The following is a 109,668-nucleotide window of genomic DNA, read 5'->3' on the forward strand; positions in this document are numbered from 1 at the left end:
TCTTCCTCAGTCTTTTTTTTTTTTTTCTTTTCTCATATTCCTCCTCATTTCTCTGTAATCTATAAATGTTAGTTCCTCTACCACAGCCCTTGGTCCTCTTCTCTTTCCTATCTATACCCATTCACTTGGTGACCTTCGTTGAGTCTCATGATTTTATATATCATCTATATGCAGGTGACTCCCAATTTTATATCTCCAGCCTGGGCCTCTCCCTCAAATTCTATACCTGTCTATCCAACTGTCTGGTTGAATCTCCATTTAGATCAGTAACATCCATTTCAAATTTTACAAGTCCAAAACTGAGTTCTTTCTTTCCTTTATTCTTAAAGTAATCTCTTCTCCCCATGAGGGGCTCAAACTCATGACCCTGAGATCAAGAGTCACATGCTCGACTGAGTCAGCCAGGCACCCCTAAAGCTCATTTCTTGATAGCTTCCCTTTCCAACAGCATCTCCATCAGTTCTCTCCATCTCAGTGAATGGCTACTCTATTCTACTATTGCTTGATAAAAAATAAAAAATAAAAATGTTGATGTCATTTGACTTGGACTCATCTCCCTCTCTCTCCTACTCTGCAGCTGATCTGTTAGCAAATCCTGTCAGTCCTACCTTCAAAATAATGAGACCACTTTTCACCAATCCTACTGCTGCCAGTCACTGTCCAAGTGACTAAATCTCTTGTCTGGATGACTACAAAAGCCTTGGAGATACCACAATGAAAGGAAGAGAGAAAGTTAAATTAAGGATCTTGAAAAATTGGTTGTACAAACACTTCCACCCTCCACATTACCACAAATTCATGAAAAAAAACCCCAAGACCCCAAAAACCTGTACTTCCATCTTGGCTGAACTCCATCTTCCAGGAATCGCAAAATATTAAAACAACTCTATACAAAGCAACTATAAAAACACAAATACAAACAAAAAAAAATACTTTTAGGGGCGCCTGGGTGGCTTGGTCAGTTGAGCGTCCGACTTCGGCTCAGGTCATGATCTCACGGTCCGTGGGTTCGAGCCCCGCGTCGGGCTCTGTGCTGACAGCTCAGAGCCTGGAACCTGTTTCAGATTCTGTGTCTCCCTCTCTCTCTGCCCCTCCCCTGTTCATACTCTGTCTCTCTCTGTCTCAAAAATAAATAAACGTTAGAAAAAAAAATTAAAAAAAAATACTTTTAGCCGATGAAAAGTCTCCCCTCCCCCCCAAAACCAACCACAAAGTAGTATACTGTAACACAAAACTCTACACTGAATTATACAGTCTCAAACAAGCATGTAAAGACAATTTTTTTAAAGCACTTAGAATCATAAATTCCAACACTAAGAAGAGATATAAACAAACAAATGAACTCAGAATGAAAGGCAACAAGAATTGATTAAACTCAGGAAAGTAATGGGAAAAAAAGGCATACGTGTCTAAAAAATGAAGGATAAACTACAACATGCCCAAGAAAGAAGGAATTCAAATAAAAAGTTAAAAGAATCCATTGATGGAAGAATGGATTATCCACCATAAAAAAATCGAGAAAATTCTACCATTTGCAATACCATGGGTGGATCTTGAAGGCATTATGCTAAATGAAATAAGTCAGATAGAGAAAGACAAATACTGTATAATCTTACTTACATGTGCAATCTAAAACACACACACACACACACACACACACACACACACAACAACCAAACTTATAAAAAAGAGATCAAACTTGTGGCTGCCAGAGGTGGAGGGCAGAGGAAGGGGAACTAGGAAGGTGGTCAAAAGGTACAAACTTCCAGTTATAAACAAATCAGTCCTGGGGCTGATGTACAGCAGGATGACTATAGCTAACTCTGCTTGTATGGTATAAAGGAAATTTGTTAAGAGTAAACCTAAGGGTTCTCATCACAAAGACAAAAACAGAAACATTGAAGAAAGTGACTAAAATAACAAGAGCATGAAACTGAGGTAAAGATATTTAAAAAGTGATCAAGAGCATGTTGTGGGGATGGAAAACAGACACACACACAAATCAAAATACACATAATTGGAATTTCTGAAGAAGCAAAATGAAATAATAGAATAAAACTGGTGTTCAAAAAATTTTTTAAGTGTCCAGAAGTGAATTTAAATATATTCTAATGTTTGTTTGTTTGTTTGTTTGTTTGTTTTTAAGAAGGCTCCATGGCCAGCTTAGAGCCCCACACAGGGCTTGAACTCACAACGCTGAGATCAAGACCTGAGCTAAGATTAAGAGTCAGATGCTCAACCAACTGAGCCACCCAAGTGCCCCTAAATATATTCCAGTATTTAAATATAAATACTGATAGGGCTCACCACATGCGTGGGGAAAATGACCTGTTATAATGAACTCTGAGACATATCTTAGAAAAATCACTAAATTTTAAAGACAAAGGTAACACCGCAGATCCTCCAGGCACAAAAATTACTTATAAAGGTAAGAAAATTAGGCTGGCACCAGACTTCTCAAGAGCAACATACAGAACTTTAAAAGCTTCAAAAATGTATGCAAAGTCGGGGCACCTGGGTGGCTCAGTCAGTTAAGCATCTGACTCCCACTCAGGTCATTATCTCACTGTTCATGAGTTTGAGCCCCACTTCGGGCTCTGTGCTGACAGCATGGAGCCTGCTTCCGATTCTGTGTCTCCCTGTCTCTCTGCCGCTCCCCCGTTCATGCTCTGTCTCTCTCTGTCTCAAAAATAAATGAACGTTAAAAAAAAAATCTGTATAAGCATGCTCAAGGACATAAAGGAAAATGCCATAATGAAGTGAGAAATGGAAGATACTGGAAGAAAAAGCCAAATGGAAATTCCAGAGCTGAAAAAGATGACATATCTGAAATGAATAAATTCACTGGATGGGATTATCAGAAGATTAGACACTGCATAGAAAAGATCATCTACTGGGGCCCCTGGGTGGCTCAGTCGGTTAAGCGGCCGACTTCAGCTCAGGTCATGATCTCTCAGTCCGTGAGTTCGAGTCCCGCGTTTGGCTCTGTGCTGACAGCTCAGAGCCTGGAGCCTGTTTCAGATTCTGTGTCTCCCTCTCTCTGACCCTCCCCTGTTCATGTTCTGTCTCTCCCTGTCTCAAAAATAAATAAAACGTTAAAAAAAAAAGATCATCTACTAAAGATATAGCAATAGAAATGTTTTCAAATGGAAGCAGAGAGGGGGAAAAAGGCTAGGGGGAGAAAAGAACTTCACTTCAGGGATCTGTGGGACAATATTAAGTTATCTAATATATGTATATATTTTTAAAAAAAAATTTTTTTTTTCAACGTTTATTTACTTTTGGGACAGAGAGAGACAGAGCATGAACGGGGGAGGGGCAGAGAGAGAGGGAGACACAGAATCGGAAACAGGCTCCAGGCTCTGAGCCATCAGCCCAGAGCCCGACGCGGGGCTCGAACTCACGGACCGCGCGAGATCGTGACCTGGCTGAAGTCGGACGCTCAACCGACTGCGCCACCCAGGCGCCCCTAATATATGTATATTTTGAATCTCCAAACAATGGGGGCAGAAAAATATTTAAAGAATAGCCAAATATTCTCTAATTTGATGATAACTATAAACCAATATATTCAAGAAGCTCAATGAGACTTAATCAGGCTTAAAATAAAACAACACCATCATGTTTTCATCAAATTGCCAAAAACTAGTGGAAAAAGAGAAACTTAAAAAAACATTTAAAACAAAACACATTTGTAGTAGACCAAAGGCAAGAAACATCAAAGACTATTTTCAGAGACAGTGGAGTCAGAACACAGTGAAATGACACCTTTATTTTGCCAGAAGAAAAACTCTCAACCTACAATTCTATATCCAGCAAAAATAGTTTTCAAGGGGAGCCTGGGTGGCTCAGCCGATTAAGTGTCCAAATATGGATTTCAACTCAGGTCATGATCTCACAGTTGTAAGATAGAGACCCACATAGGGCTCTGTGTTGAGCATGGAGCCTACTTGTGATTCTCTCTCCCCCTCCCTCTGCCTCTTCCCCCCCAAAATCCAATAAAATGAACATTAAAATATATTTTTCAAAATAAAGACTTCTCAGACAAACACTGAGAGAATTTCTCTCTCACACACATTTTTTTTTTTTTGCCAGCCAGATTGTACTAAGGAAATATTTATGGAAGTTTATTGGGCTTAAGGAAAATTACACCAAGAAAACATCACTCTATCAAAGAAGAAGAACAAAGAGGAAGTGAGGTGGCAAAGGAAAAGGGAGAGGAATAGAAGAAAAGAGGAGGTAGAGGAGAAAGAGAAGGATGAGGAAGAGAAGCAGAATGAGTTTCGTAAGCAGAGAGAGCCTCCTGTTTTTGTAAATAAATGGAACATGTGAATATTTTTACATATTTCCTATAGACAGTTTGACACCACAACAGCAGAGCAGAGACCACTTTACTATCTGGCTCTCCAGAAAATGTTTGCTAAACCCTAGATTATATATCTCAATTAAAGGATAGAGATTATCAGACTGGATATAAAAGCAAAATCCAACTCTATATTATCCCCAAGAGACACACTTAAAACACAGGGACATAAGTAAAAGGATGAAAATGATATCAATTTTAGGCAAACATCAATTTTGTTTGTTTTAGGCAAACATCAATAAGTTGGTTAAAGTGTCTATATTAATATCAAAGTAAACATTGGGATAGGTAAAATTAACATGAATAAAGAGAAGTATTTCCTAAAGAAAAAAGGATCAATGCACTAAGAAATAACAATTTCAATTGTGTATCTAATAACAGAGCATCGAAATACAAAAGCAAAAACTCTCAGAACAGACAGAACAAGAAAAACCCATAAGTATAGCTGGAGATTTCAACACTCCTTTCTCACCAACCGATAACATACAGAAAATAAGTAAGAATAGAGAAAACTTGAACCCTATTAACCAACTGACCCAACTGACTTCTACAGAACACTCAGCAACAGTAGAAGATACTTTCTTTTCAAGCACACAGGGACCATTCACCAGAGAAAGAAGGGGAGAAAGAATCCCAAGCAGGCTCCACGCTGACAGCTGAAAGCCCGATGTGGGGCTCAAACTCACACACCGCGAGATCATGACCTGAGCCGAAGTTGGATACTTAACTGACTAAGCTACTCAGGCACCCTGAGGAATTTATTATACCTTTAAGTGTTCATATTGGAAAAGAAGAAACTTCAAACACGTTCCCAAGTTTCCACCTTTACAAAACCAGAAAAGGACAGTTAAATCTAGAGTGAATTGTAAAAGGAAATTATTCAGAGAACAGCAAAAATCAGTGAATAGAAAATAAACAGTAAAGAAAATCAATGAGAGGTTCCTGAGTGGCTCAGTACGTTCGTTAAGCATCCGACTCTTGATTTCAGCTCAGGTCATGATCTCACAGTCATGAGATCCACCCCCGTGACAGGCTCCATGCTGGCTTTGGAGCCTGCTTGAGATTCTCTTCCTTCCTCTCTCTATGGCCCTCCCCCACTTGTGCATGCTCTCTCTTTCTCAAAAAATGAAAATAAATTTAACTTAATTTAAAAATCAATGAAACCAAAATTGTTTTCATAAGATCAACAAATGCTTAAAAACATCAGCTAGATCAATCAGGAAAAAAAGAGAGAAAATAAAATACCAATATAAGGGGACTACCTAAAGATTTGAACACAGGAGGGTGGTTGAATACACTACAGTATATTCACATGTTGGAAACCCGTACAGTTACAGTAAAAATTAAGGAAGATCCCTGGGGAAGAAATGTGTAGTGGTTTCCAGAATATGTTAAGTACAATAAGTAAAATGCAAATCAGTACATAAAGTATGCTACTTTTTATAAGACAAAATTTAAAAAACATATGTAAATCTGCTTACAAAGAAATTTACAAATTTATTATTATTATATTTATAGATTGTTTTATAAAAAGAAATACAGGAGAAATTACAACTGATACCACAAAAATACAAAGGATTATGAGAGACTACAACAAACAATTATATGCCAACAAACTGGGTAAATGAGAACAAAAGTGGATAAATTCCTAGAAACACACAGTCTACCAAGGATGAATCATAAGAAATAGAAAATCTAAACAGATAAACAGGGGACAGGATTGAATTCGCGATCAAAACACCTCCCAACACAAAAAAGCCTAGGACCAGATAGTTTTCCTGGCAAACTCTACCAAACTCATCCAAAAAACCTGAAGAGGAACACTCCCAAACTCATTTTCTGAGGATAGCATTACCCTGATACCAAAGCCAAATAAAGACCCTGCAAGAAAAGAAAATTACAGACCTGACAAATGTAAATGTGAAAATTCTCAACCAAATATTAGCAAACCAAATTCAACAGCACATTGAAAGGATCATTCACCATGAGAATGTAGTATTTATTCCTGGGATGCAAGCATGTTTCCACATCTGCAAATCAATCAATGTGATTGAGACACCATTAACAAAACAAATGACAAAAATCACATGATCCTGTCAACAAACGCGGAAAAAGCGTTTGACAAAGTACAACATTTTTTCATGATAAAAACACTCAACATATTGGGTATAGAAGAAATGTCCCTCGGCATAATAAAGGCCATATATAACAGGCCCACGGCTAACATCATACTCAATGGTGAAAGTTAAAATCTTTCTCTAAGATGAAGAACAAGACAGGGATGCCCACTTTTGACACTTTTACTCAACATTGTATTGGAAGTCCAAGCCAGAGCAATTAGGCAAGAAAAAGAAATAAAAGCCATCCATATCAGCAAGGAAGAATTAGTTATCTCTGTTCACAGCTGATGTGCTCTTATATATACAAACCCTAAATACCTCACTATAAACTGTTAGAACTGGGGCTTCTTGCTGGCTCAGTCAGTGGAGCATGAGACTCTTGATCTCTATGTCATGAGTTTGAGCCTGATGTTGGGCTTAGAGTTTACTTAAAAAAAAAATAAGAAATACAAAAAAACTGTTAGAACTAACACATGAATTCAGTAAAGTTGCCGAATACAAAACCAACATACAGAAATCATCTGCATTTCTTTTTTTAATTATTTTTTATTAAAAAAATTTTTTTAATGTTTATTTATTTTAGAGAGAGAGACAGACAGACAAACAGAGTACCAGTGGGAGAGGGGCAGAGAGAGAGACGGAGAGGGATACACAGAATTGGAAGCAGGCTCTAGGCTCTGAGCTGTCAGCACAGAGCCCGATGTGAGGCTCAAACCCACAGACAACGAGATTATGACCTGAGCTGAAGTTGGACGCTTTACCAACTGAGCCACCCAGGCACGCCTCAGCTGCATTTCTATACAGTAATAACAAAACTATATGAAGTAAAAAATTAAGAAAACAATTCCATTTAAAATAGCATGAGAAACAATACTTGGGAATACATTTAACCAAAGAAGTGAAAGACCTGTACACTGAAAATTGTAACACCTTGATGAGAGATATTGAAGAAAACACAAATAAATAGAAAGGTGTCCCATGTTCTTGAATTGGAAGAATTCATATGGTGAAAATGTCCACACTACCCGAAGCAATCTACAGATTCAGTCAAAATTCCAGTGGCATTTTTTTTCATAGAAATAGAACAACCCTAAAATGTGTGTGTAACCACAAAAGACTCCAAATAGCTGAAGCAATCCTAAGAAAGAAAAATAAAACTGGGGGCAGCACAATACCTGATTTCAAACTATATTACAGAGCTATAGCAATCAAAGCAGCATGCTACTGTCATAACGTAAGACACACTGATCAGTGGAACAGGATAGAGAATCCAGAAATAAATCCTTACATATATGGCCAATTGATTTTTGACAGGCGGCCAACAACACACAATGGGGAAAGAACAGTCTCTTCAATAAATGATTTTGGGAAAACCAGACAGCCAAATGCTAAAGAATGAAACTGGATCCCTATCTTAATACCACTCACAAAAATTAACTCAGGGGCGCCTGGGTGGCGCAGTAGGTTGAGCGTCCGACTTCAGCCAGGTCACGATCTCGCGGTCCGGGAGTTCGAGCCCCGCGTCAGGCTCTGGGCTGATGGCTCAGAGCCTGGAGCCTGTTTCCGATTCTGTGTCTCCCTCTCTCTCTGCCCCTCCCCCATTCATGCTCTGTCTCTCTCTGTCCCAAAAATAAATAAACATTGAAAAAAATTTTTTTATTTATTTATTTTGAAAGAGAGAAAGAAGGAGGGGCAGAGACAGCGGGAGAGAGAGAATCCTAAGCAGGCTCTCCGTTGTTAGTGCAGCACTGGACGTGGGGCTCGAACACAAGAACGGTGAGATCATGACCTGAGCCAAAATCAAGACTTGGTTGCTTAACCCACTCAACCACCCAAGCACCCCCAGATCCTTCAGTTGAAATCCTTATCTTGCCCCTTGTGATCTTGGAAACTATGGAACTTTTTAGTACCTCACTCTCCCTAAATGTGAAGCAGAGTTGGTAATACCCACAGCACAGGTTTACCCTGAGGGATAAATTAGATGATGCAGGAAAAGAATTTAGAACAATGTCTAGCTATATGCCATACACTATATAATTAAAAGGCAATTCTTCTAAAAAGGAAACAAATCAAGCCCCTAAAAATTGAAAACAGAATTGAAACTAAACTAACTACATCTCAAGTTGATGGCACAGCCATATAGAGAAAACAATTAGACCAGGTGGCTTAAAAACATTTTTTAAGTTTATTTATATATTTTGAGAGAGAGAGAGAGAGAGAGAGAGTGAGCGAGCACGGGGTAGGGGAAGACAGAGAATCCCAAGCAGGCTTCGAACTGTCTGTGCAGAGCCCGATGTGGGGCTGGAACTCAGGAACCATGAGGTCATGACCTGAGCCGAAACCAAGAGTAGGACATCCAACCAACTGAGCCACTCAGGCACCCCAGATCAGATGACTTTAAAACACACTTATTACAACAGACAAAAGGAATGCAATAAACTGTTAAGTAGTATAAAATAGATAAGTGGTTTCGTAAATGTCATTAGGAAAAAAAGGTTTCATATGAGAAAATGAAACACAAATATAAAATCAAATACATTAAGATAAAACCCTATGTTACATTTGAACTGGAATATTGGTATGAATTCAACATTTTTGTCTCTTGAAATAATTAGATAATTCTTAGCTCTACTCATCGGAAAGATCTAGAACAATAATAACTCAGTGGCAATGAGTACTATTGCTGGTGGTTTCTAACTACCATTTCCTACCAAAAGGAACCAGTGCTTTTTGGAGAAATGACTGATTGAAGGTCAGGAGCAGGAAATATACAGGATGAGTCTGGCCATCTTATGCCAGAAAGCAAGAAAATGTTCAAGGATTAATGTGATCACATCTAAAATACACAGGAACCAACTTGAATAATTTCTATTGGCCAAAATATTTAAGCATGAAAAAGAGTAAAATAATTCAAATATATGAAAATCCATTCATCACAATTTTTTAAAAGGCCTTATTGTCACAACCGAAGATGCAAGGGCACCAATTCATTATTTTAAAAATAGATAAATAAAAAGAACCAAGCATTGATCCTATCCCTCATCTACAAATTGTATTTCAAGGTAACAACAGCTGATGATACAAAGTTCTCTATGGTACCTGGTAAATTCACAAGGAATGACAGAATAACAAACTCATTATTGTACAACCTCTAATAAAATATTGAATCACAATCATCAATTGATGCAAAAACAATTAAGTGAAGGGTTGATGAAAAACTTTTGAATACAGGAATCAAGCTGATACCACTTGAACCTATGATCAATCAATATTTCACCATAAAAAAACAATACTATGACATTATATGCCTCAAGATGTGATGCGTTAGGAAGCATATAGCAAGTACTATGGAATATTCTCATCTAAAATATGGAACGGAATTTAACAAAAATTTTAGCTCTAACTACCTATCTACAAAAATAAGAGGACTATCTTAAGGAAGGAATATAATAAGGAAAGAATCGGCTAAATCCAGAATATGGAATATATCACTTCTCCAGTAAATCAATGGTATGAACAAAAGGGTAAGGTGCTAGTAAAACTGAGTAAAAGGGACTTAACCAAGTGCAATGCATTAACCTTGTTTAGATCTTTTTTTTTTTAATTTTTTTTTCAACGTTTATTTATTTTTGGGACAGAGAGAGACAGAGCATGAACGGGCGAGGGGCAGAGAGAGAGGGAGACACAGAATCTGAAACAGGCTCCAGGCTCTGAGCCATCAGCCCAGAGCCCGACGCGGGGCTCGAACTCACGGACCGCGAGATCGTGACCTGGCTGAAGTCGGACGCTTAACCGACTGCACCACCCAGGCGCCCCGAGATCTTGAATAGAATAAAACAACTGTAAAGAGAATCTTTGAGACAATCAGAAAAATTTAAATACTTGCTGGGTGACGGATAGTATCGAGTTTTTCTTAATTTTGTAAGTGTGATAATGGCATTGCAAATATGGTCTTATTTAAAGTCCTTATCAGGCATGGGCTAGATGGGTGACGGGTATTAAGGAGGGCACTTGTAATGAGCACTGAGTGTTGTATATAAGTGACGAATCACTGAATCCTACTGAAACCAAAATCACACTGTTAACTAACTAGAATTTAAATAAAGAAAAAAAAAACCCTCCTTATTAGACCTGCATATTGAAGTTGGGATTCGCTTTATGATACTTCAGCCAAAAGAAAAAAAGGACAAATTTAGAGACTACTATGAGTTATATGCCAACAAATTGGATAATCTAGAAGAAATGAATAAATTTCTGGCAACATTCCACTTACCAAGACTGAATCATGAAGTAGAAATTTCTGCTCCCTGATTTCAAAGTAGTATATCACAAAGCTATAGTAATCAAAATAGTATGGTATTAGCCTTAAAAAAAAAAAGGATCAATAGGGGTGACTAGGTGGCTCTGTTGGTTAAAGCATCCGATTTTGGCTCAGATCATGATCTCATAGTTCATGAGATGGAGCCCTACGTTGGGCTCTGTGCTGACAGCTCAGAGCCTGGAGCCTGCTTCAGATTCTGTGTCTCCTTCTCTCTCTGCTCCTCCCCCTCTTGCACTCTGTCTCTCCCTCTCTCTCAAAGATAAATAAACATTACAAAAAATCAATAGAACAGAATCAAGAGCACAGAAATAAACCCGCACATACATAGCCAATTAATTTACAATAAAGAAGTCAAGAATATCCAGTAGGTAAAGGACAGCCTCTTCAATAAATGGTGTTGGGAAAATTGGACAGCCACATGCAAAAGAAAAAACTGTTACACTACACACAAAAATTAACTTAAAATGGATTAAAGACTTAAATGTAAGACCTGAAACCATAAAATACTTAGAAGAAAACATAGGCAGTCAGCAACTTGACATTGGTCTTCATGGATGACTTTTTATATTTGACACAAGAAGCAAAGGTGACAAAAACAAAACTAAGTGGAACTATGTCAAAATAAAAATCCTCTGCAGGGCAAAGGAAATCATCAACAAAATGAAAAGGCAACCTACTGGATGGCAGAAAATATTTTAAAATCACATATCTGATGAGGGATTTATATCCAAAATTATAAAGAAGTTATACAACATAAGAGCAAAAAAGAATCTGATTTAAAAATTGGCAGAAGATCTGAATAGGCAGGCATTGCCCCAAAGGCGGCATACAGATGGCCAACAGGTACATCCAAAGGTGTTCAACATCACTAATTCAGGGAAATGCAAATCAAAACCACAATGAGATACCACCTCACTCTTGTTAGAATGGCTAATTTAGAAAAGATAAGAAGTAACAGGTGTTGGCAGGGATGTGGAGAAAAGGGAATCCTTATACACTGTTGGTAGAAATGTCAATTGGTATAACCACTATAGAAAACAGTATGGAGTTTCCTCAGATAATTAAAAATAGAATTACCGTATGATCCAGCAATTTGACTCCCGGATATTTATCCAAAGAAAATAAAAACACTAACTCAAAGAGATACATTCATTCCATGTTCGCTGCAGCATTATTTACAAAGGCCATGATATGGAAGCATAAGTGTCTGTCGCTGGATGAATGGATAGAGAAGTTGTGAGAAGGTATATAATATTCATATATATGAATATTATTTAGTCACAAAAAAGAAGGAAACCCTGCTATTTGTGACAACATGGATGGACCTTGAGGGTATTATGCTAAGTGAAATAAGTCAGACAGAAAGATAAATACTGTATTATATCGCTTATATATGGGATCTAAATGAAAACAACAACAACAACAACAACACTAAGCTCATAGACACAGAGAACAGATTGGTGGTTTCCAGAGGTGGGGGTTGGTGGGGTGGGCAAAATGGGTGAAGGTGGCCAGAAGGTACAAACTTCCAGTTAAAAGATAAATAAGTCTTGGGGATCTAATGGACCATGTGGTGATTATAGTTAACAATACTGTGCTGTATATGTGAAAGTTACTAAGAGAGTAGAGCTTAAATGTTCACATCACAAGAAAAAAAATTAACTATGTGAGGTGATTGATGTTAACCCAACACATTGTGGTAATCATTTCACAATATGTACATGTGTTAAATTATTATGTGGTATACCTAAAACTAATACAATATTCTACATCAATTATATCGCAATAAAAACAAATTTTTAAAAAGGCAAAATGGGGGTGGAACTAGGTTGTAAAAATGTGGATAATTGTTGAGCTAATCAGGGTCGAGGTTGATTATACAATGACCAATATTTTTGTGTAGGTTTACATTTTTTGCACACAGAAAAATTCTACAGAAAAAATTATTTAGCTGTCTCCTGCCTAGCTTGGTATAAGCTACTTATTGGGAATACACTCAAAGTCAGTTCAACATTAAGTAATGTTTGTTGGGGGGGAGCAAAAGCCCTCATTGTGTAATGATATTAACACACAACACAGTATCCCATGTTCGTTAGTAACACAAAAATTCACTATAGTGAGAAATCGTTTAAAGTTTTATGTTTCTTGAGATGAGATGATCAATTTTTAACTGGACTGGTGAATAAGTTTACAGTCATAAACTGATAAAGTCAGGTGATAGACAAATTTTCCTGAGTATATAAAAAAACCTTTTTAAATACCTTATTTTCGGAGGAAACCTTAGTAGACGGTAAAGCTGGCCCCACGTACGTGGGGAAGCACACAGCTTATGTGTGCATCTGGCAGAACCCCCAGTACAGAGAAGAGCAGGTGCTATTTCCCAACGACACCTACTTGTGCACATCCCAAAACTATAGTTAGAAAACAGCTCAGATTTTTAGTTGCTTTCCCAGAACTCAAAGATCGTCTTCCTGTTTATCTTGGTGGGATGCCTATATGATAACTTGTGATTTTTCCGTTCTCTGTAACATTTTAAAACAAGATCGTCACCGATGGGGAAACAAGAGGTCGTTAGTTAACAATCCGATATTTGATTTTTATTTCCTGAGCAGCAAAGATACTCTCTTGTGAATTTTAAACATGTTTTTAAAGGAGAAATGGGGGTAGTCCCTTGAAGGTTAAGTTGTTCCTTGGGCTTGCCTCGAGTCAACAGAGCCACTTCTAAGTTCATTTCCTCACTTAGCTCTGTCCTGTGTATTTACTCTCAGCTTCACCTTGATCTTTCAGTAAGTCTCTTGTCAGCTTGTAGTGGATACTGCTTTACAGTTTATGTAAACATTGCCAGGAGAGCAAAGGGAAGCCAGATAGGTGGTCAGTTACCTTTGACCCAATCCAGTGTGATATGGAGATGACAGAACTTTTACTTAATTCATCCTCTGGTTTCGAGATCTTGATTAGGTTCGGGGCAGGAAACAACTTGTAATAATTCCTGGCTTTGGGAGGCACAAGCCTTTGTTCTCCCCAGAGTATTTGGTAACACACCTAATGCTACTAATCATATAATCCTGAGAATTGGGAGGGACACTCATTGCCTTACTCTTGTTTCACCCTCTGTAAATGGGCATAACAATAGTCCCCACCCGACAGTGTTTTTATGAGGATTAAATGAATATTTGCAAAATGATTAGAACAGAGACTGACATAGTATTAAGCACTGTACGTGTTTATAAGATAAATTCCCACATGACAATGTAATTCTTCTGTATAACATCTGAATACGCGGCGACTGCTACAATGCTGGTAGAGTTCCAGAATCTTGTCGGTGAGCTTGTCATTGGCTGTTGCGTTGCCAGCAGACGGTTTGGTGAAACCCTCCCTAACTTGGAATTCGTTCACAGACTATTGAGCCTGAATGAATGAAAATTCAGAACTTGTGGATCTTTGGAAATACTTGAAACAATACTTCATATTTGACTTCTGCCTATGAAGATTTTGGAAGTGTCATATTTGACTGATTAGGTATTTTCAAGGTGTACATGTTCAATTTGTGATTAAAAAAAATTTTTTTTTTCAACGTTTATTTATTTTTGGGACAGAGAGAGACAGAGCATGAACGGGGGAGGGGCAGAGAGAGAGGGAGACACAGAATCGGAAACAGGCTCCAGGCCCTGAGCCATCAGCCCAGAGCCCGACGCGGGGCTCGAACTCCCGGACCGCGAGATCGTGACCTGGCTGAAGTCGGACGCTTAACCGACTGCGCCACCCAGGCGCCCCCAATTTGTGATTTAGTACACTTAATTGGAAAATGAAAGCTAATAAAAGACAAGATTCTTTTAACTAGGTATCAACGAAAATATAATGAAAAGAGCATGTGGAGATGTAAATACACTTGTTTGCACTATGTAGGTAATTCTTATGTAAACATTGCCAGAAGAGCAAATAGTAATTCTTAACAAATAATAATTCTAACAAATTACAAATAGTAATTCTTAACAAAATTGTTGCACTACTTTTAGTACCTACAAATAACTAAGTTTAGAAGAATCAAGTGTTTGTGGAATGAGTGTTCTCCAGTAAAGTTCCTGCCCTTGAGAATTGTTAAGAATCATTTATAATTAGGGTACCTGGGTGGCTCAGTCAGTTGAGCGTCTGACTTCGGTTCAGGCCATGATCTCATGGTTCGTGGGTTCAAGCCCCACGTCAGGCTCTGTGCTGACAGCTCAGAGCCTGGAGCACACTTCAGATTCTGTGTCTCCCTCTCTCTGCCCCTCCCCTGCTCACACTGTCTCTCTCAAAAATAAATAATAAGCATTAAAAAAATTGCAAGAAAAAAAGAATCATTTATAATTACCACAGCAAAAGGAGGCCTAAGAAGTATTTGGTTTTACTTGTATTGAAATTATACTTTATGGGGCGCCTGGGTGGCGCAGTCGGTTAAGCGTCCGACTTCAGCCAGGTCACGATCTCGTGGTCAGGGAGTTCGAGCCCCACGTCAGACTCTGGGCTGATGGCTCAGAGCCTGGAGCCTGTTTCCGATTCTGTGTCTCCCTCTCTCTCTGCCCCTCCCCCGTTCATGCTCTCTCTCTGTCCCAAAAATAAATAAACGTTGAAAAAAAAAATTAAAAAAAAAAAAAAAAAGAAATTATACTTTATATAATTTATGTATATCAAAAATGTTTGAAAAGTTTGCTTTCTTAAGCCATTAAATAGTTTCTTTACATTTTCAAGAATTTCTAAACTAATTTGCTTGGAATCTGGATTAGTGCAAAGGGCGGACCCAGCAATTCCTTTTTCTTTGTCCCCTTTCCATCCTATCCATCCCACTCTTTGTGGACACTTGGTCCAAATTCTAGGTTGTCCTTTTTCGTTTACAAGTCTACTCCCTGCACTGGACTACATATACACCTCCTGAGTATAACTAGTGTAACTAGTTCATTTGTATGCCAAGGACTGTGGCATGTAGCACCCTCCGAATACATTTGTTGAAAAGCCTAATTAGTAGTATCTGAAACAATATTTTACTCTATTTAATAAAGCTCTGGGATACACAAGTGAGACTGATTCAGATCTTGATTCTTTACAGACAGTTGGGTTTTTAGTTTGGTTTAGAATTTGAAGCTGTGAGTATAACATTTACCTCGGTTTCCCAAAGTCCAAACTAATTGGAATTACTGTCCTCTTTCACCAGGCTGGATTCCCAGGAAACTGTTCATTTATATAGAGGAACTTAATTACACTTTTGAGTTCTGTATAGTTGGTGAAGAGCTTTGATGTTTTGGATTCAGGCTAATTTCTTAAAAAATATTCTACAAAGTGGTTTATAATTATTCCTTATATTCTTCTGCCTTTGACCTACACCTTTCAACTTTTATGTTGTCTGAACGACCATCACCTCAAGGACTGACGACGTTACTTGCAATCTATTCAGACGACATGAAAGCCTAGCACAGAATTTCCACATTAGCAGGTGTTCAATAAAAATTCTGACAATCAAAATCGCAGCTCTTTTTATTCTTAAATGGCGTGGGGAAAGAAATCTTTGGCTTATTTCTGATAAGGTTTTCACGTTATATAAAACAAAGAACCGTATTCATCTGCGTACCAGCGACTGTCAATACGAGATTTTTTTTCTTTTAAGACGTTAACGTAGCAGTGTTCATTGACCACCAAAGCCCAATTCTCAGTAGTTTCATCCGTTTGAATTTAAGTGCCTGAATGTGGATACCGGAATGCGCATTAACTCATCGAACTTGGTAGCCAAAAATTTCTTCACAAGGTTTTGACACTCGCCAAGATTTCACAGGGCTTAGAAATGGTTTTTAAAACATTTAAACAAAACTTCAGCACCTTTAAATGTAGCTCGAACGGGGCATAGGGGCTTGGATAAACACCGCAGCAATAATTAGTACTTTTAACCATTTCAGGCCTCGAAATGGGGGCTGTGTTGGTGTGATGGGAAAAGCAGCCTTGGAATCTGACAGAGTCTAATTCCTGGATTCCGTCCAGTCCTGCGTGACCTTGGGCCAGTTACTTTACTTCTCTGAATTTCCGTTTCCTCCTAGGCAAAAAACCAGGCGAGAGCCACCTTGCAGCGTAGGCTGGAGCGCGCCTAGCGCACACCGGGTGGGCCCTAAACAAATAGCAGCCATCTTCTGGTCCCCCGCTCGGCGCCGCAACCGCCAGCAGGTGTAGGCACCGTCCGCGGCGTAGGGCCCGGCGGCGGCCGAGCGGCCCCGCCCTTCCGCCCTCCCCGGCCTGCCCCTCGGCGTCCCCGCGCCGGCCTCCGCGTCCCGAGCCCGCCCCGGGCGGAGCCCGCAGAGGGGCGGGGGCAGGGCGCCGGGACCCGATTCCGAGGCCCAGCCCCGCCGAGCCGCGTGCGGGGGAGCGGAGGCGGCCCCGGCGCCGCCCGCGCCCGAGCGTGTGTGCTCGGCCGCCGCCCCCTCGGCCCTCCCCTCGGCCCTCCCCTCGGCCCCCTCCGCCCTCGCGCGCCGCCCGCCCGGGTCGCGGCGGGGCCGTGGTGTACGTGCAGAGCGCGCAGAGCGAGTGGCGCCCGCACGCCCTGCGCTCTTCCACAGGCCGGGCCGGGCAGCCCCGGACGGTGAGGCGGCGGCGGCTGCCGGGGCGGCCGATCTCGCGCGTCCGGGCCCGCGTGCCCGAGCGGAGGTCGCCGTCCGCCGCGCAGGCCGCGGTCCCTCAGCTCGCGGCAGCGATGAGGCGCTGAGGCGGCCGCCGGCGCTGCGCGGCAGGACCCGAGGACGAGGCAGCGGCCGGGCCGAGAGCGCGGGGCGCCGGCCTCCCTCAGGCGAGGAGTGGCGGGTGCGTGGCGCAGTGACGGCCTCGGCCGCTCCGCCCGTTCCCCGGCCCCGGGCGAGGCCCTCCGGCCGCCACCCGTCCTGCTCGGCCGCCGTCGCCAACGCCGCCGCCATGGCTAATGACAGCGGCGGGCCCGGCGGGCCGAGCCCGAGCGAGCGAGACCGGCAGTACTGCGAGCTGTGCGGGAAGATGGAGAACCTGCTGCGCTGCAGCCGCTGCCGCAGCTCCTTCTACTGCAGCAAGGAGCACCAGCGCCAGGACTGGAAGAAGCACAAGCTAGTGTGCCAGGGCGGCGAGGGCGCCCCGGGCCCCGGAGCGGGCCAGCACCGGCACCCCGGCTCCGCGCCGCCCGGCTCCGCGCCGCCGCCCAGGGCCGGCGGGGCCGGGGCCAGGGAGGCCAGGAAGGCAGTGCCGCGCCGGGACAGCGCCGCCGCCGTCGAGAATGCGGGCGCGCGGGCCGCCGGGGACGCGGCCAAGGCAAAGGCCAAGCCCGCGGCCGACCCCGCGGCGGCCGCTCCCCCGCTTCGCGCGGCTGCAGGCGGCCAGGGCCAGGCGGCGGCGGCGGCGGCGGCGGCCGAGGTGGAGCCCGCGAAGGAGGAGGCGCTGGCCCGCGCGTCGCAGTACCAGGAGAAGGCGAACCTGTACCCGCCGAGCAACACGCCGGGCGAGGGGCTGAGCCACGGCGGCGGCCTGCGGCCCAACGGGCAGACGAAGCCCCTGCCGGCGCTGAAGCTGGCGCTGGAGTACATCGTGCCGTGCATGAACAAGCACGGCATCTGTGTGGTGGACGACTTCCTGGGCAAGGAGACCGGGCAGCAGATCGGCGAGGAGGTGCGCGCCCTGCACGACACCGGCAAGTTCACGGACGGGCAGCTGGTCAGCCAGAAGAGTGACTCGTCCAAGGACATCCGAGGCGATAAGATCACCTGGATCGAGGGCAAGGAGCCCGGCTGCGAAACCATCGGGCTGCTCATGAGCAGCATGGACGACCTGATCCGCCACTGTAACGGGAAGCTGGGCAACTACAAAATCAATGGCCGGACGAAAGTAAGTGAGTGCTAGAGGGTGGCGCTGGACATCTCTTACTGGGCGGGCAGCCCCCCTGCCCGGCGACGGGAGCCGCTCAGGGCAGAGGAGCATGGCTTCTCTGTATAAAAGTAATTTCCTTCTTGTGTAGCACCCCCATAAGAAAAAGGGATTTAATCCGTGCAGTAGGTGCTTATCTAGGTAGCTGCTTTCTCTGTGTCCACTATTTTCCACTTAACTGCCCGTTGACAAGCCTCTCTAAGTGCATGGTTTTGTGGCTAAACTTAGGCCCTCCCTTTCACTTGGCTTTTTTTTTCCCCCCTCCTTTTCCCTTGCACTGTTAGTCCATTCAAACCCGACTGGAGTTTTAGCCTCCCGGTTTGGGGATATTAGGGTAGGACCCAAAGCAAGAGCTGGTTCTGGATATGCCTTGTGTCTGCATATGCCCCTCAATTCTCTGTGGTGTTGGAGCCAGGGGTCAGATTGTGGTTTACAGAGTGGAATGCTGTGTTTAGTTTAAGAATCTGCCAACTTGCCCACGAAAAGATAAACTTAAAATAGGCATGTAGTCCAAAGACTCCTCATGTTCAGGAGCTTGGCTGCTCCCCTCTCTCTATTGCTCTTTCCCCCCCTTCCTGTCTCTTCTGTTTTGAAACCCACTACAAAAAACGGGGAAAGAAGTATTTCCGTCTTTAGACCTTTCAGTGTAGGTAGGTTACATTTTTAGCAGAGGTTTCCTTTATTTGCTTTGTTAGTGTAATCCTCCTGTTGAAAAAGCTGTGTTGTAGCTTCCTGGAAGAAAAAAACAACAACAACACGGAATTGGAGCAGGAGGGAGGGCTGGTTCTGAAGTCTCAATTTGGTGGAATCTCTTTGTTTTCTCTTGTTTTTCCCCAACAGATTCTTTAGTTCGTACCTACTCTAATCCTTCTTCTCTCCTCTAGATGGTAAATGGGAGAGTCTTCCCTCCTTAATACTCTCTCCCAGTTCTTTTTCATTTTACTTCCCAGGTCTTAATCTTTTCTTTGTATCCGGCTCCTCCCCAGGCCACCCTGCTCCACCCTCCTCCACCATCAATCTCTGTCTGATTTTTTGAGTTTTGAGAGCTTGTCTTAGGAGATCATCACATGTGTGTGTTTGTGCACGCATGCTGACTCTTGCCTCTGGTTCTTTTGTGTGTTGTCAGGGCGTCTTTTTTAGCTGTCGTTGTGGGTGACTCTCAGGCTGCCTGAAAGGCTGAGCATAAGGCAATGAGGAAAGTTCTAAACATGAAAATCTTGTGGGGGAAAATACAACGCCAAGTCTGACTTATATATTGCCGCTTTATTAGTGGATGAAGGCACATGTCTGAAGGTCATGTAGTTTGAAAAAAAACTGAGCAGTTTCTTAATACTAAGCTGGAAGAGAAAAAGGGGTCTGATTAGACCTCAGTCTTGGTCTTCAATGAGAATTTCATTTAAATTTAAAAAAAACAAAAACTTTGTCATAGATCAGATCTGAATATAGTCACGGACTCTAGAGCAGGACAGGAACTAGCTTGAAGGGATATTAATATAGCTCTGTGCGGACTGACCAGAGTAGTTAGTTGAGGCATAAGCTTAAGGTGAAGTCCTGAAGAAGTTAATGTCCTAAATCTTCCTTGATCTGCTTTCCTTAGTTAATTTAGCTTTCCAAGTTAAGCTAAGCCCTCTCCTATTCTCCCTGTTTTCACCTGTCCTCAGGGAAGGGACAGGTGTTAGAGCTGTTAGTCAGCCCAGCTGTTAGAGAAGTTGCTTGTCATGGGGAGCTCCTTCCTCAGGTGTCCTAGTGGTTGAAGGGAGCAGTAGTTGAGGTTTTAAATCACTTGACTGCACATACTGTCATATGATAAAGGACTTCCTGAAGGACGGTCAGACTGTTAAGCTCTTTGGATTGATCTTTCCTTACATTAATTTTCAGGGCACAGTTTGAAAATCTGTGAGTTATTGTTGGGAATCCCCTTCATTGTATTTGGTTGAGAGAGTTTTTGTTAAGCGTGTTTAATCATGTAATTTTAGTATTGCTTAAAAAAACACCAAAAACAAATATCTTGCTGTGAGGGAATGGGAAGGCAATCAGATTATTAGCCACCATGCATTGAGCTAGCACAGTGGACTAGGTACCAGATTAAGCCCAGGAGACACATGATCACAGTAATCTTCATCCTATGAAGTAGGTAGTAGTATTCCTAATTTCCATTTGAGAAGGTTTCAGGTCTGACTCGCCTAAGGCCTACCACTTAATGATAACCTCACTGGGATTCAAATTTAGGTCCTTCAGATATCAAGCCCCAGGCTTTTCTACTACTGTGCATGTAGGTAGGATATAGATAAGATGTAGATTACCTAGCATACTGGAACTAAAATTTGGTAGATTTTATTGACAGTGGTAGTCTTGTATGTGAATAACTGTACTTTATGGTTAGGCTCTATAAACTTTTTATTAGGTGACTACACAATGCTTATTTCAAATGTTTATTTCAGTGACTGCAAAGCCATTTTAAAACTAGCTATTTCAGTGTTGGTCATTTCAGGATAACTTGTAAGAGGGGCAGAATATGGGTACACAATGGGATTAGAGAGAGGGTCTTCAATGAAGAATTCTGTTGTCCTTTACAACACTAGAGTGATTTAAAAAGTTACTTGCGTCAAACGTGTAGTGTTTTTCTCACTTAGCTCTTCACAGCAACTCTGTAAAATAGATTGTTGATATGTTATTCCTGTGTGTAGGTTAGAAAAGTGAGTCTCAGGGAATCGTGCACTTGTTGGAAATCATGCAGCATACCAGGACTTAAACTGAAGTTTTCTGACCAAGATTCTGATGTCCTTTTTTATTTTTATTATCTACTGTGTGGTCTTTGTGTGTCTGAGGGCCTGATAATCAGATGAGGTATAATTGGTTGTGGCTCATTGAGCGTTAGACTCTGATTTCCCCCAAGTTTCTACTTCAGGCATGCTTATCTGGCTCACTGTTTGTCCAACTGCTTTAAAAGAGGAATTGCAAGGGAAGGATGAAGTAATACACAAGGACACTGATGTAACCCGCGTCAAGTTTCCACTTTCTCTGGTCCTTTTATTGGGATTTTCCCCTCTTTTGCCCTTAGACTGACCTTTGATCCTTTTCCTTTCTCATACCCTTTCTTTAGCTGGCAGTGGTGTTCAGGAGGGAGAAATCATGGTCTGCTGATTTGTGGACTTAAGAAATCATAAGGGCCTTGACTTGGGTGGAGATAGACAAGAAGCGCAGACCAGCGGGGATCACGGGGAAATGCCGAACCTTAAGGGAGTGATAAAATAGGTTGAGGCTACGAAGAAGGCCATATATATCTAAGATTTTTTTGTTAGTGTCGTAGTTGGTCTGCTGTGGCTGATTATGGCTTTTAGAGCAAAGAATAGGATGAGGATTATCATCACTGCTGTAGACATGTGACAGTCCTAGATGTTACAAACCAAACCAAACTTCCTTATCAATCCACTTCTGCCACTTTCCTCTGTATTCTTGACATCCACCATGTATAAAGGGGAGCAGCCTGTTCAATGTTTTAATAGCTAAATCAGTCTTAAAGATCAAAGTCCGTTATTCTGTATGCAAAAAGGTTGAAAACATGGCAGCTGCAGTAATAACAGTTTCACTGTAGTGCTTTACAGTTAAAAGAGATTCGTTTGGACTGAAAGAGTGGTCTTCATGGGTTGTTACGGAATCAAGGTCAACTTTGTAGGAAAATGTATAATGAGTTAGTTTGCATGTAGTTCACATATAACGTAACTCCTTTAACTGTAAAGGAATTTCATTAAAAATCTTTTTTAATGTTTATTCATTTTTGAGAGAGAGAGAGAGAGAGAGAGAGAGAGAGGCAGAGAGAAAGGGAGACACAGAAACCAAAGCAGGCTCCAGGTTCTAAGCCATCAGCACAGAGCCCAATGCGGGGCTTGAACTCAGGAACCGTGAGATCATGACCTGAGCCGAAGTTGGACGCTTAACCAACTAAGCCACCCCTGCGCCCTAAGGAATTTTATTTTAAATCAAAAGGAGTTTGGGGGCACCTGGATGGCTCAATCAGTCAAGCGTCTCACTCTTGATTTTGGCTCAGGTCGTGATCTCATGGTTCATGGGATCGAGCCCCGTGTTGGGCTCTGCACTGACAGCATGGAGCCTGCTTAGGATTCTCTGTCTCTGTCTCTGTCTCTGTCTCTCTTTCCCTCCCTCCCTCCCTCCCTCTCTCCCCCACTCGCGCATGCGCTCTCTCTCTCAAAATTAGAAATTGAACAAAAAAACAACTTTAAATCAAAAGGGGCTTTTTGTTTGCACGTTGATAATTCTTCACTCATCTATTACCTAGTAAGCTGCAAAAATATCCCATGAGACCTTAGTCACACAAGAGGACAGCATCTGAACGTGGAAGGAGGCTGGACTTTGTGCTGCTGTTCAGTCTGGCTGGGCTCCTGGATCAGCCACTGTTTCTGTGTCCTTGAGCCACTTGCTTAATATTTCTGAGCTTCGGTGAATGACTCCATTTGCACAGTGGCATTAAATCCATACCTGCCTTTTCTGCCTTGCGGGCTTGCTGTGAGGAGTACACATAATTATACATATAAAGGCACTTTTTAAAATTTGAAGCAAGGTTGTGAAACCTTTGTTAACTATTACTCTTCTCATCATAAAAGTTTTCAGTTTTTCTGATTCTTTCTGGAAGAGTTCTATGCTTTTCCTGTGTTTTCCCCACTTATAACCCAGAGGGGAAGAGTCCGAGAATGATCACCCATGTTTGACATGACCACTACCACTACCCCCCACCAACACATTCGTTTCTTTTTTAAACAGAGGAAATAAGTCCCAGAGAGGTTAAGTGACTTGTTCAAGGTCATAGAGCTCCTTACTGACAAATCAGACTGACGTTTGATTCACTTCTTTCTTACACCTGCGACTTTTTGCTGCATCTCTTGGAAAAATGGACATACTCCTACTTAACTAATTTTGGTGTATTTTATACCATTTTTGAGAATTGCTTGAACATTTATAACTTCCCTTTTCTTTTCCCTCTGATTCCTCTCATTGTACACTTTGGCTTATCTGACCTATTTAAAATTTTCCTCCTTTGGTTAATTCCTCCCTCATTTCCCCAGATGTTCTTTATTCACCTTCTTTTCTCTCCTCCAACATTCAAGCCATCTTCCTGAAGGAGGCCTACCCTCTCATGTTTCCTTAGTAGGAACTGTCTTTCCATACTCTGCATTTCTGATTTACACTTTCATTCTGTTTTCCTCCCCCTTCCTTTTTTCACTATCAGACTGCAAATCTATGTTTGTTCATCTTCTCCAATGTTTTCTGAAGCCTGTGCCTTGCTGGTATGCCTTTGGATAGTGTTATCAGCTTAGTCTTTTTTTTTTTTTTTAGAGAAAACGTAAGGGAGAGGGGCAGAGAGAGAATCTTTTTTTTTTTTTTTTAATGTTTATTATTTTGTGTGTGTGTGAGAGAGAGAGAGCATGTGAGCAGGTGAAGGGCAGAGAGGGAGGGAGGGAGAGAGAATCCCAAGCAGGCTCCTTGTTTTCAGCACAGAGCCTGACGTAAGCTTGATCCCACAACCCTGGGATCATGACCTTAGCGGAAATCAAGAGTTGGATGCGCATCTGACTGAGCCACCGGGTGCTCCTATTTAATGTTTTGCTTTGCTCCTGTTTCGTTTTTTTTTGCTTTAGACTTTAAAGTGAAACCAAATGTTTCAGTCCCTTTCATTTGAATCCATGCTTGGAGGGTTTTCATAGATGCAGTTTACTACTGTGCTTGCATTTTGCTACCATGCTTGTGTGCTGTCTCCTTTTCCACTGTGCCCTTGTTTCTGTACTTGAAACCCTGTAACTATGGGATGGCATTCCTGTCATTATTTGAACCATATTCCTAGCTTTTCTTGGACTCTTATTCCAGCTGAAAGCCTTCCGTTCTGAAAAACAAAACAAAACAAAAACAAACAAAAGAGTCTTCCCTTAAACTATTTTTTTTTTTTTTTGCACTTGTATTTCCTGGTCAAACTCTGAACTGTTCTGCCACCTTTATGGGAATGTCTTCTACTTTGTTATCACATTTTCCCAGAACCAACTCAGATTTCTGTTTCCAAAGAGCTTAAATAGTATCTGTAGTCTCTATTTGCTCATTAACACCGCTAGAACCTTTTCATGTGTTCGGAGTCCTCATTTTCCTTACTCAGTGTCCCCAATCCCATTTCTTTACAAAAGTGAAGTGTATGTATTCTTGGTTCCCCCTTATTCCTGTCCTCTGAGTCCTGTTTTGATAATCTCTTCCGTCCTTCGTTCATTCACCAAATATGAAGTGAGTACTTTGCGGTTCTAGGAGTTAGGATTACCTTAGCAACAACAAAAAAGCCCTCGTTCTCACGGGGCTTACATTCTACTTGAGGTGGGCGAAAGGTGGGGAGAGACTGTCAATAAACAAGTGTGTAAGTAAATATACAACATGTTAGGTGGCAAATATTAAGGCAGAAGGTAAACAAGGCCAACATTAAGGCAAAAAGTAAACAGGGGGTACTCTCTTAGGATCCGTAAAGTAGTAAGATGATATTTAAGGAGACGCTTGAACAAAACGAGGACCTGGCTTATGTGGATACATGCAAGAAGAACATTGCAAGTAAAGATACTACAGAGCAGATACAACAGTGCTCGGTGTGTTGGGAATACTGTGGTTAAAGCAGAGCGAGGGAGGGGGTGTGGTAAGGATGCAGTCAGTGAAGCAGTGGGAGAAGAAGGAAGAGCAGTTCATGTAGGATTTTGCCTCGTAGGCAGGAACGGTGGGTTTTATCCTAGGTGATGGGGAGGCCATTGGGGAGTTTGTTTTAAAAGCTCTCTGTGGCTGCCGGGTTGGAGTAGACTGGAGGGGAGCAAGAACACCAGTGAGGAAATCCTTGTAGTCGTCTAGGCTCTAGAAGACGGTGGCTTAAATCAGAGTAGCAACTGCAGACATGGTGAAAACGGGTTGGGTTCTGGGTATATTTTCAAAGTAGAGTCAGTGAGATTCGCTGATGGATTTGACGTGAGGTGTGAAAGAAAGGAAGGCGTCAGAGTGACTCCAAGGGTTTTGGCTTGAGCATTGGGAGGAAATAATTATTATTTTGTTTTGCCCTAACTCTCTGCCTTTCTTCTCTTGCCCCACTTTTTCAGTTTCTATTTATAGCAGCTTGTTGACACTTATTTTGCAGCCAGAGCGGCAGAAAAAAGTTCTGCGCTCTTCTTTTGCACATTCCTTCAAGTTGGCTGTGCTCGCTGCTACCGTTGTTGACCTTACAGCCCATCTTTTCTTCTCCAGAGGCTTTATGGCTTCCTTGCACAGTGTGCGCTCCCGTCAGCCCTACCGCGGGGGCTGCCTGCAGGGATTGCTGCGGGAAACCTTGCCGCATTTCTGGTGCTGTCCGCAAGCCTGGCTGTGCCTCCTCGCGTGAACTGCTCACTTAAGATGGCTGACAGATACAAATCATGTAAAAAGAATTGCACGGATTGGGAAAGTCTAGGGAAACACTGGGGAAAATTGAGTGGTTCAACGTGAGAGACAAGCAAAGACGTAGATTAAATGTCCAGATAAAGTCAGAAATAAAACACCTTCATGTAAATATGCTGTGGAAACTCAAACGATATTAGAAAATTGAGAAGAGCTAGAAGGAATATAAAATATCAAAAGTAATCCCATTGACATATAGAGATAACACAGGATGATGTGATAGCTTCCTGTAGTAAGGAAGGAGGGGATAAATTCATGATCGCTTGGGGACCATATTAAGTGGTCTGAAAAGAGGCCAGAGAAATAGTTCTCATGCCCTTATTAATAAGTTCCCATTAGAATATTGTATCCAGGACTTTGAAGGATAAGAAGCCTTGGTTTTGACTCCAGGGTGAGGGGAGGGCCCAGAAGTATGGTTGAACATTAGGTTATTGTGTATGAAATGGTTTTAAAATTTTTAAACCTGAAGAGTCGAACATGAGCTTATAGAATCCAGGAATCTGTACTCTCAATTTAATTCAAACAACTTCAGTTTAGGACTAAATAATAAAACCTAGGTAGGAAATAGCAGATCTAGCCAATTAATTGGAAAGGTCTAATGAGGATTTTGGAGTAATCAGAGGTTGACCATGCATCTGAATTTTTTCTCAGTATAGGTACTCAGTTCTCATCTATAAATGGTAACTAGAAGTTCAGAGTCTATAGTTTTGTCTTATAATTATCCTTCATTCTAGCTCTAGAAAGTTTTTACCTTCTGTTGTGGCTTCCTCTGACTTCTTAGCACTATTCCTCTGAAATAGGTGTCTTAAAAGTTACTTTTTTTTTTTAATGTTTATTTATTTTTGAGAAAGAGAGAGAGACAGAGTGCAAGTGAAGGAGCAGAGAGAGAGGGAGACACAGAATCTGAAGCAGGCTCTAGGCTCCCAGCTGTCAGCACAGAACCTGACGCAGGGCTCGGACTCAGGAACCGTGAGATCATGACCTGAGCCGAAGTCAGACACTTAACCGACTGAGCCACCCAGGCAGCGCTAACTATAGTTTTTTCTTGAAGTTCAGTTCTTAATTTTCTCCTCATCGCTGTCAGAAGACACAGGTAGGAAGAACTTGAAACATCTCTGTTTCTATACTTTTCTTTTGCCTATTGCTACATAATAAACTGCCCCAAAACGTAGTGACTTAAAACAGTACGGATTTATTATCTCAATTCCTGTAAATCAGGAATCTGGGCACAGCCTAGCTTCATCCTTGCCTTCACTGTTCCTCAAGATGTCGGCAAGGGTCTGCACTCTCCTACCAAGGCTTGAATGGGGTGTGTCTGCTTTCAAGCTCGCTCTCTGGATGTTGGGGGCATTCATTTTCTCATGGGTTTTTGGACTGAGGGCCTCAGTTCCTTGCCGTGTGGGTCTCTCCAACACAGGGACTCGCTTCATCAAAGCGTGCAAGCCAAGAATGCCCCAGCAAGACTGAAGTCGCAGGCTTTTGCAGCCTAACCACGGAGACATCCATCACCTGTACAGGATTCTTTTGTTAGCAGCAAGTCACAAGATTGATTCCACACTCAAGGGGAAGCAATTACACAGGGTGTGAATGCCATTTCTTAAGTTGACTCTTCCTTTGCCACGTGTGCCCCTTAAATGTTACTGTTCTTCATGGTCTGTGGTTTGTCTTCTCTCTTTGCTCTAGTCAACACATTTTTCTCCCTGGCTGATTACCACTTTGCGCTTGGGAAGCTCACAGGTTCTTAGGGTAGTTTGCCTGTGTTCAAAGCCTGGTTTAGCTACTTAATTGTGCTCCGATTTTAGGCACATTTTCTAACAATTAAAGCATCAGCTTCCTCATTGGTATAATAGGAGTTAATAGCGCCTAATTCAATAATGTTTGTTTGAAGATAGATGAGATAATGCATGAGAAATGCTCAGCAGGTGATCAGTTAGTGCTCATTTAATATTAGTTGTAACTGTAATAATAATGGAAGGAGGAGAACAAGGAGAGGAACAACCATGACTTCAGCTAGTAGGATTTGTCAGAGTCCTTGATCTGGCCTTACCCTGGCATCTGCAGAGGACTAATGGAAACCTTCACCTGAATGTTCTGGAAGTACTGCAAACTCAGCATGGTTAAGACTGAAGCGCCCTCCCAAGTTTCCTCTTGGAGGGGATGAGGGTTGGTGGGGCTATGTGGTGGGAAGAGTGGGGGAGCAGGTTTAAAACTGGTCCTGTCTTTGAACTGCATTTATGTTTTCAACAACTATTTACAGAGTGCCCAGGATATGCCAGGGTCAGTGCTAGGCAAGTCAAGGTCATTCTCTCTGCCATTCTGGAGTTTTATTGTCCGAGGGGAGACAACCTTGAGCCAGCAATACCATGTGTGGTGGATGTTGATCAGATGTACAAGATCCTATGGGAGCTTGTTCGAGGGGCCCTAATAGCCTGCACGCCAGAGAAGGTCTCCCGGAAGAAGCAGTTCTTTAGACTGATGCTTCCAGCAGTTCAGTCAATTTCAGTGGAGGAAGTCCATTGAAAGTCTCCAGGTCTGAAAAGAGCGTGATGTTTCAGAAGAACATACCTTTTTTTATGACTATGGGAATTTTACCTATTTAAAAATTATTTCCTACCTGTGTCTTGTCCCTGTTTCCATTTACACTGCCCTGCTGAGACCCATCTTTTTTTCTGTCTAGATTATTACAAAAGTATTTTTTTTTCTCTTTTCGTGTGTTTCCTTTCCTGTCCATTCTCTCTTGGTGTTACTTTCCGAAAACACAGATCATATTGTTGTCCTGCTTGAAAATATTTGTTTCCTCCAGAGTCTTGATATGCCATACAATTTTTTTTTTTAAAAAACATCATTTCTCGGGGCGCCTGGGTGGCGCAGTCGGTTAAGCGTCCGACTTCAGCCAGGTCACGATCTCGCGGTCCGTGAGTTCGAGCCCCGCGTCGGGCTCTGGGCTGATGGCTCAGAGCCTGGAGCCTGTTTCAGATTCTGTGTCTTCCTCTCTCTCTGCTCCTCCCCCTTTCATGCTCTGTCTCTCTCTGTCCCAAAAATAAAACAAAACAAAACAAAACAAAAAAAAACATTATTTCTCATCGTATATTTTCTACTCCTGCCACGGGAGGCTTCTGGCAGGTTCCTTGAACCTGCATTTGCTTTCTGCCTCTGTCCATTTCCCTGGCTCTTTCTATGTGGAAAGGTGGTAGGGGGGTTTCTGTGAGTGGAGTTTTGCCCCAGTCGCTAAGCAGAGTTACAATTCTATCCTATGTGTTGCTGTTGCTGTGACACTTCTTATCAATGATAGCGTGCTTTCTACAGTGGTGGGACTCCTGTCCTAAACGTGAGCCACTTGAGGATGGGACCCCTGTCTTATCCGTGCCGCACAATGCTCATCAGGTGAGGCATCCAGTAAGTATCATATTTAAATTTCCACTGCCCTATTTTGATTGAGGTTTTGATTACTTTGCACCTGGATTGTTACACAGTATTATTATTTGTTTCTTAATTCACTCTTTTCCATGTACTACTTGTATCCATCTTTTATAAATTCAACATTTGTCGAAAGCTTACTCAGAAATCGCCGGAGTTTTATGAAAAAAAATTTTTTTTAAATATTTTTATTTATTTTTGAGAGAGAGACAGAGAGACAGAGTACAAGCGAGGGCGGGGCAGAGAGAGAGGGAGACACAGAATCCGAAGCAGGCTCCAGGCTCTGAGCTGTCAGCACAGAGCCCGACGAGGGGCTTGAACTCATGAACTGTGAGATCATGACCTGAGCTGAAGTTGGACGCTTCGACTGAGCCACCCAGGCGCCCCATCTCCTGAGTTTTACTTAAAGGAGACAGTTTGATTCTTATGCACATAATGCTCACCGATGGCCTACAACCACACCATCTGTCCGTTGGTCTTCGCTTCTCCTCTTTGACAAATGCGCTACTTCTGCCAGCCTGTTTTCTTCCTGTTGCCCTTCTCACTCCGCCCAGCACATCTGTGAATTCTTTCACTGGTTTATGACTCGCACGCCCTGCTCCAGCAATTTAAATCTTTTGCGTTCTTTAAGACCTAGCTTAAATCCCATTCCCAAATATCTCCTTGAACACTGTGCCTCCTCCGATCTCTCTTCTCAAACACTTCGTACACCATTTATTCCTGATGTATCTTCTCCAGAAAGAAGGGCAGAGGGGCTGTTTATATAGCGTTCTGACTTATGCAAAGCACCTTTTGTTGTTGTTCATGGTTTTTATTATTCACATAAGAACACTTAGTCGTACCCGACTGCCCTGCACCACAGCACACCTCACCCTGCTCCCCCTTATTTCCGTCTCATTTCTAAATCTACAGTAAGGGGTTTAGAAAGTCCGTGAGGGTTTCTGTCCTATTGTGGTCAGCTTTCCTTTCTGTGCTTACTGTGCTGCTTCTAGTCCCTATTTTTCCAGATAAAAATAACCCAGCCCAATATGGCCTAAACTATTTTTAACTCCTAAGTCTGGGTGCTGTGAAGATAAAATGAAGTTTCATGCCATTGCCTAGGCCCAAAGTCAGTTGATCGGGTTACAGATGGCTGTAGAATCCTGCCCGTCCGTGAATCTCAAGGGGGACGGGCCTGCGTGCGTATCTTCCCTCCCTCTCCCCCATCAGTGGCATGAGAATCCCCAGGGAACATGCGTCACTTCAAAACAAAGCAACATAATAAACATGATGTTGAAAGTGACCCCTTGTGTATTCTTCTGCATGACCTGGAAGAGAGAAGCTTATGGCTAGCAAGCTGACACGAAGTTCAAGTTGACATTGATACCATGTGATTAATATACAAAGTAAAAATTTTCAAGAGCAAACTTTGAAACTTCTAAAATTATCCTACTTTTGATTTGGTTTTAGAACTATATTCAGAATTTCAGATAACATTAAAGATGGTTTAAGAGTGATATTTAACACCAGAGGACATGGGTTAAACAAGGTGAGACATACTTCTTTATGATCAGAAAACCTGTGACTTTAGCCACATTCAAGCATTCGATCAGTTTGGGGGAAACCGTCGACTTAACTGTTCCAAGAGGGCACCAGTAGTGCCGATGATGGAAACCTGTCAGTGTCATGGTCATTTGAATTTGGCCTTGACACGTATTCGGACATTCGTATGCTTAAAAAGAGTTGCATTTCCTAATTTTGCTGAATTTTGGTGCTTAAAATGTGTTTTCCTTCTCTGAGTACAGTCTTGGGGTTGGTAAGGAAGGGAACCTGAGATTTCATATTTACTGCAGATAATTCATGTGTGAAAGAATGGTTGTAGTTTTGGTGCATACAGCCTGGAGTATTGTGTATTTTTTGAATAAAGAAAACTTAGACTAAAAATCATGTATAATAATAAAATAGCATCCTTCCCCAATAGCTTAGGAGTTTGTTTTTTTTTTTTTTTCAAAGTAATTATGCATGTTCGTGGTTTATAACTTTGTATTGCTTCTGGACCCCTTTGGGAATCTAATGGAAGCTGTGCAGTTTTTTACCCCAATGAAGAACATGCATGTAAAGTTTTGCTTATTATAACACGCATCATAGACTCAACATTAAGAACACTTGTTACAAGAAGGGTTCTAAAAGAGTAAAACAAACATTTTTAAGCATTTAAAAATTAAATGTTTATGGTAGAGTGAATTTCTTTTTTATTTAAAAATTTTTTTAATGTTTATTTTTGAGAGAGAAAGAGAGACAGTGCAAGCAGGGGAGAGGCAGAGAGAGAGGGAGACACAGAATCCAAAGCAGGCTTCAGGCTCCCAGCTGTCAGCACAGAGTCCGACACGGGGCTTGAACTCAGGAACCATGAGGTCATGACCTGAGCTGAAGTCAGACGCTTAACCAGCTGAGCCACTCAGGCGCCCCCAGGTTTCTTTATTTATTCAGTTGCTGTTCCTCCCCTGTGTCTGTAGAACTGTGCCTTGGATTTTCCCCCCATGGTAGTACTCAAGTTGTAGAGACCCAGATAATGGGATATAATTTAAAACTAGTGGTCTATATGTATGGACTTCTGAAAGATGTTTGCCTCATACAATCTGAATATAATAAAACAAAACAAAGTTAACTGGCATGTACCAAGGTGGAAACCATAACCTTAGTACTTCTCTAAGCAGGTGCTGGGTTAAGCCTTGCTTTAGTATTCTAGATGTACAGTTCCATAAGACTGAGAACCTTTACCAGAAATGATTAACGCTGCATTGTGTTTCTTTCTCTCTTTTCTCTTCCCTTTATACTGTCTTATTCCCTGCTCCCATTGCGTGTGTTCATGTGTCTTTTGCTTTTATTTTGGTTTCTTACTTGTAACTAGCATTTCAGTAAGATTAATTTGAATTTTTAAAAAATAAAAACCTCAGTAACAGTGTACCAGGGGCCCAGGAGTAGGGGTACTCTCTTACTAACAAAAATGAAACTAGAATTTATTGGTTGGTTTTATTTATATTAAAAATAGTTCCTAGAATTGTTAAGATCTAAAGCATCTCTTGATAGTTTTGGTAGAAAGTATCTTTAAAATATGTAAGAACAATTTGTTCATATTGCTGTTTCCAGGAACTGTGTTTTGATGTTGCATGACAACAGTGAGGTATTTCTCTAATCTATACTTACTGTAAAGGTTCCTGCAGGTGTTTCTTTGTCTTAGAATTGTCTCGAGAAAGGGAGGACAGTAGGGAAAAGAGGTGATTGTTGACAGGAGCCAGGAATGGGAATAGACTGGCCACCCTGCTCTGGGTTCTTGTCCTCTTTCTCTCAGTGCTGAGCAAATCACTCAGCACCTCTCCCAGTTACTTTATCGATGCAGTGGGAATCATATTGACCTAGTTAAAGGAGATATGTTGAATATGATTATTGTAAGAAGTTTTTTTTAATTTTTTTAATTATTATTTTTTTAAGATTTTATTAAGTAATCTCCACACCCAGTGTAGGGGCTTGAACCCACAAGACCGAGATCAAGAGTCGCACGCTCTCACTAACTGAGCCAGCCAGGAACCCCCATAAGAAACTCTTAAAAAAGTGATTATATTTTTAGCTTTCTGCAGCACCTTTTCAAATTGTTAGGACTTGGCCTTGACTCTAGACCTTTGTTCTCCTGCCTCATGTTGATTAACATTAGCATCACAAGTTAAAGTTCATTGTAGATTCTGAATTCTTGACTTGTCTTTAATGGGATACCAGAACCGTATTTTTATTTTGGGGTTCTTTTTTGTTTGTTTTATTTTATTCCCAGTTAGTTAACCTATGTTGTTACATCAGCTTAAAGGTGTATGATATAGTGATTCAACAATTGTATACATTAGTCAGAGCTCATCGTGGTAAGTAACCCCTTCACCTAGTTCATCAGTCCCCACCACCCACCTCCCCTCTGGTGGCCATGAGCTTGTTTTCTATAGTTACAGTTTTTTGGTTTGTCTCTTTTTTTCTTTGTTCATTTGTTTTGTTTCTTCAATTCCAAATAGGAGTGAAATCATATGGTATTTGTCTTTCTCTGACTGACTTACATTGCTTAGTATTATATTATACTCTCTAGCTCCATCCATGTCGTTGCAAATGGCAAGATTTCATTCTTTTTATGGCTGAGTAATATTCCATTATACATATACGTATACACACACACACACACACACACACACACATCTTTGTACATTCATGTATCAGCTGAATGGATACTTGGGCTGCTTCCCTATTTTGGCTATTGTAAATAATGCTGCAATAAACATAGGGGCGCATATGTCTTTCCGAATTAGTATTGTTGTATTCTTTGGGAAAATACCCAGTAGTGGAATTACAGGATCTTAGCGTAATTCTATTTTTAATTTTTTGAGGAACCTCAAAAAATGGTTGCACCACAAGTGGCTGCACCAGTTTGCATTCCTTGCAGCAGTGCACAAGGATTCCATTTTCTCTGCATTCTCACCAACACTTGTTTCTCGTGTTTTTGATTTTAGCCATTCTGACAGATACGAAGTGATGCCTCATTGTAGTTTTGATTTCTAATTCCCTGATGATTAGTGATGTTGAACATCTTTTCATGCATCTGTATGTCTTCTTTGGAGAAATGTCCGTTAATATCTTTGGCCAAGTTTTTAATTGGATTATTTGGTTTTTTTGGTGTTGGATTATATTTTGGGGGATACTAACCCTGTATCACATACGTCATTTGCAGATAACTTCTCCTCTTCAGTAGGTTGTCTTTTAGTTTTGTTGATTGTTTCCTTTGCTGTGCAAGAACCTTTTTATTTTGATGTAGTGCCAAGAGTTTATTTTGTTTTTTTTTTTTTCCCCTCGCCTCTGGAGACTTATGTAAGAAAATGTTGCTATGGCCAATATCAGAGAAATTACTGCCTGTGTTCTCTTCTAGGATTTTTATGGTTTCAGGTCTCACATTTAATCCATTTTGGTTCTTAATCCATTTTGAATTTATTTTTATACATGGTTTAAGAAAGTGGTCCAGTTTCATTCTTCTGCATGTAGCTGACCAGTTTTCCCAACACCATTTGCAGAATCTTATTTTTAATTAAAATGTATTTAATGTTGATTAGGCAGTTGGCACATAGCCTTGACACTAAAAAAAGAAATGGTCCGTTGATAAGGGCATCTTGCACTGAATTTCAGGTAGTTGTGTTACATCATGGATAATGAAATAACAGACACGGACACTTTGATCAAAGCATTTTTCTCTCTCTTGGCCCTCTTTCCCCCCCACTCTCTTCACTCTGCCACTCTATGTCCTCTTAGCAGAATGAAGTCAGATGGCAGTGAATATTTTATTTATTATTAATTTAATTACTTAAGGTGCATCTAAAAAATTGAATCTTTTAGGTGTTAATTTTAGAAGCTAGTCATGCATACAAATTAGGTAGTGCCTATAAAATGATTGGATCAGATCTCACATAAGTGAGTTTATACTTATTTTATAGTTTTTATTGGTGATGTACACATAGATCCGGTTGTTTTGTAATTTGTTGGTATTAGTATTTCTTTTATTTACCATAGTGTCTATGGCTTAATAAGCTTTTATTTCATTATTTTTTTATGTTCATTTACTCTTGAGAGAGGGAGAGAGTGCCCGCACATGAGCAGGGGAGGGGCAGAGAGACCGGGACACAGAATCCGAAGCGGGCTCCGGGTTATCAGCTGTCAGCACAGAACGTGACGTGGGGCTCAAACTCATGTAGGATGAGAGATCATGACCTGAGCGGAAGTCTGCCGCTCAACCAACTGAGCCACCTAGGCACCCCAACAAAAAGCTTTTAAAACAAAATCCTAAAAGTTAATTTTTAATTCCCTAAAATGATGGAAAGTGTTTGGCGTTAACTAGTTATTTTTCAGCCATGCTTTATGGCTTCTTTTTACCCTTAATTTATCATATCATCTTGTGGCTGTCATCAATTCCTAGAGTTACTTTGGTGTCTGCTCTGTTGAATTTGACTCATGATATTTGTGCTCATAGTGAAAGATGCATTTTAAGAAGCCTGTGTTCCCCTTGATTTAAGAAATTGCTTGGGGATGCCTGGGTGGCTCAGTCAGTTGACTCTTGATCAGCAGCTCAGGTTGTGATCCACCGTTGTGAGATTGGAGCCCCGTGTTGGGCTGTGCACCGAGTGTGGAGCCTGTTTGGGATTCTCTCTCTCTCAATCTCCCTCTCTCTCTCTGAATAAACAAATAAATATTAAGAAATTGCTTGTAGATTCCACACTTTTTTTTTTTCTAAAATTGATCGTTCTTGACAGTTGAAACATGAAACCATTGAAACTTTGCATATTATAGGAAGCAGCTTTACTATGTTTTGACTCTGGTTAAGATTATTTTAGTTGTTTACAAAGGAAATAAAACTTACTTGAAAGTAAGGAATGGAAGGGCGAGTGAAGTTAAACGGCACGTGTCCATAACTGAATTTTTCTTATAGAAATATATCTATCCAGATATTATAGAAGAGTAATTGCTTTGAATTTTACAAATACTTTGGATAATTTAGTAATTAATATTGCTTAAATACGTGGTAATTTTAAGACTTTTTTAATGTTCATTTATTTTTTTGAGAGAGAGAAGGGGAGACAGGATCTGAAGCAGGCTCTGTGCTGTCATGGCAGAGCCTGACATGGGGTTCAAATTCAGGAACCGTGAGATCAGGACCTGAGCCGAAGTTGGACGCTTAAATGACTGAGCCACCCAAGCGCCCCAGCTTTATGTGTTTCTGATGAAAAGTAATACAGCGCTTCAAAATACATGAAGCAGAAACTGATGGAATAGAAAAAAAGCAATAGACAAATTAAAAATTAAAGGTGAAGATTTCAGTGCTTAGTTCTAGTCATTGTTATAGCTATAACAGTTATGTATAAAATAGAGGAAAATCAATAAGGGTGAGAAGACTTCATCACTATCAACCAACTTGACCTAATTGACATCTGTTGAAAACAGAAAATCTTTGTGACCTTGAGATAGGCGGAGATTTTTCAGGACAAAACAAAAAGATGAACCATAAAAGAAAAAAACTGACAAATTGGACTCAAACATGAAAGCCTTTTGCTTATAGAAAAATACCGCTTAAAAAAAAAAGATGATATTTTCTCTCTTTTGAGAGAAAATGTTTATAAAACATAATATCTAATAAATCTGGAATATATGCTTTTTAAAAAATATAAGCATATATTGTAATCTACATATACAGACATAAAACAGGAAAGAAATAACCACTGTTAATGTCTTAATATTTACTTTTTTCTCTCTTTGGGTTTTGCTATTATGGCTAACTTGTTCTTCATAATTTGCTCTTAAGTTTTTGTTACTTAGTTTTTGTGTTCTTTTATGAAAAATTTCTTTAAATGGGGGTTGCCTGGTTGGCTCAGTCAGTTGAGCCTCTGACTTTGGCTCAGGTTATGATCTCACGGTTCATGGGTTCAAGGCCTGTGTCGGGCTTTGCTGACAGCTCAGAACCTGGAGCCTGCTTTGGATTCTGTGTCTCCCTCTCTCTCTGCCCCTCCCCCACTCATGCTCACTCGCTCTCTCAAAAAATGAGTAAACATTAAAAAAATTTTTTTAAGTCAAACAGCAGTCAAGGTGATTCATTAGATATTGGAGTCATGGAGATAGATGAGTCTGCTCGCTTAGGTAACAACAGAGAGCTGGTAGAGAAAAATCCTGTCGTGTTTTCCATTCTCCCGTAAATGTCTCTCTGTTTTTTCTCCTTGGTTGTAGGTAGGATCCAGTTCATTGCAGACTGTTCGACTGAAAGCCTTAGTTTCTCACTAGCTGTTGGCTGGAGGACTTTCTCCTTCCCTTGATTTTTTATAGAGTGGGAAATATGGACAGTTTCACAATGTGGCAGCTGCTTCCCTCAGAGTGGGCAAGTGAGAGAGGGTGAGAGGTTTAAATATTTCTTATAACTCCGTAATAAGTGAAACAACTTAGGAGAAAATAGGCAAAATATTTGAGCAGGTATTTCACAAGAGAAGATATATAAATGACCAAATATATGAAAAGATTCTCAGTATATCATTGGTTGTTAGGGATATGAAAATTAAAAGTGCAACGAGATACCATTGTACATACACTAAAATGGCTAGAACTTAAAATCCTGAGAGTACCAAATTTTGGTAAGGATGTAGCAAACACAACCGGAATCCTTCTACACTGATAGATTCATTACTTGCGAGAATGCAAAAGGGAACGCCGCTTTGGAAAACAGGTCGGCCATTTTTCTAAAGAGTCTAAATATAGACTCTTCTTATGGCCCTACGCATCTAAGTATTTGCTCCTAAGTACCCACCTAGAGAAATAAAAACATGTCCACACAAAGACTTGAGTATTATCATTCATCATAGTCAAAAACAGGAAGCAACCCGAGGGGCCATCATCTGGTGACTGGATAAATAAGATGTAGTGCGTGATGCAGTGGGATCCTGTTCAGCCATAGAATGAAACGAACTGTACTCTTGGGCAACAACTTGGATAAATCTCAGAAACACTGTGCCAAGGGAGAGATTGTACTATCAGCTGTTTCGCTCCTTGTAATGGAAGTTTGTGTTCTGATTTTTTGCTATGGCCTTAGATACCCTTGAAGATACCCACAGTTTTTGTAAGAAAAATTTCCAGAAGTAGAATTGCTGGGTTAGAGAAGGTTTTTATATGTTTATTTGGCCAGCATTACTGAATGCTTATGTACCAAGCGTGTTTGTAAGTACTCTTTCCACCCAGATTATCTTGTTCAGTTCTCATAACAACCATAGAAAGTAGAGGTACTATTATTTCCCTCATTTCTCACTAGAGGAAACTAAGGCACAGAAAGATTTTTTTTTAAAAACTTGTTTCCAGTCACACGACTAGGAAGTTAGAGAGCCGGGGCACAAATCAGGGTAGTGTGCTTACAGAGCTATTTATGCATGTTTTGAGGGTATTGTATTTGTTTTCAGGTCCCCTACTTGATCTTGCTCTGTGCATTACAGAAATTTCTTAATTTTAGGAAGTTGAGGATAAGCCAAGTGTTTATCAAATGAGTCTTTCTCTTTCCTTACTGAAGTAATTTCAGAAATGTACCATTGGAATGTTGTTTAATTTCAACATAGACAAGCTCATACTCAAGGAAAATACCAACCATTCACTTAAAGGAACATTCTTTTGAGAGTATACAAATATACTATGCAATTCTTTGAGCTGGTTTTTTCATGCAAATTGTATAAAGGTATCAGATAGTAAATCCATGTTAACCTCAAACACTTATCAAGATACTGTTTTTTTTTTGTTTTGTTTTGTTTTGTTTTATTTGAGAGAGCGTACACACACATGAGCACGGGAGAGGGACAGAGGGAGAGAAAGAGAGAGAATGCCAAGCAGGCTCTACACTCAGTACGGAGCCTGATGTGGGGCTCGATCCCAAGACCCAGAGATAATGACCTGAGCCAAAATCAAGAGTGGGACACTCAACCCACTGAGCCACCCAGGCGCCCCAAGATAAGGTTTTCAAATAGGCAGTGTGTGCAGAGGGTGTTGTAGTCCTTTTGGCGTGTAAATTTTGCACCAGAATCACGTTAATGTCAGGGGCCTGCTGTACATCTCCTGAATCAGAGATTTTGAATCCAGAGTGAAGGCCAGACAACTTCGTAGAACTTCACAGAAATTGATTCACATTTGGGTCTGAGGAAAATAGTATAGGACATACTGTTAATCAGTAAGGGATCTTAAAAATGTAATGTCCGATATATCAGATACCCAAAGGATGTTTATTAACTATTCTGAACACTTCTTAACCCAACGATTTGCAAAGAAAAAAGATCTTTTCATTAACTAAAATAATGGGTTTACATATTCTTGATTGCATTAATCCCATAAATTGCTATTTTCTCACCTCCCCCCGCCCCTCGTTCCCCCCCCCCCATGTCTTCTACAAGTAGATGATACTATCTGCCTTTACTTGTTCGTCACTTATTCTTAACCTCTCTCATAATGTGACATGTGCCTTCAGACACTGTACTGAAATTCATCTTTTGAAAGTTGTTATTCCCCTCTTACAAGAGGACCTGTCCTTTTCTGTCTCCCACCTTTTCTCTTTCCCACCTTTTCTCTCCTTAGCTACCCTGTAGCGCTTGACCCCAGTATTAGTGTGGTGTATTGGTTGGGGAGTGTAGGATTCAGAATCAGAATGGCTGGATTCACAACCTCACTCTACCATTGGCTAGTTGTGTGATGCTAGCAAGTTATCTGCCTATTTTTCACATTTGTTTATGGGAAACAATAGTACTTACGCCATGATCGTGGAGAGCATTAAATGAGCTGATGTATGTAGCGCATTGTACCTGACACGTCATAAGCTATCAGAATTCCCGACTGTTAGGCACCCTCTTCCTTTTCCTTTTCTCCTCCTTTGGCTGACATGCTGCACTGCCCTGGCTTTCTGTAATCTCTTGAAGCAGTCTTCTGCTGGCTTCCTTTCTTCTCACTAAATGTGACTATTTCCCTCTGATTTGGTGTCAACATTTTTCTCTTCACCTGTAATAGGGAGATTGGCCACTGGCTTTGGTATCAAGTAGACCTGGGTTTCAGTTCTTCCCCTGTCACATACTAGCTGTGTGACCTCAGAATTTAACCTGAATCCTTTCCAAGCTCAGGTTTCTGATCTGTAAAACTGGGGTGATCTCTGTATTGCAAGACGGTTGAGAGGATGAGAGAACCCAGTGCCCAGTATAGGGTCTGACACATGCAGCTGCTGAGTCCATAGGCTCTGCTCCTCCTGCCGTCATTTCTAGCATGTCTCATCCACTCAGTCTCACTCGGTTTTGTATCTTCAGGTATCATCGCTGAACTGAGGCTCCTTAATGCTGTTTCTCTAGTTGGATTTCCTTTATACACTGCAAAGGTGTGCTTTCTGTATGTCTTTTGATATCCTGCAGTTTTCATATCTGAGATCAACTAATCCCTTAGAAACTTTCATCTTCCCTCTGAAACGTTGTCCTGTGTTCTGTTTTATTTTATTTTATTTAAAAAAAAAATTTTTTTTTTAACGTTTATTTATTTTTGAGACAGAGAGAGCATGAACGGGGGAGGAGCAGAGAGAGAGGGAGACACAGAATCGGAAACAGGCTCCAGGCTCTGAGCCATCGGCCCAGAGCCCGACACGGGGCTCGAACTCACGGATCGCGAGATCGTGACCTGAGCTGAAGTCGGACGCCCAACCGACTGAGCCACCTAGGCGCCCCTGTGTTCTGTTTTAAAATTCACGTTCTGGGGCGTCTGGCTGGCTCAGTTGGTTAAGCGTCTGATTCTTGGTTTCGGCTTAGGTCATGATCTTGTGGCTTCATGGATTCGAGCCCCACATCGGGCTCTGCACTGACAGCATGGAGCCTGCTTGGGATTCTCTTTCCCTCCTTTTCTCTCTGCCCTTCTCCCTCTTGTGTTGTCTCTCTCAAAATAAATAAACTTAAAAAAAAATTTTTTTAGATAAAACCCCATTAAAAAAAATAAAATTCATGTTCTTGACGTCCTCCTAGTCACGGTACTACTTAGCCTTGAATTGATTTGTGCTCCTGTTCAGTCTGTCTCTGGCTCCTCGCTGTGTAGGCTCCATTCTTACCCACACTGAGACTCAACCCGTATTTGGCTTGTAGTTCTCACTACTATAGTTTAGACACTCGTTACCTTCTTTGTGAGTTTTTTCTCAGTAGCCATGAATGTCATCATCCCACCTCCATTATTCCTTGTCCTTCCTAATCTGTTTTTTACATTCATTTTCCTTTATCAGAGTCATCGTCTCAAAGTGGGAAATCAGCAGATTTTCCCCAAAGGGCTAAATAAATAGCAGATATTTTAGGCTTTGTGGTCCATACAGTCTTTGTTGCAACTACTCCACTCTGCTGTCGTGTTGGGAAAGCAGCCTTAGACAATATGTAAATGAATGAATGTGGCTATATTCCAGTAAAACTTTATTTTAGAAAACAGGTGGTGGGCTAGAGTTGACCCACAGGCCAGAGTATAGCTCAGATTGTTATCTGTGCTTGTTTACATGACTTCAGGCATTCAGTAGCTTGAAAAATGGTGTCTGAATTCCTCAGCACAGTATGTAAGATCTGCTATTATGGGGCCTCCGTTTCACTTTATTTTCCTCTTCGCTTTATTTTCCTCTTCTCCGCATCACGCATTCCTCATCCACTGGAACTACCTCCTGTTCCTAGGACGTGCCGTGCTTCAGTCCGGTATCTCATGGCTCTTTTGTTGGTTAAGGTCCTAGAGTAAGCACTCTACTTTTCTTCCTTTCCTCCCTAATTACCACTCCATACAGTATTTCTTGAAATGATTCTCTTTTTTAATACTGATTGCAATGTAGGACAGTCTTCCTGGTGCCCTGCTTTCTTACTCTTAACTAAAATATTTTGGCTTTAAGTATAGTTTTGCTGCTCATCATTTGGAGAAGAAAAATACGATGCGGTTGCCAAAGTTCCAGAAATACTGGCTCTTACAGCATTTGCCCTGAATGATAGTTTCTAACTCTTTCTTAGATGCTACCAGACATAGGTTAGTGATACAGCGCTGTATGGATGGAGGTTCTTTGGGAAGGCAGCTTTAGGTTTGATGGGCCTGTTTCTTCAGAACCTGTTTCAACCTGTGTAGTAGTCTTCTATTTTCCCTACCTCATCTCATCCTTTCAGATTACACTGGATGATGAAGGAACATCTCTTCCTTAGGGCTTGGGGGCATTCTGTATCAACTTTGTGGGCACATCCCTTATGAGCCCTTGGAAATCTTCCTGGCAGTATTCTAATTTCTTAAGTTAAATATTTTTTAGTACTTTCTCTAGACCTGTGCTGGGACACAAAGACATGTAAAATGGGCCTAGCCTTAACAGTCCTCGTGGTCGAATGCAGGGGTCAGTAGGCTTTCCCAAAGGGCCAGATGGTAAATGTTTTAGGCTTTGTGGGCTACATGATCTCTTTTGCACCCTTCAACTCTGCTGTTGTAATTTGAAAAGAGCTATAAGCAATACATAAATGATAGAACTTGGCTGTGTTCCAGTAAAATTTTACTTGCAAAACATGCGATGGGCCAGATTTGGCTTGTAGACTGTAGTTTGCCAGCCTGTCAGGCATAGTGGCGTTGTGCCAAAGGATATTTGAAACTACAGGTAACCAGTGTATCTTCCTTGTGTGTCACTTTTACTTAGTTATCACGTGGAAAAATTTAAGTAGTTTAATTGGTAAGTAATTTAAAAGATTCTTTTTTTAAAGTAGGCCTCCCACCCATCACAGAGCCTAGCGTGGGGCTTTAATCATGACCCTGAGATCAAGACCTGAGCTGAGATCAAGACTCATACAGTAAATCGACTGAGCCAACCAGGCACCCCTAAAAGATTCTTTTAATAACAAGTAGCTATTCATGGACTAGAATGTAAAATTGAAATGACTGTTTAAGGTGAAACTGAGTCTTGCAAGGAGTGTCTTGTTTATAATGCGCTTCTTAGATCTGGATCTCAAACTTTTCTGCAATTTGTTGGAAAAGTTTGAAAAGTGCTGCTGAGCATTGGAGCCATCGAAGGGTTTAGAGGAAAGCAGTGACACCCAGATTTTAATTTTGGAAAGCTAACTTGGGTGGGGCACGGAAAAGGGTTTGGAGCAGGATGTGGCCATCCTGGAGGCAGGGAGACGAGTTTAGGGGGATGTTATAGGAATCCGAGCAAAAGACAAGGACCCCTTTTAAGATAGAGCTAATGAAGATGGAGAGATTCAGACAGATTGGAGACAAAGCAAGGATGTTTGGTTGGATTGATTGTGTAGGAGAAGGAACAGGGAGAAGGATGAGTCAAGGATGATTTCTCAGATTTTCTAGGGAAATTGGTTGAACAAGGGTGCCATTTGGTAAAGGAAAGGGTATTGAAGAAGAGCCACTTGAAGGCCAGGGAAGATAGGCAAGTGAAGTGTTTAGGCATTGTGGAGCCTCCTGTGCCTGTGGAAATGCTCCTATGCTTGGAGAAATTGCTTTTAGAGGCCTAAGACTCCAGAGAGCCTTCTGGACTGTGGTGGTTGGCATATAGACAGTAGCTAAAACCACAAAATTGAGTGCAGTCCCCTGAGGGAAGAGTTTTACATAGCAAGAGTAATGCTAATTACAGAAGCCTTAGGGAAAACAAAACTCTTCTTTGGGGTGGGGGGGGGGGCGGTACTGTTGGAAGAAAAAGAAAACCAGAAGACTATTTTAGAAACAAGAAAGAATAGAGGTGCAAGACGATCAATAGTATCAAACACAGCAGAGAGGCTTCATTAGGATTGGAACTGAAAGATGTGTATTGCTTTCATTAAAAAAGGAGGAGGGCCGGGGCGCCTGGGTAGCTCGGTTAAGCATCCGACTTACAAGGCTCAGGTCATGATCTCGCAGTTTTGTGGGTTTGAGCCCCCCCTCAGGTTCTGTGCACTGACCACACGGAGCCTGCTTGGGATTCTCCCTCGCTCTCAGCACCTCCCCTGCTCACGTTCTCTCTGTCTCTCTCTCAAAATAAATAAATTAAAAAGGGGGTGGGTGTAATCTGGGACTTTGCCCACGGCACTTTCACTGGAGTTGAGACAAGTCAGAAAGCGGTGAGCTGAGCAGGAGTGATCAGAGGAGAGGAGGCAAGGGGCACCTGGGTGGCTCAGTTGGTTGGGCTTCTAACTCTTGACACTGGCTGAGTTGGGCTCAGGTCGTGATCCCCGGGGTGGTGAAATCAAGTTGCACTTTGGGTTCCCCACTGAGTATGGAGCCTTCTTAAGATTTTCTGTCTCCCTCTCCCCCTCCCCTGCTTGCACCCCTGCTCAGATTCCCTCCCTGCCCCCCCCCCCATAGGCATTCTCTCTCTCTCTTAAAAAACAAACAAAAAACCCCCCAAAAAACAAAAAAGGGAGATGTAGCCAAGCACTCTAGATCAGCCTTCTCACACTTTAGTGGTGTCTCAGTCACTTGGAGATCTTGTTAAAGTAGTCTGAATCAGTGAGCCTGGGGTAAATCTCCAGGTTCCCTCCCAAGCAAGGAGAATGCTGCTATCCCAAGGACCACTAATTGCACACCAAGGCACCCCAGGGCAGACTGTGGGGTGCCATGGAATGTTTTTAAGTCTCAAGAGAAATACAGCAATGTCTCTTAGATGCTACAGTGTGAAATCACTATATTCCTTTTGTTGATGTCATACCTTTGGAAGGTGGATGTTCAGTGCTTGCTCTGATAAAAAAAGTAAGTCCCACCTAAAAATAAATGTGAAACAAGAAATGAAGCTGTCTATCCAATCTGATTCCAAGGTTGGGAAAGTTGTGCAGCGCCCCAAAGGTGCAAAATTGTTAGGACTTAAATGCTTGCCAGGTGGTTTGGCCCATACTACTTAACGAAGAGAATAGATATTTCTTTTGGCTTAGACGTGCCGTGAAAAAATTACTGAGACGTTAATTACTCTGTGAACCAAGATAGTTTGAGAACCATTGAATGTTTCTGTGTTCTTCATAGAAACTTAGCTGTGGAGCCAAGCGGTTAAAAACATTGGATGGTAGCTAATGGAAGAGCAAAGGGAGGTTTGTTTTGAAGTCGAGGAGACAGATGTGTTAAATGCTGGTGAAAGGAGTAGTTGATAGAGAAGCAGATGTGAAGATACAGGGAGTAAACAAGTACTTGGAGTAAAAGGTTCTGAGGAGATGAAATACGATGGATCTAGACATTGCTTTTTCTTTCTTTCTTTCTTTTTTTAAAATTTTTTAAATGTTGTTTTTGAGAGAGAGATTGTAGAGAGGGGTTGGGGGGAGGGGCAGAGAGAGAGGGAGACACAGAATCATCAGAAGCAGGCTCCAGGCTCTGGGCTGTCAGCACAGAGCCCGATGCAAGGCTCGAACTCACAGACTGCAAGATCATGACCTGAACCAATGTCAGACGCTTAACTGACTGAGCCACCCAGGCACCCTTAGACCTTGCTTTTTAACGTTTATTTATTTTTTGAGAGAGACAGACAGACCGTGACTGGGGGAGGGGTAGAGAGAGAGGGAGACCCAGAATCCGAAGCAGGCTCCAGGCTCTGAGCTGTCAGCATAGAGCCCAATGTGGGGCTCGAATTCATGAGCCATGAGATCATGTCCTGAGCTGAAGTCGGATGCTTACCTAACCGACGCCGCTGACTGAGCCACCCAGGCACCCCACCGTGCTTTTCTAAATGTTGCTCCAAACCAGCAGCACTGTTTTGTTGGGAGAAATGCAGAATCTCAGGCCCCAGCTTCAGACCTTTTGGATCAGAATATGGATTTTAATAAGATCCCCAGGTGATGTGTATGCATGTGAAAATTTCAGAAGCAGCTTGGGAGGCAGGACGAGCCCTATTAGGAGAAAGAACACCTCTTTTACTTATCCCATCACCATACATGTATCTTGTACATGCCAGCCGTTCTGATTAAGGCAAATGAGGTGGTGGGCTTTTAGATTTCGATTCAGATGCCTTAAGAAATGTGGAAGTAAGAAGCTGAGGAAGTTTCTACCTGGTTGCCTTAATTACCTCAGGTAAAGAGGAAACATCTCCATCTAGTGAATTAAAAAGTTGGGGCTGAAATAATGGCAGAGACAGCCTGCGGTGGGCGTAAGAGCTGCAAAGATTGGAGTCATTTAAATTTTCCCATTGCAAGGTGAGGTTAAGGAAAAAATAAAGAGGGATAGCAAGAAATCTATCCTGGATATAGAAAGGCATGAGGCCACAAGGAAAAGATGAGGAACAGGAGGGGTAAGAGGATTAGAGGCTTCCTTGAAAAGTCAATGAGAAGGTTGCACCTCCTGGAGTCAGAGGGGTCCTGCCCTGTCCTCATCCACCGGGAAGAAGAGCATTCTTTCCTGTCAGGGCTACAGAGACTTGGCGGGACTCCGTGATTGATTGGGTAACCGAGGAGAAGGATGAGTCTGGAATAACTCCTAGGATTCTGGAATCAGAGACCACTTAGAACACATTAATCGGTGAAGCATTGATCCCCAGTGAGGGTTGTTTGGGAGGGGCAGAGGGAGTGATGGGCAGAGTGGAGATAGGATAAGATGAGATTTGACAATGTTAAATTTGAGGCCAGGGGGCTAACCCATTAGAAATAAAGACCTGAGACTCAGGTCAGATATGAAGATGGATTTGAGGATCAATGATATAATAATAGCTTCTACTAATTGAGTATTTACTGCCTGTAGGTGGAAGGCTGAGCAGTTTATAGGCATTGTCATATTTGTCCCCTCATCAGCCCTTTTTTTCTTTTGCCACTTTTATTTACTTATTTTTAAGTAATCCCTGCACCCAACGTGTAGCTCCAATGCACGATCTTGAGATCAGGAGTCGCATGCTCTTCTGACTGAGCCAGCCAGGCGCCCTTCTTATCAGCCCTTTGAGGCAGGTATCAAACTGCTTCATAGATGAAGACGTAGGCTTAAACAAATTACCCATGGTTCACGCGGCTCTTGAGTGCTACAACCAGGATTCGAAACCAGATGTCGCTGATTTCAAATCTGTGCCCTTCGCCGGAAAGCTCGACTACACCCTGGGTCACCAGCTTCTGGAAAGTGATTGGGACCACATGTGTCAGATCTCAGATGCAGATATCAAAAACAAAATGAAATATCCCTTAAATGGGCTTGAGCAAACCAAAAAAGAAATTTATTGGTCCCCATAACTATAGATCCAGTGATCAACATTCTGGCATAGTTGGAACCAAGGGCGCAAATTATACACATCAAAACTTGCTCTCTCAGCTCTTCTGTTACTCTCCTGTAAGCTTTCTTCATGTGACATCAAGTTGGCCCCAAAAGTTTCAGCTTTACAACCTAGAGATATACATAGGAAGAGAGCTTCTCTTTACCAGAAGTTTCCAAATAAAATCCTGGGGTTTAGTCCCACTGGCTCCAAATGGCTTGGGCCATGTGCCCATTTCTGAACCAATCTCTGACCAGGCTTAAGCCTCGTGCTCACCCTGGAGGGTAGAGAGTGAACCTCACCCAAACATAGGATTGAGGACAGCAGATCGGGGTTGCCCAAGGAAGCCGGGGATGGGGGTGGGGAATGGGAACTGGGAAAACAAAAGCAGGTGTCAGCACACGGGCAGGGATGAAATCCTCCTGTGTCAGTGTTTGAGGAGCATATCGGCAGTGCTGCTAATAGCTCACATTTATCAGATGTTTACTGAGTACCAGGTGCAGTGCCAGTCCTTGATGCGCACTCTGTTTTCAGTCCTCATAGTACCCCTTTGGGGTGTATGTGGTTGTTAATCCCCCCATGGAGGTAGTAGTTGTGGAGCTGAGATTTGAATCCAGGCTGCTAGCTCCGAACCTTACTAGACCATTTTACTGCATGTTGCTTTACCCTCTGTCTGCCACCGTAACATTTTTTTGTAGGTTTCCCATTGCCCACTTTTTGTGTATTACAGTTAAGGATTTATGGTGGGTGAAAGCATGCTGAATCAGATGGGTCTAGGACATTTGTTCTATATAATATGCTTAAGAAATAACTTATAGTGTGACTTAAATAACATTTACCTTAAGTGTTAGAGTAGAAATTGCTTTTTTTTTAAAGAATCTTATTTATTTCTCTTTGAAATATTATGTGATATTTTATAGTTTCATCTCAAAGGTTTTTTTTTTTATATGTTTAGCCCCAGTACTCTTTTTTTAAAGACTGTATACCATCCTTGAATATATAAAATTCGAGTTGAAGTTTTGCATTTAACATGTCTCCAGAGACTGTGACAACTTTTTGTTGTTGTGTTTGTTTAGCCTTTATAACAATAGTTTCAGAAGCTTATCCAGGATTTCTATAAATGCTTTAAAAAATAAAAAGCTAGTGCTACTGCAAGGCTGTTATTATAAAAAATTTATTCTGAGGTTACCTTGTTCATTTATTAGAATTGGGTATTCACAAAATTAAAAGATAATATTATCTTTTTTGAAACGCTTATTTTAAGCAGTAAAACTTGGTGTTTTGTAGTGACTAATAAAGTGGGTTTTTAGAAAATAGAAGTTATTAAGTACTGTTTACCTTTGGCACCCATGTTTTTTGGACTTTGTGATCCCAGTAATATTTCTTTTAATCCTGTTTGAAATGTCTGCTCTGTGTCATTATAAAAGAAGCAATGTAGGTTTGGAAATCGATTGGGAAACCCAGATTTTTGTCCTTTGGGACTCCCATGTTTAAAGAGTTTGGGCCAGGCCTGTATGGTCTCTTCCAGTTTTGAAATTCCAGAGTTTTTGTTTTAAACCTCTGCTATATCAGAAGTGTTGCCACATGGAACCATATAGTCTTCGGATGAGATTGGAAGATTGTGCAGTCCAGGTTCCATACCTTAGAAATAAACCTGGCCCAGATTATGTGACCCACGATCTCTCCCCACTTAGTGGCACATGGAGCAGAGACAGAAGCTTTTCTACAGCTTTGCTTTCCTTACAGCTGTACTGAGTTGAAGACAGCTAACATTCATTTATTTGATGAAGGAAACACTTAGTGAACATCTTATCCATTTAAGGCATTTTACTAGGCATGTTATTAGTTGCCGAGATAGACAAATGAAGGAACGTGTATGAAAAGCCATATATAATGGAGGCTCAAAACTGGGTGACAACAGGGGGCGCCTGGGTGGTGCAGTCGGTTAAGCGTCCGACTTCAGCCAGGTCAAGGTCTCGCGGTCTGTGAGTTCGAGCCCTGCGTCAGGCTCTGGGCTGATGGCTCGGAGCCTGGAGCCTGTTTCCGATTCTGTGTCTCCCTCTCTCTCTGCCCCTCCCCCGTTCATGCTCTGTCTCTCTCTGTCCCAAAAATAAATAAACGTTGAAAAAAAAAATTAAAAAAAAAAAAAAAAAAAACCTGGGTGACAACAAACCTGGGTTCCCAATCTTCGTGATGACTTAGCTCTGCGGCCTCATGTAAACTAGCCATTCCAAGCCTGTTTCCTTGTCTGTAAAGCGAGGGTACTAGAAGCAGGCCTTTTATAAAGTTGTGGCAAGGATTACATGAGATAATAAAGGTTATGCTTAGCATAGTGCCTGGCGCATAGTAGGCTCTCTCAGAGATTATGACAAAGGTGTTTATGAAGGAAGGAAGGAGTTAAGATTTACCGAACACTTGTTGTCTTGTTTCATTCCTAGCCCTATGAGTAAATAGTGATAATCCTAATGTTTCAAGTGAGGACACAGCTCTGGGGGCTTGGGACTTCTCCAGTGCCCCATAGCTAGTGGTCGTAGCTAATATTAATGCTGCTTGCACACTGGGCAGTGTTTGTAAGCAATTTTCTATGCACTAATGTATCATCTGTGCAGATACGCCACTGTTATTTTCATTTTACAGACAAGGGAAATCCGGCCCAGAAATGTTAAATAACTTGTGCAGAGTGACCCACCTGGGAAGGGGCAAAATTGGAGTGTGAGTAACGGGCAGTCTGGCTTCATAGCCCTGTCTTGTTAATCTCAGTGTGCTTCCTTTATTTCATGTGGTCTTTTGGGAAGGTAAAAGACATTTTGCAAAGTGGAAAGCACCATGTAAAATGTGGTGCTATTTTTATCTGAACTCGGGCCCTGTATTCCGGAGATTGCAGCGCACTGGGAACATCTTCTCTAGGTTGAACCTCTTCACTTCCTGCGCCTTTTCCTTACTGGACGTTGCCCTCAGCATTTTGGCTGTTTTTTAAAAAATACTTACACCAGGGGCACCTGGGTGGCTCAGTCAGTTAAGCATCTGACTCTCCATTTTGGCTCAGGTCATGATCTCACTTGTCACTCACATGTTTGAGCCCCATATCGGGCTCTGTGCTGACAGCGTGGAGCCTGCTTGGGATTCTCTCTCCCTCTCTCTGTCCATCCCACGCCCCCCCCCCCATCTCAAAATAAATAAATAAACTTAAAAAAAATACTCTAGCTTATCAGTATCCTTCCTGTAATGTATCCCCAGAAATGTGTAGGGGCCTGAGTCATACAGAATCTAGTTAACTATTTAATGTGGCGTAAGGTAGCCAGAGCTTTTTAGCAACACTTGAAATTTATGGTCAACCAGCCCTACTAGGTTTGTTTTGTTTTGTTTTGTTTAAGGTGTCTATTCTGCCAACCGGTCTTATCCGCATTGTGTAGTTCACTCCATATGAGGAGCATGATACCTGCCTCACAGGGACTCTGAGGATCCAGTAAAAAAGTGTAAAGTTCCTGGTGCAGTGACTGGCATGTGGTAATTCCGCAGTGATTGCTGGCGGTTTTCCTGTCGAGTGTGCTTACCTACACTTTTCCTGTTCACAAAAGTCACACTGATAAATCACACATGTCTTTGATTCAAAATCATTGATAAAAATGTAGATTAGTTAAAGGCTAATGGCAGCAGACTCCCCTTCCAGGCTGACAAAGGCTGAGATGTGGATTCATAGAGAAGTGAGCTATTAGTTTGTACAGCACAGCATATTAGCCAGATATGTGAGGATTTTTTTCAAGACTCTTTTAGATGTATCTGGTTGTTTCTCCATAATTAATTTACTGAAAATTCTCTCAGATTATACACACAAGTAGAGCCTTTAATACTTCAGCTTAAGACTTCTTGCAACATGGAACATCCTCTTCAAATTCCTATCCTTATAGCAATGGTCCTCAGATTTTATCTTATGGCCCATAGGTCAGTTTTGTTAGAGCCACTGGGCCCCATCTGGAACCAAAATAAAACTTCCTCTTTTACCAACAGCACGTTTACACATAATATCGAATAAGAATTTGCCTACAGTCAATTGACATGTCATGTTGATCGGATGAGCAGGGTAGATCAGTTATTAATAGGATTCAGTAAACATTGTGACATAAAGACAGCCTGGGCCAGCAGAAAACTGTGGATCAGAGAAGCAGGTGGCTCTGAAGAACAGGGGAGAAGCAGCAGAGTGGCATAGATGCTTGTCTGGTGGGCAGTGGGAACAAGGGTTGGAGAGAAATCCTGGAGGTTGCTGGCAATATGCCTGAAAGTCTCTAGGTATAAAGGCTTACAGAACTTAACTTCTTAATACTTGTTGTAGAAATCTTGTGTTTTATTTAGATTCTTTTTCTAAACCGTTTACTAGGTATACTTGAACATTCTTTTTTTTTTTTTTTTTTTTTTTTTAAAGTAGGCTCCAAGCCCAACGTGGGGCTTGAGCTCACAACCCTGAGATCAAGAGTCGCATGCTCTACTGACTGAGCCAGCCAGGTGCCCCTACTTGGATGTCCCCCCCCACCTTTTTTTTTCCCTTAAAATAGTTTTAAATCTAAGTAATTTCTACACCTCATGTAGGGCTCGAACTCACAACCTTGAGATCAAGAGTTGCATGCTCCTCAGACTGAGCCAGCCAGGCATCCCCCGTATTTGAACATTCTTAAAAATAAGCTGTGCGTGGGCCCAAAATAAAGGCATATGGTACTGAATGAAAACCAGTCTGTAGTAGTAATTTAGTAACTTTCTTTGTGTATATGCATACATCTCTTTTGCCTGGCTAATTCGTATTCTTCTTCCAAGACCCATTTTTCAAGAAGCTTTCTTTGACCCCAGCTTCCCCTTCAGTGGACTAATACTCAGTGCCTGGCCTGGTCGTTTCGTTGGTTGTGTTGAAATGATTAGTTTTCCTTTCTGTTCCACTGGAATATAAGTTCTTTAAGACCAGGGACTGTCTTCCTAAAACTGTGCGTTATGCATGCCCCAACTGAACATGTTTGGAATGAAACCCCTGATCTCCCACATTCCCCCATACCCAGAGTCATCCTCTCATACCACATGTCAGTCTTTCTGGAAATCCTTTTGACTCATCCAATCATTTCTTAACCACCGTGGCCCAGATAGTCATTATACCTCACCTGATTTAGTTCAGTGGCCTTCTTAACCAGTCTTCGGCCTTTCACTCTGCCAGCCTTCAATCCATTCTGTACATCAGGGGTCAGTAAACATTTTCTGCAAAGGGCTGGCCAGATGGTGAACATATTAGGCTTGCTGGACCACACAGTCTCTGGCATAGCCTCCCAGATCTGCTGTTGTAACATGAAAACGGCCATTCAAAATGTAAACGAATGAGTGTTCCAATAAAACTTTACTTGCAAGAACAGGTAGTTAGCTGTAGTTTGCCAGTCCCTGCTCTACATGGCGGCCAGGCTACTCAGAACCCTCCAGTGGCTTAGTCTTTACAGTGGCCTCTATAAAGCTCGACGTGATTTGTGCTTCCAACCCTGTTTCTCTGATGTCATCTTCCATATCCCCTGCTTTGCTCTCCTCTCCAGCCACACTGACCCTCCTTTTCCTTAGACATGCTGGACACAGTGTGCATGGGATGCTCACTTCCTCATCTCTTAAAATGTTGTCAGATGTCAGCTTCTCAGAGAGGTTGACCTGACAACCCTATTGATAATGAGACCCCAGCATTGTGTTCCCCAGTCCCTACAGTGCTTCCCCAGTGTTGATCTTCTGACATGTATTACCCAAAGGTGGTCATTTCTTTGTTCTGTTCATTATTGTATCCCCAGGATCTAGAGCCATGCCTGGCATGGAATAGGTGCTTCGAAAATATTTGCTGAATGAACAAATAGTGGATATATTTTAAGTTGTGGGTTTTTTGTTTTTTGTTTTTGTTTTTTGTTTTTTTTTTTTAAGTAAATTCTTCTCCCAACATGGGGCTCAGACATACAACCCTGAGATCAAGAGTCACATGCCCCTCTGACTGAGCCAGCCACATGCCTTGGTTGTTGTTTTTTTTTTTTTTTTTTTTAATGAGTTCTTGTTTCTCTCTCACCACCACCAAATGCTGTTTCACATTTTTTATTTGATCTTCAGTTTTATTATTTATTTGTTTATTTATTTATTTAGAGAGTGCACATGAGCGGGGGAAGAGCAGAGAGAGAATCCCAAGCAGACTCTGTGCTGTCAGCACAGAGCCCAGCACGAAGCTCAAACCCACAAACTGCAAGATCATGACCTGAACCAAAATCAAGAGTTTAGACGCTTAACTGACTGAAGCACCTAAGCGTCTCTATTTTATTTTCTTTTAAGCAGGCTTCACACCTAGTGCAGGGCCTAACACGGGGCCTGAACTCACAACCCTGAGGTCAAGACCTTGATTTGGTTGTTTTGCTGCTGTTATTCAAAACTTGGCCACTTGCTAATCAGAATCCTGTGGAGTGCGTGTTTAAAATTCCAGGTTCCCAGGTCTCATTCTGTGCCTGCTAACTCATGATTTCAAGTGGAGGGTTGGGCAGCGTATGTTAAGAAGTACATCCAGTGATTCTTACTGAACATATTTGGCTACACTGGCTTACGAAACAAAGCTCCTGAGCAAGTCAGGAAGAACTTTCCTGATCCCTGCTCATCTTTTCTGCCCCATCATCTGCTCTGCACCACACAGTTCATCTCCCAAAGTGTTTACCCAGGTGCATTTCTCTTGGGATGCCCTGGTAGTTCTTTTTGTAGATACTCTGTTTCCTCTCCTCTGCTGGGAATTTCCCCTGACTCTAGAAACCGTGTACTTTTATCCTTCAAATTCTGCTCATTTGTCACTTTCTCCACAAAGTCTTTTCTGAGTCCCCATTCCCACGAGAGCATTCATGATCTTTGCTGCGTGGGTACCTTGTATAAGATTGTGTTTATCACACTGGCCTGGATGCTTTTGCATGTTTCCCTGTTGTGATTCATCTTGAATCGATTCAGTTATTTGGGTATTCGGTTCTTTTTTTGTTAATTTTGTTTAGTGTAAATATATATAAATATATAAGTATATTTTATACCTCTCTTTTCTAGTACTGTAGTCATTTCTGATATCTGCGCTAATAATTGCCTACCTTATGGATTTGAGATGAGGAAACTGGACTTAATCTCACTGGAGTAAGATTTTTTTTTTTTTTTAAGTTTATTTTGAGAGAGAGAGAGCCCATGCATCAGCGGGGGAAGGGCAGAGAGAAAAATCCAAAGCAGACTCCAAGCTAGTCAGTGCAGAGCCCCATAGGGGGCTCCATCTCAGGAAGTGCAAGATCACAACCTGAGCCAAAATCAAGAGTCAGATGATTAACCAACCAAGCCACCCAGGCGCCCCTAGAGGTTTTTTATTAGAAGCTTTCAGCATTAACCAATGATTGTGTATATCCAGTAATGGTTAACCCCTTGCTCCAGGACAAATATCAGGAACCTTCAGTCCATGCCCTCCAGTCCACTGAAATAAACACGCATTACACTCTGTGCTGAAATCATTTAAATAATGTTTTAAAATCGCAACTCTCTTGTAGACTCTGGAATTGAAGTTTTTCATTGGTGTCCCCATGCGGACTGCAGTGCCTGCTCAGGAGGCCTAGGGAAGTGCTGAGGCAGGTGTTTGTAATGTTAAACAGCTGAGTGTTTTGTTCTGTTTTTATTTTTCTTTTAATGCTAAATTGCATACTCTGCCAGGGAGTTCTGTTAATAACATAACAAGTTTACCATAGCTGTCTGAGTATGTATGTTACCACTGACCCCTCCTTGCATGGGCTGGAATGAAATCACATAACTCCCTCCCTGGGTGGGGATCAAGCTGAGGCTTGCCTGGGATCCCCAGCCTTCTTGCAGAGAGAGGTTGCTCTGTCCTCCTCCTCAAGTTTGCGGTTGGTTGGGGGACAGGGGCATTGTGGTTGAGTGGCATAAATACAGAGCCCTGCTTAGGAGCCTGGGGGAAGAGTTGTGCAGAGTTGGTGAGATTGTAGCCAAGGTTAGCAAATTATAGGTCTCTGTTCTGATGGCAGGGTTAGGCAGCTCAAATAGAAACTGCTTCACCAGATAGATTCCTAATTTATAAAGTATAACTTCACAATTCCTAAAAGGGAAATGGAGAGTTAGTAAGGCAGCATCAGTGTACAGCTCCAGATTGCTGGAGTAATCCAGTAATGCTGCCTACTGGGAGCATTGCCCTTCAGCAAGCCGATTTTTAAGTTATTGAAGTTTTTTTTCTCTTAGGATAGAATTAGGGCCCAGGAAGGAAAGTAGTGTGTGTGGTGTTAAACAGTCCGTCATTCCTGAGCCACGTGGGGAGTAATTTGGAACAATGCTATTTATTATCTTTGCTTTTGTTCCCTGCATTTTTCACATTCCTATGAATATAGTCAGAAAGTCTCTGGGACTTTTTAAAACTTCAGTTTATGTTAATAATACGGCCATACTCTGCCTTTGTGCACAAATAATAACTACTTTGTATTAAAATATTCTGTAGGAGCACAGTAAAAATGTTGAAATTGTCCTGTCATGTGGCAGAAGGCTAGTAGTAGCTAATGAACTCCTAAAGTTCAGTAGAGAAAGGATAACCGCCTGATAGGAAAGCGAGTAAACGATGTGAGTGAGCAGTTAACAAAAGAAGAATTTAATGGCCAATAAAAATATGGAAAATGTTTGCTTTCACAAATTGAGATGTAATTAAAATATTAATATACATGTTTACCTGTATATTGAGCAGTTTTTAAAAGAATAAAATCCGGTAGCCAGGATTGGCAAATGAGTAGGAGGATGTATATACTCTCAACAGAGCTGATGGGGGTGGAAGCTAATATAACCATCCTGGAGAACATTCTGGCAATAACAAATTTTTAAAGGCTTATAATTTCACTCTTAGGAGTTTAATTTTAGTAAACTATTGAGGATGTTTACAATGACAGAGCTCCAGAACTGTTGTTGATCCCAATATTGTTTATAATAGCAAGAAACTTTAAAAAAATTTTTTTTAATGTTTATTTATTTTTGAGAGAGAGAGAGAGAGACATGGAGCATCAGCGGAGGAGGGGCAGAGAGAGAGGGGAAACACAGAATCCGAAGCAGGCTCCAGGCTCTGAGCTGTCAGCACAGAGCCTGATGTGGGGCTTGAACTCGTGAATCACGAGATCATGACCTGAGCCGAAGTCGGATGCTTCACCGATTGAGCCACCCGGGCAACCCAATAATAGTAAAAACCTCTTAAAACATTTTAAAGAAACAACCTAAATGCCCCTATCAATCCCATTTTGTAGTATGTGTTTATCATGTACAATTAGTCAATGAATAATTAGTCAAAAAAAATCAGTCATAAATCATTTACAGTTATCAGCCTTTGCCTGGTTATTTAACTGTTTTTGCTGTGATCAGGAAAGCAGTTTAATGAGCTTTTATTCCAGATGAGTTTATGCCATACGAATCTGTGCTTTGTTTTCTTCTCTCCCTACACTCTCTTCCTTGGCAATGTCTGTAGCCACACGGCTTCAGCCCCTGTGAAGAGGCCGCCTAAGTCTGCATCTCCAGCCCTGACTCTTTTTGGAGTTCCAGACTTGCATTTCCAACTGCCTTTTGAACATCTCCGCCTGGATGGCCCATCAGCATGGCAAACTCAGTATGTCCAAAAAAGGAACCGGCCTCTCCCAAGCCCATGCTCCCTGCTTCTGTTCATGGTCTGTTAATCTCAACCAGACACAGACCCTCATAAGCCATCTTTGGTTCAGCCGTGTCTCCCCCGCCCACCGTCTGTGAAAACCTTACCAAGTCCTTTCCCTTTTTCCTGGCCAGGATTCCTCCCCATTGTGCCCAGCCCTGGCTCCCTCTTTTCCACCCTCCCCAGAGACCCTCCTCCACATCACACCGTTTTTTTCCTTTCTTGATGTGTTGCAGTTCTGCGTGTTTCAGTGTGTTCCGACCGGTCTTCTCAGTGTTCCGTTTATTTCCTGCTCCCTTGAATGAATCCATCTTACATTCAACTTGCCGTGTTCTGATTATGTTGCTCCCTTGCCCAGGATGCTGGCTCTCCTCTACCTGTGGAGTAAGAAGGTGCTCAAGTTTGTCTGCAGTCTGGCCCCTCTTACCTCTTCGGGGTTCTTCCCCCTTCTCAAGAACTCGGTGCGCTAGCAAATCTGAACGTTCCCTGTCACCAAACGTGTTCTGTTATTCTCCCGTGATTAAAACTGTCCTTGTGAAATTCATTCTGTTGGAAGTACCCACTTTCCACCTTACAGATTTCCTTTTTAAGCTTAGTTCGTATACGACTTCTCCCATAAACTCTGCCATGATCTGCCATAACACTTTCCCAGGACCTCCTTTTCCATTCCTGTCTTCCTCTTTAGAATTAGTTGAGTTTCAGTAAATGTTGATCTTCTGAAAGGTCTTTATTTCCCCATGTGGACTGGAGGCTTTTGTACCAAGAGAAAAACTGGCCTTGTTCGTACTGCCCAACCCTGTTTTTCAGTGCTAGTTTCGTTTTTGCCATGACATGGATTTGCAAAATTTGCCTCCCAAAACGTAAAGTCTGGGTTTACTTATGGTGAGATATTTATTTATAACATTAAGCTTAGCAAATAGGAGATTAAAAACGTTAATGCACGTAGATTGCCTTCTTTCATTACCCCCTCCCTCCGTAGTAGTTAAAGCAGTGAACAAAATTCATGACTTTCTGTAAAGTTTTTAGTGGTATTTTTTTTGGAAATGAGATTTACCTAAACCGGTGTAATTGAAGTCTGCAGTTTTAAAATTAGGTTATTCTTACAGTATGTGCTCTTCAGTTCTTTTGATGACCAATTATTTTCCCCCATATTTGAATTAGATGTATATAACCACAGAGGTAGCAATGATGGGGCCGGGGTGTGCTTTCAGAATGGATGGGGAAGAGACTTAAAAGGTAAGGTGTCCTATAGAGCTGGAAAACATCTGTACGTCTGAGAGTTGAGCATTATGCGAGAGTCTGTGGCATATAGCAGGCGGGAGAATCACATAGGAGCCTGTGTTACCGATCCCGTCTGAACCCCTCAGACTGAACACAAGCCTCACTGGGGCCAAGAATTGAAGAACACAGTAGGCGGAGTGATTTTTTCCCTCCAGATTGCCTCAATTTATGTCCCACCTCCACCGCTGAGAGCCTTTGGCAAGATTTTTATTCTCCTTGTAGTTCAATTTTCTAACCTCTAAAAATGGAGAGATTAATTGTACCTTCCTCATAAATTTGCTGTGAAATCTAAAGGAGATCGTCCACACCTGGCTTGCAGGCAGGGCCCGCTAGTGTTAGCTGTCAGCATGGACAAAGGGCAGAGGGCTGTGTACCCTTAGGCGGTACATTGTAATAGGATAGATTTTCAGAGCATGAACAGTTTCCCTTCATCCAGGGAAAATAGTACTTTGATAGCCCGTAAAATTTTAGTTCTCTTAGCTTCGTTTTTTTTCTTTTGTTTTTTGAAGATTTTGTTTTTAAGTGCTCTTTATGCCCAACTCAGGACTTGAACTTACAACCCCGATATCAAGAATTGCGTGCTCTGGGGCGCCTGGGTGGCGCAGTCGGTTAAGCGTCCGACTTCAGCCAGGTCACGATCTCGCGGTCCGGGAGTTCGAGCCCCGCGTCGGGCTCTGGGCTGATGGCTCAGAGCCTGGAGCCTGTTTCCGATTCTGTGTCTCCCTCTCTCTCTGCCCCTCCCCCGTTCATGCTCTGTCTCTCTCTGTCCCAAAAATAAATAAACGTTGAAAAAAAAATTTTTTTTTAAATAAAATAAAAAAGAATTGTGTGCTCTACCGACTGAGCCAGTCAGGCACCCCTAGTTCTCTTAGCTTTGAATCCATGTTTTAAAATAATTCTGTTCAAAAAGGAAAAATTTTTTTAAAGTTTCCTGGTTCAACTTCATATTGAATACAAGTCTTCCAATGCCAGAAATAAATGTCTTCAGATTCCAAAGAGGTATCACAAACCTCTTCCTTCCTTTTATTCTCAGAGTGAAAAACAAATTTATGGTGTTTCTTATCTTAAGAACATCCTCAATCATGTATATTTTCATATCAAAAAGGAAAAAATAGTATTTAATTGTTTTGCTTATGTTTAAATAGGCTTTTCCCAGTGGGAAATTGAAATATTTAAAGCTGGCATCTCAAAGACATGGCAGATTAGGATCATACCTCAGAATTGTAAATGAGCATTTGCATTGTTTGTCTCCCCCCCCCCCCCCCCCCCCCCCCCCCGCCCAAATGCCTAGATTCTTCTGCTATCCTCATCCCCAAACCTTAGAGGAGTGCAGGGTCAAGTCTAGTCCTGCTTCTCCTGGGAAAGGACAGAGGACAACCAGGGAATATCACTTCAATCCCTGATAAGCCTCATTTTGAGTTTTCTTGATAGACTTTAATGCATTTCCTTATCCTTAGAACTAGTACATCTAACATAAATCTGTTGGAACAGTTTTATCTTTTACAGATGTGACTTGGTCCGTTCAGACTGCCATAACAACAGCAACAACAACAGCAAAACCAGATTGGGTAGTTTTTAAACCACAGAAATCTATTTCACAGTCCTGGAGGCTGAAAAGTCCCAGATCAAGGTGACCAGCAGGGCCTAGTGAGGGCCTTCTTCCTGGTTCATGGCCAGCTACTTTGCACTGTCTTCACATTGGTCAGAAGGGGCAGGGATCCCCCCAGAGTCACTGTTATAAGGCACTAATCCTATTCCTGAGGGCTCCACCCTCATTACCTCTAAGCACCTCCCAAAGGCTCCTCCTGTTACCGTCATCTTTGGGGGTTAGGATTTCAACATGAATCTGGGGTGAACAGACATTCAGACCAAAGCAGTGTGCTTTATCTTAGAATAATCTTTCATATAAATCCTAGAATAAAAAAGCTGCCTTCTTAAAAGCTTTCCCAGTGGTCATACCCACCCAAGGACCACAGTGGCCCACCGCTGCTTCCCTTTCATGTCCTACTTCCTCTGCGTAACTTTCAAGATTTCATCCTGTTTCCACCAAATGAACTTCACCATTTAAGTAGTCAAGTAGTGGAGCAGATCAATAAAATACCCCACAGTCACTTAACTGCTGTATTTGTTATGCTCTTACACTCTGCTTTTCTTCCTGTCACCTTTTCAGATCACATCTGTCCTTCAAAGATAAGCTTCAGTCTTAGTGTAGCTCAAAGCCTCATCCCCTCACTTTACTTTATCCTACACAAATGCTTCCTTTTTTCAGGATTCTTTTTCTGTTTATTATTTATACGACTCAGTTTGTTTTGTGTGTGCCTATTTTTTTTTTCTTTGCAGTTAAGTCCTTTGAGACCGCTACCATAGCAGCCCTTTTTGTAGTTGCAATATGGTAGGTGTGCCATAAATAACATTTTTTTAATTCTTTTTTTAAAGTTTTTGTTTAAATTCCAATCAGTGCCATAAATATTTTTTAAGGCTGCTGATGACATGTAGATTAGAATGAGTGGCTATTAGTTGCTTTACCAACTGATTCATAGAAAAAAAAGTGAGTTTACTAAAAGTATTATGAATAAGAACATGTTAGGTGCATATTGAAAGCAAACAAAACAAGAACAGCAACATCAGAGTCTTTTTTACACAAATATATATAAAATGCACTAGGAAAACAAAAGTACCAATTAAGAAATAGAGCATGAATATCATTTCAAAACTGGAAGAACTGGAAAAGCTATGTTACTTTTGAGGAACTTTATTCATTCATTTATTTATTGAGAGAGAGTGAGCAGGGAAGGGGCAGAGAGAGGAAGAGAGAGAATCCCAAGCAGGTTCCAGTGCAGAGCCCACCTTTGGGACTTGATGCCACAACCCTGGGATCATGCCTTTGCCGAAATCAAGAGTCAGACGGTCAACTGACCGAGCCACCCCGGTGCTCCATATTTAAGGAACTTTAAATTTTGATAATTCAGATCTTTTAGGATAACTTTGTTTAAATATGAATACTGGCTGAAGACAGTTGTAGCTGCCAGATTTCATGAGATTAGAAAAATACCTTTTTTTACAGTTTTTAAGTTTTTATTTTGATTCCAGTTAACATACGGGGGTTATGTTAGTTTCATGTGTACAATGTAGCAATTCACCAATTCTACACATCTCCCTGTGCTCATCAAGACAAGTGCCCTTCTTAATCCCGAGCCCTAGAGAAATACCTTTTTGTGTTTTCTACAGTCCAAATGAGAGGAGTCTTGGTACGTGCGTCAGTTACTAAATGCACTGTCCCCATATCAGTATTTGAATGAATTCATCCAGACCTTTGCAGGTTTCCTACAGGGTTTCTCTTTCCCCAGAACCTTTAGGAGTGCCCCCCCCCCCCCGCCCCCGCCCCCGCCCAGCTCACAGGTTTCCTGTGACAGTCTGGTTTTTCTGGGTATGCTTAGGCTCTGCCCTCCTAGTGTCTGCCTGCAGGGATGTGCTCTGGGGACTCACTCCTGGCCTTGCTTCCTCAGTTGCAAACCAGCATGTGGGGAAATGCTGCCCCTAGTTGAAGGTTGGGGCAGAACCGCCTACTTTGGTCTCTTCTCATTTCTTTTTTTTTTTTTAATTTTTTTTTTTTAACGTTTATTTATTTTTGAGACAGAGACAGAGCATGAATGGGGGAGGGTCACAGAGAGAGGGAGACACAGAATCTGAAACAGGCTCCAGGCTCTGAGCTGTCGGCACAGAGCCCGACGCAGGGCTCGAACCCACGGACCGTGAGATCATGACCTGAGCTGAAGTCGGACGCTTAACCGACCGAGCCACCCAGGCGCCCAGGTCTCTTCTCATTTCAGTGCCTCCCCCCCATCCTCCCCACTCACTTCCCCTCCTCCACCCCCCCTTCCCTTACCTCTACATAACCCCAGGATTCCAAGGAAAGCAGTTTAGAAGTGACCAGTACAAACAGATCCCACGTCGAGCCATAATCCCGCTGTGCAGTTTTGTTCTGCTCTGGCGTGTCTGGCTCATCCTGACCATTGCTGAGAAACTTCTTTCCCCTTTTTAATAAAAACCGCTCTTTCACCTAGTATTTCCATTTTGGGGAAGACTTAACTCCATTCATCCGATGATATAGGTGGAGAACCTTGAAGTCATCCTTGGCTCTTCCCGATTTCCACTTCTGCTTTGTTAGCAAATCACCTTGCTTTTCTGCCTTCAGAGTATGCCCCACTCTGCCCGCCTGGGCAGCCTCCTTTTCTGTTTCTCTGCTAGAAACTACAGCGGCCAGCTAGCTGGCCGCCTTTGTTTTCTCACTCTTTCTTCCCCGCAGCCTCATGTAGCGGTTCGGTACGTGGATTCCAAACCACATTGCCTGCAGTATACCTGGCTCTACTGTCACATGACCCTGAGTGTGTTAGACTTTCTGGGACTCCGTTTCCCTCACAGTTAAATGAAGACCAGGATAATGATACTTTTTACCTCGTGTGGTTGTATCAGAGGAGTTCTTACACACAAATCTCTTAGAATAGTGTGGGCAGATGGTCAGCATCTGGCAAACGTCAGCTAGTAGGTGATACTGAGGTTATTGCAGTTGCCATGTTTTATGCATCCAGAACTGAAACCGACCTTCTTGAAACATTGATCAGATATGTTTCCATTGGCTTTGTGTCCCTTTTAGAGCAGTATCCGAAGTCGTTACCATGGCTTGCTGAACCCTTCCTAATTTGCCCGTGCTCACTCTAGTCCAGCTGGCCTGCGATGGTTTTCCACTTGGCCCAGCCATTTCGGCCTTTGCTCTCATTTTCCCTCAGCCACAGTGCTCACCCACAGATATTTGCACAACCTGCCACTCCCTTCATTTTAGTCTCTGCTCAGATGTGAGCTCCTCAGAGAGGTCTTCCTTGATTTCTGTTCTAGAAATCATCCTGTTTTCTGTGTCCTTCAACCTTATGAAAAGATAACTACCTAACATTATATGTTTGTTTATTGGTTATTTATTCACTACACTAAGTTCCATAATAAATGAAAACAAGGGACTCTGTTTTGTTCATCATTGTAGCCCCTCCCTACCAAGGCCTTTCAGGTACATAGTTGATGCTCAGGGGGTGTTTGCTATGGGATGGATGGGGTGGGGTGGTGGGTGGATGAACAAAGAAAGATTTTCCCCTTTGTTCTTTGCTCAAGATATGCTCAGGTTACCAGATAGCTGGAGAGGCCTCAGTGAACTTTTTTTAAGATGAGATCACTTTAGAGAAGACTTCAGGTTGGGTGTTTTGGTTTTGTTTTAAGTTTTATTTATTTTGTGAGAGAGAGTGTGTGCACACACTCGCAGGGGGGACCAGAGAGAGAGAATCACAAGCAGTCTTCCCGCTATCATCATGGAGCCTGCCTGACATGGGGCTTGATCTCACAAACCATGAGATCGTGACCTGAACCGAAACCAAGAGTCGGACGCTTAACTGACCAAGTCCCGCAGGTACCCTGAATTGGTACCTTCTTATACTACTGTTCAAGGTCTGCTACACATGCCTTTCCTAGCTGCTAGTGACAAGGAAATTATTTGGGTTTATTCAATCCACTGAGCTCATGCTGTTCTGCCTGTTACTACCAACCTCAAGTCCCAAGAGAAAGCATGTAAGTCTATCTGGAATCAGAAAAAATAGAGACTTATGGAATGTTTACCAAGAATTCTGCTTCTGAAAGAGCTGTAGGTCCAGGCTGTTTATGAAAATGTGATTTTTTTTTTTTTAAGCCTTCAGGTTTAAAATGCTTCCTAGTCTCTCAGAGATGGAACACTGAGTTACTTATTCACTAATCAGTTGAATATGAATTTTAAAAATTAGCATTTGCCATTTATCCTTTAAATAATGATGTAACTTAATTAGTGTGTAATAACTTTATACTAATTCATTGACATTAATACTGACCCTATTAAAAAAAAAAAATACTGACCCTATTGACTTCAATCCATGAAGAGATTGGAGAAGTGAAGGATTTCGGGAATAAGTGGTGACCATCTTTATTTTTGTTTTTTGCATAATTCCTGAGGTTTTTTGTTTTTAATCACTCTTTCTAATTTCAGCTGGTTACTATGTACTACGGTCGTAGAACCTATGAGTTCTTTTAGTGCTTCCTATTTTAGACCTCTCTTCACCTTCGTGTTTATTAACCCAACGGTCTTCTGAACTATATCTTGTTATAATCTGAGTGAAAAAACGACTTTCTTTCTGGTTTGAGGAGGAGTGAGTCACGTGCTAATTTTACACTTAGCCTTTTTTTTTTTTTTTAAAGTCACTGACAAATGAGTTAATGTTTGGAGTTGAACTAAATTCAGAGACAGTGTCAGATTGGGTGTTTCGCCGTCGGACAGTAATAATGTAGGTGTTCTTTGGTTGAGCTCAGGGATGATAGTCTCCCCTGGAGCAGAACAAAGACTCACTTGATCTTGATTATCAGTACGAATGAAGGTGAAAGTAGTTCCTGAATCCTTCTGACCTTTGGGGTTTTAAGCAAGGGCACATGGCTTGTAACAGCCAAGTGATACTCTCTGATTCTTCGATGTCAGTTCTTCCCTTCACCGTGAAGCAGATTTCCCCAGGCTTTGGATTACTCACCAACCTACCTTTGTAGTCTTTGTGTCAACGTAGAATATCTTCGCCTTTTCTTACCTACAAAATACGGTTTTTGTTTAGGAGAATGTAAGTGTAAAAGTAGTCCCAAATCAGAGATTTCTTTTATAAAATGTTTTCCTTTTTATTCATGTATGTATAGATTTTTAAAACCATCATCGTTATTATTACAGGCTATGGTTGCTTGTTATCCAGGCAACGGAACGGGTTATGTACGTCACGTTGATAATCCAAATGGAGATGGAAGATGTGTGACGTGTATATATTATCTTAATAAAGACTGGGATGCCAAGGTATGCAGCTTGCTTGACCGTTCTTTTTTTTTTTTTTTTTTTTTTCTCATAGGTATTAAGACTCAGATTCCTCTTAGGTGAGACTGTCTTTCACACATGGAATAGTCTAAAATTTCTTAGATTTGTTTCAGTCTTGGGTATTAGGAGTGGCTCTTTGTAAGTGAAATCTAATAATATGTCTCAAAAAGTGGATTCCCTTGTTTTCAGATATTAGAGCATTCATCCAAATGTAACATTTTGTTGTTGTTGTTGTTTTTTCTCTTTTAAGTAAGCTCTACTCCCAACGGGGGGCTCGAACTCATGACCCCGGGATCAAGAGTCGCATGCTCTACTGATGGAGCCAGCCAGGTGCCCCCCCAAATTTAACTGATACCAAAATGTATTTAATTAAAATATATACGTTTTAGTGGCTTTTATAAAAAACATTTCTGAGAACACTTGTTTTATAACGGCTTTTGAGGGAGATTATATATAAATAATTATTATGGGTTATTTCCTACTTCTTCTTGTTGCAGAGATACTGTCTGGCATTGGGTTATTGAATTGAATATTGGAGGCAGGATTCCTTCTCTCCTGATTATGGAAAAACTAGAAGTTTATCAGTGCTGACAAATCCTGTAAAACCTACTAGAGTTTACAGTACATTTTCTCTTGTTTTAAATATTTATTTCCTTATATTAGCCTGAGTTTCACTTGAGTTTAAATGATTGAAACCTCAGAAGTATGTCATGCTTTGTTACTGCTTTGTAGGTTGTTTAAACTAATTTTGGGTTGATTTTTTAAAATCTATATTTACTTTTATTGAAGCAAAATATTCAAATAGAAAAATGAACACACTGTATGTAATAGCTCTGTGGATTTTCAGAGGGAACACACCTGTATAGCCAGGGTAATTTTTTTTTAATGTTTCTTCATTTTTGAGAGAGAGAGAGAGAGAGAGAGAGAGAGAGAGTGTGTGTGTGTGTGTGTGCGTGTGTGTGTGTGTGTGTGTGTGTGTGTGTGAGCGGGGGAAGGGCAGAGAGAGAGGGAGACAGAATCTGAAGCAAGCTCCAGGCTCTGAGCTGTCAGCACTGAGTCTGACATGGGCCTCGAACTCACGACCCATGAGATCATGACCTGAGTTGAAGTCGGATGCTTAACTGACTGAGCCACCCAAGTGCCCCAGTAATTTTTAAAAATCAAATAACCTTTAAACACTTCCCTCCCACAAACAAACATATACACAGAAATGGAAAGCACCAAGTCTTAATTATGTAAAAACCTAGTCCTATCCTAAATCATACCCTAAAACCTAAGGCATGCTCACAGTGTTGTTCTAGTAATCTTTCTGTGTTATACTAATTTAAAGATTTTCCTCTGGTTTTGCCCAAGTTCAAAATGAAGGTAAGTTTTACTACTAAGTAGATGTTGAGGCATTACAACGTGCATGGTTTTTCTATTACAGCTTTCAAAGTTTAAAAGAAAGAAATTTGGTCATTCACCTTGAGCCCAACATACAAAACAGATTGATGTAACTTCGGTTAAAACTTAAAAAATATTTCTCCCCAATTCTGTGAATATCTTGACAGCTAGAAATATGTTTGAACAACTCCTAACTTCTGTATTTTGTTAGGTTTTTTTAGGCTGCTCTCCTTTTAATTTTGATATGACCTAGCCAAGGTCATTAATACGTAGTTTCTAAATTAGTACGTAAGAAGAAAAAGTCATTAGGATTTTTGTATATAGATCTAAAAGCTTCCATTGCAAGATTACACTGAGTATGTACAGCATGCCAGACATCATTCTGGATGCTGGAAATAGACCAGAAATAGAAATAACCCTCATGGAGCTTGGAATCTAGTGGAGGGAACAGATGAGTACATTAACAATTGCTTATGCCCAGTGCAGGATAGATTGCTGTGGGACCACGTAGGGGGCCACCTAATTCAGGGTTCAGGGAAGGTTTCCCACAGGGGGATTGGAAGCTTTAATTACCTGTTTTCAAATATTTTCAGCAGATCACCTGTGATATTCCCAGTGACTCCAGTCAAAGGGCAAGGGGAAGAAAGGATATGTTCTTGGTCATAGTCTAGAGATTCTTTAGATGTTTGCATGAGTGCCACGGGAATCCATCTGAAGAGAGCCTGAGGAAGGCAGGCCAGGGTACACAGTAGCTCAAATTTAACTTAAGGATGAGCCTGATAAACAGCTTGTCTACAGATTCTGGGCATAGGCTCAACCTCCTTGATGTCTTGATTAAGTATGAGTTCCTTTCAGTTTTAGAATCTACGTGCTTAGGAGTTCAGTTCTTCAAGGGTAAAGAGCTACTCAGTTGGGTGGGTTTTGCCTCACTTTAATTCCCCCCAGATTGTAAGTACCACAAGGACAGCATGTGTGCACTGTTCCCTCCTCTGTCCTGAGGGCCCGGCACAGGTCCCAGAACAGTAGACACTCGGTTGGTATGGGAATAAATAGGTGAGTCCATCTGATTCCAGATAGAGAAGGATGTGTATTTGGGTGAATAGTAATTATCCTTTCTGGATGGAATCCAGTGCTGTAAGCAGCTAGCCGTCAATGTGTGAGGCCCAGTCTTGCAAGGGAGAGCCCCCATTTCTAATAAAATGACCGCAGTGATGATCATAAATGAGGACACTTTCTACTGATAGTTTGAATTCCTTAAGTAAGAGCCATTAAATATGTGACTGTCCTGTTAATTACTGTTGAATGTTAAAACACAGTAAGCCCTTTATTCGACATACTTAACCATTTATAGTAATTGAAACGGACACATTTTTAAAGAATAGGCTAATTAAGCATATCATTAGCATACCTAAATCAGAAAGGTGTAATGACTAGTTTTTAAAACTTCGAAGTGTCATGTTTAAGCCTTTTGAATTCAGAATATTCATCTGTTTCACCAAATATTTACAAAAAAGTCCCTAAAAAAATGAATTTTTCCTCATATCACTGCATGTACTTGGAATCTCAGCTCCTTTTCATACCTTGTTAATTGGAATGTATTTGTGAATAATCCAGTTAAGAATTTTGATTCTGAAATGATCTCCCCCGCCCCCCATCAATTTAATTTTATAGTATTCTTACTCTCATACTCAAATATTTGGCTCTTTTCCTTAGGTAAGTGGAGGTATACTTCGAATTTTTCCAGAAGGCAAAGCCCAGTTTGCTGACATTGAACCCAAATTTGATAGACTGCTGTTTTTCTGGTCTGACCGTCGCAACCCTCATGAAGTACAACCAGCATATGCTACAAGGTAGTATTCCTTTTAAGAAAAATTTGGAAAAGACTGTGGTAGAAGAGGAGGGGATAGATAGGATATACTTGAAAGTTTTCTATTTTCCTGTTCTCGAGTAATCTTTATCATAATGCTTCAGTCATAACTTTTAATTTGGATAATTTTATATGACTTATTCCCAGTTCAGTGCCAAGCGTTTGTGACTTTCTTTGCACAGCCACTTATGTTTAGGCTAAGAAATGGAAATACAGGCCATCTGTCTCCAGTCCTGTCTCCTTGTCTTATGCATCTCTAACTACTATCCATTCTGCAATTCTGTGATAGTCATTTGGGGGATAGAAGGATTCTACAGAGAAGGAAAAAGGCAGTTTTTTAAAAGAGAGTGAGGGAGGAAAAAGAGGGATAATGTAGAAAAATTTTACAAAACAGAAAAATCAGAAGCACTCAGAGAGTAGAAGTGAGGAGGAAAAAGTTGCCATGTGTGGGAGTTCACGTTAGCCAAGAAACTCTTCAGCTTTAATAATAAGCATCTGTGAGCCTTATTATATATTCTTTCTGCCATTTTCCTACATTGAAATGTTAAGAGTATTAAAATGGAAGATGTTGCGGACCTCATTATAAATATTTATAGAAAAATAGCACTGTTTTTCAGATACCCACTTTTCAATACAGAAGGGACCTTGAGCATCATGGTAATGAATTACCGGCATTCAGTGGGTAGGTGGGGGCAGAGGAGGCCTAGCCTCAGATACAACAGGAGAAGAGCGGGCTTTACCCGGTGATGCTAGGCGTGGGCCAGCCCCAGTGCGGCTCCAATTCCAAAGACTTTGTTGTCATCTCTCTTTTTCCTTCTTTGCATTTTTTTTGTTTGAAGTAATCCCTATACCCAGCGACCTCCAAGGTCAACAGTTGCATGTTCTACCGACTAAGCCAGCCAGGTGCCCCTCTTTTCTTCCTTCTGAGCTGTGTTGCCTTTAACCCTGATTCACACAGCTGGTAGCAAGCCTAGTAGTTTGTGGTAAGAGATCCTAAGAAGCCACAGATGGAAACCAGGGGGGATCCTGTCCCATCAGATGATGTGCCTGTCCTGACTCTCCCATCTCTCCTGCTGGCACCCGGTGCCCGTCTCTGCTCCTGCTGCTTCTTTAAAACCCCTTTGACCTAGAAACGGCTTCATAGACCTTCCTTTTTATGGAATCTTGAGTATGGTCTGCTTGTATCGTTTCTAGATAAAGAGAGAGTGGACATTTTTAGGTAGTAAATGCCAAACAGCTGTGGAGAGTAGATGCTACAGGACGTTGGAAGAGGGAGAGAGTGGCATTAATTGGAAAAGATGGACTAGATGAGCCAGGTGTCACAGTGAAGAGAGGAGCTCAGCTGGGCCCAGAATGACCAGAAGCGCAGAGTTAATGTGAGGAGAAGGACTCTTGAGTAGGTTGATGGGAGATCAGGGCAGAAGAATAGAATGGCGTGTGAGTTTCCAGCTGTGTTCCGGTGAGGACTACGGGCTAGAGAAGGGGTTGATCCAGATGGGAGGACTCCGATTACTAAGTAACTGAAAATTTGGGGCAATATCTGTGCACCTTTCCCATTGCCAAGGCTACTGGGGAAACCTAGAAGAGGCTACATGGTTAGAAGGGTGCTGGAGCTCTGGAAGGAGCAGAATCTGGAAGTCAGGAGGCCTCATTTTGACCTCCTTGTTGTCACTCAGCAGCTGAGTGATCTGTGAACCTCACTTTGCCCAGTTGTCCAGACTCTGACTCTCCTCTGCCTTTGATGCCTTCCTTGAGACGCCTACATGATTCAGTTCTCATTCAGTTCACATTCATGGGCTCTTCATCTGATCCGTGTTGCTCCCCCACCAGGGAGCCCTGGCCAGAATCTGCATGATGGTTTCACTGTTGTGTTCTAAGGAATTAACCATTTATAGGGTGTTTTTACTTCCTTGTGTGTGTGTGTGTGTGCACTTTCCCCATTATTGGTACCAGAAGCTGCAACTGTGCTCTGTAGTATTTGATAAACCAGAGATTCTTCCTTTATTTGTGGAATGAGCTCTTCCAATTAAGTGAAGTTTTCAGAGGAATGGAGTTTAGCTAAATAAACTTGAAATGTTAAAACAGAGTGTGTTTTGGTAAAAATCCTGAAAACTCTTAGCATAATTTGAAGTCTTTCTTGATGGCTCCAGGTTATAAACTTGTAAACGTCCCTCAGTCTTTGCGGTAATTCAGCGACGTCCTCAGAAGCGGTTCAAACTGTTAGCCCTCCTCCTCTCCACAGGACCCCAGCCTGGGGTTCTGTTCTGCGGAACTTAATGCTATTGATAGTGTGCTTTTTCTGTAACAGCCAGTTCTTTTACCTTCTTATTGTCTGTTTCCGATCTACTATGGGCTTGCAAAACAGATAATCAAGCAGGTTAAGTAGGTGGTAAGAACATCATAAAAACTCATCAACTTGGCAACATCACTGTTAGGTGCTCTTGCCCCTCTGCTATACTCTTGAGCATTGAGCTTCCTGGAGAGGTGGGTTGTTATCCTCTGAGATCATTCAATTTAGGCATTACTTTGGCATTACACGTTTTAATAGGCTGTTGGAAGAGCTTACCACTTTTTTTCTTCCCCCCGGTGTGATCATTCTTAACCCTATTCTAAATTTTCTTGTAGGTACGCAATAACTGTTTGGTATTTTGATGCAGATGAGAGAGCACGAGCTAAAGTAAAATATCTAACAGGTAAACATTATTTGGGGCCAGGGTCTACTGCAGGGAAAGCGCCCGCAGTCAGGCGGTGCTGTCCGTGAGTGTGAGCGCAGACACAGCCTTTATTAATACCACAAAGACTTGCTCCTTGTTTCTGTCAGATTCCTTAATTCCTTTAGGTAAAAGAGGACTTCTCTGAAGCTCTCTTCGTTGTTATCATTAACCAAAAAATTATTCAAAGATTAGGAAAGTTTGAGGCAAGAAACCGTCAGAAAATTATTCAGACACAAGCTGAGTTTTTCTGTGATTATATCCCTTTCAATCGCAGGCTGCCAAACACTTCTGATAACTGCCATCTGGCTTCCTTTCATGCTCCTCTTAGCAGGAAGTTCATAAGTATGCTTTCCTTTTTATTTATTTATTTTTTTAAGTTTATTTATTTATTTTGAGAGAGAGAGAGAGAGAGAGAGAGAGAGAGAGAGAGAGAGAGAGAGAATCCCAAGTAGGCTCTGCACTGTTAGCGCAGAGCCCGACACGGGGCTCCAACCCACAAACAATGAGATCATGACCTGAGCCGAAACCAAGAGCTGGATGCTTAACCGACTGAGCCATCCAGGCGCCCCAGTACCCTTTCCTTTTTATTTTTTTTTTTTTAATTTTTTTTTTCAACGTTTATTTATTTTTGGGACAGAGAGAGACAGAGCATGAACGGGGGAGGGGCAGAGAGAGAGAGAGAGAGGGAGACACAGAATCGGAAACAGGCTCCAGGCTCCGAGCCATCAGCCCAGAGCCCGACGCGGGGCTCGAACTCCCGGACCGCGAGATCGTGACCTGGCTGAAGTCGGACACTTAACCGACTGCGCCACCCAGGCACCCCATACCCTTTCCTTTTTAAAAGTACGTGCTCTAACAAATACGTAAAGAATCCAGGTTTTCCACATTGAACGTGAATTTTTGAAGAACGTTAATACAAAGGAGATGAATTGAAATGCTGAAACCATTAAGTGAGGCGTGCTGAGTCTGTACCTGCCAGTGGTGTCCATGGACCAAACACACTTGCACCAGATCTGAAGATCCTTCGGCGTGCTGGCCTCCCCCGCCGTCCCTACCACGGACTCTCTCCCAGGAGAAGTGGGTCTTACTTTTCTAACAGATGGACCACTTCCTTCTTTAACCCTACCCTATATCTCCAAAGGCTGCTCAGTGCTCACATTACTGATTAGCTGTATGTTCATGAGCCGTCGATAATCCCACATCAACCTTTTATAAAACTATAAAATTGGGGGCGCCTGGGTGGCTCAGTTGGTTAAGTGTCTGAGTTTGGCTCAGCTCGTGATCTCGTAACTTCTGAGTTCAAGCCCCGTATCAGGCTCTGTGCTGACACCTCAGAGCCTAGAATCTGCTTCGGATTCTGTGTCTCCTCCTCTCTCTCTGCCCCTCCCCTGCTCACACTCTGTCTCTCTCTCAAAGATAAATAAAACATTAAAAAAATTTTTTTAACCCTATAATTGGATGTTTGTGCTTTTAAGTTCTTATTTGTGGCAGAAACCTAGTGGTGAGCTTTCAGTGACAACACACTGCTATTTTGTAGCAATTCACATTGCTTTTGAAGTGAAAAGGAGATAAAATCATGATCGCTGTAGAGAATGGCTTTTCCTTTTGAAGGTTTGCTAGTTCAGAGTAATGCATCAGTTACAACAGTGCTACCGGTAGATTTTAAGAGTGAGAGTGTGATCGTTTTCAGGGGATGTATGTTTGCAAAGCTGAGGCATGGTGCACACTGTTAGCTCAGTGGGAAGCAGTAACAGAAGCTAGCTGGTGCTTAATGAATGAGTAATAATTGTTGTGTTTTTTTTTTTTTTTTTTTTTTTTTTTGCCTTGCAGGCGAAAAAGGTGTGAGGGTTGAACTCAATAAGCCTTCTGATTCAATCAGTAAAGACGTCTTATAGAGCCTTTGATCCAGCAATACCCCCCTTCACCTACAGTAATTGTTGACGCGATTTGTTAACTTGTGAATACAAATAAGTGGGATAAAGACAAATAGACAACCAGTTGGCATTTTAATAAGGAAACAGAAACAACTTCTTTGTGTTGCATCAGAAGGAAGATCTGGACTGCGTGACTTTGTACTGCATGATCGACTCCAAACCTGTGATTGCTAATGGGAAGAGTATAAGCCACCAGCTGACAATGGTATTGACATCTGGACATGAAATAAGTGCCCTCGGTAGAATTTTTTCATTCTTAATATTTTGCCAGATCTGTCATCTAGATGAGTTCATTTCATCGCTCCCTTTTTTATATAGTCAAGTTTGAATTTGAAGTAATTTTTGTATGATCAGGTACAATATATCAAAACTGAATTGAGAAAAAATTACAGTATTATTCCCCAAAATAGCATCGATCTATTTTTGTAAACTTCTTCGTACTATTAAATTTTGCCCTAAAAGACCTCTCATAATGATTGTTGCCAGTGACTGATGATTCCTTTCATTTTCTTTTTACCTAACGTAAGAAAAGGAGCACTTTACTCACCAACTAAAAAATCAGATTGTTTTGTAGTCCCGTCTCGTACACTAATTTGAACTCTTAAAAATTGCTGCTGTCGTTTTTTTGACATTGTTAATGGAACATAACAGTACAAACCATCACCATTTACTACTACAAATAACTTTCAGTTCACATTTTGTAAGAAAAAATACCCAGAAGGCTTTATTTTTTAAGTTAGAATTTTTACAAGACTAAAGTGACTGGCACTAAATGAACTTGATCTGCCCTCTGCATCAAGTTCCCGAGATAAAGGGCTTTCTCACGCTTTCAGGTATATTCTGTAGAACGTAGAAGGTAACGTCCCCTTCCTAAGAGCTCTCCTTCCCAGCCAGTCAGTCGTACTTCCAATTTTGCTGTTATGTTTTCCTCCTCCTGCGACCCACGTGATGTGCAGATCAGAACCTTGCTTCTGTTGGATGGCGTCGGGGCGGGGGCGGGCGGACAGAGCGCCAGGGCTGAGCCGAGATAGCGCAGACCAGTGCTGAGGCAGGTATTCCCTAGGCGTGATACTCGCCTCCTTGTCAGTACTGAAAGGTGTGTGTTTAGCTTAAAAAAACAAAAGAAGTGGAAAACCAGATGATTTTTTCTGTTTTATGATTTTTCTTTTACTTTTCAGAAGAAGAGGGAATATTACAGTATCACACAAGGCCTCCCAGACTTTTGTTTTTTGATATATGAACTGGGATGGATACATAAGACTTCATGTTCCTGGGCTAGTCTTTAGCAGAGCCCAGAGGGTGGTATCCGTATTTAACGTGAATTAGGGTCTAGACCTTGCCCACTTCAGTTTTCTATCTCTGTCCTTAATCTTTGCCAGAATGTGTGTACAGAAATATTTCTGTATATTTCAACTTATGACAGTTTTAGCATCTGTATAGTTTGTATTCAATTAGAGACCTTTTCTATGGAAAGCTCAGTAATTTTTATTAAAAGATTGTTATTCATGTAAAACATGAAAAAAAAATCTAGTGAGACCAACAGTGTGGACTTAGGGTGGGGTTAAATATTCAGTATCGTGATCTCACTTAGAACTTGCAGGAGAAAATTAGAGCTTATGGTTGTTTTTCCTTGCCTGTGTTCAGTTTTGTTCCACTTCCTCTCTCTGTTCCAGATAATGCAATGTAACATCTCTCTAGTAAGTGCCTCTGCCAGCCGGACCTGGGAGAGCAAGCTGTCTTTGCCATCTGGTCTGCGTGCGGCACGCTGCACTCGGCCTTGACTCAGAAACGCTGTCATGTTTAGGTCTAGTGGAGACTGTTCTGTTGATGGGGGGAGGGGGGGTTGTGTGATTGTCAGGGTGGGAGCCCCTGTGTCATTCACATGTGTGTCTCTGCAGTTGTGCAAAGTGTCAGATTCTACTCTATGTGGGTTGTGCTTTCCAGGCAGGTCTTAACATTTGTACTTTTCGGAAAATTTTATCTAATTCCTTGGAGATCATTGTGAAAGGATCAAGGAATCCAGGAGAGCCATTTCTTTAATATCCATTTAAAACCTGTTTGTTTCATGTTAGCGGGACCGTTAACTTGTCACCAAACAGGACTCTGTTTAAAACAAAATTTAAAACTACTTGTGGCCTAAATATGTTTAATCCTAGTTAAAGACAAAGCTTCTAATGCTGTTTTTCATTGAATACGTTAACCGGCTGTAAAACACAGACCTTTATCAACAGCAGGCAAAGAATTTCAGGATTCATATACAGATAGACGGGAAAGTCATGTAATTTGAAAAGCAGTGTTCCGTTACGAAAGAGCTCTCAAGTTGCTTGTAAAGCTAATCTAATTAAAAGATGTATAAATGTTCTTGAAAAATTATGGTTGTTATTTCCAGCTGTCTTTTTTTTTTTTTTCTTTCGGTTTTTAAATCTTTTATCCTACACGGACAGTCTTAATGGGCCCTTCTATCAGATAATGTGCTTTTCTATCACACATCTCTGGCTCAGTCCAGAATGTCTGGGATGAATTTTTATAAATGATAATGAGGGAAAGAGAGACAACAGTAAACACAGGAGTCTAACAATCCTAGAGACGTCCTGGGGGTGATTGGCCTGTCCATGGGATCCATGAGCTCTCCGTTTGGATTCTCAACAATTGGATTCTTGCCGTTTCAATAGAATTTTTAAAACTACCCTAACACCAGGGCTGCTGAGCATATCTGTATCACCCACTCTGCAACAAACAAGAAGGGGCATCAGGCATAGATCTATAATTGTCACAGGTGTCCTATCTATGTGTGCACAAAAGTTTACTTTGTGTGGTCATGGACTAAAATGTAAGAGCTCTTGCCATGTGAGATCAATAGACACGTTCCTTTATCTCTTATCTAAGAAACTTTTAGTGTGGTGTTCTCGTTATTTTCCAGCCTCTCTCTTGGGGCATTTGGATAACTGTACTGAAATAAAGCTGGGTGGATGAAAGGAGAGGGCAGATGAGTCCAAGACGAAGACTAATTAAATTAGGTAGTGTTGTGAAAAGAGCACAGGACTGACAAATCTCTCTTCAGTTCTGGCCCAGGAACTTAATTATGTGACCGCTGGGGACTTCTTCATCTGAAAATAAACACAGTAGCTCCGGACCTGCGAGCTGTTAAGACCTAATGAAGTACAGATTATTTCCCAAGGTGCACATGGCCCAAGGATGGAGAGCTCCGCTGTGGCTGTAGACTCCGATGGTCAGTATTTGTACCGTACATTTAATAATGGACTTGTAGACTGGAGTTTCTCCGTTAGTTTATAACCACTCAGGAGTCTGAAGTCAGGAATATGTTCCCCAAATTCTGCTGTTGGTTTTAATGCATATTCTTTTCCTGATCCACCAGCAAGTAAATTTCACTTGAAATAGGGCAAGTGCCCAAGGATAAACCATTGGACCAGTGATGTGCGTGAAGGGCCTGGCCTCACGAGCTGGAAAAGGTTTTGTAAGGAGAAAACAAGAAGAAACCACTTCCCAAGACAGGTGGAGCCCTAACAGCTGCCAGCAGCCAAAGCGCCTTCTATCGAACCGGTGATCTTTTAACTCTGAACAAGGTGTAAAGTTTATTAGGGCGTTACTGGATCAGGTCTTTTCATTGGGATTAGGACCTGTCCTGCCAAAGTTAATTACTGTTATTATCAAGTTCTATAAAATCCCTCTACATTTTTTTCCCTCAGAACCAGCAGAGTAGGCCGAGCAAACCTCATCTCCATTTAGAATTGCAACAGGATAGCGCAGTGGCTCACAGTCACGGAGCTAGTAAGCGGTAGTGAGCATCGGCTTTCCTTTTTCCTTGCGTAACTTTTTAAAAATTATTTTTTAGGTAATCTCTGCACCCAGCGTGGGGCTCAAACTCCCAACCCCAAGATCAAAAGTGACATGCTGTACTGAGTTGTCCAGGCGCCCCTGTTTTCATAGTCAAAGCTATACATGTGCATGTAGCCAAGTCAACTTGTTCTGTAAGGGTTTTTAAGGAAAACAGCCCCTCCTGTTCTTCATCTGAGAATTTAACTCTTACATGACTCTTTGGGTTTAATTTGTGGCCAGAAGAGGTCTAAGTAACATAATCCCATTGCTCCATGTTGGATCTTCAGTGTGAGACCTTATGTACTGACCGGTTCCCCACATGAAAGATAAAAATGTAGGTTCCTGTCTGGCCTCCCTCACCATCCCCGCCAAACATGTACAGCACGCCTCCATATCCCCCCATCTTCCTTTTGTAATTCTGTCGTAACCTAGATCGGGTTGATAGTCAAGACTACTGGTGATATTCAGAGCATGGTTTACACGGAGGAAATTGTGATGACTTGTCTTCCACAGTTTTTGCTTTTATCCTGATGTCCTGATTTTTCATACTTTTCCTGTGGCTTCTAGCCTGCAGCAGTCCGGAGCTGCTGTCCTCTCTGCCTGGTAGGCAGCCGTCTTCCTGAGGTCTCCTTTCCCCATTGTTCTGGAGACCCCCTCCACCACTCTCTGTTGGGTCTCCTGTTTCCTGGATCCCTTCCTTATCTTCCCCTTTCTCGGCTGATTTCCTCGGTCTGGTGGAGCGTGTCCTTCACGTGTCTTCCTGGGAAAGAGTATGTGGGTGGTAAATTTCCCAAGACCAGTGTCTTTATTTTGCCCTCACGCTTCGTTGGTAACTAGAATGGAGCTTACCATTCGAGTTGGGAAATCATTTTCCTTCAGCGTTTTGAAGGCATTGCCTCACTGGTTTTAGTTTCCAGTGTGGTTGCAGAGAAATCCGAGGCCGTTCCTACTCCTCACTCTTTATATGTAGCCTGCTTGTCCTCTGTGGAAGCTCCTGGAATGATTCTTCGCCCCCGGGTCTCTGTAGTGTTACAGCATGCTTTAGCATGATCCTCTTTCTCAGCCAGTGTAGCAGGCATGCAGACTGTACCTTCACGCCCCACATTTGAGGATGTTTTCTTAAACTATGAGATTATTTCTCCTCTCCGTTGTCTTGCTTTTTCTGGAACTTCTGTTGTCCAGACAGTGCATCGACTGGTTTGTGCATATTGCTCTTAGTTACCGTGTCTTTGTCCTTTACTTGTTTTACATCTCTTTTCCAGTTACGCCAAGTGAGGGTTTGGTGTTAATTTCCAAGAGCTCTCTTTTCTTCTCAGTGTGTGTGTGTGTGTGTAGGCTACAATAACCTGTTCTATTTGATACAGTATTTAACCTTACTTTGGGTTTAATTTTTCTCTTTCACGTTGTAAGTTTTGCTCAGATGTCATAATTCTTGTGCGTTCATATTTAAGGGGAGGTAGCTGGGCTTCTGGTGTTCCAAGAAATATTGGCAGCTGCCTAAATCTGAATCTCTTTCATAATCTTCCCAAGACCATACAGACAAGGAGAACCAAGTAAGTTCCCTATAACGCATACCTGCAATACCTGCAGTGTAAGTGTGAGACACAGACAGAAGTTCAGCTTTCAGGAAAGCAGAGAAATAAGCATCCGAGGCCAGCATCAGGACCCATGTGAAGGCAGAGTCAGGTGGAAACTGTATGATAAGGGGACGAGGGCAAGAGGGGCCGAGTGGTGGCAGTACACGGGACCCCACCACGAGTGATGGAAATACAGTCCCGGCTGATGATGGCTCAACTTAAATGATTTTTTGACTTTACAGGGGTGCAAAAACAATGCACATTCAGTAGAAACTGTACTTCAAATTTTGAATTTGGATCTTTTCCCAGGCCAGCAATACGAGGTACATACTCTCTCATGATGCCGGATGACGGCAGCGGCTTCAGCTCCCGGGCAGCCATGCAATCACAAGGGTCGACGACACACTTCATACCATTCTGCACCCACACAGCCATCTGTTCAGCACAGCATTCAGCTGATTACATGAAACAGTCAACACTTTATTATAAAATAGGCTATGGGGTGCTTGGGTGGCTCAGTCAGCTAAGCATCTGACTTTGGCTCAGGCTGTGATCTCATGGTTTATGAGTTCGAGCCCCAAATTGGGCTCTGCGCTGATAGTACACAGCCTGCTTGGCATTCTCTCTGTCCCTCTCTCTCTGCCCCTTCTCTGCTCTCTCTCTGCCTCAAAAATAAATAAATTTAAAAATTAAATAGGCTGTGTGTTAGAGGACTCTGCCCAACCACAGGATAACATAATTGTCCTGAGCCCGTCTAAGGAAGGCTGGGCTGAGCTAGGATGTGGGGTAGGTTAGGTGTATTAAATGCATCTTCAGCTTATGATGGGTTTGTTCCACTGTAAGTTGGGGAGGATCTCTGTACCGCTAAATCTGACACCAGTTCACCAGAGCACTGGCCACTGGGTCATCAAGAAGTTTGAAAGTTCATGAGATTGCAGGTGGCTGTTTGGGGAAAGTATTGTTTGTTGGAGGAGGGGCTGGATGGTAAAGTGCAAGAAGGAAGCGGGGGGAGGGGGGGGGCATGGGCAGGGGGAAATCACAGAATCAGAAGAGAACCACCCTCCCAGCTCAAATAGCAAAGTGTTCCCTCTGAGGAATACTGCATGTCACGGTACCAACAGAACACTCTGGAATCATACCCAGTAAGCCACACAAACCCCTCATGTCTGCCTAGACAGAGCCAATTTTCTGCAAGTCAAGAGAAAGAATGCCTTTCAAAATGAGCAGAAAAAGGAAGACAACATTTATAAACACTGCCATAGGAAGAAGACAAAATGAGAGTCAATTCCAGCTGATGAAAAGCCCCTCCTCAACCAGAAGGCAGAGAAAACCACAAGAGCCAGGCTGAGTCAAATATCCTTACCCAGGACTTTGCAGAAATTAAACTTCACGCCGGAACTTGAACATTCAAAATGTCAGCACAGAAATGAAACAAAAAAAGAAAACCTTCAACGACCTGTAAAAAAATGAAAAAGACAAAATCATCTCATGATTAAAAGGTGAACAAGGAAGAACAGATTCAGGGAAGGGCAGTGAAGAAAAGTAGGAGAGCAGGCAAGGGTACACAGCAGAAGTTACACAGAGGAAGCAGAACAGGTGCACACAAGTGTGTGTGCATCGCGGTGCGCTCACACAGTGACGAGAATGGAGGGGCTACTGATACACAGCCTCCCCTTGTAGATCGAATGGAGGTAACTGGATATCTGGCATTAGGATGCCACTGAACAAGTGTGGGTCGGTCTATCTTCATAAATGAGTTCCCGAAAACCATTTATACCTGTGTAGGTACACACATTTATATACTGAATTTTTTTTTTTTTTGAAGATTTTAAGTAATGTCTCCACCCAACATGGGACTCATCCCTGAGATCAAGAGCTCTACAGACTGAGCCAGCCAGGCGCTCCTCTATTGTTATTTTAAATGTATACCAATACATAAAAAGAATCCTGTGAGGAATCTTGTAAGAACAACAATAAAACACCCTCCCCATTTCTTTCGTATAAATGCAGATTTTCATACGTTTCGTTTGTAAGGAATATTTAGTTTGTAAACAGTGCTGCTAACCTGGAATGATTTGCATCTCTTAAGAGTATTCTAGCTTGAGAATGCACAAACTTTGGTTCTTCGGAAAGAGTCCATGTTCATGAAGGGATTATTGAAAAAGCACATAAAAACGAACTTGAGAAATGTCTAACTTAACACCAAGAATCTGAGAGGCTCCTCTTTGTTCTTTTGGACCGCTGATGTAGGGTCAAGCGACATTATTTGTGTCCCAGGAAGCTTCCAGACTAATCTATGATATGGAGCAAAGTGCTAGATGTCAGACAGACTCAAAGGAACAGCACTGTAATTTCAGAAATAGTAGGAAAATATAGGTCTTGCCTTGTCTGGAAGGCTTCCTGTTCTGAATTATTACCATTAGGCCCTATATGTGGGTTCCGGGTGTCTTTCTGGCAGAAGACTGTTCTGTTAGTGTGTCCAGTGAAAGGCGAACTGAAAACAAGGTTGGGGAGGTGAGGGTGCCTTGTGCATCAGCCCTTGTTTGTTTGAACAAGCACACATTCTTGGCCTGCCGTTCCCTTCTCACAGGACTTGAGATCATAACCTGTCCTTTCCTTTCTATGAATCAGAACTGGCAGCTATCATGCCAGTTGCTGGCAAGTTTCCTCCATTTCCTTTGGCTTCACCTTCAGTTTTTCAGATACTGAACTTCCCAAGAGCGCCCCCTGGTGTTCAATAAACGAGAGGGTAAATTTGGGCAAGGGTAATTCCAGCACAGAAACAAGCCAACAGCAGCTAGTTTCTGTACTACAGTATACAACACTGTGAGCCTTGATGTGGTTCCAGAGTCATTTAAGAAGAGCAAGTCTTTTGCTCTTCATTTCAAAAGACAGCTGATGATGAAGTATGATACGTAAAAACATTCTGGGGGAATGTCAGAAAAGCGCTAATTACGTGACGTCCTTTTCTGTTAATTTTAACTCCCTGGGCGATTTAACCTGTAATGATAATTGTCACATTAGAGTTTCACTTCACTAGTCAACAACAACTACAACAAATTGCTAAAAAACCAAGACAAAGAATAACAGGAAACCCTTGCTCTTCAGTAGGAATTAAACTACAGAGAGCTCAGCTTTTTTCTTCAAACAACCCAATGAGAGGAGGTCCTGCACGTGCCCCGGGTGCAGGATCCCAGGGAGGTAGCAAGTCTGTAAGAAGATACAGCAGCTATTCCACTTTGACATTGAAATTGACTTAAAAATCCTACAAAGTCCGAAAACACATAAACAGTGCTTTAGGACAATGGGACAGCATGAGATGCTCGCTCTTGTGTCTTTCACTTAGATACACATTTATAGTCTAAAAAGACAGGACTTTCCAGATTTGAAGTCAGGTTTGCTAGATAATGAATAGCCCTGGCTCTAAGAAAACACAGTTTTTATAAAGTCTACTCCCCCCCACCCCCGCAACCCATGTCCCCAGAATGAAGGGTGATAGCATTTAAAGGTGGACCCAGAATTTCCAGCTGGTATTAGGGTAGGAAGTTTGCTTTTTTTTAAGGGATAAAAAAACAAAACCAACAAAATTTTCTTTGTTATAAATGACTCAGAGTTGGGGGTAACAGAATTCTTCAGGTAACATTTTTTCTCAAAAGTTTTAATGCGAATTGAAGGCCATTTAATTTCCAAATTTAAAACTAACTTCCCTTTTCTTGCCAGCCAACAGTCTTCCATCATCCCTTAAACCTGACCACCTCTTGATTTTACCAGCTGGCTCTTTCTCGGCCCACCCCTCTCTCATCCCGGCCAGTGCCCTTCCTCTGCCCATTGATGTTGCCCCCGGAGAATCCATCTGAACGCTTCTCAAACGTCCTTGACTCTCTGGCTTACAAATCTTTCCAACCCCCCCCCCCCCCCCTGAATCAAAAGATGTGTACTCTCAGGGGCCACACGAAGTGGACAAAGTGACAGACAGGGTCTCCACCCCCGAAACTCTATTCAGCTAGGCCTGTCTGCCGTCCTTCTGCCGCTTTACCCCTCACATCTTACTCTTACTCTGTTCATTCGGAACAGCTTACTTCTGCCAGAACAGTGTGGTGGTCTGTCTCCACCGCCTTTCTGGTGCCCCTTCGCTCTGCTCGGCCCTTTCCACCCTTCCTTACCCGGCTAGCTTGACTCACCCTAGAAGACCCAGCTTGGATGTGGTCTCATCCAGGAAACATCCCCCGAAGTCCTGACGTCCCCACAGCACCCGGCAGAGCACTTCCTGTGTTCAAATTAATCCGCTCTTGTCTCACTCCCCAACCAAGCTGTAAAACTTACGGACATGGGGCATTTTACTTCGTTGCCCCAGAACCTTGTACAGTTTTGAGTCAAAAAAATGCTTACCTGCACATAATTTGCCAAATGAAGAGAAAATGATCCTCTACGCAAGCAGGTAACGGCAGATACGCAACATAATACACATATTTGAAGTCCTTTATCTGTAAATACTAAGTACTATTCTTTAACTTCATACTTAAGAAATATCAAAACTTGTCAACACTTTACCACACAAGCTAAAATGAAAAGGAATAATAGATAATAGTTAAGGTATTAGCTATTAATAGATAATAGATGGTAATAAATAATAGTTAAGACAGATGGATACCTGAAACGCTTCCATACTGCTGGCCCGAGGGTCCCCTGGCAGCATTTTGTAAAGCGAGACGTACATCTACCCTGCAGTTCCAATCCTGGGTATACGCCCAACAGAAATGAGGAAGCACGTTCTCAGCAGCATTATTCCTGATGGGCAGCCCCAGATCGGAAAGAACTCCCATGCCCAGCAGCAGTGGAATGGATGAATGAACGCTGGCATATTCATACAAACGCCGCAGAGCAATGAAACAATGAACTTAGACATCTACACCGGCAGCAGCAGCGAGGAGAGTACCTTTATGAAGTTCAAAAACAAGCTCACCCACCCATCTGCGGTGACGGAGATGAAAACCGTGTTACCTTTGGAGGTTGTGGGTTCGGACTTCAGGAGTGGGCACCCTTGAGGACACCTCCTGCGGGAACCGCAGCGTTCTCTAACTTGATCTGGGCAGCAGGCGCCCAGGGGCCCCCCCGGGGAAGCTCACCCCACTGTACACTGGGGATCTGGCCCCTTAGGAACACACAGGTCGTGTTGCAACAAAGTCGAGAAAAGGGAGAACCCGTGAACTGAACTCTCGGGAATATGCCAACCAACCTGCTAGAGGCGTCGCCAGAGACAGAAAGTCGGCAGACGAAAGTATCTTCGTCTTTTTGCCAGAGGTGGAAAGGAGTATTTCCAAAAAGAATTCTACTTTTCAAAATGCACAAATGGTATTCCTTTTTATTAGAACGATTACAACTTTGGCTTACGGCTCATAATACTGTTTCCAGAGAACGTGCTACTGTGAACACCACCGAGGCAGCTCTGTGACGTTGTACATTCCAGGTGGGTAGCGCCGGATCCACTCACTCGGCGACGCGTTGAGAAAACCACTCAACCCTGGCCTACGAAACTGCAGTAGCTATTTGTTACTGGCAACATTCTAAAAGGTTTATTTTACTGTACTCCTTATGTACTTGAACCTAAAATCTGCTGCCACCTTTCAGTGATGACAGAAGTAAAATTCTTTAAAACAGAGAAAATTTACTTCCTGTGAAGATTGAAAAAAAACAAAAACAAAACAAGCCTCTGAGTACCCTGAAACAACTAATATGCTGTGTACCCCAGATTGTGTTTTTTGGTCAGTATGTCTGACATCATGAAATTAACATCAGTTCTAGGACTGAGTTTTAATGTAACTGAAGAAATGCTCAGCGAACCAAACACCGGACAGGATTCCTCACGGAGTATTCTGAGGAAGGTGTATAAATAAAAAGATTAACCGCAAGAACACAAATATCTAAAAATTCTACGTGTATACATGCAGAGTAAACTCTGGGCTACAGTATACACAAGGCAACGGTAGCGCCTTAAAACATAAAATATTTTTCATTATAATCTCATGTGTATATATAAAATAGAACTAAATTCTAACCGACAAATCGGAGTATGTACCAGAACTTCCTGAGGGCCTGACACTAGACTAGTGAGGTAATTCAGGTGGCGTGTGACACCCGTCTGTTTTCCGAAGACCTTTTCAACTTTTGCCATCGACGCTAGCACCTTCAAGGCACCGGTCCAAGTGCTCGTTAATTTGCGACTCTAGGACTTCGTTCCAACAAACAGGACAACTGACCGCTCTGCTCTGACTGGCTGAAGGGCTGGAGCTCTGAGCCGCAGCTGGAGGACGTGAACTCCACTTAGAATCACTTCCACCACGTTGCACTTGCTCTTTCTTGATAAAAAGCTCGTCAGAAACAGACTGGTCTTCTAGCCTGGCTCGTTTACTTGGCAATCTCTCTTCGGGCCCGCTCCCGTCCAAGGCCGCGGTCACAGGTGTTGATTCCGGGGCTTTTAAAGAATTTCTCGGGGCTATCTTAGAGGAGGGGACCCTTCTGTGAGACGTGGAAGAGACAGAGTTTTTAGGGAGGTCGCGGACTGCCCCGCTTTTTGGTGGAGATCCACTCACACTTCTGCAGGCCTTCTGGTTGGCAGCTGACACTCTAGGAAAGTAGTTGCTTACGACATTTTGGCGACTGGCAGCAAGAACAGGGGCGACGAGAGAGGTTTTTTTGCTTGGACCATTCTGTTCAGAGTTCACCTCCATTTTAGAATTAGGTCTCAGAGCTGTTGCTGAGTGGTCTTGACTTAAAAGATCTTGGGTTTTATTGACGGCGTGTGAAGCGACAAATCTCCCGGACGAAGGCGAATTGCTCGCGTCTCCCAGGACGTATCCTTTCCCACTGAAAGGGATCAACAGCTGGGTCTCACCTCTGTTGGGCTGATCTGCAAAAGAAAGCAGAGGTTTTCCTGACTCGAGATCAACACGGTAACAAATGTCGAGCTAATGGACAGGTTTTTTTTTTTTCCAAATGAAGAAATACGGTTTTATTCTGTAACTTCGGTCCCCGCACCAACTACCTATTCGTCGGGAGGGGGATGATCTGCAGCGGTCAGGGGGCGCTGGTGGGGCAAAGGCCAGAAAACAACATCCTCTCCTATTTAGATCAGGGGTTCTACCATCCGAGGGCCACTAGCGAAGGCACTTGGACCTTGAAAATCACATAGCGGTCTTGCGGTTCCGCCCCAGGGGGCAAAGTCTGCTCCCACATGCTTCGCTTTCCTCCGGCTCGCACAAAATGAGGATGCGTCATCTCCCCACGGACGTCCTCTAGCGCCTCCACTCACGTAATGTTTCGGATTCGGGAAGGGCAGCTTATTACGCTCCTGCATCCAATCAGCAACTCGCCAAGGGAAGAAGCATTAACTCAGCGACCTGGTTCCTTCTTCAAGAGGCAGTGACTCTGAACTTCATAGGAAACGGATAAATCTTGCAGATGAAGGACCAGCACATACATGTCATATCCTTTTCCCATTCTCCCAATGAAAACACGTCCATCCACAGAAGTCACTTGGACAGAATCCAACTGATAGGAAGGGGTGGAGTCAGGACTGATTCCGGGCATTGTTATTTGAATCCCTGTTTTTATTTTGACAATCTTTTTGCCTTCTGTTTCCCAGTGACTCAGGGAGCCCAGACCGTGAAAGGGACTTTAGCCTCTAATTATGGCCAGTGCAAACCATTTCTCCCTTAGTTTTAATGTAATGCTCCATACAGAGCAGCGTGAGTCACACTAGCAAAGGGACTTTTTAGTTTCTGATATGGCCAGTGCAAACTATTTCTACCTTAACTCCCCTCCATACAGAGCAGCGTACGTTTTTCTACCACCATTTCAGAAAAAAAACGTGATCTTTTGAGGTCCACGCTTGCAAACATCTACACCAGCAACAATCCTTAAGCTCATCTAAACACTGCTCCTCCCCAGGCCAGGGCTGGCTTTTTGGGCCATCAGCCGCAGTCTCGGCAGAGGCAGAAGGACAGACAGAAGTACCTTTCTTTTCGGCCACCGGCTGCCTTCCTAGTTTTGTCTTCCCCTTGCCTTTCCGGGCGTAGTTCTCCGGCTCCTTGATCTTCACGTAGGTGCCACCACACTTCTGCTGGTGCTCTGCCCACCAGTAGTCGTGAGCAGACGGCGCCCTGTTGGTGGCGCGTTTGACGTAGCCGTAGTAGGGCTTCCTGTGCCGACACGGCCCGTCACAGCGCCACCAGTGTCGCCGGTACTCATCCACCTCGTCGTGGAACGTGTGGTACACCTGCGCGGACAGAACGCGGTAGGCGTTAGGAGGGGCAGGTTAACGATTTCCAGAAAATACACGGGCAGCCTTTTCTCGGTTTCAACCTTGCAGCTTCCGAGAGCTCTCTGCAGGGATACCCGGGGGAAGGTGGCAACTAGATTTAGCTTCTGTTCGAAATTTCACGTTAATGGAAGGGCAGCAGTTCATACTCTAGGAACTGTGTGAAGATAGAAAACCGCAAGATCAGAAGACAAAAGAAAATACTTTCTGACTCGCCAAAAGTTCTATCACATGCTAGAAGTTTTAGAGACCAAATCGTAAAACAATCAAATATTTGGATAAAGACAAAACTGTGCATAGTGCCATGATAAGGAAGAACTGTTAACACTGCTCAGTGGCAACTTTGCCCTCAGAGGTGACAGAACCACAGGGTGCTGGACCACCTGCTGCAAATTCTCGGCCCCCGCCACCCAGCACCCTGCGCTGTTCCGGCCTCTGCCACACCCGCTATCCACAGCCCTGCAGCTCTTTGCTCTGGTCTCTGTAACGAGCCTCATGGGGCAGCATTTTATCTGGTTAAGGCAAAGGCTCCCCAGGATCGTTTTCGTCTTTGTTCCCCTAGTGGCTAACTTAGGCTCCGGCACAGTGAGTACCTGCTTGCTGCCTGGGTGAATGGAAAGCTTCACTTCTTGACTCAAATGAAATTCTCTGCGAATGTGCTTTTTGATCCTTACATGGGATCCTTTCTTTTCACCTTCTAGATGGGACCTTACTCAGAACCCAAGCAGAGGACAGATCAAAGAGGTCTGAAAGGAAAGTTAGCCCTACCACCTCGGGGGCCTGGAGGATAGCAGGGCACCATTTAAAAACCGATAATCTGGGGCGCCTGGGTGGCTCAGTCAGTTAAGTGTCTGAATTCGGCTCAAGTTGTGATCTCAGAGTTCGTGAGTTCGAGCCCCGCGTCGGGCTCTGTGCTGACAGCTCAGAGCCTGGAGCCTGCTTCGGATTCTGTGTCTCCCTCTCTCTCTGCCCTCCCCCACTTGTACTCTGTCTCTCTCAAAAATAAATAAACATTAAAAAAATTTTTTTAAGAACAACAACAAAACCCCGGAAAGTGTCTTTTAAAAAAATAAATAAAAAATAAAAGCGGGTAATCCTAAATAACCCTGAGTACCTTTTTCTTCTCTCTTCTCAGTGGAATGTTACTATTGTACAAGATAAGGAGCATCTATAGATGAGACTTTTTTATTTTAATTTTTAAGTAATCTCCACACCCAACATGGGGCTTGAACTCACAACTTCAGGATCAAGAGTGGCATACTCTACCGACTGAGCCAGCCAGGCGCCCCAGTGAGACTTTTCTTAACCAGAGACTGAGTTTTCTAATAAATTCCCCTAAGGGAATGTGAAGCCTTCCATAACTCTACACCTAGTTTTATAGCACCTCTCCATCCTAAGCAAAAATCTCGTATCACTTGGCAAGCATATCAGTAACGCACAGTATATGAGGCACAGAAGGAACTGGAGGGCAGAGGTTTAGGGGCAAAGAGATCGGGAATGCCCGGCCGCTTCTTCGCTTCATTTCTTGGCCAAAGAGATCAGGGAGTGGGATCTGTTTTGCTTCCAAGTCCTGTAACTCCTCCTCCAGCATGGGGATGTGACTTCTTTAACGACGTAGTCACTAAAATAAAATTGTGAAACTGGATGCCCTGCGGAGTTTGTTATAACAGGATGTAACCTGTAAAAGCAAGGGGTGTCCACTCGATAAAACCTCCTAAATGAAAACACACAGACGGCCGAGATAAAAGAATAGATGCTCTTTTTCCAAGTGAACAAGAGGAAGTATACCAGGACTTTGCTTAAAGTGAAAACACCAGTGAGGAAACTAAAAGCCTTTTGTACTGTACTAGCAGCTCCATAGTTGTTCTGCTAATCTGGATTTGATGGGACTGATTTTTAATGCAAGCTACTTTCTTGACGTTGAAGGAGCTCTATGCAATAATGAAAAGAGCTCTGGAGAAAATGAAAACCAATAGCTAGAAAAAAAAAACACACAGAAGGTGAACATTTCCATTTTCCACCACACCGGTCTTTACCGCCCTTTAAAGGCAGGAAATAACCAAACACACCAAAGAATTAAATCTTTGTAGGAACTAAGATATAGAACTGGGGCCCCTGGGTGGCTCAGTCGGCTAAGTGTCTGACTTTGGCTCAAGTCACGATCTCACGGTTCATGGGTTCGAGCCCCATGTCGGGCTCTGTGCTGACAGCTCAGAGCCCGGAGCCTGCTTTGAATTCTGTGTCTCCCTCTCTCTCTCCCCCACCCCTGCTTGTGGTCTCTCTCTCTCTAAAATAAATAAACATTCAAAATAATTAAAAAAAAAAAAAAACTAAAGACATTACGGTCACTTGATAAAATACATCAGTAATAAAAACAACCTGTATTTAACTTGTGCTCAAACCAGGCTACGACGTTTTGTATTTTCTCCTCTGATCCCCCCCAAGGACCCGCAGATGAGTTCGTGCTGCCTGGGAGTACGCGGGGGTGCAGAGAAGTTAGGGAGGAGGCCCCCCAGTTAACCATCCACAGAGCCAGCATCTCAACCCAAGCAGTCAGGACTCCTCACGCTTTTTTGACCCCAGGCTCCGCTTCCTACAATATTATGCAGAAAGAGGAATCAAGGAAGACTTTCAGTGAGTGTAACAACACATGAAATGACAGAGCACAGGAACTATCGGAGGAGGAGGCCGTAATCCAGAAAACTAAGTTAACAAAGAGACAAATGTCATAACCCAGAGGTACCGTGGGCCTGCGGTAACCATGCACAACATGTCACACCAGATGTGCCGCGAGGCGACAGCAAGGGCGCTACTGTGAGGCCCAAACAAGCCAGTCAGCTTCTCTTGGCCTGTCTTACCACCCACCGTGGAAAATCCTCAAAGTCGGTATTCGTTTCCACCCTGTTGTCTATTTTTAGTGATTCCACCCTGTTGTCTATTTTTATGATTTTTAGTGACTAAAAATCATAAACGCGCGCGGCTTTACACACCGTTATGTTGGCTCCGGTCAGGCGATTGATGCGATGCATATGTTTGCAGAACTCTGGGCCGTGCCCTTCCCGGTCTTTATCGTTATTAGTGACAAATAGATAGGCATGGATCATTTCATGCAAGAGGGTCTGAAACAGAAACATACAAATGCATTTGTTAGGGCGCTTTTGAAGAGAGAAATGCATTTTCCTTCTCTACCTGGGGACCTAACTTCCCTTGGATCACAGGCTCCTTTCAGAAACTGTTAAGTCATGAACCATTTTGCTAGAAAAATTACGTACACATACATTCACAAAACTCAGCGCATGATATCTGAAGTTCTGCAGATCCCAGGTCAAGGACTCCTGTCGCAGGAAAGCCCTTTTAATTCTTACTCAGAATCCAAAAGGAAAGATCAATGAGCTCAACTACAAAAGAATTTTAAAATTCCGCATGGGGGAGAAAGCGGCATTGAGTGAAAAGACAAATTCAGAACAACGTGCAATGCCTCTCACGGGCTACTAATTCTTCAAACATAAGACCGACTGAAGTCAACAGGAAAATGACCTAAAATCCAATTTTTAAGTGGGTAAAGGTTATAGATGGCTCACAGAAAAACGTAAATGACCCATAAACATGAAAAGAAATGTTCGACTTCATTTATAAAAATAATTACAAATCCATGCTACCTCTCGCTTATCTAGAGGAGTAAATTCCCGAAGTTTGACCCCATTAGTAAAGCTAAGGGAAGCAAACGTTCCCAGCTGTCTCTGGCAGGAGGTGCAAAATGTTTTATAAACCCCCACGGAAGAGAATTTGGTAACATCTCACAAAATGACAAAAGCATTTATCCCTTGACCCAGCAATACCTAAGCTAATAGGAAAGGTCATAGGTGCAAGGTATTTTCATGGTGGCATTGTTTATGGTAGCAAAACAATGCAAGTAAGTGTCTAGCAAATAGAGACCTGGTTGAATGAACTATGGAAAATCCTTACAAAATTCTATATAGAGTTAAAAAAAAAATGAAAAAGATCTCTGAAATCATTTGGAGGAACCTACAGAGTACATGCTTTTTTTTTTTTTTTTTTTTAATGTTTGTTTATTTTTGAGACAGAGACAGACAGAGCATGAACAGGGGAGGGTCAGAGAGAGAAGGAGGCACAGAATCTGAAACAGGCTCCAGGCTCTGAGCTGTCAGCACAGAGCCCGACGCGGGGCTCGAACTCACGGAGTGTGAGATCATGACCTGAGCCGAAGTTGGCCGCTTAACCAACTGAGCCACCCAGGCGCCCCCAGAGTACATGGTTTTAATGAAAAAGGCGAAAGGCAGAAGACAGTACACAATATATCGTGTAAGAAGTATGTTATGTGATCAGGAGAGGGAATAAGAATGGACATAAATATTTGCAAAACAACAATAAAAGAAAAAAGAAACTAATGGCAAGAGTGTCATACAGTAATTGGGGAGTTCTGGATACAGGGATGGGGTGGGACATTTCTCTGTGTACAGCTTTCCATAGTTTGGGGATTTCTGAATATGTAAAATTTTAAAACACACAAACAAACACTAAAACCTACTGCTCTGGTGAATAGCATCTGAAGGTAAATCCTGTGACTGGCCCAGATTTTGTCTGAGTTTGTACTTAGAGAAATTCCAAAAATCTCTGACTTAAAACAACACCATCACCACGCTCCTGCTCATTCCCACACCACGAATGCAGACATTTAGGTGCAGAATTAAAAGTATTTAAAGCTGCTGTTTCATAATTGGTCCTAACAAATATGAAGACGTTTTTTTAAAAGTGAAAGTCATACAGGTCTTCAAGAACAAACCTTGTTCATAATTTTTATAAAAAGAATTCCTGCCAGAAGAACCAGATTGCCATTAATGAATCGTAGGCTTATCAAATTATGCCGAATAGAAAAACGGGTGTGTCAAGCACTGTAACTTGGTCATTGTGAAAACACCCCTTTTACAATGATCGACTCTGTATCTCTGAAAATGAACTTAATCTTTTCAAGTAAATGCCACTCTACTAGGACTCACATTTCAATTTTGTCCAACATTCTAAAGTCATGATCAGTAACTATTCTTACAAAGGAGGAATAAATTTAGATCCCTAATCTGGGGTTCAATGGAAACATCCTGAAAGCGGCACATGGCACCACACTGAACGTTTCTATTTTTATGTATTTTCTATTTTGCACATTTAGGCTAGATTCAAGGTTCTACTCAACACGGTCCCAAAACACCTCTATTTCCCACCACTGGGTTCTCTACCTGGCCAAAAGCAACTACTTCTAGTCCTCCATATGCCCTGAGATTCACGCCTCAATTTTGCTCACGGCATCCTATTCCTTCTGCCAAGAGTAGTTTTCCTGTACCATCTCTACTTGTCAGAATCCGATCTGTCCTATGAGGCTCAGCTCCATGTTATCATTTGCAGCAGTAGCAATCACACAGCGGTAGTGATGAGGGGACAGGACAAGAGCTTTAGGGCCAGGGAAACTAGAGCCTACCACAAGGGTTTGTCACTTATTACGCACAAGACCTTGGACAAGTTACAACTTGCTGCTCGTCGCTAAAATGGGGATATCCTAATCTTGCGGGGCTACGGGAAAGGCACACACTGGATTAGCTATTAACTAGATGAACCCTAGTCCAAAATCTGGCATATAATACGTGCTCAATAAAGAGTGAGAGGCAGGAGTGGTGATGTTAGGTAGTAATAAGCTAAAGAAAAGCATATGAAGCTTTTCTTCTCTGTCCTCACCCAGACTCAGTCCTTTCCTTTCCTGAATCCTATTCATTATAATATGGGTCGCTACTTTATGTACAGGCCAGAGTCACACTGTTCCTCCGTGGGCCTTCTTACACTGATCTGATATTGTAACTTTCTGCCAATAGCAAATGCTCACTTGACAGCATTACCACACATTTTCCGTTCTCTTCTTGCCCGTTACTTTATTTTTTTTTAAATTTTTTTTTTCAACGTTTATTTATTTTTGGGACAGAGAGAGACAGAGCATGAACGGGGGAGGGGCAGAGAGAGAGGGAGACACAGAATCAGAAACAGGCTCCAGGCTCTGAGCCATCAGCCCAGAGCCCGATGCGGGGCTCGAACTCACGGACCGCGAGATCGTCACCTGGCTGAAGTCGGATGCTTAACCGACTGCGCCACCCAGGCGCCCCAATTGCCCGTTACTTTAAAAAAAATTTTTTTGTAATGTTTATTTGCTTTTGAGAGAACGAGAGAGAGAGACAGAGACAGAGAGAGAGAGAGAAGAGTGAGTGGGGGAGGGGCAGGAAGAGGGAGACACAGAATCCGAAGCAGGCTCTAGGCTTTAAGCTGTCAGCACAGAGCCCAAAGTGGGGCTTGAACTCATAGACTGAGATCATGACCTGAGCTGCAATCAGACGCTTAACCGACTGAGCCACCCAGGCGCCCCCATCGCCCATTATCTTTAAAAAGAACACTGTTCGTGTGTTTACTTAATCATTCACACAATAAATATTCATTATGCAACTACTACTCTAATTAGGGCTCCTCAGAAGGTGGATTTGGTTAATTATGTTCAACTTTTTTGTTTTAGGTCTACAGTTTTTTTTCTGCTTATTCACTGAGTTACCAAGAGTGTTGTGTTTAACATCTGCAACTATGATTATGGGTGATTACTTCTCTTTTTGCTTCTACTCATTTATGCTTCATGTAGTTTAAAGCTACATTATTACTGTTAGAATCATTATGTGTTTTTATTTAATAGATTATTTTACTATTATAAAACGTGAGCTTTTTTTTCTAGTAAAACTTCTTCCCTTAAAACCTTTAGTTTGCTACAATAGCTTTCTGTTAGGGTTTTGGATGATATACTTTTTCTGAACCTTTCACATTTAACGTGTGTGTGACTTTAAGCACACCTCTTTTAATCTAGTATGTCACTCCATGTCTTAAACCAGTGCTTAGTCCATTTACATTTAATATAATTACTGATATCGTCTTCACACCTACCCTTCTTTTTGGAGGGCTTTGTTCCTTTATTCCTCCTTTCTTTTTTATTAATCAAGTATTCCTGTTGTACCATTTTACGTTTAGTAGCCATTTACTTTTTTTTTTTAATTGTAAAAAAAAAAAACACAACACAAAATTTAACATCTTAACTATTTTTAAGTGTACAGCTCAAGAGTGTTAAATGTAGTCACAGTGTTCTGCAACCCATTACCTTTTATTATCCTTAAAAACAGCATCTTTTGTATTTCCAAGCATATTTTAATGTACGTCCCATCCAGCCTCTACCACTCTATCTTCTTTGGTGCCTACGTTTCAAGTTATACAATTGGGGCAAGACAAGTCCTACTGGGTATATCTTGAGGAATTTCAGACATCTTCTAAACTCAAACTAACCATAATCCGGGAGCTCCTATGGCTCCATTTTGCTAGTCAAGTGCCCTCACTCACGCGGGCTGGTTCTACCAGCTCAGCGAGATGTTCTGGGAGGACAGCGTCATTGTGGCTGAACAGAGGACAATCAAAATTTGTGTGCCTCAATAGGAAGATATGGGTCCTGATTCTTCTCTGCTTCTCAGTATGTAACTTAAACTAGCTTACTTACGCTCTCTGAACCTTAAATTTCTTCATTTATAAAAATGAGGACAACACACACTGCACATAAACAAGGTGCTTGTAAAGCTCAAATCCGGTATTATACCTGAAAAACTTTACCTGTGAAGAACCATAAAAATATAAGGTAATCATTATTATTGGCCCTGCAATTAAAGTTGTGAGGAAATAAATTTTTTTTTTACATGTATAGGTGAATTCACATCAGTCTAAATCAATAATAAGCATTTTTAAATAACTGAGGTAAGAACCAAGTTTATGCAAAGGATACCTCTACAAGATCCTTTCTCGGTCTCAACTTTAAAAGAGGTTCACTGAGCCGGATGGAACACATTCCGCCCCTCCCTTCATAGCTGCATATCCCAGCACACCTGGAAAACAACCACCACAAAAGCATTATTTACCAAATATACACAAAAGGGAAATAGAAATGAAAGAGTAAATCACTTCACACTAGTTCCCACCAGGACACCCTCTTTGTCAGGAGATATTTGCATCTCACCCTAGGGAGAAAGATGTGTGAATGGTAGTGACATCCCTTGCCCCAGCCAGGCAGTGACTGTCCCTTGGCCTTGCCAGGCTGCAAGAGCCCAAAGAAGATCATCCTCCTCTGCTGCGCCCAGTCTCCTCCCTACAAACTGTAATCGGTTTGCGGTGATTACAGCCAGGCCGCCATGAGCACGTCTCCAAAGCGGTAACAGAAGCCTCTATGAAGGAGATTTGTTCTTTACACACAGTTTTATATCATTATCTTAACCTGGCTTACTTAAGGCTGTCGTGTAGCACTTCAAAGACAAGCACATAGAACACAACCCCATCTTAAACTTGTTAGCTCAGTTCATGTGCAGGAATAGATGATTTCAAATTGGGACTTCTCTTCTTGGTGGGAAAGGGATCCTTTTAGAGGCATCCCCTAAGATCCCTTGGGTCCAGCAATATGGAAACAGTCAACCCTTCTAACACCTGAGCTCAGTACTAAGTGGTGGTGTCTTAACGAGCATGGAAAAGGACAACACCCACCCTTGGGAGGCTTCCCTGTGTCCTCAGCATTCTTTTTTGGGGGCAGACTCGCTTCTCCCTCCTGGGTCCCAAAGCACTACCATAAGACAAATCTGGAATGTGTTAATTGATTTTCAAGCGGCGGGAGATTCAGAGAAATATCTTTTCGGGGCCCCTGGGTGGCTCGCGCTTTCAGCTCCGGTCATGATCTTATGTCCTTGAGTTCGAGCCCCACCTGGGGCTCCACACTCAGTGTGGAGATTCCCTGCTTGGGATTCTCTCTCCCTCTCCCCCTGCCCCCCCCCCTCCCGCTCGTGCTCACTCTCTCTCAAAAACAACAAAAAACAAAGGAATATCCTTTTCTCTGTGTCCTTTATTTGCTTTTTAAGTTTATTTCGGGAGAGAGAGACAGCGCGTGCGCGCGAACAGAGCGAGGGAAAGAGAGAGAATCCCAAGCAGGCTCCACACTGTCAGCCCAATGGGGGAGGGGGATGCAACTCACCAACCGTGGGATCATGACCTGAGCCAAAACCAAGAGTCAGACACTTAGCTGACTCAGCCACCCAGGCGCCCCTCACTGTGTCCTTTATAAATCAAACTCTTGGCGAGATGGCCCACACAGCTTTCCTCAAGTTGTTTGAGCACGAGAGAGAGAGAGAGAGAGAGAGAGAGAGAGAGAGAGAGAAGGGAAGGGAGAGATACACCAGGAGATGCTGGCCCAAAACAAGACCGACACCGACACTCCCCTCCACCCCCCGCATTTCACAGGCCCTGGGACCACTGGGGACGGAGAAAGAGGAGAAGTTCGCGGCCGGCGGCTGCAGAAGAGCTGCCAGCCGGTCTCTTTTCCCCAGCGGGGTTCGAGACTCACAGGGTCATTCGCATGCTCCACTTCACCTCGACAGCCTCCAGCTGGCCCCAAAAGAACCGATCGTTGAACTGCACAAACAGGGCCTGCAAATCCGGGGTTGGGTCCACCAACTCCCAGGACGCGTCCACCAGCGACAAGGGCGCCTGGGCCCGGTCGCGCTCCGACGCCTGCAAGTTCCACTCCTCCTGAAGCCGTAGTGCCAACACCAGATCCTCATCCATCTCTGCCGGGATCCCAGGCGGCGTTCGCCGGCGTTAAGCGGGCCCCCGGGGGAGGCCGCGACTCCACCTCTCTGAAGCGGCGGCGGCGGCCTGACCCGGCTCCTAGGAGATACTGGCTCTCGGGCTACTCTCGAGGCAGCCCGCCGATCTCGCGAGAATTCAAGAATAACCGGCTCGAGAACGAAAACTGAATTTGCCCCAAACGCCGAAGCCAAGATTCTGCGGCTTAAAGTAGAGAACTCAGCATGACACCTCTTAGTGGGTTCAAAACGTGGGTTCCCAGGCCTTGGTCTAGAGGAAGGTTTCAAGAAACCGGTTACCGCCTTTACGCTTCGCCACTAACTTCAAATACCAACGTCACGCTCAGAACATGCGCAGTACCCACGTCTCGCTGCCTCGCCCTCCACTCTCTTCCGCAACAGAGCCTCCGGCGCATGAGCCCTAGCCGCTGGCGTTCCCGCGCAGGCGCGCTGTCTGCGCTCGGCCCCTGCGCAGGCGCAGTCTGAGACTCAGACCCGGGCGCAGGCGTACTCGTCTCCCTTCCGTCCTGCTTCCTCAGCCCTGGAGCTCCGCGGGACTTGGGTGGGTCTCGACCGCCGCGGCACCCGCGGAGGCGGTAGTGACAGCGACTGCGTGAGACTCGGAGGGAAATGGCGATGGCGATGTCGGACAGTGGGGCGAGCCGTCTGCGGCGGCAGCTGGAATCGGGGGGTTTTGAGGCCCGGCTGTACGTGAAGCAGCTCTCGCAGCAGTCGGACGGGGACCGGGACCTGCAGGAGCACCGGCAGCGCATCCAGGCGCTGGCGGAGGAGACGGCGCAGAACCTGAAGCGCAACGTCTACCAGAACTACCGGCAGTTCATAGAGACTGCCCGCGAGATCTCCTACCTGGAGAGCGAGATGTATCAGCTCAGCCATTTGCTGACGGAGCAGAAGAGCAGCCTGGAGAGCATCCCGCTTACCCTGCTCCCGGCTGCCGCCGCCGCCGCCGGGGCCGCCGCGGCCTCTGGAGGAGAGGAAGGAGGAGGTGGCGCGGGGGGCCGAGACCACCTGCGGGGCCAGGCTGGCTTTTTTCCCACACCCGGGGGCGCCTCCCGCGACGGTGCGGGTCCGGGCGAGGAAGGGAAGCAGCGCACTCTTACCACTCTGCTTGAGAAGGTGGAAGGTTGCAGGCACCTGCTGGAGACGCCGGGGCAGTACCTGGTGTACAACGGGGATTTGGTGGAATACGAGGCGGACCACATGGCCCAACTGCAGCGGGTGCACGGCTTTCTCATGAACGACTGTTTGCTGGTGGCCACCTGGCTGCCTCAGAGGCGTGGGATGTATCGCTACAACGCCCTCTATCCCCTGGATGGTTTGGCCGTGGTCAATGTCAAGGACAACCCGCCCATGAAAGACATGTTCAAGCTGCTAATGTTTCCCGAGAGCCGTATTTTTCAGGCGGAAAATGCTAAAATCAAACGAGAGTGGCTGGAAGTGCTGGAGGAAACCAAGAGGGCCCTCAGTGAAAAAAGACGCAGGGAACAGGAGGAGGCAGCGGCCCCACGAGGACCACCGCAGGTGCCTTCCAAGGCCAGTAACCCATTTGAGGACGAAGAAGAGGACGAACCAGCTGTTCCTGAGGTAGAAGAAGAGAAGGTGGACCTCTCAATGGAGTGGATCCAGGAGTTGCCTGAAGACCTGGATGTCTGTATCGCCCAGAGGGACTTCGAAGGGGCCGTTGACCTGCTGGACAAATTGAACCATTACCTGGAAGATAAGCCCAGCCCACCGCCTGTTAAAGAACTAAGGGCCAAAGTGGATGAGCGCGTCCGACAGCTCACGGAGGTGCTAGTTTTTGAACTCTCCCCAGATCGTTCCCTGAGAGGTGGTCCCAAGGCTACTCGAAGGGCAGTTTCTCAACTAATCCGGCTTGGCCAGTGCACAAAGGCTTGTGAGCTGTTTTTGAGAAACAGGGCAGCAGCTGTGCATACTGCAATCCGCCAGCTTCGCATCGAGGGTGCCACTTTACTCTACATCCATAAGCTATGCCACGTCTTCTTTACGAGCCTCCTTGAGACTGCAAGGGAATTCGAGACGGATTTTGCAGGCACTGACAGTGGCTGCTACTCTGCCTTTGTGGTCTGGGCGAGATCAGCCATGGGCATGTTCGTGGATGCTTTTAGCAAGCAGGTGTTTGACAGTAAGGAGAGCCTCTCTACAGCGGCTGAGTGTGTCAAAGTGGCCAAGGAGCACTGTCAGCAACTGGGTGACATCGGACTGGACCTCACCTTCATCATCCATGCCCTTTTGGTGAAAGACATCCAAGGGGCCTTGCACAGTTACAAAGAAATTATCATCGAAGCCACTAAACATCGCAACTCTGAGGAGATGTGGAGGAGGATGAACTTGATGACTCCAGAGGCCCTGGGCAAGCTCAAAGAGGAGATGAAGAGTTGTGGGGTGAGGAACTTTGAGCAGTACACCGGGGACGACTGCTGGGTGAACCTGAGCTACACGGTGGTTGCTTTTACCAAACAGACCATGGGCTTCTTGGAAGAGGCACTGAAGCTGTATTTCCCCGAGCTGCACATGGTACTTTTGGAGAGCCTGGTGGAGATCATTTTGGTCGCTGTGCAGCATGTGGATTATAGCCTTCGGTGTGAGCAGGATCCAGAGAAAAAGGCCTTTATCAGACAGAATGCATCCTTTCTATATGAGACCGTCCTCCCCGTGGTGGAGAAAAGGTTTGAGGAAGGTGTGGGGAAACCTGCCAAGCAACTCCAGGACCTGAGGAACGCATCTAGACTTATTCGTGTGAACCCCGAAAGTACAACATCAGTGGTCTGATGCTCGCGTCGTGGGTATATGTATACGTATATGTTGCTCATATATTATTTATATTTATATATTAAGTTGCATTAGCATATTCTTTATAGTCTCAAACACAGCTTAAAAATAAAAGATGCCCTCTCAAACAGAAATGCAGAATCAAAAGGAAAAAGAAAAGAAAGTTCCAATTAAGCCCCAATGACAAAACATTGGAATTGTTAAAATACATGCTTTCCTTTTAAGTTATGCTAAGAATATGTTGTCATACTGCAGCATTTCAGTGTATCCTTTGAGTCAAAACACACTTCCTTACAGTATATTTTATGCAGCACAGAGAAATCATATCTAAAATACGTAGGGTTTAAGTATGTTGTGAAGTTTCCCCATTGACTAAAATGTTAGGTTTCTTAAAGAGTACAGTTCCATACAAAACACCCTGGGTCATATACTTCCCCACCTTAAAATGTGATTGAACAACTTTGGGAAAAGAAAGGAATTGAGAAGATTGGTTTTAGGGTACATTTTGGTCAAAAGAATTCCTTCTTAAAAGTGGCTAGTTTGTGGACTAGTACTTGGAACCTTCTAGAATACAAGGGGGAGCTTTCATAAAAACAGTTCAGCAAACATTTCCAACGTCATTTGAATGGCTGATTATTTTGAGCTGCTAATTAGCAGCTTTATGATACTTGATTTGGGAGCATTTACTTGAATCTTAAGGACTATGGTAAAAAACATTTTCAACATGTTCCTGAACTGTGTGAATTTCCAGCTGGAGCTTTTGTCTTTATCATATTAAAAAAATAAAAATGATTAAAGAAGCAGGACACACTGAGGAACCTGGCAACCGCCAATGATTTTTAGCTGCCTCCCCCGATTTTTTCCATGTAAATTATATAGTGGCTCAGACTTCATGCAAATGGGAGAAAAGTATACATGGAAATATTTATGTAGATTTCAGGTCTGGGTGGATGGGGAAAGAGAAAAAATCATATGCACACCCTATAGTGTTCTCAAGTATGACTGCTTTCAGCAGAGATCTGCTTTTGGTTTTTTTGTAACAAAGTAGAGAACAAAAAAGTGAGACAGTGTGCCCAAAGCAAAGGGAGGAAACGAACTTTTGGTGACTCCTACTGCATGTTTCATGTTTTATATTTTCCTTTATTCTTAAAAGTGAATATAATGCTTCAGATTGTTTAGTGAAACAAAAATAGCTCAAGATATTTGAGCTTCCCAAGGTTTCTGAACTACTGTTTCTACTGTACCTTGAGCATATCTCTCATCCGTGGAGAGAAATTGTGCTCAGGTTCATTTTTCCACTAGCTTTCAGTTGTGATTCTTGTCCAAAAGTGCCATTTCTGATGCCACGGACTTCAAAAGGTCATATCTTTTTCCTGAATTAAAATAGTGATATTAAGACTGGAAATTAGGTAAAACTTAAAATTGCTTTCAAGAGTGGCTTAGGGTTGTGAAGCTCCTTGACGTCATTACTCATTGGCAGAGGAGCCCTTTTATTTATTTTTAGCGATGCCTTTTAAGGGTGGAAAACTATCAGAGTTACAGATTTTCTTTGATTAATTTTTCACATACAGTTAGGATTTTCTAGATAACAAAAAAACAACTATAAATTGTCTTTTTTAAGATCACTGGAAACATGAATTTGATAAAAACTTTTACGATTACTTTGTGCAACTTACGGTTTCTAAAATTATATTGTGTGAAACACATAGCGTGTAAATATTTGATGTTGGGTCCAGGAAATGATACTTTGGAAGTCAAAACTTAAGGCATGAAGTTGTAAAAACTTAAATGTATATACTCAGATAATTCAAATGGTTGCGTCTTCATAGAACCGTTTGCTTTTTAAAACTGGAAGTACAGAATTTTCTTCTGGTAAAATCTGTGTGTTCCTTGATCAGAGTTATAGTTGTTGGTGATTCAATTACCGTGGGAAGTTAATCAAAGACCACCACCAGTGTTACAGTGTACCTTTGTGCCAAGACAGAGCCATTACATTGCATTCCCCAAAGTGGAATCAGAGCTCTTCTCTAATTCTTGTTTCCTTAGATTCCCAAGTGCTAAAAATGGAATGAAATTGTCCAAAAATATATAGTACATACTGTAATATACCACCGAAGAGTTGATTGCCTTTGCTTGTTTGCCTCAAACAGAACACTGTCGCTCGAGCTTGGAATCACAGACTTGATTGAATTCATTACTGTTGCAAAAAAGACACCCTGTGGTATTAAGTCTCTCTTTGATTAAAGCCTCATTTAATTTAAAGTGCTGAACACTCACTTTTCTTTAAAATACTACCTATAGTTAAATTATCGGCACTTGTATTTTGCAACTTGCTTACCTGGGATTGGGAATTTGGGGCTTGACATGTAGGATAAAATCAGTACATGTACATCTTGCTTATTGATATGCTGTGATATGAGGGAATCTGAAATGTTTTATCAAAATAAAGCTTAAAATTTTTCTTACGCTGGATAAAATTGGTATTACAATGTTATATCTCTCTTCTTTAATTAGGATTCAGTATTCTTACATCCTTGTTACTGAAATACTGTTTTATGAGCCCAGGTTTTGTTTTTTTGGTTTTTGGGGGGTTTTTTTGGTTTATTTTTGTATATGGGGATGATAGGTAGGAAGCTGTTAGCTAATTTAAATAAGTGTTCTGCTTACTATCCAAATTGTGATCAAATCAGATCTGTTTTTGGGGGACTCTCTTGAATGGGAAATTTCAGACACACAAAGTGTGAATTGGCTCTAAAAAGTGGATTTGATGCCATTTGCACATCCCTAAATGAAGGAAATGTAATGTCGGCCATGTGACCCAGGACCTAGGAACATAAATGACAAGGGTCTGTTTTTTTAATACATATAGATCCTGAGGGAGCTTTCACATATGATTGATTTAAAAAGTAAAAGTATTTGTTGAATGCCGTGCCTCACATGGACTATAACGTGGGGTGGGGAGGACAAAATAAATTTGAGCATGCTTTCTCTGAAATGCTTGAGACTTGGAAAAAATAGAGAATAAAAAATTGGAAAAAAATAGGTTGGAAAGTAAATGAAATACACAACAGTGTGATGCAAATTACATCAATTAAATAATTGAGTGCAGACAGCATTGCAAAAAAGCCCAAAGCCCTGTGTGTTGTCATTTTCGTGCTCAGTAATTTCGTGGGAATACTGAGAAGGAAGAGGGCGGCATTGTTTTGAGAAGTTTGGAGAGTCCTCATGGATTTGTTGGCCTTTGAGCTGGCCCTTGAAGGATGGACAAGATTTAAATGCACAAAGGAAAAGGAAGAGCAAAGGTGAGCAGGGACACAAACGGGAGTACCTGAGGCACAGGCTAGGATGGGCTGCAGGGACACACGGAAGATGTTTCAAATATTGGAGGCAAGAAAGGTGGGGTCATTAATTCGTGCTTATTAAGAAAGCTTGAGCCCACGCAGAAAGGCGTGAGGTAAAAAGGGTCATTGCACCCAAGCCCGGTGACCCAGTGACCCACTCACCAGAGGTGGCCACTCAGAAGAGTTTCTCGTACATTTTTTTCCCTCAGAAATTGGACTGGGGACACCTGGATGGCTCAGTCCATTGAGCATCCGACTTTGGCTCAGGTCATGATCTCACAGTTCATTGAGTTCGAGCCCCACATAGGGCTCCTAGAAATAAATACTAAAAAAAAAAAGAAAAAAGAAATTAGATTGTACTATACATTATTGTTCCGTATCTTGCTTTTACTCACCAATTCAGTATTTTTAAGACTCTTAAGTGAATACCTGTAGCTACACTGACTGGGTTTTGGGGGTTTTTTTTTCCCTGTGATTTAAACAGTATTCAGTCACATGGAATGGATTTATCATGATTTTGCATTTTCCAATTACAATAGTTTGTTGGCTTCAGGTTTTTATGTTACAAAAACTCCTGAAAAAAGTTCCCTGTACGTATATCTTTGCTTACATGCGTGAATATGTCTATAGGATGCATTTCTAGAAATTGCTCTACCAAACTCTACCTTAAATTTAGGCAAACATTGCCAAATTGTTCATTAGGCAAGTTGAACCATTTTACCTCGTCCCAACTATGTACGGTACCTGTCCACATTTATTCATCCAGTTTTAAATAATCAGATTATTCTTATTAGTAATAAAATTTATTTTTACTAATCCTATCTGTGAAAAACTAGTACCTAGTTTCGTTTGTAATTTTTATGAGTGAGGTGAGCAATTTCGTATTTTTTTAAGCTACCCGTTTATGTTCTTTGCCGTTCTTAGATTATCTTTGTGTTACCATTTTGCCGGATTCTATTGAATACTTGGGAAATTCATGAGTACGAAATGCTGTCGGTTTTTCCTACTGTCATTTATTTGTCTACTTATGTAGTATAGTAAATTAAAAAAATTTTTTTTTAATGTTTATTTATTTTTGAGAAGGAGCACAGGTGGAGAGGGGCAGAGAGAGAGAGAAACCAAAGCAGGCTCTGTGCTATCAGCGCAAAGCCTGATGTGGGACTCTAACCCTCCAACCATGAGATCTCGACCCGAGCCAAAGCCAGATGCTCAACCAACTGAGCCGCCCAGGCACCTTTGTAGTATAGTAAATTTTAATTGAACCCAGGTATACCTGGGGTTTTTTTCTTCTCTGTTTTCCATCAGGCTTAGAACAGCCTTATCACTCAGATTCTTACCCTACCCAGATTCTAAAAATGTCATGTTTTTGTCCATTTTAATATTTGATTTTTTCCCACTTACAGTTCATTTTAAAGAATGATGTAAGGATCCCATTTTCCCACAATAAGCACGTTGTTTTCACAGTTTTGAATTGTCCTTTTTCCTCACTGACTAGAAGTGCCATTTTAATAATACATTACATTTTGGGGTGCCTGGGTGGCTCAGTCTGTTGGGCACCTGATTTCGGCTCAGGTCATGATCTTGTGGCTCATGGGTTCTAGCCCACATCAGGCTCCGTGCAGACAGCAATGAGCCTGCTTCAGATCCTCTGTCCTCCTCCCTCTCTGTTCTCCCCTGATCGCTCTGTCTTCCTCTCAAAAATAAATAAATGTTAAAAATGTTAAAAATAAACATTAAAAAAATAACAATATATTTTTAACTACAGATATTACAACCAGTGCCTTAATTAGGTTATGAGTTTTAATAGTTTCCCAGTTGTTTCTTTGGAGTTTTCAAGTATATAATCACATCACCTGCAAATAAAGATCATTTTGCCTCGTTTCAATTTTTACACATCTTACGTAGTTGTCTTAGTATCTGTATTAAGTTGAACATCCAGAACTATGTTACATCACTCTTTTTGCTTGATATTCCTGCCTAAGAATTAGGAATTATACTGGATGTGTATCTGGTAGGAGCGTTTTTCCTATTTGTCCATTGAAGCCTGACATTGGCTTTTGGTCATTATGTTAAGGAAGTGATTCCCTATTCTTGTTAACTAACAGTTGTTTTTATTTTTTTTTTAGGTCTGGGATGCATTCTGAAATACCAAATGAATCTTAGTGTCCGCTGAGCTCATCGTGATTTTTCTTCTACGTCATACTAATTGGATGAGTTTTTAAAATCGATTTCCTAACACTGAACCACACTTACACCCTGTGAATTAATTCTGTTTGGTTGCAATATGTAATTGTTTTAATATACTGCCTGATTCTAATGAAGACTTCATTCACATTTTTGTATCGGTATCCATTAGCAATATCGGTCTATGATGGTGTGTGTGTGCTTTGTCATGCTTATGTCATTCATGAGGTGCGTGGAGCCTGATAATAATGATAATGAAATGATAAGACACATTCTCATTTCTTTCAGTCCCCAAATAGTGAGAATGAAAAATCAGACAGTGTGACACAGCTGGCTTGTAGCCCCTCAAATCAGAATTAGCCACTCTAAGCTTATAGGACAGTTATAGCTCTTACAAAAAGAGATAAGGAGGTGTTCCATTGACCCTCCTCTCCATTCCATTTTACTCTTTAACAGAGTTGTACGGGACATGCAAGATACATGTATGTTAAATATATTCCCATTATGTTGAGAAACACATGTATGTTTTAATCTCACACCACACATACAGAATATTTGCATTTCATTTTTTCTCATCGGCTTCCCTAGAGCAGTGTTGGGCATAACATAGACACTTGATAAATGCTGATTAATGAATATTATTGACTGGATGATTCGAATAACTAATGACAGTTCTCGGTTATGAAGGTCCTAGTTTGCACCGGGCTCTTTCCAGCCGTTATCTCATTTGACCCTCACAGTAACTCTGGAAGATAGCAATTGTTCTAGTCCTTGTCCAGCTAAGGAAAGAGACAGAGAGGTTGCTGTTTGGCCAAAGCATCTCCCCACTGAGCATGAGAGGCAGTGCTCAAGGCCAGGTCTGTTCAACGCCAAAGCAACATTCTCTACACTCCACCTTTAACCCTACCACTACTAATACACAGAATTCTTTCAAATTGGTGTTTCTTTGTACATTTTCTGAAGATGAAATTTTCTTGACATGTGGCTCCATCAATAAGAATCAGAATATTTAGGGCACCTGGGTGGCTCAGTTAGTAGTTAAGCGTCTGATCCTCGATTTTGGCTCAAGTCATGATCTCACAGTTTGTGAGATCAAGTCCCACGTCGGGCTCTGCACTGACAGCACAGAGCCTGCCTGGGATTCTCCCCCGCTCACACGTGCTCTCTCTCTGTCTCTCTATATATATCAAAATAAATAAACATTTTAAAAAAGAATCAAAATATTTGACATGTAAAAAATTCAAGTATGATAAACAACAGGCAAACCTTCCTTCGGAGAACCATTTATCGATGATTACAGCACCTTTAACAGGTTATTTTATCTAATCTTCACATCAGTCTCTGAAGGCATTAAGGTTTTGTGAAGTTAAGTAATTTGCAAGTAATTCAGCCTGTAAAGAGTTCCCATAAGTAGCCTAGATGGGATTTGAACTCAGATAGACTTTCTTCTAGGGCTGGCTTCTGAGCCAGTAGGCTAGATTATTGGATTATGTCTGATGGTTATATCACTAGTATAGATCACTCTTTATTTCAAAGGTTTATCCATTTACAGTTGGAAGTATTCTGTTAAAGTTAATGGTGTTTTGACAGAGGATATCATAATTTATAATTTCCTTGAAGTGGCAGATTTGAGTTAATGAGATAGATAAAACCAGATTATTTGCATTAGCACCAATTTGGGTTTTTTTAAAGATATTTTATTATTTCTTTGTTTATTAAGTAATCTCTATGCCCAATGTGGGACTCAAACTCATGACCCCAAGATCGAGTCACATGCTCCACCAACTGAGCCAGCCAGGCGCCCCATTAACACTGACGTGTACGTTACTGAATTCTTTGTAATTGGCAAAATTAAACAGTCTCAAACTTGAAGAAATTTCACTGGGCATGAAGATACATATCACTTAGCTGTTTAGATGAACCTTCTAAACAGGTGAGTAGGTGTCATTTAAGTTGGAAAGTTGCAGGACAAGAGCTTATGTCTTAAATGTCACATTTGATTCCTTTTACCTAATATGTTGACTTACCCTCTCTAGCTAAACATGTCCCTCAAAGTTACAGGATCCACACCAATGTTGAAGTGTCTCTAAAATATTTGTGTGTGTAGCCTCAGCCATTGCTAGGGGGGAATTACAGTAAACTGGGTCACTGGCACTTTGGCGATATTTACAGATTGGAAATAATTACAGAGCTATGGGGCACCTGGGTGGCTCAGTCAGATGAGCATCCAACTTCAGCTCAGGTCATGATCTCATGGTTCACGAGTTTGAGCCCCATGTCAGGCTCTCTGCTGTCTGCACAGAGCCTGCTTCAGATCCTCTGTCCCCCTCTCTCTGACCCACCCCCCGCCTCAAAAATAAATAAAACATTTTAAAAAATACAGAACTATACAAACCATTTGACCCTACGATCCATTTCTGGAGATTTATTCTACAAAAATATTAGCATACTTCCTAAATTAAATTTACTCCGTAAACTTATGTGATTTATGAATCAGATTTTTTAAAGTTTATTTATTTTGAGAGGGAGCCAGCAGGGGAGGGGCAGAGAGAGAAGGAGAGAGAGAGAATCTCAAGCAGGCTCCACACAGTTGGCACAGAGTCCAAGTCAGGGCTCAATGCCACGAACTGTGAGATCATGACCTGAGCCAAAACCACGAGTCAGAGGCTAAACCAACTGAGCCACCCAGGCCCCTGTAAATAAGTTTGTAAGAACACTTCTAGTTTCCGGTTTTGCATGTAAGCCCAGGAGTCTCCCTCTGTCCTGATAAGTAAAAGCTGAAGAGACTGAAAAAGCAGCCAGTCTTCTTGGATCCACAAGTGGGGGTGGGGGTGGGGCACAGGTGGGGTCCGCCCCCAGACTGAAGAGACCAGTTGGCAGATATAGGATGTCTTATCTTACTAGAGCAGAAAGAAGTTTAGGGTAGAAACCAGTGCTGGGGCAGAGAAATCTGAACGCTCACTGGAGGCTCAGTGCCCAAAACTCTGAGAGTTAACTCCAGGGGGACCCCCACTGATGAGGGAAACAAAGGCAAGAAAAATGTCATTTAAATGAAATGCCCTTACAGCCTGCAGCCCATTGATAGATGTCAGTGTAATACTCCCCAAGACGTTCATGGCTGCCTTAATGCTTAATGTTGACACTTCCTTAAAAACTAAAAGGAAACTTACCTTGACAATAGCTAAATCTTCAGGGTCCTGGGAGACCTGCTTTCAGCATCCAAAAACTCCTTGGAGACCTCTGTTATCTATACGTCCCTCCCCTCCCTCCACAATCTTAAAAGTATATAATCAGTCATTCCTCACAACCCCAGTGCAACTCTTTCTGCCTACGGTCCTGTCCCCGTGCTTTAATAAAATCACCTTTTTGCACTAAAGTAGTCTCAAGAATTCTTTCTTAGCTCACGAACCCCACTTCAAATTTCATCACCCACCATATTGTGAAATATACCTCCTTCTAGGTTCTCCTAGTATCAGAGGAAAATATCCAGAGGCTTCCAGCAGGGGGCGGGGCAAGGTACTTCCTGAAATAGGGTTGAGCACTCTGTTTTTCTTAAGGCCCGCCCTCAGGGGAGACTAGTTAACCAGAGCCTAACCTACTGGGGCATTAGCAGAGCCTAGCTGACTGGGGAAGGGAATACCCAACCCCAGCCCACTCTAGCCAGCCTGTCCCACCCAAGGGGGGGGGGGCGAAAACAGCTGAGAAACACTCCTGAAATTCACTAAAGACAGACCTTATCATTGGATAGTACAGCCCTGCTCCCCCCCACTCACCATATCACTAAAGGCCTATTTACAGCAGTTCCTTTCTTCCCCGGGAACCCCATGTCCAGCCACCAAGAAAAAAATGACAAGGTGTCCCTAAAGGCAAAAACAGAATTTGAAGAGACAGAGCAAGCATCAGAACCAGACATGACAGGGTCCGTTGAATTGAAAACAGACTGGGAATTGAAAACAACCATGATTAAAATGCTAAGGCCTCTAACGGATAAAGAAAACAGCCCGCAAGAACAGATGGGCAGCAGTAATGCAGAGATGGAAATCTTAAGAAAGAACCCCCCCCAAAAAAATGCTAGAGATAAAAGCAACTCACAAAAGCCCACATCGCAGTGGAAATGGAGAGCGCCTTTGATGGGCCTGTCAGTAGACTGGACCTGGTTGAGGAAAGCTGCAGGATGTATCAACTGAATCCTTGAAAACCGAAAAGCAAGGAAAACAGAGACTGAAACCCAACTAAACAAACACAGAACAGAATATCCAAGGACTGAGGAACAACTGTAAAAAGTGTAACAGGGGCCCCTGGGTGGCTCAGTCGATTAAGCATCTGACTCTTGATTTTGGCTCATGGGTCCTGGGATCGAGCTGACAGCACGGAGCCTGCCTGGGATTGTCTCTCTCCCCTCCCCTACTCATGCTTTCTCTCTCTCTCAAAACAAATAAACATTAAAAACAAAGTGTAACATATCATAATGAGAATACCAGAAGGAAAAGAAGAAGGAAGAAACAGAGTATTTGAACGGGTTTCGCTGAAGCAGTGTTTGTATCAGCAAAGGAATGGAAACTACCCAGAACCATATCAAACTTCAGTGCGCATGCACAGTGTAATACTATGCAGCTTAAAAAGGAATGCCCTGTCCAGGTACCGAGGTGGAAACATGTCTTAAGTAAGTTGTTAAGAGGGGTGGCTGGCTGGCTCAGTGGGCGGAACGTGACTCTTCATCTTGGGGTCATGAGTTCAAGCCCCATGTTGGGTATAGAGATTACTTAAAAAAGATTTCTTAAAACAGGGGTGCCTGGGTGGCTCGGTCAGTTGAGCGT

The 109,668-nt window shown here is 42.5% G+C and overlaps 3 protein-coding genes across 5 annotated transcripts; 2 read left to right on the forward strand and 1 right to left on the reverse strand.

Moving 5' to 3' along the window:
* The first annotated feature begins 17,327 nt into the window (after nt 1-17,327).
* Nucleotides 17,328-75,456, forward strand: EGLN1 (egl-9 family hypoxia inducible factor 1). 3 transcript variants are annotated; one of them, XM_043596310.1, is made up of 5 exons: nt 17,328-18,664; nt 65,048-65,167; nt 68,282-68,418; nt 71,061-71,128; nt 72,980-75,456. In XM_043596310.1, the coding sequence occupies exons 1-5, from the start codon at nt 17,729-17,731 to the stop codon at nt 73,042-73,044; spliced, it is 1,326 nt and encodes a 441-aa protein (XP_043452245.1). In that variant the 5' UTR covers nt 17,328-17,728; the 3' UTR covers nt 73,045-75,456. The 3 variants fall into 3 exon arrangements, with proteins under 3 accessions (XP_043452245.1, XP_043452246.1, XP_043452248.1); XM_043596311.1 differs by lacking the exon at nt 71,061-71,128 and having other exon boundaries at nt 17,428-18,664; XM_043596313.1 differs by lacking the exon at nt 65,048-65,167 and having other exon boundaries at nt 17,430-18,664.
* Nucleotides 75,457-83,839: 8,383 nt separating this feature from the next.
* SPRTN (SprT-like N-terminal domain) lies at nt 83,840-96,926 on the reverse strand. Its single transcript, XM_043596309.1, has 5 exons — nt 96,275-96,926; nt 94,676-94,775; nt 89,805-89,933; nt 86,511-86,772; nt 83,840-85,404 (listed from the first exon to the last, which is right to left on the reverse strand). Exons 1-5 carry the CDS (start codon nt 96,493-96,495, stop codon nt 84,656-84,658), a joined length of 1,461 nt encoding a protein of 486 aa, XP_043452244.1. The 5' UTR covers nt 96,496-96,926; the 3' UTR covers nt 83,840-84,655.
* An 81-nt stretch (nt 96,927-97,007) lies between these two features.
* On the forward strand, nt 97,008-101,791 carry EXOC8 (exocyst complex component 8). The gene has a single exon (XM_043596308.1). It carries the CDS (start codon nt 97,146-97,148, stop codon nt 99,324-99,326), a length of 2,181 nt encoding a protein of 726 aa, XP_043452243.1. The 5' UTR covers nt 97,008-97,145; the 3' UTR covers nt 99,327-101,791.
* Nucleotides 101,792-109,668: the final 7,877 nt, after the last annotated feature.

Source organism: Prionailurus bengalensis, chromosome D2, assembly GCF_016509475.1.
Source record: "Prionailurus bengalensis isolate Pbe53 chromosome D2, Fcat_Pben_1.1_paternal_pri, whole genome shotgun sequence".
NCBI classification, from domain to species: domain Eukaryota; kingdom Metazoa; phylum Chordata; class Mammalia; order Carnivora; family Felidae; genus Prionailurus; species Prionailurus bengalensis.

Bases quoted from the DNA above. Each gene is read 5' to 3' on its own strand.
- EGLN1 (XM_043596310.1), top strand. From the start codon at position 17,729: ATGGCTAATGACAGCGGCGGGCCCGGCGGGCCGAGCCCGAGCGAGCGA. The intron at 18,665-65,047 runs GTAAGTGAGTGC...TTATTATTACAG, and splicing joins AAATCAATGGCCGGACGAAA to GCTATGGTTGCTTGTTATCC. The intron at 68,419-71,060 runs GTAGTATTCCTT...ATTTTCTTGTAG, and splicing joins CAACCAGCATATGCTACAAG to GTACGCAATAACTGTTTGGT.
- SPRTN (XM_043596309.1), bottom strand. From the start codon at position 96,495: ATGGATGAGGATCTGGTGTTGGCACTACGGCTTCAGGAGGAGTGGAAC. The intron at 94,776-96,274 runs GTGAGTCTCGAA...GTTGTTTTCCAG, and splicing joins TGGAGCATGCGAATGACCCT to GTGTGCTGGGATATGCAGCT. The intron at 85,405-86,510 runs GTACTTCTGTCT...TTTCTTTTGCAG, and splicing joins GCCGGTGGCCGAAAAGAAAG to ATCAGCCCAACAGAGGTGAG.
- EXOC8 (XM_043596308.1), top strand. From the start codon at position 97,146: ATGGCGATGGCGATGTCGGACAGTGGGGCGAGCCGTCTGCGGCGGCAG.